The sequence below is a fragment of the Thunnus thynnus genome, chromosome 10 (assembly GCF_963924715.1).
Source record: "Thunnus thynnus chromosome 10, fThuThy2.1, whole genome shotgun sequence".
Lineage (NCBI taxonomy): Eukaryota > Metazoa > Chordata > Actinopteri > Scombriformes > Scombridae > Thunnus > Thunnus thynnus.
In genome coordinates this window covers 1,675,822-1,820,000 of record NC_089526.1, presented here as the reverse complement: position 1 = coordinate 1,820,000, position 144,179 = coordinate 1,675,822, and the positions used below count along the sequence as shown (strand labels likewise).

At 39.0% G+C, this 144,179-nt stretch overlaps 3 protein-coding genes across 10 annotated transcripts in view; 1 reads left to right on the top strand and 2 right to left on the bottom strand.

Moving 5' to 3' along the window:
• Positions 1-1,772, bottom strand: part of atp2c1 (ATPase secretory pathway Ca2+ transporting 1) — a 323,636-nt gene extending 321,864 nt beyond the window's left edge. For 3 of the 4 annotated variants that reach the window (XR_010930282.1, XR_010930281.1, XM_067600368.1), the window contains exon 1: positions 1,179-1,772. Coding sequence is in view for 1 of the 4 variants with exons in the window: in XM_067600368.1 (XP_067456469.1) it covers positions 1,179-1,265 (87 nt within the window). In the remaining 3 variants the exon portion in view is untranslated. Of the gene's footprint in view, positions 1-1,022; positions 1,148-1,178 lie in introns of those variants that run through there. The other variant, XM_067600371.1, reaches the window with a different exon arrangement.
• A 4,300-nt stretch (positions 1,773-6,072) lies between these two features.
• On the top strand, positions 6,073-36,645 carry pik3r4 (phosphoinositide-3-kinase, regulatory subunit 4). 3 transcript variants are annotated; one of them, XM_067600340.1, is made up of 23 exons: positions 6,073-6,377; positions 6,564-6,704; positions 7,759-8,493; positions 9,316-9,449; positions 10,309-10,519; positions 10,601-10,996; positions 11,955-12,089; positions 12,189-12,410; positions 13,295-13,468; positions 15,543-15,688; positions 15,779-15,982; positions 21,857-22,058; positions 25,277-25,297; positions 28,669-28,760; positions 29,857-30,079; positions 30,169-30,334; positions 30,986-31,150; positions 31,244-31,455; positions 32,657-32,788; positions 33,537-33,637; positions 34,241-34,329; positions 34,765-34,885; positions 35,742-36,645. In XM_067600340.1, exons 3-23 carry the CDS (start codon positions 7,776-7,778, stop codon positions 35,910-35,912), a joined length of 4,035 nt encoding a protein of 1,344 aa, XP_067456441.1. In that variant the 5' UTR covers positions 6,073-6,377; positions 6,564-6,704; positions 7,759-7,775; the 3' UTR covers positions 35,913-36,645. The 3 variants fall into 3 exon arrangements, with proteins under 3 accessions (XP_067456441.1, XP_067456440.1, XP_067456442.1); XM_067600339.1 differs by lacking the exon at positions 6,564-6,704; XM_067600341.1 differs by lacking the exons at positions 6,564-6,704; positions 25,277-25,297 and having other exon boundaries at positions 6,074-6,377.
• A 4,635-nt stretch (positions 36,646-41,280) lies between these two features.
• On the bottom strand, positions 41,281-124,869 carry col6a4a (collagen, type VI, alpha 4a). Of its 3 annotated transcripts, XM_067600324.1 has the most exons (43): positions 124,763-124,865; positions 116,036-116,107; positions 97,137-97,241; positions 95,293-95,901; positions 93,827-94,402; positions 90,462-91,031; positions 88,387-89,007; positions 87,627-88,187; positions 86,023-86,580; positions 84,872-85,447; positions 83,500-84,078; positions 82,772-83,127; positions 81,982-82,060; positions 81,745-81,890; positions 79,299-79,391; positions 77,750-77,803; positions 76,017-76,088; positions 75,886-75,912; positions 75,669-75,713; positions 72,313-72,366; positions 71,178-71,240; positions 69,129-69,194; positions 68,542-68,595; positions 67,484-67,519; positions 67,321-67,383; positions 67,149-67,211; positions 62,715-62,777; positions 62,514-62,576; positions 60,994-61,044; positions 60,846-60,881; positions 57,861-57,923; positions 57,699-57,761; positions 57,140-57,175; positions 57,005-57,041; positions 56,855-56,866; positions 55,106-55,599; positions 53,237-53,327; positions 52,030-52,680; positions 51,065-51,152; positions 50,149-50,603; positions 46,666-46,836; positions 45,040-45,087; positions 41,281-43,156 (listed from the first exon to the last, which is right to left on the bottom strand). In XM_067600324.1, exons 3-43 carry the CDS (start codon positions 97,210-97,212, stop codon positions 42,981-42,983), a joined length of 8,595 nt encoding a protein of 2,864 aa, XP_067456425.1. In that variant the 5' UTR covers positions 97,213-97,241; positions 116,036-116,107; positions 124,763-124,865; the 3' UTR covers positions 41,281-42,980. The 3 variants fall into 3 exon arrangements, with proteins under 3 accessions (XP_067456425.1, XP_067456426.1, XP_067456427.1); XM_067600325.1 differs by lacking the exon at positions 46,666-46,836 and having other exon boundaries at positions 124,763-124,869; XM_067600326.1 differs by lacking the exon at positions 95,293-95,901 and having other exon boundaries at positions 124,763-124,864.
• Positions 124,870-144,179: the final 19,310 nt, after the last annotated feature.

Below are 144,179 nucleotides of genomic sequence, written 5' to 3'. Positions count from 1 at the left end.
TGCAACTAATGGATATTTACATTAATAATTAATTAGACAATTGTTTTCTTGATTATTTGATTGTTTTTTCTATCGAATGTCCTAAAAGTCCCATTTTATCCAAGTAATAAGTAACAGTCCAAATCCCAAAGTTGTTCAGTTCACTGTCATATGACAAAGCTGTAGTCTTCCAGGAATTCACCACGGCCAAGTATACAATGAACTGCAGAGTTCCAGGAATTATCCACTGCCCTGAACTAACAATGAGCAGCAGTGTTCAAGGAATTAAACTCAATTTGGAAAATTTTCTTAAGAAATTACCTCAAAATGATTCATTGGTTGTCAAAAAAAAGTTGGTGATTAATTTAATAGTTGACAACTAATCGATTAATTGTTGCAGCTCTAATTTTCTGTCAATCAGCTAATTGATTAATTGACTAATCGTTTGAGCTCTATTTGGTACCTTTTCAGAAATATTCATAGTTCAACTAATAGTTGCAGCTATAAACATCTTTGCCGATTAATTTTCTGTTGATCGACCAATCGATTAATCTAATTATTGGAGTTCTTATTAATAAACGCCAGGAAATAACAAGCTATGATATTAACTGTTTAGCCACACTAACTTGATGTTGCTGTCTCATGACCAGGATCCTACTGGTCGTATAATATAAATGTTGAACATCAGGACAACATGTCAGGGAGCAGCTCAGCTCAGCTCATCCCCCGCAGCATCACGCACACTCCCCGCAGCATCACGCACACTCTCCGGGACGTTTATGTTCATGTTAGCCACAGTTAGCTCGCTAGCTGCCCCCCTCCGCCGGTTAGCTAACAGGTTCAGTGAGACCCAACATGGGCGAACAGAGCCAGAGACAGTGACTCAACATTTTATTAATTCAACTATAAATGTGCTGGAGAGACTCGTCCACAGCCATGTCAACAAACAGCCATGTCAGCCCCGGAGCTCATAGCTGGCGTCCCGCGGTGACAGCAGCAGGCTAACAGCCGAAAACAGATCTCCACTCCGGGATGAAACTCACCCAACAAACCTGCCGCCCGCCTGCCGCCCTGGCCGGGTATCAACCTCCGGAGGAGTCGGTGTCACTAATGTGACCGTTTCATGAACCGGGAGGAGGATTCTGTCCCGTAATGACTCTATATTCTATAAGGGAAAAGTCAATAAACGTTAAACTTACCAGCAGCTCCCGTTTCTTCAGCATCTTCCGTGAAATCCCACCGCGGACAGAGTCCATCGTGTCAAGCTCACTGACGGCAGCCGCCATGGCACTTCCGGACAGAGTTTCAAAATAAACGCCGTGTGACGACGCGATGTGCACCGGAAATAAATTCTCTTTTCAATAGGCTATGTTATTTTTGTGTAAAGAATTTTTAAAAATTATATTCAAGGATAAATTTCAAGAAAAAAACAACAGCAGTACATGATAAGCAACAGTACATGGAGTACAAAAATTGATCCAGAGCAGAATTTTTAAAGTCCCGTCCACTCAGAAGCTTCTTGTTCCTGGAGCTGGACGTTTGATCCTCACTGATGGGTGTCTGCAGACTGAAAACTGGGAAAGTTTCTCTGAGCTCACTGAATATCAGATTTTAATGGGCGGGCCTACAAGCAGGATTTTTGACATCACAGCTAGTTTAGAGCCAATCGTGATCCAGTATGCAGCTGACACAAGTGTGATGTGTAAACTTGAAGCCTCCAGTGCACAAACACTGAGAATGGACTTTACAGTGGTGGAGGAGACATCTGGTGCCCAGCAGGAAAACTTTAGAAATCTATTTGCAAATTTATAGATTCTTAAAGTTTTAATGAAGGAGAAGGAGAATGTGTAATTTCAAGGATTTTAACCTGGTAATTACACTGTTTTTGTGGAAAAAAACAACAAATCGTACACACATTATTGTTCCAAGCAGGATATTATTATATGTCTTAATGCATGTCTGGAGGGGATCTTTAAATATTCATATATATATATATATATATATATATATACATGCATACCTATAGGCAACTCAAAGTGCTTTACAGAGCATGTCATGCATGTACAAGTGTCCAGCTTACTTGGACTTACAAGACACCAAAATACAGCTGCAGTAGTGAAACATTTTGTCAAACATAGACAAGAACAAAACTTCTTACATTAGAGCACAAACAAAGATCTTTGTCTTCTGCATAAAATCAGCCACACAAAAGGTTTCCTTCCAGAAACACAGCTCAAGTTTTGTTTTTGTTTTTATTTTATAAAATTCATCCAGAAAGACTCTTCAGTAATTAAGAATTTTTTTTCTAGTGTAGCCCTTGAATCATCATATAATGAGCAATAAAATATAAAATTGACTTACAAAATAGCTTATACAGCAGCATTTTACAACATTTTGTTGGAACAAAGTCACTATTTTGCAAGTCACAAGTCTTGGCTAAACTTTGTGTTCAGCCATTTAAAACCAGATGATCCGAATTAATGCTTTTTAAAATGTATATTTATTAATTTCAAATAAACTTTATAGGTTTCATCATAAAACTGATGAGGTGTGTTATTCCTGTGACACAGATGCCATCAGTTTGTTTGTCTGTTTGTCTGCTGCTCTGCTGTCAGATGTATTTATATTTTAGTATATCTGTTGCCTTACAAGTCAAAGTCCAGTTAAGTTTAGTCAGGTGGAGTCTAAAGTCACCAGAGCAAACAGTCACATTAGACCTGAGCTGCGTTAGAACCCTTCATGTTGGTCTCTATGATGAATTACAGCACTTACATCAACCAATTTAAGTCTACTGGCTGCGATAATTGATCATAAACTATGTTGGAAACCACATATAAATAATGCAAAAACAAAAATGTCTAAAACCATATAAAACTAAAGATATATTGAATCAGAACTATATATATGATATTATTCTCTTATAGCTCCAAACATCACATCCTGTGTGGACGTTTGGGGAAACATACAAAACCAACACAAACCCAGTTTCATGCTGCAGAAGAAGGCGATAAGAACTGTAAATCAATCAGATTATTATGAACCAACAAACGTACTATTCATTAACTTACATACCTTTGGTGATCTAGTTTATCTTAAAGCTGCACAGATAATGTACGAAGCACAAGATAATTTACTTCCCAACCGTTTGAATGAAGGAGGATAGATATGTTTAAAAAAAAAAACAAGGAAAAGGACAAATATAAAAAACAGATGAGGAGGTTAACTTGTGGAATAGTTGTGACAAGGAATTAAGAATGTGTAGTTCACTTTGCAAATTAAAAAAAATGTTAAAAATAAGGTGGTAAACAAATATAAAATTGAGGTATGATCATTATTGTGTATGGAACATTTGGAACTTTTATTTTTGTTTCTGTTTTGTGTTGAACCCAGCAGTGAAAGGGCTGATTGTTAGTATGTAAAACAGGCAGCTATAATAAGCCTCAATATTTTTGTTTTCCTTTTAATTGAATGCCTTAAATGTATTTATTTGTATGTGCATTCTTTTTGAAAAATTGTCAATAACAACTGAAATATAAAAGCATAATAAAATATACTACTACTACACTTAGCACTAAATGACTGTGCTCCATCACTTACATTGAAAGCGCATTTGAAGGGGATATTTTAATATCCAGTATGAACAGGAGGAATGATTACAGCGAGGAAAACCTCTTTCACTGTTCATATGGACACCTGACCGCTGGTTTAAGACACACTGGAAGAATTGTGAACCCTCCTTTGATGCGAACAGACATGTTTTTGCGGGACAATTTAAAGCTCTTATTTTGAAACCCACATCCTCTAATTTCCGGTTACCTCGCGGTTCACTTGACGCAGAGGACGGACGGACGGCGGCTCGCGCGTGCTGTCGGTGTCTAAACAAAGATCGTGTTTGTTAAACAGGGTGTCTTACTCGGTTAATTAAAACATGAAGCAACGTCATATCTGCATTGAAAAAACGTATTTACAATTAAAAACTATTAAAAAGAAATAAAACGAGAAGTATTCAGATCCTTTACTTAAGTAAAAGTACCAATACAACAATGTAAAAATACTCCATTACAAGTAAAAGTCCTGCATGAAAAATCTTACTACAGTAAAAGTACATAAGTATTATGAGCTTGATGTAGTTAAAGTATTGCAGTAAAAGTACATAAGTATTATGAGCTTGATGTAGTTAAAGTATTGCAGTAAAAGTACATAAGTATTATGAGCTTGATGTGGTTAAAGTATTGCAGTAAAAGTACATAAGTATTATGAGCTTGATGTGGTTAAAGTATTGCAGTAAAAGTACATAAGTATTATGAGCTTGATGTAGTTAAAGTATTGCAGTAAAAGTACATAAGTATTATGAGCTTGATGTAGTTAAAGTATTGCAGTAAAAGCAGTGGTTTGGTCCCTCTGACTGATATATTATAATATATGACATCATTAGATTATTAATAGTGAAGCATCAGTGTTAGAGCAGCATGTTACTGTTGTAGCTGCTGGAGGTGGAGCTAGTTTACACTACTTTATATACAGTTAGCTAGTTTAGTCCAGTGGTTCCCAACCTAGGGGTCGGGCCCCTCCAAAGGGTCAGCAGATAAATCTGAGGGGTGGTGAGATGATTAATGGGAGAAGTTTAGAAGGAAAAATCACTATTTGGTGGAGCTGTTAACAACTCATAGACATGTGAAATGTGACCCTGACTACACACTGCTTTTTGTAAGACGTCAAAAGACAAAAAGGTTGGAAACCACTGGTTTCATCTTTAACAATGTGTTGTATTTTAAAAGCTTGTTATATTATCCATTGTGTTACATCTTCATCTGAAAAGTAACTAAAGTTGTCAAATAAATGAAGTGGAGTAGAAAGTACAATATTTCCCTCTGAAATGTAGTGGAGTGGAAGTATAAAGTAGAATCAGTACCTCAAAATTGTAATTTTAGTAGTAATTGAGTACATGTACTTTGTTACTTTCCATCACTGACATGGATAAAAGTATATAAAAATACATCTTTTATAACCCATCTGTTTAGTCCGGCTTTTAAGAATTGTTTTGTGATTTTATGGTTTTATTATTATAAAGCTAATTTATTTATTATCATCATTATTATTTGTTATATTTTATTTTATTAACATTTTACTGTTTTATCATAATCTATTTACTTTGTGTAGTATTTTAATAATTTGATTTTTATTGTTATTTTTATTGCTTGTATTATCTTTTATTATCTTAACTTCTTTTATTGTTGTCTTATTCAATTAACTCTTTTAAAGTGAGTTTTTGTTGTTATTGTTTTTTGGCTTTTTACTTGTTGTGGTTTGCTTTAGTCTCCAAATCCATATTTACCATCCTGTACGTTTGTCAGTCACTTATAAATCGCTTTGATTGACACACAAGACGTATTATCACATTTTTGTTTTGTTAAGCTTTATAATACGTCAGAATATTACATTTGACAGACAATCCCTCCTTTTTCACCTCCTTACTTCAGGTAACTAACAGCTGTGACGCCAGTAGGTGTCAGTGTTTGACCTCACGTGCTGCTGGGACTATGGACTCTGTGAATGATTAATCAGCTGACAGTAAACAGTTGGACTGTTGTTATAATACAACAGATCAAGAAAACGATGATAAGAGACGTATTCTTTATTTGGGATCTGATTTGTGGAAGTGATTTACAGAATAATCGTAAATTTCGAAAAAAAAACTACTCACTTCTAAATCTAAATTTAGTATAAAGATATGATCATTTTGATTCATATGTTGTTGTTTTTGTTTTTTTTTATTAAAATGTGTAAATTCGCCCTTTTCCCATTTGAAATAGTTCAATTTCAAAATATCATTGTCCATGTCATTAAAGCAAAGTTTGAAGGGAATAATGCACAAGCAGTTAGGAAATAACACTTACTAAACGTTTGGTTGATTGATTGATTGATTGATTGACTGATTGATTCATTGATTTGATTTATTTTGTGGGTTTAACATAATTTAAAAAGAAGTTTCCCTTTTTATACCACTGAGTGTTCATCTTCTTAATAGACGATCTTTGAATTAACCGCCGTTGACCAGCAGGAGGCGCTGACATCCACTCTGACCTCTGACCCGGATTCATAACAACTGCTCGAAGTAGCTAATCCGGTTAGCTTCGGTTAGCTCCGTGATCCAGGCTGCTGCTTCAGTTTAAACATATACGGTTACCGGCAGTTTACCGCCGCGGTGGTGGAACCGGGTGATAGCTGGGCGGCTATTTTAGCTTCTACACACCGTGCGTGAGATGACATGACGTCAGTGGACGTGACTCTGCGTTCAGGTTGACGTTATATACTGTTCTGCTAGCTTGCTAAAGCTAACACAGCAACAACAACAACAACAACAGTCCTGTCAGCAGCAGCAGCGACAACAGCAGCTGGTAACATCACATTTACAACGTCCTTTAATAACTTTAACACCAACTTTAACTGGTTTGTTGTTACTAATGTTAAAGGTTTGTTTTAGAGAGCTAATAGCGGTTAGCCACCATGCTAAATTAGCGCTTTAAAAGTGAATCATGTGACAGCTGCTACAGTCTAATTAAATCAGATCTGCTTTATTTTAGGTGTAAACACGGTTCACCAGCTGTTAAATCCAGATGTTTGACAGCAGTAAAGACGCAGAGATATCAGAGAAATCAACCTTGTTGCTGTGAATCTGAGCAGAGAATCAGGGAGGACTTGGAGGCTAAACGTGTTTCTTGATGGTGGAGTTTATCTTCTTTTTAGTTTTTCACTATAAACTGTATGGCCACAGTCTCAGTGCTGATCACATACTTAAGTGAACACGTGGCTGCGTCTGTTTATCCTGGTTTGGTCTAACGGCCTCTTAGTTCAAACTGATTAGTTGTTTGCTCCATAAAATGTCAGAAAATAGTGAAAAATGTCGATCACTGTTTCCCAAAAAGCCCAAGATGACGTCTTCAATTGTCTTGTTTTGTCCGCAACTCAAAAATATTCAGTTTATTGCCATAAAGGACTAAAGAAACCAGAAAATGTTCACATTACAAACGCCAGAATCAGAGAAGTTTGACATTTTTTCTTAAAAAATGACTCAAAATGATTAACCGATTATCAAATTAGTTGGCGACTAACTGATTACTCAACTAATCATTGTAGCTCTAGAGATAAGTAAGAGGCTGTGGGATATATAATATTAGAAGAAGCTGAGCAAATATTGTTATTGATCCAGATTTACTTTGAATACAGGCGGCCAGAAACCGCCTCCAGCTCATCAAACCGAAAATTTTCATTTTGCTTCTCTGCTCACATTGTGATCCTTTATTTTCCTATAATCTCATGAATCTTTTAAATTCTCTCTGCACTGGTTGGTTGTGTTGTGTATCAATAATAAATCATTGGGTTCACCCTTTGGTTTTCAACCAGCTCCCTCTGAACAGCCTCCTCTAAACAAATACTGATGAAGCTCAGACATGTTGGTTCTTATTTTCTTAAATGATTGATTATCCTCCTTTGTACAGATGCAGCAGTAAACTAGTAGTTAATGTTGTTTTGTGATTTCACATAATCAGGATTGACTGTTGGCAACTATTTTGATAATCGATTAATAGTTTTAGTCATTCTTTAAGCAGAAATCCTAAACATTTGCTGGTCCCAGCAGAATCTGATGGTTACATGTAGGTGATGTTACAATAAGTTCCTAAAGTGGAAAAAGGCGAATCCTGATCTTTGTGTTGATTCTTAAAAAAACGCAACACTGAGCATCTTTTTAAATGATGTTTTCCTGTAAACGTTTCACAGAGGAGTGTTGAGGCGTGATGGGGAATCAGCTGGCTGGCATCGCCCCGTCTCAGATCCTCTCTGTGGACAGCTACTTCTCAGACATCCACGACCATGAGTACGATAAGAGCCTGGGCAGCACTCGCTTCTTCAAGGTGGCCCGAGCCAAACACCGGGAGGGCCTGGTGGTGGTCAAAGTCTTTGCCATCCAGGACCCTTCGCTGCCGCTGACCAGCTACAAACAGGAGCTGGAGGAGCTGAAGATCCGGCTGCACTCCTGTCAGAACTGCCTGCCTTTCCAGAAAACCTCCCTGACGGAGAAAGCTGCCATCTTGTTCCGTCAGTATGTCCGGGACAACCTGTACGACCGAATCAGCACACGTCCCTTCCTCAACAACGTGGAGAAGCGCTGGCTGGCCTTCCAGATCCTCAACGCCGTCGACCAGGCGCACAAGGCCGGCGTCCGCCACGGAGACATCAAGACGGAGAACGTGATGGTGACCAGCTGGAACTGGGTGCTGCTCACCGACTTCGCCAGCTTCAAACCCACGTACCTGCCGGAGGACAACCCGGCGGACTTCAACTACTTCTTCGACACGTCCAGGCGGAGGACGTGCTACATCGCACCTGAAAGATTTGTGGACGGGAGCATGTTCGCTACAGAGAGCGACCAGAACACACCGCTGGTGGACCTGACCAACAACAACCAGAGGAGCAGAGGGGAGCTCAGACAGGCCATGGACATCTTCTCTGCAGGTAGACAGACACGTTGACATCTGAACTACAGCTGTACGGGGTCAAAACATCTGCAAGTAGTCATGCTGAACAACCTTTTTGTCCCATTTTACCAAAATCATTCTACTTGTGACCATCATCACTGGTTGCACGTCATATATGTAGTTATTTGCACATCATAATTTTTTTTAATGATATTGTTCTACATGTTTTAAGTCATATTTTTAGGTAACACAGAGATAAAAATACAGTTTATAATTCTGTGTGGCAAGATTGGTTATTCAGTTTTTTTTAGCTAGTTTATAGTTTGTCAACTTTATTAATTTAATGTTAAATTTATCTCTCAACACGTTTGACGGGTCGACTCCCACGTAGAGAACCACTGGCTAAAATAATGAATAAATAATAAATATTTTCCAAATTCTTCCTGGCAGCCATTGTTGCCAGGAAGCTTGCTGCAGATAAATAATCCATCACTGTTAATGTTCAGTAAACTTTATTTTTTGTTAGTTATTGTAAGTTATTTTTATTGTTATCTGACACTTCTGAAAACTGATTTCATTCAAAGATGCTCTGACTGACAGCATTTAGGTGCTGGAAGAAATTAAAACTCCAAAGAGAAACGATAAGCAGACATTGACGTCTATTAGATTTCTTGCATTCAGCAGGTTGCAGTTTGTCAGTAAACTCACCAGCAGGGGGTTTAAAATGGTTTCTGCACACAACTACAGTAAATCACCTTTCATTTGACTCTGATATCAGTCTGAGATGTGATTCGTGAAGTGTGTTTGAACTGTATCTAACAGGACTAAACCCCTGCGGTGTGTGTCTTTGTGTTTTCAGGCTGTGTGATTGCAGAGCTGTTCACGGAGGGCGTCCCGCTGTTCGATCTGTCCCAGCTGCTGGCGTATCGTAAAGGACACTTCCAGACAGAACACGTCCTCACAAAGATCGAGGACCGGAGCATCAGGGAGCTGGTAATGATTCAGGACTCGCCGTGCCCCCCCCCCCCCCCCCCCCCCCCCAGGTTTCAGCCTCTCCAGTTTTAGGACATCAAACGAATCCTCTTCAGTCTTTAACTGAACCACAACAGCCCTTTAACCTTTAATTGTCTGTGACTGACTGAGTGAGCAGCTTTGGGCCAAGTCAGCAGCCCGTTTTACAAAAACAAGAGTCAAAAACAAACAGATCTAAGCATTTCATACCCGCTCCAGACATTTATTGGTTTTAACATCGTCTCGTTTAGTCGTTCATACAAAGTCATTTATTGTAAGACGACTCTTTCAAGTCCTCCACTCAAAAATGTGTTTTTCTCCTTTTTATTTGGTTATTTGCAAAGTTTGTTTTCACATTCATCTGCTTGAAGGAGGAAAGTTCCTCTGAGTTCATCTTAAATCTTCAGTTTGGAGCCAATCGTGGTCCAATATACAACTCAACACCAGCGTGATGATGTCGAAACTTGAAGCCTCCACAGTGAAACAGAGGAAACATCTGGTGTCCAGAGGGAAAACTTTAGAAATCACATATGTTTACATATTCAGAGATTCAGGATTTCTTTTTCATGAGGTAATTGAACTTGTCTGGAGGGCATCTGACTAAACAATCAGTTGATCATTGGAATATAATAATATAATATTTTAACTGTGTTGTGTATCAGGCTCGGTGTCAGAAATGTCAAACTCTGAAAGAAGAAGAAGTTTTGTAGAAGAACAGATCTATTCTTCATATTGATAAGCAGGATATTGAAAGTGTCTAGAATGTATAGAGTTAATATTTTGGATGATCAGTGTGTTGATTCTTTGGTGTCTCAGGTTTGACTCTGGGTTTCTGTCTCAGGTGGCTCAGATGGTGCAGAGGGAGCCAGAGAGGCGTCTGACAGCGGAGGAGTATCTGAAGCACCAGAGAGGGAAAGCCTTCCCCGACATCTTCTACACCTTCCTGCAGCCATACATGGCTCAGTTCGCCAAAGAGACCTTCCAGTCCGCCGACGAACGAGTGCTCGTCATCCGCAAAGACCTCGACAACATCCTGCACAACCTGCGAGGAGGTGAGAGAGTCTTAATGGTTCCCACAATGAAGAATCTTTAGTCAGAGAGCATCAGTGTGCTTAAAACCGTTTCCTGTCCAGGCTCCTCCTCCTCCTCTTCGTCTCAGGATGGCGGCGAGTGCGTGCTGAGCTCCCGGGAGGAGCAGGGCCTCATCGTCCTGGTGTCCGTCATCACCTCCTGCCTGCAGACGCTGCACTCCTGCGACTCCAAGCTGGCGGCTCTGGAGCTCATCCTCCACTTGGCGCCGCGGCTGGGCGTCGACATCCTGCTGGACCGCATCACGCCATATCTGCTGCACTTCTGCAACGACCCAGTGCCGCGCGTGCGCGCTCAGGCCGTGCGCACTCTGGCCAAGGTGCTGGCGCTGGTGAAAGAGGTGCCGCGGAACGACGTCAACATCTACCCGGAGTACATCCTGCCGGGCATCGCGCACCTCGCCCAGGACGACGCCACCATCGTCAGGCTGGCGTACGCAGGTCAGTGGCTCCTCGGCTCTGAAACGATTAATCGATTGATCAGACCGGCAGTTTATTTTAAATTCTGTTGGGTTTACAAACGCCAAATATATCCTCTCATATACATTTTGAGGATGTGAGAAGAACTCCGTCACTCTCGTTTGCTGCTGGAATATTTATTAAATCAGAACGTTTCAGTCTGTCCGACCTTCATCAGGCGTGTGAGCAGCATCACAACACTTCCATATATACACATAGGCGACGCCTCGATCGTCCAATCAGAGGACTACAGAAACGCTGTATGCCTGATGACGGTCAGACGGACGAAATGTTGTGATTTAAAATATTCCAGCAGTAAACCAGACAGTGTGGGGAAGTTTCTTCTCATTGTTTTCAAGCTGCACCTGCAGAGATTTGTTTCAAAACTTTTTTTTTTTGTCTATAAAATGATGCACAAGATTTCTACAGCTCCACTTTTTCAACCTAAAAGTTCCAGATACTTTGCTAAACTAGGAACATGTCATTTCCACCACATCTGAAGAACCGTGATGATCAGTCAAATGAACAACAGCACTGAGACGTCCTTTGTATTTATTGTGACATTTGAGTTCATGAATGATTGAAAAGGAGACGAGAGTTTTACCTTGTTTTATGCATGAAGCAGCCGCAGTGTCAGTTTTTTCAATCATGGACTTTTTTTTTTACACCTGGAACTATCCTGCAGGAACTAAATCTCCTCCAGTTGAAAAGCAGGTTTAGTTCTTGAGTTCCTGAAAAGGTTCTTGGTCCAGTGAGAAAGTTGCTGCAGTGGAAAAGCCCTTTAGAACATGTGTATTTGTTGTGCTCTCTCTGCTATAAAACATGACAGGAAACCCTCCACACTGTGTTTATCAGTGTTGTATATAGTGTATCAGCATGTAGCATCAGTTGTTTGCTCCGTTTTTTATTTGTTATTTTCCTTCTTCTGGGTGGTGGTCAGAGAACATCGCCCACCTGGCAGAGAGCGCGCTGCGTTTCCTGGAGTTGGTTCAGGAAAACAACGTGAACACAGAGCAGGACCTGAGCGGCGAGGACGCGGAGGAAACGCTCCACCCCAACGAAAACTACGACTCAGGTACGGACACAAGCCGACGTTCCCGCCGTGGTTTGTTTTTAAAGTGTTGTTCTGTGTCGACATGAGGAACCTCTCTCTCTCTCTCTGTGTGACGTTCAGAGCTGCAGGCGCTGCACGAGATGGTGCAGCAGAAGGTGGTGACGCTGCTGAGCGACTCGGAGAACATCGTCAAACAGTCGCTGATGGAGAACGGCATCACGCGGCTCTGCGTCTTCTTCGGCCGGCAGAAGGCCAACGACGTGCTGCTGTCGCACATGATCACCTTCCTCAACGACAAGAACGACTGGCACCTGCGAGGAGCGTTCTTCGACAGCATCGTGGGTAAGAAACGCTCGTACGGCTCGGATGCGTCGGCTTTTAGAAAAAAAGCTACGACCGCCATTTTTATTTGAATGAATGTGTGTTTGTTTGGACGGTGGATTGTTCTGCAGGAAGCTGTTTAATCCTTTACCATCAGACCTGCAGGAAACAAGAAGAGACTTTTTAAATGATTCATTTTAAGTTGATTCATCCATCGTTCCATACCTCTTATCTGGGTCCAGGTTGCATTCATTTAATTAATTATACATGTACTGAATAAAATGTGATCTAATAATACATAATTCTAGTCCATATCGCCCGACTGTTTTCTGTCACACTGTCACGCTTTGGCCGGTATAATCCTGAAGCAGGAATTAAATAGTATTCTGTGTGGTATTAAAAGAGTCTTAAAAAGTCTTAAATTTAAGCTGCAGAAACCCTGAAGATCCTCCGTCGAAAAAAACTGGTTTCAGTTTCTCAAACTTGAATATTTGTTCATCTCTGTTGGTCTTCTGTGACAGAAAACTAAATATCTTTGGATTTTACACTGTTGGTCGGACAAAACAAGACATCTGAGGATGTCAGATGGATATTTTTTGCTGATTTGAAGATTAATCAAGAAAATAGTCAGTTTTGGATGAAAAGTTAGGACTGCTACAGCCAGTATGTTGAGTATTTTTTTTCTTAAATTGGACAGTTAAAAGTTTCTCTGAGGCTTTAAGATGCTTTTTGGATTCTCCACCGTATTTAAGAAACAAAACAGGTTTGATTTTTGACAAAAAGTAACTTCAGACTAATTCAGATCAGTTTCCACCACAGAAAGTACAAGAACACATAAAATACAGTTTGTGTTTTCTGTCATCTCACTTCCTCCCTGTTTGTCTTCTGGTGTTGTTGCGTTGAAGGCGTGGCGGCCTACGTGGGCTGGCAGAGCTCCTCCATCCTGAAGCCTCTCCTGCAGCAGGGCCTGAGCGACACCGAGGAGTTCGTCATCTATAAAGCTCTCAACGCTCTCACCTGCATGTGCCAGCTGGGCCTTCTGCAGAAACCTCACATCTACGAGTTCGTCGGTGACATCGGTAAGATCGACGGGGGCCGCAGCGTGACAGGGAACATGTCACATGATTCACGTTTCCTGCTCATGTCAACCAGTATTTATTAGTTATTAGCTGCGGCAGTCATGTGACTCTGGGGTCGACGGCGTCCGTCTGTCTGTTAGTTGCTTCGACACTTCTGTCCAGGGTGAAATGTGGAGCTGGAATCATTAAAACTTTCCAAGCAAGGCTCCAGTTTCTGCAAAGTGAAGACTTTTCTGTTTTATATGATCGTTAACTGAATATTTATGGTGTTTTGGACTGTTTGTTTAAACAAAACAAGACATTTGATGACTCACTTCGTACTTTGGGAGGTTTTAATGGACATTTTTTTCACTACTTTATGACATTTCATTGACCAAGTGAAATATCTTGAGATTTATCGGCTGAATAAATATAAAATTGTGCACAGACGTTTATGTTGCCCAGAGGAGAAATTCTAATGAGCGTCTACAGTGACACCAGCAGGTCAAAGGTCATTTCTACTCATCCGACACTCGAGTTCATGACAGAATACGTCTGAAAACTGCAGCTCTGTTACCTCGGCTTGGATAACTCAAAATGCTCAAAATAACATAATATGCCGATCTGTAGCTGGTGTAACGTTCACCATGCTCACCGTCACCATAGCAACAAGCAGTTATGTTCATAGTTGATTAATCTGACATCTAAGTTAAAGAAAAGCAGCAGATTTTTCACATTTGAGAAGTTAAAATGATGTGATGTTTGGTATTCTTACTTGAAAAATGAGAATTATCAAAATAGTCGCCAATTAACTTTCTGTTGATTGACTAATTGATCAATCGTTTCAGCTCCACCATAAACACAAGCACAGCTGAGGCTGATGGAGTTTTAACCTGATGATGGTGAAAAGTCAGAGGTTCACCAATCAATTACAATCGATCCTGAGGGGAACATGAATACCTGCACCAAGTTTCATGAAGATCCATCCAACCATCCAATACCTGCTGATCGCTGAGTCTGGAAAACATGAACATTTATAAAATGTTGTGCAGATTCATCAAATATTTATCAAGATGTTTCACTCTGGACCAAAGTGGTGAAGCAGTACCGTGAGATTAATATTAACTCTAAATATGTAATATGTAGCTGTGCTATGATGCTAAAATTGACTAGCTGATCTTAAACTATTGAGAAGAAATAACAATAACAAATAACAAACACCTCAGTTACAATAAATATTTAAGATTTAAATTTTCAGCATTTATTTCAGGGTTGTTGCATATGTGTCAAACTCGAGGCCCGCGGGCCAAATGTGGCCACGTCATTTTATTTGGAGAGAGAAAGAGGTCTGATCGTAAAAGATAAAAAAAAATAAGTCAAAAGCGGGCATCGACCGAAAACTACATTTCCCACAATGCATGCCGATTATGTTACCCATGAAGTGACGGTATCCCGCCACTAGACTGCAATGTATCCACATCAATGTGATTTTCCCAACAAGTGGAATTGAGAAATATAAATAAATAAAGACCCCGAAATGTCCAGAAAGAGAAAAACTGATGCAGAAGAAGACAGTTTCTGAGTACACCAAAAACAGCCTTCAAGAAAAACAACAAGTTGTCCAAGAACTAAAAGGCAAACTGCGACCGCAGCAGCCACAACCAAAAACAATGTGGTGTGTTAATAATAATAATAATAATAATAATAATAATAATAATATGTTATTTTTCTTTATTCTCTTGGATAGTATGATGGTTGATTGATGGAGTCATGTGGGTTTCATAACCTGACAAATTAAAAAGATTTATGTTATAATTACAAAGCAACAAGCAAACATATTTTTTTTACATCTATGCAAATATATATATATAATATTTGTAACTTGAATAAGTAATACATACAAGTTATTTAACATTAAGGAGTAGTTACATTTATTTAACATTACATTTAGTTACATTTAAAAGTTACATCTGGCCCTTTGAGGGCAACGATTATGCTGATGGGGCCCTCGGTGAACATGAGTCTGACACCTCTGATGTGTTGGATTATGTTGCATTTTATGATTTTATAATTAGAACTGTCTGTGTGGCTGCAGCTCCGTTCTTGTGTCACCCCAACCTGTGGATCCGTTATGGGGCGGTGGGCTTCATCACCGTGGTCGCGCAGCACCTCAACGTGGCCGACGTCTACTGCAAACTGATGCCCCACCTTAACCCCTTCATCACCCAGCCCATTATCCAGGTGAGTGTTCAACATCATCATCATCATTACAACACACCTTAACGAGTGTCTCACCAGTCAGCTGACCTCTCTCTGTGTCTCTCTCTTCAGATCGATAAGGAGCTGGTGCTGTTGAGCGTTCTGAAGGAGCCGGTGAGTCGCTCCATCTTCGACTACGCCCTGCGCTCCAAAGACATCGCCAGCCTCTTCCGACACCTGCTGCTTCGGCAGAAGAAGCGAGCGGGATCCATCCCAGAATGCCCCACTCCTGAAGACCCGGCCATCGCACAGCTCCTCAAGAAGCTGCTCTCACAGGTAGAGAAAATGCTAGATGATGTGACGTTAGATGTAAAGCTGAAGACAACAGAACAACTTACTGCATTTTCTGCAAACGCCTGCAGGTCTGAGTCCCAAGTAACCAAATTACTCAAAGAAACCAGGTTATGCAGGTGTTTACATGCACTGTGGTAAACTGGTTACTGTAAATCCATCATCACCGTATGCATACAGCATGCAGAAGATCAGTAACCAGATCTCTCCTCTATCCCCGAGCTTGTATTAATGACAGGAGATGCCAGGTTTCTCTAATCCCCTACCCCGATTATGGAAACCAGGTTTCTTGTTTACATGACAGTGGAGAAAGGAGACTGTAACCTGGTTACTTACATGCATAAAAGCACTGAATGAGCTGCATTTAAAGAAATTTCCAGTCAACTGTCTTTGTTTGTGGTGTTTGTAATGTTAGTTTTATTTGCAGAATCCAACAAAGCTGCAGTGCACACTTCACTGTGATTGATTCAATCTGAGCCGATCATGCTGTGAAGTCATTTTACTGTATTTTATCACTGATAGTTGTATTTCAGGTCAGTTTGATGATTATCTTGATACCGTTTACTGTCATTTTTGCCACAATAATTAAATCCACACATCACCTACTCACAGGTCAGAGATTAATGATGACTTTATTATGAATGATAGAGAGTTGAACTCTGGGGAATTTGTTGTGTTCAGTAATGATCAGTGATACTGTCTGTGGTCTGAGGTGACTTCAAACTTTCAACAAGAGAGGGCAGCGAAACACAGCTTTTCAGTCTGATGTTGAAGTTATCATCCCACACACACACACATACACACACATTTCCAGTAATGCGGTACCACAGATTTCCCATAATGTGGTCTGAACTTTGTTGTTTTGGTTTTGTGAGTTACCTTTAATGGCTCCATATGGCCTGATAAAAGGAGACAGGGGGGGAATGGGGTGGTGGTCTGTGTGTTGTTTAGTTTGTTGGGTGCATGCATGTCGCTTTCATTAATTAATTCTGCTTGTCATCAGCTCACAGGACTTTGAAGAACAGACTTAATTTACTGTACTTGCCATTTATTTAACCCAGACATGTTTCCCCCAAATCCCCAGATACCCTTCAAAGTCTCTGTTGTTGTTTTGAAACTCAACTATGAACTTTGTTCAGTTGAAAAACTGTGAATAAATCCAGAATCTTGTTGGGCTGTTTTGCATTAAGAAAAAGAAAGTTAGAATTATTATTATTTTGGTAATTTTTTTATGTAGTGGGAAGTGGGGGGGGGGAGTAGTCCTGTTCATTTTCTCATGATGGATATAAAACTCTCTTGGGTGAATTATCAGTACAAAAGATGAACAGTTATGTTAGAAAAGATCTGGTTCTATGATAAAAAAGGTCAAAGCAACAAGACAGCTCACTGCGAACGGCCCCCGGCTACTGGTCAGTCCTCCGCTCTGTTGCTGCCTTTTGATACGGTTAACCATCAAATCCTCCCCTCCACGCTCATTGAGCTCGGTATCTCAGGATCTGCCCTCTGCTAGTTCATGCTCCACCTCTCAGGGAGATCGTTTAGAGCATTTTGGAGAGGGGAGAGGTGTCCAAAACCGCACAGTTTATCCACAGGGGTTCCTCAAGGGTCAGTGCTTGGTCCCCTTCTCTTCTGAATATACATCATCTCACTTGGTGCAATCACCTGCTCCCATGGTGCTGATGATATCCAGCTCGGATGCATGGATGAAAGAACGCCACCTTCAACTTAACCTCCCCCAGACTGAGCTACTTGTCGTCCCAGCTGGTCCCTCTATACAACAAAACATCAGCATCCAGCTGGAATCAACCCAACTCATGCCCCCCAAAGTCTGCCTGAAACTAGGGTGTCATAATCGATGACGAGCTAGCCTTTAAGGTTAATGTGGCTTTGATTGCTCGGTTGTGTCGATTTGCCCTGTACAACATCAAGAAGATCAGACCCTACCTGTCTGAGCATGTAGCACAACTCCTGGTACAGACTCTCGTAATATCACGCATCGACTACTGTAACTTCTTACTGGCAGGCCTCCCCGCATGTACGTTCAAACCTCTGCAGATGATCCAGAACACGGTGGCACATCTGGTCTTCAACCAACCCAGAACAGCACATGTCACCCAGCTGTTCATATCCCTCCACTGGCTCCCAGTTGCTGCCAGCTTACAAAACAGCAACTAAAACAACTCCCACCTACCTGAACTCCCTCATTCAGGTCTACACTCCCTCCCGCTCACTACGCTCTTCCAATGAAATGAGGTACCACCACCTCAACAGGGCCGTAAGTCGCTAGCTAGACTCTTCTCCTCTGTAGTTCCTCAGTGGTGGAACGAGTTACCAAACTCTATTTGATCTGCATTGTCCCTCTCGATCTTTAAGAGAACGCTAAAGACCCAGCTCTTTTGTGAACCCCTCCACACCTGATGAACTGAAAAAAAACAAAAATCCGCTTCTGGGCATTTCATACGTTGCCTCTGTGCACTGCCTGTTGGCACCTATGTCTTATTGGACTTGAACTAAGCTTTATGGCGCTTACTGGCGTTGTTCTCTCCTGACTAGATCCCTGCTCGTGTTGTATTAACTGTCAAGATGTACGTCGATGTCGGATGAAATTGTAACACTGTCGCTCCCAGGGTGCATTCCGGCAAGAAACATTGAATCAGCAAGCTTCGTTGACTTCGTTGAAATTTATACCGCTCATATTTGGCTTCTTCTCCCCACCAGCTGCAGCAGAAGCTCGTGCTTTTTGTGGTATTCAGAGCCGTCTACCACGCCAAACTGACAGATAAATTATGATTTCTCAGAAAGAAAGTTAAAATAGCCATCATGATAACAAGTCCCGTTATATAAAAGAGAATAGAGGGCTGTTAAGATGCAAAATAATCTTTTTTTTTTTTCCACATGCAAAAAGTGACACAGTAAAAAAAGAATGTGACAAGTGAACGTTGGACGTTGGTCGTCGAAATGGATTCTTTTGCATCTTAAGAACCTCTTTGAGGGAATCGGGTTGGTGAAATGTTTTTCATCACACCTCACATAAACAAAAGGGAGCGTGGGAGATTGTGTGGAAACATACACGCCAATCATTCCCAGATTTTCCGGTCATGTGAAAGGTATTGCTAATTTTTTGGGGGATCACTACATTTTGGGAGAACATATATATGAAATCCATTTTAGGTCATGAAATTCCCTAAGGACGGTGAGATATTGTGTCTTGGATTGATAGCAGGAGAAGTTGTGTTAAGGGGACATAACATGCTTTTTATGAATTTCTGTCAATTAGATACTTTTATAATGTCAGATGTTGGATGTTAAACATGGTCAAAGTGCCAAAACTTGAGGAAGTCAGGGCTTCAACCTGCTTAAATGCTTCATTTGTAAAGTTACCTCGACTTTTCTCATCGAACTGATGTCAGATTGTTCGCACATCCTCCCAGAAAAAGGCCGTTCATTCTATAGCCTCGGTCGCTAAGGTGGTTGCTAAGGTGTTTCCATGTGTTGTTCACGTTGTTTACTCTCATATTTCAGATCTGATTCAGCTCCAACATGTACAGACGGATTTGAGGAGTTGACATTTGACCAATCAGAACAGAGCGTTTCAGACAGAGGCTGAACTGAGGGGCTGCATAAAGGACCAGTAGAAGATAAATAAGGAGTTTTTAACTGGAAATCATGCAAAGATATTCCAGTAGAGCCCCAGAATATAAATAGAGAGCTGGAAATGTGCATGTTATGTCTTCTTTAAGAAGTGACTTGTATCTGTAAAATTGTACTGGTTGCCTGCAAAAAAAGAGATAAAGTGAGACATTTTCCAACAATGAGACATATGGGAAAGTGAATCTCTGGAGTCTTTTTTCTCAGGGAGGAGAGCACACATGAAAGGGAGTTAAGGAAGGAGGAACATAACATATAAAACAAACTGACAAGCTAAATCATCCTGACCACAACCTTATCTCTGTTTAAAATAAAAAAAAACTTAACACAGGTTTAAACCATGCAGTCACAGACTCAGACTCCCACAGACATTTTTCTTCAGCTTCCCCTTGATCAAAATGAAAGCCTCTGAGTAACCTTGAAAGCTCCATCATAACGAAACCACCAGGGCCGCCTGTAACAAGATTCCCAAATCCTGAAGGCACTTCCACAGAACTCTGAATATGTAGTGCAGTAGTTTTCGTTCCATCTGAAGTTCAGAGCAGTCCCCATGCAGCCAGATTCAGTGTGTGGAGCGCTGCAGTTTTTTTTGTCTTAATGTTCTTAGGAAAAACCACATTTCTATGAAACATTGTGCAAACACATGGATGACTTTTATAGATCGGGGCCAGATGCATAAAACATATCAAATTTATTAGGCCATGTGCACACATGGTTCTGTTTTCTAAATCTCACTCATGGGGGAACTGGGCACACGAGCCTCACTTTCATTCCCACAATGAGTCATAAGTGAATGAATGGATGAAGACACGTCCTTAACAAGCTGTTATTATATCAGTTCACTGCCTGCTCCACCTGTCTGTACAAACAGGAAAGAAGAAGTGGAGTTTCACAGAGTGTGTCGCACCATTGAAGTTCTCCAACAGCCAGAAGAGTTATTACGTGCAACTGTTTGACACAGCTGTGCAGCCGTTTATAGCCACCATGTCATTAATGCATCACACGGACTGTAAAACATGGTCAGCAGTGATATATCCGAAATTTAACATATCCAAACAGACTTTACAAGGTGTGTCTCAACTAAAGATAAAAAAAAAGAATATTGGCAGCAAAATAAGATGTTGTCTCCTATGTAAATTAAAAGAATGATAAAAATAGATCACAAAAAAAAAGATTGATCAATATTACGTTTGTAAATGCCCCTTTGATTGGAATTTTACAAATCTGTGCGTAAATGCAAAAATCACACAGTCAGTGCAGTTAACCAAAACAAACGTGTGTATTCTTGTGTGTGGCATTAATAACTAACTAAAGTATGTGAGCGTGTACGAGGTGAGATACACTAGAATTATTGCTGAAATGGTGTCGGTCCAATATAATCATATAAACGGCTTTCAGTTCAGCCTCTGTCTGAAACAGGCCGTATAAGGCCCCCCCTCCTGATGAGCCCACTCTGTTCTGATTGGTCAGCTTCTGGAGGCTACGTCAACAAACCATGAAACAAACTGTAGTAGCAGGATTTCACTATTTTTTTTTTTCTTGTTCTTTACTCAAATTGTCAAATACATTCAAACATGTTCGAACCAAAAATCAGATCCAAAATATGAGAGGACAGTGTGAACAACACTTGGTACGACCTTAGCAACGACCTTAGCAACCGATGCTTACATCAGTCAGCAAGGTAGAAAAAACAGTTGCAAACGAAGTGTTCAAGGCACGTTGAAGCCCTGACTTTTGACTTGCAGGCAGCATTTCTGAATACGTTCACCTCAAGTTTTGGAACTTGGATCATTTTGAACATCCGACATCAGAACAGGAACAGAAAACCAGAAAACCAGATGATGTTCTCTTTTAAATAATTCTGCAGCTTTGGTTTACTTCAAAGCTCATTTGCTTATATTTAACCCCGTGAAACATCTTCTTGAGAGTTACAGTATCACATTTCTCTCTCTGTGTTATTGCAGTGAAATAAAAACACAGATCATGTAATGTGACTGTTAAACACACAAAGCGTTGTTAGTGTAGGCTGAACCTCACATGCTGTCGGCCAAACTCACTATGTTCAAAACTATATCTGTGAACTGCTTTGACCCTGAATCTTGTTGAAAAACACAAATCAATCTTTTAGTTTCCGGTCATGTTGCGGTCGCCTCCGTCTGGAGCCAGACGGCCTCGTTCACTCGTTCTTGTTTCCTGTCCTGCGCTGTTCAGGGGATGACCGAGGCGGAGGAGGACAAGCTGCTGGCGCTCAAAGACTTCATGCTGAAATCCAACAAGGCCAAAGCCAACATGGGCGAGCAGAGTCACCTGGGAGAGGCGACCCACACCGGCGTCATCGACCTGGCGACGCTCGGCATCACCGGCCGCCAGGTCGACCTGGTCAAACCCAAAGCCGAGGCCGAGGATAAGAGAGGTAATCAGCAGTCTTTATTTGGGTTAATAGTTCGTAAGACTTTTGTCAGTGTTGCAGAGAAACTATAGACTATTCATTCATCAATTAAGTTGATTAACAGAACTTTAATTGATGACAAAAACACTGGTGAATTTCATCCTCTGCATTTGTTTCTTGCTTTCCTTCATTTCCTGACTATACATTGTCTGATCTTTTAATCATTTTTTGACTCATTACGTTACCTTCTGGCAATGTCAGATAGGAATTTATCGTTATTTTTTAAAGCGTTGGTTCACCTAAATTTCAAATAACTGATTTTTTTTTTCATTGGCCTTTAGCCAATTAATTTTAAAAAAAAATCAGTAAAACAGTCAAGTTCAAGTTTATTTGTCACTCAACCACACATGAGTTCACACATATAGTAGATGAAAACGTCGTCTCTACAGGGTCCAGTGCAAGTAAACATACATATGAGCAAAAAAGAACACACAATAAATATATATCTATATATATATAATACACAACTCTGCGTCCCTGGATAGTAAAATAACCTAAAACACTGTAGATTAAAAAAAAAAACAAACTTAGAAGGCAGGTACTTGTTTTATGTTTAAAGTGTGTGTGTGTGTGTGTGTGTGTGTGTGTGTGTGTGTGTGTTGCCAAGGTGTGTAAGACACAGGGTGAAAGTCAGTAATGTACTTGTGAACATGAATAAACCAGTTTGAAATGAAAACAACCAATAGAAATGATGACCAAACTACAAACATAAAACTTCAAGTTCTAACAAACAGTTGACAGATCTCCTGTCAGGTCTTGGTCCACTAGAAGCGCTCTGGAGCAATCAGTCTGTGACTGAGTTTCTCTTTTTGTCATGCTGTTCCTCTGATGGACAGTCGGTGGCGGTACCGTGTCATCAAAGGCAGTGAAGAAGAAGAATGCAAGCCATCAAACATGGATGTGAAGAACACAGCATTTAAAACATTCTGCTACTTTTTGAAGAGCAGAAATGCTTTTATCATGTTTGTTAACACACTTTGTGTTTTGATGAGAAACACTGAGTGTAAACAGAAATTTGTTTACAAAAAAACCCTGCACAGAGCAGCTGAAAGTTTATGGGTTTGAAAAAGTGCAACAACCTCAATTACAAATAAAGAAATAAATAAAAGCTTTAAACACGCTCCTGTCAGCACAAAGTCAGTCAGCCAGAAACAGAATGGTTCCCACCCAGAGGGTTTAATAAGGACCTGAGATCTAGAGACAGGAACCCAGAAAGTCATCTGAGGTCATGCAGAAACCGAAACTATCAGCCTTATATAACCACAGAGTTTTGTTTCCATTTTGTCTCCAAATTAGTTTTCAGTTGGTGTTTCAGTTATAAATAGATCCATCAAAGGGAGATTTGTTGTTTGTTGTTGTTGTTGTTGTTTTTAACTTGTAAACAGTGTATTGTCTTGGTAACAGTAGATGTCATCTGTTTGAAACTGTGAAGCTAAACATTTAAAGTTAAACAAACAGAAGCATAAGAAAGTCATTCTGGACCTCAGGAATAATATGTGTGAAAAGATCATCTCAACTCAAAGGTCCAGCTTTAAGAAGCTTTCGCCTGCATTTAAAGGTCTTCATCAGCATGAAACTGTGATTACATGAAAGCAGCATCTCAGTTTGAAGTTTTAACAGCATCAAAAATCAAAGAGGATCCTCCGACACAGAGCAGAGCATCTGTCAGTGAGGAGGAAGAGGAGGATGAAGAGAGGGAAGCCATCATGACAGCACATGTGACAGCTCGTTGACTGGGATGACAATCCAGTGTGAGTCCGGGAGGCCCTGCCTTATTTAAAGAAGAGAAATCTGGGTCTTCACTATCAAACACAGGTTTGTGGAAGTGTGTCATGGCTCAAACAAAGGAGATTTCTGAGGACCATAGAAGAAGAGTTATTGATGCTCACAAGGCTGGAAAAGGTTACAAAACCATTTCTAAAGAGTTTGGACTCCATCAGTCGACTGTCAGGCAGATTGTGTACAAATCGAAGACATCCAACACCATTGTTACCCTCCCCAGGAGTGGTTGAACAACAAAGATCACACCAAGAGCAGGCGTGTAATACTCCAGGAGGTCACAAGGGACCCCAGGGTAACGTCTAGGAAACTAAAGGCCTCTCTTGCAGTGGCTCCAGTCAATGTTCATGAGTCCACCATCAGGAGAACATTGAACATCAATGGTGTGTGTGGCAGAGTTACAAGGAAGAAAAGACACTTCTCTCCAAACAGAACATAGCTGTTGTCTACATTTTGCTCAAAATAGCCAAAATTAAACCTTTTGGCTTGAATGAGAAGCGTTCTGTTTGGCGATGAGCAAACACTGCATTCCAGCATTAGAACCTTCCTTACCTCATCTGTGAAACATGGTGGTGGTGGTGGTAACATGGTTTGGGCTGCTTTGCTGCCTCTGAACCAGTACAGCTTGCAATCATTGAAGGAGCTGTGAGTTCTGAGTTGTACCAGCAAACTCTATAAGAAAATGTTGAGGTAGGAACGGGGATAAAATTCCTCCAAGCTGATGTGCACAGCTGATTAACAGTTATTGCTGCAAAAGATCACACCAGTTACTGAAAGCATACTTTTGCCTCCCACAATTATGTAAGATTTAATTATTTTCCTCAATAAATAAATGAAAAAGTTGTTTGTTTTTTTGTCTCATTTGTTTTATTGGATCCACTTTATCTAGTATTAGGACTTGTGTGAATATCTGATTACGGTTTTAGGTCATATTTACGCACAAACTTTCAAGCAGCACTGTACAACCACAAGTTTCCACTCGACTGAAGTCCTGCACTCAGACTCAGCTGTCATCACATGACACGAAGAAGACTGTGAGATGCAGCTGAAATCTCAGCTACTCAGCAGACCTTTTAGTTGAGATTGTTAAGTCAGCAAACTGCTGTTTATCAAATGTGGTTCATGCGTTCCTTTGTGCTAACAGCAAGTATAGCTTATATTGTGTTGTACAGTTTTTATTACTATTTTATCTCATGACATGCACTTTATCTTCTTGTTGACGGCTACATGGTTACTTTTATCTTGCTTGTCTGTCTTTGCTGCTGTGACGCCAGGAATTTCCTCCCTCGGGAGATCAATGAAAGTGTCATCTTATCTTATCTTAAATACAAACTAGTTTAAACCAGAGTCGATCTGCCTCCTCTCTCTGTTTCATATTAAAATTTTGTTTTTATTCATTTCAGAGTCCATCGCTGCAGCATCTGGTACACTGTTTTCATGTGATTTAGTTTGAAGTGATTTGCACGCTTGCTGTGAAAGTAACAAACTGTTCAAGGTCCCATGAAATTAAAAATTCTTCCTCCGTGTTTTGACCTCATGCTTCCGCCACAGTGGCCCACTATCTTATTGCATGATGATAAAATCCTGTCAACAAACGCATTTTTGCATATTTTAAAATTGGAATTTGTTTTATTTTGCACTCGTGCTTTAAAGCTGCAGGTCTTCATACATGAAGCTTCAAACTGCAGTAGATTGATGATGGCAAAGCTGTTTCATGGGACCTTTTAATGTCTAACATGTCCCATAACTTTAACCCGCAGAGTCTGAAAGACAATGCTACAAACTACTGAGTCAACTTTACTAAAGTATCTAATCTGTTTGTGTGTCAGCGCTAACAGTTGCGTCCTCACGGTGTGTGGGTTTGTTTTCTGAATCCTCTAACTGAGATGTGACGTTAAAATGTTATCGGACTTAAGATTCAAATGATCTCAGTTCATTTCTGTATTTATTATTGATTGTTATTTTGCCTTGTAACTTTTGCTTTCTTTTCAGTGTTTGAATCATTCGATTGCTTTTGTTTTCTTTTCTTGTTTCTTTTATTTTCTTTTGTTTCTTTTTTTTTTGGCGTCTCTCTTATTAAGGGACGGCTTCTCAGTTTTTCCAAATCTGTGTTAAAACAATATTCAGGGGCCCAAACAAATATTGAAACAGGTTTTCCTTGCTGTTATCATTCCTCCTCTTCATACTAGCCAATAAACTAAATATATGGCACGTCGGGCCTTCAGAGCTTTGAAAATATCTTATTCTCATGCTGCTGGCTCTACTTTAATACAACTTAATACTCAGGTCTGTCTTGCAAAAAGGATCTTGATCTCAATGAGATTACTTAGGATGTAAAATTTGTAATGAGTGTGACACAGTAAGAAAGGTCATGGGGTCATTAAAACCAATCGGAATTGTCCACGAGGCAGAGTAAAAGTAAAACTTGTTGACGTCCGTCCAGCAGTTGCTCAGGATCACAGTGATTGATGATCAGACTGATCATCAATCACCATCATTAGGCCCCTCTGTTATTAGGTTGTCCTCCTCTAATGAAAGTCTTTGTAGGATTGATATATTACCTTTCAATAAACAATCAGCTGCACTGTAAGATCACCACACAGGAACATCATTCGATAATTTTACTTATTATTATTCTTTCCTTCCTGAACTACGAGTGGCTGTTCAGGTTCCTCTTTATCTGTTAGAAATCATAATTGAAATATAAGTTAATTCATTTTCCTGCCAATTCTGAATTGTATCTTCCAAATATTTGAATTAATTAAATCAACAGATATGTTTGATTCAATGGGACCTCAACAGACTAAAATTCATGCGTTTTTGGATTTTTCTTTAAATAGCACTTTTTTTGCAAAAACAAAGACCAGAACTGAAACTATGAATCAATTCATCAATCAGCAAAAAATTAATCTGCAACAATTGATAATTTGAAGGTTGATAATTTATTAATTGTATTTTTTTAAAGCAATAATTTAAACAGTTCACTGGTTCCAGCCTTTGAAATGAGGGAGTTTGACTATATACACAGATATCACAGATTAAACAAGTAATCAGGAAACTAATATGCAGATTAATCAACAGTGATAATAAAGACTCAGTGTTGTGTCCAGAGCCTCTGGTTCTTCTGTTTTCTTGTTAGCGAGACATTTAAAGGCAGTATGTATTGTTAAAGCTCCTATAGAAACAAGACAGATTAGTCATCATTTGTATCTCCACTTGGTTCATGTGTTAATCTCAGATAACGTCTTTTGTGGAGCCTTTGAATTCACGCTCTGTGTATCTCCATGAACCAAATTACTACTAACTCTGTGTTCCAGATGTCTGAGGTAATTACTGCCGTCTGCCGTTTTGCCAAGCAATTTGAAAGAAAAAGAGCCCGGGGGGAAACTCCTCTAATCACTCACATTAATCACTTTATCTTTGTGTTCTCCAAATATCTGACAGTCTTCAGATTAACTGCCCACTGCAAAACATGTTGAGTCCTGAAACTGAATTTTTTGTTGAGGTGTGTTAGCTTCAAGTATTTCAAGAGGAGTTCCTTTTATTTCTTACATTTTGCTCAAACACACAAAGACAATCTAACTGTATAATTCTTTATTTGGATTCCCATCAGCTTCCACAAAGTGGTTCCTGGAGTCCACACAACAACAGCAACAATAAAACAAATAACAATTTAAAATCACATTAATCAGTAAAATATAACAATAACTCAACATATGTAAATGCAGACAATACAAACTTACCTTAAAAACTAAATTGTCAAAATAAATAACTGTAAGAAAGTAGAAATAATCAAAAAAGTATCCAAACAGCAACAATTAAAAGTAATAACTAATGTGAGATTCGTCAATTTTTATTGTAAAGGAAATTTTTTAGCACAGTTTTTATTGTGCTTTTAACAGTAAACTCTGAAAACACAACTCTCTACTATAAAATGTAAAATTTTAAATTTATAATAAACAATATATGTCAAACAATACAAATATATAATATACACAGATATTTAAATTCATACTAACAGAGAAAAAGAAAATGGCAATGAATTTTAAAATTGTAAAAAATAATAAAAAATGAAAGTAAATAAATAAAAAGGGTCTATATCCTTTGTCAGTAAATACATAGGTGTATCTATAGAGGGTCTGTCTGTATTCTGTGTCTATAATTAAGAGGAATTAACAAAAATATATGTGTAATTAGTAGTAAAGATGGTAATAATGACACTTTATTAATATTTCAGTTTCTGGTCTAGTTAAAGTGATTTATTAAAAGTGACCAAATTTTTATGGAATTTACCCTCCTGTGGTTTTTTTAAAATCTAAATGCATCATGACTTCTCCCAGAAAATCTGCATTTCTAACAACATATGGTAAATCATTAAAATAACAATTTAAAATAAAAGTGGACCCAGTCAACTACCCTGTGGAACACCGCAAGATATTTTTTTCCCGTCAGAAAAACTGCCATTGAAAAATACTCTTCAATCACTTTAATCCCCCCAAAAACTTTGACTATGGTTGTGCTTTTAACAAAAAACTTTTTCAGTACAGCCTTAAACAGTTTATTTTGTCTCTTCTTTTTATAATGGAGAAAACATTTTTCAGTACATTCTTGATTCCAGAAAATTAATTCCAGTGCGATCATAACCAGCCGTGAAATTCCCAGCATCTGTTCAGCACATGGTGGTGTAACATGTTTTTTAGAATTTAGAAAAATTTAGACTTTTTTTTTTAATCGTGGCATAAGAAAGGTCTAACATCCCGTTTTTATTTACCTGTTGTGTTTTTTTTTCCTACAGCGAGGAAGCACACAAAGCAGGACTCCACCATGAACGAGGAGTGGAAGAGCATGTTTGGATCCCAGGAGCCGTCTTCTGCCCAGCCCATCACGGTAATCCCTCCATTCTGCTGTGTCAGCTGCAGGTGTGGTTTAGGTTTACTTAATGTTTACAGTGCTCAGGTATGTCTGGGCCTGGACCTGTATCGCCAGAGGCAGATTCACACCAACACTGTTTTTACCCTAAATGTGTTAAATTAGTTTGTTTTCACATGTTCTGAGCAATTTTCTTCAGGGTTGTCTCGAGAGTGTGAGATACTCCTCTCAAAAAGCCTAAATTCTCTCAAAAGCTGGTAAATTAAAGTTTTTTTAAAAAGTAGAAAAGGGGTGCAACTAAAGATTATTTTATCATTGATTAATCTTACTTTCTTGATTCATCATTTTGGCTATAAAATGTCAGAAACTAGTAAGAAAACGACCGTTATAAAGGAGATGTGTCGGTTGTCTTACTATCGTAAAAGACAAAGAAAAACATGAAATTCTGTCATTTGAGAAGCTGGACCCAGCTCATGTTTGGCATCTTTGCTTGAAAATTGACTAAAACAATCAATCAATTATTAAAATAGTTGCTGGTTATTTTTCTGTTGATCAACTATTAATGATTAATTGAGGAATTAATCGTTGCAACTCTCATGTCCTCTATCAGCTGTTTAGTCCCAAAACCTAACAAATCATTAAAAGAGAAAAGTAAATACATTAAAATGAAGCAAAAATCAAACGAGGAAGAGTTTCTGTCTGATGTTTTGAGGGACTTTAGTGGAATATTTATTGAATTGTCAGAAAAAAGTGAAAGAGTGTTCAGATAACCTGACCGGCAGTCCAAAACCCCAAATTTAAATTTACTATCACAGAAGATACAGTAAGAAAACAGCAAATATTCACATTCAAAAAGCTGCTTGGACCCCTACAATAAAAAGAAGAAACTTCTCTACCCTTACAATGGATGCAGCAGTTATATAATTTCTTTGATTTACAGATGTTTAAAAGAAACAACTAGGAGGCTTTGAATCCAATTTTGAGACATTTCCATGTAAAATGTGCGACTAACACGTCTGTGAAACATGGAGGTAACTGTGAAGACCACAGCTGTGACTTTCCATCCATCCAAAGTGTTACTTCTCTCGAGGGAACTGACTGGACTGGTTTGCAGGTGGCTGATGGTCCGGGGAGTCAGATCAGGAAGAGCACCGCGGCCCCGTCAGTGCCTGTGTTGCAGTCAGTGGCGAGTGGCCCCGCCTACCAGCGGCGCCTCAACACCTGCAAGGCTGAGCTGCAGCAGTTGGTGCAGCAAAAGAGGGAGCAATGCAGCGCCGAGCGCATGGCCAAACAGATGATGGAGAGCGCCGAGTGGGAGAGTCGTCCTCCTCCGCCAGGTAACGTCAACATATACTGTAAACTGATCAACTCCAGGATGCAGACAGACAGGTGAGACTTCACACAGCTGTTAAATGTGTGTTTTCAGGTTGGCACCCCAAAGGGCTGCTGGTCGCCCACCTCCACGAACACAAAGCTGCCGTGAACCGCATCAGAGTCTCGGACGAACACTCCATCTTCGCCACGGCGTCCAACGACGGCACCGTCAAAGTCTGGGACAGTCAGAAGATGGAGGGAAAGACCACAACCACCAGGTGGGTCTTTAAAACTACACCGAGCATGCAGATCACACATGATGGCAGAGTCAAGTTTCATAAATGATTTGTCTCTTGCAAAGTTACATGCTCTCACATGGGCTGCAAGTATAGCATTTTTTTTTAAATTAAAAGGAGAGGAAGCAATCTCATGTTGCAAATTTGCTGAAACGGGCCCCGCCAGGATTGTTCTCTGTCAGACTTCCCTGAAGGGATGTCATCTTGTTAACACAGGGAGTATGATGTCATCATAACTGATTGAAACGATGAACAAAACCAGTTGCAGGTTGAATTGAACTAGAATTTCCCTTTTAAAGACACAAAGCGGAAACCAGAAGCAGATTATTTCCACTGTAACCAGGCAATTCATCATCACACTGACTCTGATCTACAGCAAGTTCACCTTCACATGTGTGTGTCAGACTTCATATGTGCATATGTTCAAGGAAACCAGAATAATTCACTTCAGATTTGGTGAAAATGTTGAAGGATTTGTACAACATTGGGTCAGAGTTTTTCCCGCAATTCTCCCACATTTGGAGTCCAGCTTCCGATTGTGAAACATTTCAGCAGCGACTGTGAGTCACTTTTTTTTCATTCATTCTCACATATTTATTTCTGGTCCGTTGCGTTTGATCTCTGTGCCTCCAGGTCGGTGTTGACTTATTCTCGTATCGGCGGCCATGTGAAGACGTTGACCTTCTGTCAGGGGTCACATTACTTGGCAGTGGCCTCAGACAACGGATCCATCCAGCTGCTTGCAGTCGAAGCCAATAAACCACCAAAATCCCCCAAAGTCCAGCCCTTCCAGACCAGGTGACCATAACACATCCACAGTTAAAACCTCTGTACCTGACGTCTGACCGGTGACTCGTCTCATTGTCTCTGGGTGTCTTCGGCTCCTCTCAGGTCTCTGGATCTCCAGGAAGACGGCTGTGCGGTTGACATCCACCATTTCAACTCGGGCGCTCAGTCCGTGCTGGCGTACGCCACCGTCAACGGCTCGCTGGTCGGATGGGACCTTCGCTCCAACTCCAACGCCTGGACGCTTCGTCACGACCTCCGCCTCGGACTCATCACCTCCTTCACCGTCGACATGCACCAGTGCTGGCTCTGTCTCGGTCTGTGTGTGATAGTAACAGATTAATAATAAAGTCTTTATGTTGTAGCAGCAGAGAAAACTCCTGTTATATATTTTTATTTTGGCAAATATGTCAGTATTTATTTAGAAAATATTAGAAAAACTGGTGAAAATCTGATAAAAAACTTGCATAAAAAAAAGGGCTGAAGGATATGTTCACAATTTTTCAAGTGTGTCTTAAAAGAACAGTCAGGATCCCAAATGAACAGTGAAACATGTTTTTCTTGCTGTAATCATTCCTCCTGTTCATAAGAAGATCCCTTCATAATGACCTTACAATTTGCTCTTTTTGTTACTCTACTCCCACCACAGCTCAACAGGGAAACACAAAGAGAAAAAAAGAAGAAAAAAAAGACTGTAAATGTTGCAGATATCCACTTGATATGACTCAGGCCGTATTCAGACCAAATCAGGCAGTGCGGGAAAGTCATCCCATTCATTTGAATGGCGGTGATGCGTTTCAGCCGTGGGTGTTTTTGGCCCCAGTGGCCCCACACTGGGCCTGCAGCCAGAGAGTTGAACCAGAGTCAACCTCTGGTGGAATACAACCCGACGCTGCTGCGGAGCTGTAAATTGCCATGAGGAGGGAGCACATGAAGACGTTACTAAGACGAGGGAGGACATTCCTCTTGGTTTGATAACGTTAAAAGTAAAGTAGACTTTGCTGTCGGCTTTCTGACTCATTTAAAAAAAGATGAGAGAGATTGAGAGAGAGCTGAGAGCACCAGTGAGTGAGCTGGAGGGTGAATGAAGACACACACACACACACATCAACTTTTAAATGACTGTGTGGACACACTGTGGATTTTGGCCTCCATCACTTCCATTAAAGCACATTTGAAGGATCTTTTAATATCCAGTATGAACAGGAGGAATGATTACAGCGAGGAAAACCTCTTTCACTGCTCATATGGACACCTGACTGCTGGTCTAACCGTTATTTATACTTGAATAGAAATTGGGGAATTTCTAGTTGAAGATTTGTAAAAACCGGGGATTCTCTAATTCATGAAATACATTGAAAATTATGGGATTCTGACTCTCATACATTAGAAATTTAGGAAGCTTCACTTTATGTGGTTCATGATGGAATTAAAATTTGTCATCATTTTAAACAAGTACAGTGGCAGGACATGTGTTACTGTGTTTTCCAAACAGCCATCCTTGTGTTTCCTCCTCAGGGACGAGCAGTGGCACCATGGCCTGCTGGGATATGCGGTTTCAGCTCCCCATCTCAAACCACTCCCACCCTGTACGAGCACGAATCAGACGGCTGCTAATGCATCCCCTCTACCAATCGTCTGTCATCGCTGGTGAGAGGACGAAGGCTGAATTATCTCACATTTCTCTCTGTCTGTCTGTCTGTCTGTATATTTAACATGTTGACATTTAAATATTATGTCCAAAGAACCTTACAATTGATGAAATCGGTAGTGTGTGATTCAGATTTTATTCCCAATAAGATGAAAAATTGGCCTAAAAATTCTTTGAAGGAACATACAAGAAAACTTTCAGGATTTTAAAAAAAGCAGCAGACTTTTGTAGGTTTTTACAAATAAGACACTACAGTGACACAGAAAACAGAGGACTTTGATAAGATATAAGTCAGATTCAGGTCATAGTTGTCCAATGGATTACAAAGGTTTAAAACATGACAGATAAAGGAGAAATCGGAAGAGGAAGGAAATTTTACATCACAGTTGGAGGAATGTGTAAAAGTAATTAAACAATAATGGAAAACTTAATTTACTTTATCCTGATGAGAATTCAGACAGCAGTACGTCATGTGGACAAATCATTATCATGTGTTCTGGGATTGTCCATTTTGCTCCCACAAGTATTGGAAAAAAATCAGGTAGATTATAGAAGAGGTACTGAAAATACAGATACCCAGATATTGTGTTTGGGTAGAACACCAACGGTAAATGTACTTGTTATTCATCTTTATCAACTGCAAGTGAGAAAAAAACACTGGAAACAAAGTGAAGAAGTTCAGCTGTGTTTGTGGACAGTCAGTAACATATCAACCTGACATCTGTGTGTCTGTGTGGATGTGTGTAGCCGTCCAGGGGAACAATGAAGTGTCGATGTGGGACATGGAGACCGGAGATCGTAAATTCACACTGTGGGCGAGTTCTGCACCTCCACTTTCTGAGATGCAGGTAGGTGTGTCAGTGATGAAATGTAACTAAATAACTATATTGTAACTAATAATCTATATTTCTATAACTCCTCAGTCTGATCTATACAGTGAGTAATGTGTTTGGCTCGTAGTGATGAACCTACAGAGAATTATCAGTGACTCTGCAGCTCCTCTCGGCTTTACGGAGCTTTATAGTGAGTTTCAGCTCATTGTTTATCTGTCCGGCTGCAACTTTACTGTTCTGGTTCACTCTCAGCGTCTCATAGCGTCGTTTTCAGAGACAAAGCTGTAAAAAGCTGCTGTACACTACCTGCTCAGTCCCAAATGGCAAACAGACACAGTTAGCTGTAGACTAGCTGGTGAACATAGTGGAGCATTTAGCAGCTAAAGAGCCAGATAATTCCCTCAGGAGTTGGTGGAGAACAAAAACAGAGCTAAAAGAGAGTGAATATTGGACTTACATTCACCAGGTGGACAGAAACACGACTCCACATGAATGATAATGTTGCTCCGTAACTGCTGGATGTGGAAATAAACAACTGTTTGCTAACAAGTTCAACATATCAGCTTAAAAGCAGAGTTGTGTTCACTACTTGTTTCTGTGTGTGTGTGTGTTTTTCAGCCGTCTCCTCACAGTGTTCATGGGATTTACTGCAGTCCTGCTGATGGGAATCCTCTGCTGCTTACAGCTGGCTCTGACATGAGGATCAGGTCTGAAACTAAACAGTTCCTAAATCCATGATTTATATAAAAATCAAGATTAAACATTAATACACAGATTATTTTCTTAAATCCGTGTTCCTACTTGTAAAAAAAACACTCGAGCTCTTAAAACAGTAACTGTGACTTATGTACCAGAATGAAGGGAGAAACAGTTCCAACTAATGAGTCCCTGATTGACAGGAACTCCTCGCAGCGTCAAAACATCTGCTGCTTAGTGAAATTCGGGGGAAATTCTCCTCACTGAATAAAAACAGATGAGAGTGAGATATGAATTTAAAAAAAAATCTACCGGCTGCCAAAAGCAGCAGATGAGGTCAGACAGCAGATACTGTATCATAACTCTTGAGCTGTATGAGAACAGTTAAATACATTTATTCTAGTAATAACAGTGTAATAAAGGTTGAGTATTGTTGTGGTTTTCAGGTTCTGGGACTTGGCGTATCCTGAGAGGTCGTACATCGTGGCGGGAGGAGCCAACGACTCACTGCACTGCCCGTCTGTCCTCTACAGCAGAAAGATCATCGAAGGAACTGAAGTCGTACAGGTACACAAACACTCTCACTGCTGCTCGATCGATCAATCAATCAATCAATCAAACATGAATGATCCTCACTGAATAACCTGTAAGAGTCAATATGTTAACTGAGTGTCTCAGAGTTTGAATCCTGGATGCTTTAAAGATGGAAAATGGCCTCAGACACAGAGATAACAGTTCAGATGAATGTATAGTTGTTCTTTAAGAGGTTCGGCCTCCTCAATAATATCACTACAAGTTAGAAAGAACTGTGATTTGGATGATTGTGTTTCCAGTTTTTTGACCTGTAACCTGAAGCTTCTCGTAATCTGAACCTCAGAGAACTTGTAGGGTGAAGGTTGGTCGGTTCTGTCTTGCCTTTCTGTTGTATTTTACATATCGGGAAGGTGGCTGTGAATAAGATAAGAACATAAACAGAGAGAGATTAGTGTAATTTAAACAGCTGTCTGTGGAGATTAAGCTTCACTAAATGTGCCAGAGGAGAGAGAGGAGGGCAGCGTGAGAGGAAAAGTCAGAGGACCGACAAAGTTGAGTAGAAGAGAGGTGGACTGACCAACACTGACATCTGGAGAGACATTCTCCTCGCTTTTCCAAAAAAAGATATTTGCCAGTAGATAACGACAGTAATTATTTTACTAGAATGATTCATCTGCTAAAATCATTACAAACAGCCGTCTAACAGCCGTTTGGTCTTGAGTAACAAACTTCAAAGATTACTGGTCTGATTTCCATGAAACCTGATGTGTATATTCATGAAATATTCCAGAACCCAGATTAGACTTTACTGTGTATTTCCTGTCAGGCGTCTCTGGGTCAGTGTGAGGTTAAAAACAAGTAAAAAAAACAACACTTCCTGTCACTGCAGGAGATCCACAGTAAACAGAAGAGCGGCGTGGTGGAGGACTCGCCTCGCCGCGGCCCAGAATCCCTCCCTGTCGGACACCATGACATTATCACTGACATCGCCACTTTCCAGACCACACAAGGCTTCATTGTCACCTCGTCCAGAGACGGCATCGTCAAGGTCTGGAAGTGAAGAAGAAGAAGAAGAGCGGAAACAACACACGGCGGTCTACGGCACAGAGGAATCAGATATATATCAGGCTTTGATACACACACAATACTTGTTAGAAGATCAGTTCATTGTTGGTTTGAAAATAATATGAAAATCACCAGAATTATGCTTTAATCGAGGCAACAGTTTATAAAACATTTTCCTCCGACACCTCGTGTTTGTCCCGCAGTCACATATTTAAAAAAATATTTTACAAGAACCAAATCTGATCATATAAAAAACCCCCCCAAAAAACATGATATCAAGTATTTCAGTTCTCAGTTTAATTCAAAGCCAACGAATATTCATATGAGTATTTGGTGAGATGTCATTACATAAAAAGTGAATAAATAACCAGCCTGACGCTGCACAAAGGCCCTGTTGACTTTAAAACTGACACATTCATGTCGTTTTTCTGAAACTCTTTATTTGCCGTTAAAAACTGTTTATCAGCTGTTCTTTTTTTTTTTTTTGAATAACACAAATGAATTCACTCTGTCTCTTTGTTTCTTTCAGTCTACAGCGGTAGATTTTGTACATAAGTTATTTTAAATCTGAATAATATAGTTTGATCAGAAACTTGTACAAAATATCAAATGAAGCATTTTTCTGTTGCAGAAATGTTACTAACTGCAGATGAACCATGTGAGCTGCTTGTTTAACGTTTGTCCATCTGCTCAATAAAATCTGCTGTTTTGACCAGCAGCAAAAATCAGCTGGTGTACATGTTCTTAATATGTCCTTTCATTCAGTGAAATAATACGCAGTCATTTCAAGACCTGATGATAAGTAACTGGGTGATCTGTCCTGCAGGACGATGTTTCTCAAGATTAAATTTCCTTTAGAAATTTTAAGGAGAAGTTTATGTCTCATGTACCGTTTTAAAAAAAAAAAAAAAAAAAAAAAAAGTTCCCAGTGTGTTAAACCAGCAGTCAGGTGTCTGTAATCATTCCTCCTGTTCATACTGGATATTAAAAGATCCTTCAAATGTGCTTTAATGGAAGTGATGGAGGATAAAATCCACAGTGTGTCCACACAGTCATTTAAAAGTCTCTGTGAAGCTTCTATTCAGCTTCAGCAGTCTGAGTTAGTCATATCAAGTGGATATCTGACACATTTACAGTCTTTGTGTTTCCTCGGACAGTGTTTCCCTGTTGAGCTGCAGGTGGAAGTATAGTAACAAAAAGAGGAACTTTGGCACTTAGAAGACTGTAACGTTGAAAGATATCTACTTGATTTGACTCATTTGGACGCTGAAGCTTCATATTAGCTTCAGATAAACTTTTAAATACATTTTTACACAGAAGGACGACTGTGGATTTTGTCCTCCATCATTTACATTGTAAGGTCATTATGAAGGGATCTTCTACTGGAATATCTTTGCATGATTTGCAGTTAAAAACTCCTTATTTATCTTCTACTGGTCCTTTATGCAGCCCCTCAGTTCAGCCTCTGTCTGAAACAGGCCGTTTAAGCTCCTGTCTCTTTAAGGCCCCGCCTCCTGATGAACCCACTCTATTCTGATTGGTCAGCTTCAGGAAGTTGCGTCACGATGACTTCCAGTTGCTCAGTAGGCTTCGTTAACAAACCATGAAACAGACTATAGTACCAGGATTTCACTGTTTTTTCTTGTTCCAAATGTCAACTTCTAAAATCCATCTGTACATGTTGGATCCAAAATATGAGAGTCAACAATGTGAACAACCTTACACTGGGATCAGGCTGCAGGAATTCGGCCCCATTTTGACACAATTTTGTTGTCGCCAACAAATTTCCAGCATCGGGAACGATGTACAGGTGATGTGGTGTCTGGGACGCCCCACAACGCCCCGATGAAGAATCTAATGTCAGAATTTTTGTATTTTCCTGTCTAGTTTGACATCTTTTATGATGTGTTCCTTGATGTTGACCAATAGGAAGACAGAGGGCTCATATATAAAGACCGATACAGAAAGTCAAAGTTGTTGGCTGTCCAGCTGAGCTGAGCCGCATTTACAGTGTAGAGCAGCAGCTGCACAAGCTGATTCAGGTAGAAAAACAGTTACTGATGACTGTTTTCCTGCCTGAATCAGCCTGTGGAGGAGGTTGAGATGAGCTGCTGCTCTCCCCGCTATTTGAGACACTAAATGTGGCTGCACTCGGCTGGACAGCAGCTGGAGACTTTCTGTGTTGGTGTTTACTTGTGTGTGCCAGAGACCACTTCAGTTATAGAGATTGTGAAACCACCCAAAATTAAAGCTGCAAGCAGCGTTGGTCGGGACCTCACACTCTGATCCGTCGGGATCAGATCATTTTGCTAAAAATGAGGGATATTCCTTACAAGTGTGGTGTGCTTTTATTTTGTAAATTTGATTGAAACGTGTGTGTAGAGACAATAAGTAACTGCAGCTGGACACAGAAATATGCTCATATATTTGAAAGGAGAGTGTGAGCGAACCCACACCTTTTTTTTAAAGATACATTTTAGATATAGACTTCATTTGAACTTTAAATGAGTCACGAGACTTTGACCTACAAATCTTGAATTTACATGTTTTTTCTATCTTTTACTGTTTTTGAGATATTAGAGTGTGAGTTTTAAAGTCTTTTCTTGCTCCTCCTGTGATTTTATAATGAGTGTGTATTGCAGAATGTTTCACAGCACTGAGGGAGTGACATCACCAGGAGCAGTTGGAGAGGAGGATTTTAGAGTACGCTTCTTGTGAAATCTCCTCATAAATCTCATCACTTTGGCCAAAGTGGTCAGACTTATAGTTTACACGTCAGAAGCCTCTGCAACTTTGAGGGCTTATAAAATCCAAACTGTTTAAGTTATTACAAAGTTTTTAACAACTTTTTTTCAGCATAGTGTCATAAGTCACCTATTAAAGGTTGAAGCCGATACCGTTAACACCCTCGTGGAGATAGCATTTGTTCGGGGGCCAAAATTGGGGCAAAGTCTTATTTTGAAAGGCTAATTGAGGACTACACACATACATATATATATATGTGTGTGTGTGTCTTGAATGTTTTAATTTAAGACCATGGGCAAAAGTTCATTGCTGTTTCTTGTTGTAAGTGTGTTACAGAATAAATAGAAAACAAAGTTTTATTTGTCTCTCCCCTTTTTTTTGCTGATCCTAAAAATGATCCAATCTGTGACTCAAATCCGTGATATGATCCAAACCGTGAGTTTTGTGATCCGTTGCACCCCTGGTGTTAACATGTCAGCTTTGTAAACTATATTTTGTATGTCTTTCACATAGATGAGAGTGTGTAAGTCATGTATTTGATACATACATTAATACTTTCTGATGTGAACCTACACTTTTAGATCTGTGAATGTTTTTAGTGTTCAGTCTTTCTAGTATTCAGCACTGATCTGTTCCTGTATCACATTATAAGCTTTGTGGTACTTTGGTACTTTGGTCTGGTGTGGGGGTTGAATGCAGCTCATTTTAGTAGGATACAGCAGAAAGATCTATATACATACAGCACATTATATACAAACTTTGTATGAAGTTTGGTGTTATTATCATTTATTTTACAATAATTATAGGTCTTATATTTATAATTCAGTAGTGGGGATGACCTATGAGGTGAAGGGAACAAATGGAGGAGGGTGACAGTTTAGTGATAAAGTGCTGCAGAGAAATACCATCAAAACTAAAATTTGTAGCTCTGTACTGCAGTTTTTCCTTTATTAGGGCTCGAGCACCTAGCGGTTCACTCACACTCTCCATTCAAATATATGAGTATTTTTCTGTCCAGCTGCAGTTACTTATTGTCTCTACACACCTGACAGTACACATGTCAATCAAACTTTGACCAGGTCATGTGGGTTAAAAGTCTTTACTTTTCTAAAAATAGACTTGATGAAAAATAGGAAATTCATTTGTTTTACACACAAACTCATCAAGAGTTTTCAATTTACTAATTGAAATTCAAGTGAATGGGCCCAAAACTTGCGTAATTTTGATGACACAGGTGTGAGCAAGGCAGACATGTCTCACCCTGCAGAAAATTCTCATCCTCACACCGTTGAGATTTGATGTTTCACCATGACAGAGGAAGTTGCTATAACTTATTATTGTAAATGCTCCAGTTGCACCAAACTTTACATGTTTGATAAGAGCCCCGGCCTGAAAACGTCTACATGACAATATTCCATCAGTGATGCAAACTGGCTGAATAGCGCGCCCTATGAAATTTCAGCGAAGCAGCCCCAGCAGCAGGCAAAATAGTGGACAAAGGAAGTGATGTTTATCTCCTTCTTGCACTGTCTGAAAACAGCCGGGTCTGAAGACATCTACATGCCTGTCACAGAAGCCCTTCAATTGCACCGCAGCCCACTGCGAGGGCCCATTCAATGCTAATTGCAGCTTTAATCTTTCTTTTCTTTTTCTTTTTCTTTTCAGAACACAACATGGCCAGCATCACACACAGCCATGTAGCCATGATTAACAATTTCCTGACCCTTCCTCCCTGACGACCTATGAACTTGCGCAAGGTCGTGAACGATGATTGGTTGGGGTCATACTCATAGCGTTGCCAGTCTCCCGACCAAGACACAGCAAGAATTAATGGCACTGTGATTGCCTAATCTGACATGGTGACCATCCTGAAAGACAAAAATATGGTGTAGTGTGATCTCGGCATTAGCAACAACCTGAGCGACCAAGGCTACAGAACTGACGGCAGTTTATGAGCCTGTGTGACGAGCTGACGTCAGCTTGTCAGCAAGGTAGAAAAAACTCTCACAAGCAGGTTGAAACCCTGACTTTTGACTTGCAGGCAGCATTTCAACACATGTTCACCTCGAATTTTTGAATTTTGACCATGTTTAACATCTGACATCAGAACAGGATACAAATGACACAAAATCAACAAAAGCAGAAGAAGTCAGCTGCTGGTTTTCAGCCGTCCATAAATCCTCCCCGAACAAGCAAGCACACGTTCAGCGAGAACTCCGTAGTTTTCTTCAATTTTTTATTATTGTTTTTTTTTTTTTTTTACATGAAGCACCATTGGTCGGTTTGATAAACAGACAGTGATATTCCACTTCCAAACAGCGAGACAGACGTGACACAGACTTAAAAGCCTCGAGACATTTCAGACCTTTTAAGGTTCAAACTGGAGCTCGCCACTGGAGCCACTTCAAGCATGTGTTTATATTTGTGGAATAAATCAGAGACTGAACAGACAGGAGAAATTACACATTCATACCCTCCCCCCCCTCCCAATCCAATCCCCCCCCCCCCCCAACCAAGACAAGCGATGATCTGTCCCTCTCAAAAATTGTCCTCAATGTGCCCGCAGCAGCTCGAGTTGAGTCGGATCCTTAAATATGATATGAAAAGACAATTCTGGGTCGTATTTTAAAGTATATTTTATTCAATAGGTTCTTGCTTAGATGTGAGGACGGAAGCTGCAGCTCAGCAACAGTAAATAAAAGTACAGACAAATCCATCAGCTTTTAAACAAATCCAAAGCCGGAGCACAACCTTAAGACGGGACTCTTGAAGCCTCGTTTCCTGTGTTTCTAATGTGAATTATTTTGTTTTAATGACCTGAGTGAATGAACTTCTGTGCAGCTAAAAAAAAATGAAGCAGTACATGTTTTTTTAAAGGCTGACTCAATGTGGACTCAATGTTTTTCATGTAAGATCATTTGGGGGAAAAAAGAGCCCAACAAAGAAGGGCTGTATTTAATAATGAACACATTTTTGGGGAAGATAAGTACAACTTTTAGGGTCTGGTGGTTCGTTTAAAACCCATAATGTTAAACATCGTGTGTACGTGATGTCAAGTGTCTGAATTACAATTTATTTCTAAACACGGGAGCTGATGAACTCAGCAGTTTGGTTTCCACTGGTTGTGATCATGAGAGAACAGTTTCATATTTTTTTAAAAAAAACAAATAATTATATCATTATCTCTGGAAAAAAAACCTAAATAAACATAAAAAATATCATTTGAAATCCTGAGCAGGCTGCAACTTATGATCATTTACATTATTGATTAATCTGTTGATTATTTTCTCTATTAATTGATTAGTTTTGGTTTCTAAAATATCAGAAAATGGTGACAAATGTCAATCACAGTTTCCCAAAGATGACGTCTTCAAATGTTTTGTTTTGTCCACAACTCAAAAATATTCAGTTTACTGTCATAGAGACCAAAGAAACCAGAAAATATTCACATTTAAGAAGCTGCAGTCAGAAATGTTCGTCTGACTCAAAAAAATGACTCAAAACGATGAATCAATTATCAGAATAGTTGCAGATTAATTTAATAATTGGCGACTAATCGATTAATTGACCAATCGTTGCAGCTCTAAATTCTAAGATTTACATATTAAGAAGGTTTTTCAACTGAATGACTTCAACTTGTACCTTTACCTGTGAGGATCAGCAGAGTTACACTCGCTTCCACATCCAGCCGCTGTTTGTTTTACAGCAGCTGAACGGATAAACAGCCAAATGTGACATGTTGTGGATACCAAGCTCATTTACAAAAACACACTTAAATTTTACCAGACCTGATGTGATTCCTTCATACATTCATTTTTGAGTCTCAACAAACTCCTCCGACCGCAACGGCTTCATTAAAAATAGCACCTGAAAGGAAAAAAGTATCCTGATAGAAGTGTGTAACAGCTCTGGAGTCTCTGATGAGCGTCAGTCAGGTGGAATCAACGTCCAACAGTTTGAGTTTTCTATTGTAAAATGTCAGTGAAGGTTTTTAAAAAAGAGCTCTAAAAACAAAAGGTGCTCTCTGGGAAACAAAACACGCGTGTTCAAGAAAAAAAACTAAACAAACTCAACTCTTTTTCAAAGCCTTTTAATTAATCTCACACTGCTGGGACAGTTTAAACTGGCCTGAAGGCCTTTTGTTTTGCAGAAACTAGTGAACAGTTTAACTGTCCCAGAACAGACTCAACACTTTGTGTTTGTGTTTTTCCTTGAAGATGCGTGTTTTTCTTATGTTTTCCTGATACATGTATGGTGAAGAGTGGCGGTTTTCTCCAAAAAATAAAAAAATAAAAAAACAAATCCAGCGGTATCCTTCTCATCGGCTCTCCGTCACACAGAGGTTTTCACACTCCTCCTGCGTCTTGAAGCGGTTGTTGTTGCCGCCGCAGCCGCCGTACCAGAAACGGGAACATTCGCTCTGTACGGTGTCGAAGAACCACATCATGGTGTAGTTCTGGCAGTTGCCGGGGTCCTGGCTGAGGAAACAGGATTCTGGATGAAGACAGGAACGAGAGACTCGTTTATTGAGAATTTCTTGGTGATGAAGTCTGAATTTAAGAATCCAAACTGGGTGTTTTGCTTGTTTTACCCAGTTGGCCTCTTTCCTGCTTAACATTTCCCAATCATCATCCATTGTTTGCTCCCAGGCAACTATTTGTTTTGTTTTGTCATTTGTGTGGAAATCATCAATCAAAACTGAACTGCAAAGAAATAATGAATAACAAATATCCATCTCCAGCTGAGGTTTGTGGTCGACTACATGTTATTCTCAACAGCTACATTAGATCCTCTTTGGGGATCTCCAGGTGTTTGTAGGCCTGATGGGATATGTTATCCGTCATTAAGAAGCACACAGAACAAGTCAGTCAGAGATGTGTTGGATTTGAACCCAAGAAAAAAATTGGAAAAAGTCTTAACATCTCAGCTGGTTACTTTTGAAGGACACATGATCACAACTCTGTGTGCTTCATAACATCTGTAACAACAGAGTTTCTCAAAGACGGCTTTCATAGTTTTGGGGGAACTCATGTCCAGGAGACGAGAGCTCATCTAGTCTCGCTAACTTGTGTTCAGGCGGAGTGAAAAGTCATCTGTCTTAAGGTTTTCCATCCACCTGTTTTTATTCATATTTTCAATTTGTGCATACACCTGAAATTCAGAAAAATCTCTAAATATCTTTAATATTGTATCTTCTTGTCTGAGGTGTAACAGTAGTTGTGTGGTTAAAAATCAAAAGTATGTATGTAACGTTCCTCAAATGAATACATGAAACAGACAGAAATGTCGTATTTCCATCATGTTTTCCATCGTTTGAGCTTTGACTGTCGCTCTTTTATTGATGTCATCACATTGTGTCTCCTTCTGCAACGGTTTAATGGTTGGAATTAGTGCCGCAAGCTGTTTATACATTTGCATGGATTATTTCAAAATTTATTTGCTAATTTTCTGGAAACGTGTTTAACATCTGTACTAAATTTGGATGGAAACTTGGCTATTGAGAGAGAAGAAGGAAATAAGGCATATTGTTTAAATATGGGGATAAAGGCGCATATTTTCAAACCGTCTCTCGACATTCATAGTGTTGCATAGTGTATAAAAAGTGACAGAAATAGTTGTTAAGAATGAAAAAAGTGAGCTGAGAGAGAAGTTCAAACCTATTTATGTTCTGTGAAGTGGGTGTGAATGTTGGATCAGTTATAAAAAGCTATTTGACCATCCAACGAGCAGCTCTGAGGAAGAGTTCTGGCAGTTTAAGTCAGACTTGAAGTCTAAGTTCACGTTCATGTAAATGAACTGAAACCAACGGCTGCCCTGAAGGAAGGAAATCAATCTAATAATGGAAAGGATGATATAGAAAGTTCTCAACAAGACTGTGACAAATACATTCTGTATAGTGAATTAGCTCCTCCATGGAGCCATGCAGAGTTCAGGAGTGTTTCCTCTTATATACAGTACTGTAAATAATAAAGGTTTTTGAATAAAGAACAAGAGATCATCAGAACCATTTGTCTATAATATATATATTTTGTATGGTGAGTTCTGTGTGTGTGTGTGTGTGTTTTTTTTTTTTTTTTAGCTTTGTACTGTTTGTCGTTGTGCTGTTGTATGTTTTGATTGTGGGGGACTACGGATGCAAATTAGCTTCAAGCTAACTCTGGTGCAGTGCATCATTTATGTTTTAAAACTGCACACTGTCCCAATCAATAAATCAAATCAAATCAAATATTAGAAAATAGTGAGAAATTGCCATCACAATATCCTACAACAAAATGTACCGTAATGTAAGATGAAAAAGGCAGAAAATGATCACATCTGAGAAGCGCATGTTGCAGCTGTAGGAATGACTGAAATGATCCTGAGTGGTGAATCTTTACCTCTGGAGTCGAAGCTGGTCGGCTGCGGCCTCGGCAGGGTGTTCAGATCTGTCAGAGACGACACAGTCAGCCAGAAGCTACAGGTTTTTAATCAACAACATCATCATCATCATCATCATCATCATCATCATCATCATCATCATCATCACTGCAGCGTTACTGGGTGTCCTATTATCCTGGAGAAATCGGTTAAGCTGCTGTTTGTGGTGAAGCAGCTTCATAAAAGAAGTTTACATCATCACACACTGAGTTTAAACTGAATTAAATAAAAGCAGGAACTGAACTAACAACAATTATTAGCCTATGAAATGTAATGGGTCATGGTGCAGTGACCAGAACATGTAAAACTCCCCATGAATGTGTTTCTGAGGCATTTTAAAGTGTCTGAGGTTGAAGTTTCAATTATATATCATTAATGTAGTAAAAAAAGAAACCTCTATTAAGGTTAAGTAATATCTGACAGGCCAGCCCTCTATAATATTTAAAATGGTAAAAGCTTAATTACAGGCAAATACCCTAAAATCTGGCATTTTTTGTATATTGGCGTGTAATGAGAAGAACTGCCTCTAGGGGATGCTAGCATGGTTTTACACTTTTATTACCTTTGTGTACCAGTTATTAATCAACACTTCATGTGTTTCCATCCACCTGTTTCTATTCACATTTTTCAATTTGCGCATAAAAAATGCAGAAAAAATCTCTAAATATCTTTCATATTGTATCTTCTTGTCTGAGAACAGCAGCTGTGTGGATAAAAAATCAAATGTAAACTGACTGAATAAATAAATGATGAGGGACATGAATCATGTGACTTAAACATCACTGATGAGCTGAAAACGTCAGATCTGTGTGACGTGATGAGGACTGTAACCTTCCTCACATCAATACATGAAACTAACAGAAATATCATATTTCCATCATGTTTTCCATCGTTTGAGCTTTGACTGTCGCTCTTTTAATGACATCATCTCGTCGTGTCTTCTTCTTCTGCAACAGTTTAATGACACCGACTGTTTGTCTGCTAATATTCACACAACGATAAAATTTGCATTACATTTGGATGGAAACCTGACAACTGTAAACCAGCTAGTAACTGTACAAGAAGAAGTCTTAAACTGCAAAGCTGCTGTGTATTAGATATGTTTTAATACTTGAAAAAAAAGTTTTAAAACCTATTTACAGAATCTACTTTTTGACATCCAGAGCTATTGTTGTTTTTTTGTTTTATTTTACCTTTAACCATGTAAACCGAATTTTTCTTTTCTTGTTTTTGTGTGTTACCTTTTGTTAATTCCTGCTTTTATAATTATTTTGTCTCTGATCTCAGTTTTATTAGTTCAGTCCTTGTGATATTATGACCCTGTACAGTGGATCGAGCTACAACAGAAAGCATTTCACTGCTGTTATTTACAGAATGTATTTGATGTGTGTGTGACAAATATTGATATTGAAATGAAGAAAATAAAGAGCTACTGTATGTTATGAGACATTATAAAAGAGACAAGACACAAACATTCAGCCTGACCAAGAATTAAAGTGTCAGTAAAGGACATTAAACATTAAAGGTAGGCAGTCCACAGACAGAGACTGCTTCGCTTTGTGGTCTGGTGTGCAGTCATGACTTACTATGTGTGCCACATGTCCGGAAACATTCATTTTCCGTTCTAAAGCGGTTGGCGTTACCACTGCAACCACCATACCAGAAGGGAGAACATGCACCGATGGCTTTGTCATAGAACCAACGTTGGACATAGTCTGTACACGGGATGCCAGTATCAACATCCAGCTGACACGGGGCTGAAAGCAGAACACACACATTTACTACAACCACTAACAAGAACAATCCTCCAGGGCAGCGGCTCTGCAACAGCTTTATTGGTTGTTTTAATGAAACTCGTACGTGTGAAATTAATCAAAAAGTGATGTCCCGTCCACTGGGAGTCTGTGTTTTAAAACTGAGAGTCTGTCAGATGTAAATGATGCTGAGAGCCGCTGCATCAGGAGAACACATGCATCCTGTAGACAAGATCTCATCTCAAACATGTTCCAGGTTTAGTTCATTCAGTGTAGAAGAAGTGTTAATACAAAAAACAAAGGTGACAAACAACGTAAAAGATGTGATTAAAAGTTTGTGCAGTTCAGACACAGTTATGAAGCATGCGTTCAGCTAACAGGAAGTTATGCTGTTAGAGAATTACTTTAGGAGAGAAAACTAAATACTGAAGCTTAAAGCAGCTTTTTCCTGTCACATTTTTGTCCCCAATATGCTGAGGAGGCTTTAAGAAGAGTTAAATCATCAGTATGTTGTTCTGTCTGTCCAGCACTGTTATATTGTTTAGAATAATGACCTCTGCAGCCTCTCTGGATCACTAGCAAGACTTTCAGGCCTCTAATCTCTGCTGGTGCAACAGTATCACCAGGATATTTCCATTTATTGCTAGATTTTGTCTTTTTTGTGTTTTTGTTTTTTTTGTTGTTGTTGTTTTTTTTTTTTTTTTACATCTTTTGAATGTTTCTGCTTAAGTCTGTACATGCAGTATTTATAACTGTAGTGCTGTCTATTAAGCCATATGATCTGTAGAAACATCTGTGAAGGTGTTTGGTGCAGTTATGAACTCACTGAGAATCATCACCATTTCTGCAGCTCTTTGCCGCTTTCATCCTCTATCAGCTCATTGTTTCTGGTTCTCCGCCTGCACACAGACTGTCTCTCCTGCTGAGTCTCATGGCTCTCAAAACCCAGAATAACAATATGAGTGAATGTTAAGGCTGCATAATTTCAGCCTTCCAGTGCTGTCCTGACACCCCGTCCAACCTTCAGTGAATTTACATTCACTTCAGTATCCAAGTTACAGCTGGTTTTCTCCAGTCAGCTGATTTCTTAACTGTCATATAAACACCTAGATTTCTCCTGGAGAACAAAGATTCCTCCACCATATATACACATTACCTGGTTTATAATCATTTTACAAGTAGTTATTAGTAGCAGTAGTTCTTTACTGCTCTATTGCTTTTTGCTATTTTTAGGGACCGAGCCCAATAGGCAGAGAACTACTGTAAAACAGTAGTCCTCGCCTAAGGGCGAGCACCCTATTGTTTTTCGTGTGTTTGTTTGTTTCTTTCTTTATTATTACGCCACTTCAGACCTAAATTTGACCCCCTAAACATGCTCAAAAACTCACCAAATTTGGCACACATATCAGGTTTGGTGAAAAATTTGATAAAATGTAAAAATTAATCCCCAAAGTGCCAAAATGTGCTCTCTAGCGCCACCTATGTAACTAAAATGGCCACCACAGCCCGTAGGAATGTCATAGAGAAATCAAACCAAAACTCAATTATTCGTCTCATGAAGACTTACAAATCATACACTGACACCCCTGACCTAAATCTAACAGGAAGTCTGCAATTAGCCTTTCAAAGTAAGACTTTGCCCCAATTTTGGCCCCTGAACAAACGCTATCTCCTCCGAGGGCGTTAATGGCATCGGCTTCAAACTTTAATAGATGACTTAATAACACTATGCTGAAAAAAAGTTGTTAAAAACTTTGTAATTACTCGAACGATTTGGATTTTATAAGCCCTCAAAGTTGCAGTGCCACATCACCCTTACAATGTAAAACAATGGGGAGGCATGAACTTTGTGTCAAACAGAGGCTTCTGACATGTAAACTATAAGTCTGACCACTTTCAAACCTGTATCAATGGATTCGCAGCGAAATTTCCTACTAAAATATGATTTTTAATGTAAGATTTGGCCAAAGTCATGGGATTTATGAGGAGATTTCACAAGAAGCGTACTCTAAAATCCTCCTCTCCAACTGCTCCTGGTGATGTCACTCCCTCAGTGCTGTGAAATATTCCGCAATACACACTCATTATAAAATCACAGGAGGAGCAAGAAAAGACTTTAAAACTCACACTCTAATATCTCAAAAACAGTAAAAGATAGAAAAAACATGTAAATTCAAGATTTGTAGTTCAAAGTCTTGTGACTCATTTAAAGTTCAAATGAAGTTTGTATCTAAAACTATGTGGAAGCAGTAAATGTTCAAAAAGGTGTGGGTTCGCTCACACTTTCCATTCAAATATATGAGTATTTTTCTGTGTCCAGCTGCAGTTACTTATTGTCTCTACACACCTGACAGTACACATGTCAATCAAACTTTCAAAATAAAAGCACACCACACTTGTAAGAAATATCCTTCATTTTTAAAAAGCAAAATGATCTGATCCCGACGGGCCAGAGTGCAAGGTCCCGACCAACGCTGCTTGGAGCTTTAATAATTACTTATTTTTCCTTATTATTGCTTACTGCATTGTCCAGGAGCTGAAACCGAACATTTTACTCTCTTCTACTTGTGTAATGAGATGTAACAATTAAGAATCTTGAAGTATGAAAGGAGAAGCAGAGAGGCGTCCTCGTATTTAAAATTATTTCATCCAAAATCCAACTGATTCTGAAACACAATGACAACAGTGGCAGCCTCTAAAAGATTAAATGAATTGGTTTCAAATAATTCTAAAATCTGATCATTGTTAGGAAAGATGATCTGCTGCATGTGAATGTGGATTTACAACCCACATGTGACCTGACAGACTCGTTCTCGACCCTACAGGTTAAACAACAACCAGAGCAGGTTTACGGATGAGAGAAGACACATCTTCAACAATCTAAAGCAAGTCCAGTTATCTTTGACTTTACTATTCTATATTTATATTTGGGGTGTTTTATATGTATATATAAAGAGAAGGTTTGTTTTTCTCTCCTAATTTGGCACATGTAACACACAATCTGTGACAACGACAGCCTGCTCCAAGTTTATGCTGCTGACTGCACTACAGTAGATTAGAGGCCTTAGTCATCTTTTGTATAAGTCATGAAAAAATAATTCTGCATCAAATCTACAATTTTTGTAGATGCAGCATGTTTTCAGGTCACACAACAGAGCTGGAGCAAACTGTCCCCTAAAAACTCATTAGTATTATTAATCTGCATGAAGATGGGTGGATTATGTATTATTTATGAGTTTACCTAAAGATAACGGCTCTCATCAACAGCTGCTGACAGAGTGTGTGTATTTGTGTATAAAGTGGTGTGTGTGCTACCGTCGACAGTAGTTTCTGAAAGGAAAGCCTTTTCGTCCCCTCTGGTCAGAGTATCCAAGATGTCCACCTGCTCTGTCGGATTCTCGTAGATGTCCACCTGCTCTGTCGGAGTCTTGAAGATGTCAACCTGCTCTGTCGGAGTCTCGTGGATGTCCACCTGCTCTGTCGGAGTCTCGTGGATGTCCACCTGCTCTGTTGGAGTCTCGTGGATGTCCACCTGCTCCGTCTGAGTCTCGTGGATGTCCACCTGCTCCGTCTCAGTCTCGTAGATGTCCACCTGCTCCGTCGGAGCCTCGGTGACGTCTACCTGCTCCGTCTGAGTCTCGGTGACGTCTACCTGCTCCGTCTGAGTCTCGGTGACGTCTACCTGCTCCGTCTGACTCACGACTCCCGTCTGCTCCTGGAACCTCTCCTCCACCTCCTCCGTGAACAACTCCTCCTCCGCCGTCTGCTGCCTGGACGCACAGCGGCCAAAATACAATCAGTTATCATTATATTACTGTCATACTATTACAGTCCTGCTGCATTATTTCTGCTCGGCTGTGCTGGATTCTAAATCTTCCCTCTGATATAACCAAAACTGTATATTTCATTTCTGCACACAAGGGCTGCAACTATTGATTATTTTCATACTTGTTCTGCCCATAAAATTCCTCTAACAGTTCCTCAGAGCCTTAGTTGATGTTTTGTAATTGTTTTTTTTTCATTCGACCAACAGTCCGAACCCAAAGATATTTAGTTTTTTCTGTCATAAGACTAAATAACCTTCAAAATAATCACATTTGAGAAGGTGAAACCAGTTAATGTTTGGCATTTTTTCCAAAAAATGACTTCATCAATTATCAACATAGTTGCTGTTAAATAATAAAATAATAGTAAATAATATCACGGTAGTATGTAATTCTGTGTGAGTTACCCGTCGATGATAAACGTTTCTCTCTGTTGTTCTGTCAGCTGGCTGCAGGTCCGTTGTAAAGAAGGAGGAGGATACGTGTTCATTCCCTCTGAAATAAGCACACAACACAAAAATACATTCATGCAGTGTCGAAAGATCATTTACTTTACTCAAAGTAGCAACACCACAACGTAAAAATACTCCATTACAAGTAGAAGTCCTGCTTTTTAAATCATTCCTGGGTATTAGAATTAAAAATACTCATAAGGCAAAAAAATAGAAATTAAATGATGGATTTATGTGTAAGCGGTATTTTTTATGTTGTAGCTGGTCAAAGTGGAGCTAATTTTAACTACTTTATATTTTTCAGGGTAGTTTTAATCTGTAACAATGCATCACACTTTACAAGCTGATGAAGTAACTGTAGTTGTCAAATAAATGTAGTGAAGCAAAAGTACAATATTTCCTTCTGAAAGTAGTGAAGTTGAAGCATAAACTAATATAAAACTAAAGCACTCAAGTTAAGTACAAATACCTCAAAATTCTACTTAAGTACAGTAAGTAATAGAGTAAAAGCAATTTCCACCACTGCATTCATGTTTATTGTTGCTTAGAAACAATATGAAGAAAGACGTTCTGTGATTTTTGGTCACATTTTATCTTGTATTTAGAAAATGCAAAATGCAAAAATAGAATAGATGTTGAGAGTAGAGTAATAGACTTTTGGTAAAGACATTATTTTGGCTTGTTGTATATAATTTAAGTGCTGTTTTTGTTTTTATTTGTTTTGTTTTCATGTTTGTTTCTATGTTTGGTTGTTTGTTTGTTTGGAAAATAATAATAAAATATATATTGAAAAAAAAGAAACAATATGTATAAATGTATTAACTAACTTCCTTGTGAACTGGATGATATCTGGAGACAGAAAACTTTGCAGAAAGTTAAAGACAACCTGTGATTTTATGACTGTAACTGTCTGCTCTTACTGTTGAGGGCGGAGAGGAAGACTCTGAAGAAGCGCTGGGTGTAGCCCTGCTCGTCGGCCTTCAGCTGCCCAACATGGACCAAGTGCTGCGGTACAGGGAAACTGGCCAGCTCCTCCACTTGCGTCCGGTTGTAGCGGTCGCCCACCGTCACCACAAACATGGCCACCCCCTCACACTTGGCCTTCTGGGAGATGTAGTGCAGCTTTGCCTGATCCTTGTAACCCGTCTGGGTGCCCACCACAGTAAGCATTACCTTCTTCCTGCGGGGCGCTTTGCTCTTCAGCAGCACCTCCCTCAGGGAGAACTCCAGCGTTCGTCCCAGTGCCGAGTAGCCGCCCTGCTGGTGCATGTTCTGGACCAGGTGTGTCTTCATCAGCTGGTCGTCCCTGTACTGCTGCAGGCCAAACTCCACCTTAGCCTGAGCGCCGCTCTGCTGGACTACAGCTACTCGGGCCTGGTTGCCGGGCCGCGAGGGCTGCGGACTCACAGCCAGCTGCTCCACCACAGAGCCCAACAGCTGCTGGATGCCTGCGTACTCGTCAGCCTGCACCAGCCTGGAGCTGTCCGCCACCATCACCAGGTCCACATTCACCTCCTGAGGCCGCATTGGTTCCTGGATGGAGGCACACTCCTCTGTACGTCTGCAGGGGTCTGAAGAAACAAGAAACTGTTATCATCCAGAAACCTACCAAACAGTTAAAATATTAAATCCAACTTGCATTTATGCAGGTGAAGTGGATATCTGCCACATTTACAGTCTTTTTAGCATCAAATGTATACAATTTGAAATTATTAATTAAGTTTTAGCTAAACTCTCTTCCTGTCCACAGAGAATAGATTAGCTTCCTCTCTACTGTCGCTGCAGCAGTGACAGTGTTTGCTGCAGGTCTGATGCTGCTGACTGAAACTTCACAGAAAAGGATGAAACAGCTTCCTGCAGCACAATCCAATGTCGCACCAGTTTCACTTGGAGTTTATAGAAGTGGGACGTCTCCCGACAGCCGCAAACACATACAAAAACATTTTACAAGTAATATAACTAGACTTTTAAAAACCTTCCAAGGTCTTTTCTTGGGGAAACTAAACTGAATACTTACATATGGTGGCTTTTAGTTTAAATAAATCTATAAAACTATATTGTTACTAGAATGTTTTTGACTGCATAATTTATATAAATATAAATCCAAGCACAAGCCTCACTGCTTACCGTAACATATAGCACAGTTCTTGGCCTTCCTCAGGTCAGCATCCATGTCCCTCCCCAGCAATAAGAAGATGGAGTTTCCTGTTTCGTCCACCTGGGATGGCACAGCAGTTGTCATTTTTCAGTACAATCACATAAAGCCACAAGATAAAAATCTCCAGGCTCAAACATGTTTACTCTGTGTGCTCTCTTAAGTAATGATGACGTGATTCTTGGCTTTAGTTATGTCTTCCAGGCACAGCTGCAGTCTCTTAATGCTGGAGACAAATTTCTGGCAGCGGGCGGTGAATGTAATCTTACCTGTAAAAGGGGACTGTAAGCGCAAAGAGAGTTGGAATGAAGTCATGTGTTTGAGAGCCAAACAAGAAACCTTCTTGACTGAAAAATGAGCTGCACAGATGTGTGGGTGTCTGAGCTCTGGTGAGAGCAGTACCATCTGGCTCACTGGATTGACAAACACTGAGACTGACTGCAGTGTCAAAGCGTTAATGACAATCTGTTTGCTGTCTGTCAGACTCGTGATGAGCCTTGAAGACCTGTGTTTGTATTTACTGTCAACATAAAGAGCTGGATCATCACACTCCTCCAATCACACCTGAAAAACCTAGATCCAGATGTTCTCCTGAAGATGATCTCAGCAGCTGACTGACTTTTGCTTGAGGAAATTTGGGCTCAAGTCAGCAGTGAGTTTGGTCATCTCTCTATTAAAAACACATCAGTGAGCCACATCGCTACACTGGGTGACATTATCCTTCATCACGAAGAGTTTGGTCACGGTAGTTTGCTTAGAAACAGCTTCAAAGACTTATAACAGCATCATGTTTTCAGTCTCCAGAGAGTAGTTCTGTGTAAGGAAGACGTCACTGAGCATGCGCTTACAGCGTCACTAGCTTGTTGTGCTACAGATCACAACCTTGTGACTTTGTGCTACGTTATAAATTTCTCAAATTGCTTCAGTTCAAAGTCCAGAGGTTGTGATATGTAGCACAACAAGCTGGTGAAGCTGTAAACAGAACTGCATTCCCGCACATATTCAGTGGCATCTGCCTTACACAGAACTACTCTCTGGAGACTTAAAACACTCAGTGACATGTTTTTGGACAACAATGGAGGTCTACAGCACAGATAAATAAGATTTATCAGACTTTGTTCCTTCCTTTGATCAAGTGTCAGGTCCGACACTATGTCACCCATATTTGTTTACTTCTTTTACTGATGAATCTAATTTGGTTATATATTATCAAGGTAACGTTAGCTTTGTCAGCTGAGCAGTTAACTACACAACAGTTCCACCAGAAAGTGCAAATATTAAGGAACAGCTGATGTTTACATAAGAACTATTTTTTTCGTTTGGAAGAAAGCAGGGAGTTTATATGACTCGTCCAAAAAATGGCCACATGTGGATGTGGAGTGAAAAGCCAGCCGTCATAGAGAAGGGAAGATGCAATAATTGTTAAACACGGGGATGATGCTGCACATTTTCAGACATTCTCTCCTAGAAGACATTAATAGTTTTGCATGAAAATTGGCAGAAATAGTTGTGTGAAGAATGTTAAGATCTTCAGAAAGTAGTTCAGTGTCTCTTCTCTCCCCCGCACTGCTGGCTAATCACTGGATGAAGTGGTTGTGAATGTCGGATTTTTGGTTTTGGAAAGTTTTCAAAGCTATTCGACCATCCAACAAGCGGTTCTGACAGAGTATACTGGCTGATTAACGCTTGAGACACCTCTGCTGCTGTCCTCACATTTGACTTCTACACTGCTACGAGTTCATGGGACAGTTTGAAGTGATCGTTCATTCTGTTGTTTGGATGTAAAGCTCCTGAGCTCACTGAGTGATCAGAAACGGCTCTCTGTTTATGAATAAACCCACCTCAATCGCTCGTCTAACATCAGGAGCGTTCCCCAGTGAGATGACTGTAGGGGCGATGTTGAGGGCCCGGTACTCCATCACGGCAGTAACAATGTCGGCATTATTCTGTGACGGTCCATTGGAGAAAAACACGGCCACCTTCCTCATCAGAACTCCTGCCCGGGTGCGTTTGAAGACGTTCTGACCCACGAAGCGCATGGCGGATCCCAGGTAGCGCTGGTTGGATGTGCGCTCCAGGGCGATGTTCCTCACAAATTCAATCAGCTGGGTCTTGCGGTGGTAGTCCTGGAAACGGATCAGGTACTTGGTGTTGGCGCTGTATCCCACCACAGCCACACGGGCGCCTGTCGGACAGTTGCTCTCAGCGATGGCGATGTCCTCCAGCAGAGAGAGGAGGGCTTTGCGCTGCCTCTCGAAGGCATTCTGGTTCACGTCCTCCGACATGTCCAGGCCGAACACCAGCTCAGTGGGGTAGGCCGGACACTCTGTCTGACCTGTAAAACAACGAAGAAGAGTTAAAGTACTTGCTTACACATACTGACATATCATCAGCTTTTAAGTTGCTTACTTTACATTCTTGTCTCCCTCAGGTCCCTCCCGCCTGTTATTCCTGACTTTTAAAGTCAGTCCAGTTTGATAGTTTGACTGAAGCAGCCGGTTATGGTTATTAAGTTGACCGTTACATAATCTGTTTACTAAAGCCATCTTGCCAAAGGAGCTTAAAACTTTTACCAAAAGTCTGTTTCTGATTGTTTCTCACTAATCTTTCTGTTGAGCTGACATCACCAGAATATTTGACTCATATTTCATCACATACAGTGTTCCTCTTGGGGGATGAAAACATGTTTGCAGTGTCTGCAGAATGAAATTCGGCAACAGAAAAACACTTAAGTTTGCGCTTCAGTCCTTTCCAGACATGAGCAATGTACATCCGAACAGAGTCAGCTCTTATTTAGCAGCACGTTAGGTAAATCAGATGAACTGATTTACATCTGCAGTCTCAGTAAATGGTGTTTGTGCTCCTGATGGTAATTGCCACAGGCTTATTAAATATCCCAGTTTATGTTTCTCTGAAGCAGCAACTGTAAATGTCCACTGACTAGACCATCAAATTATCGAACTGTGCAAAGCACACTGGACATAAACAACAGACACTAAAGTCTCCTTGGTGTGTGTTCAGACAGAACATGAAGCCAATTTTACATGTGGCACAATTACTTGTTAATGATGCACGGAGACATGAATTCACCCGCGGAGTCATGAATTGAAAATGTTTCAACTTGAGCAAATAATTTGTGTTGTATGCTGGAGTTTTATGCATTTGCCAACAGACTGGAGGGAAATAACAGAAAGAACTAAAGTCTCTGGTGAGTTCTGAGTTCAGTCAGAAGTTCAGACAGAACGCAAAGCGACTTCTCGCTTATTATTATTCTTATTTTTAATGTATTAACTTTTGACTGTATGTTGGTAAACCTGCTTATCTTTACTCTACTGCCAGTTAATATTATTGTTTGTTTATCAATTTATCTATGGAGATATTTTTTGGTTTGGGGAATAATGGGTGTTGATAAGTTAAATATGTTCTAAGAAGAGTTTATATCTCAAGAGGACGTTATGTAACTGCCTTTGTCTAAAATCAAGAAACTGGTTTTGAAACAAGATCTGATGTTTGGTGATGATCTCACTCAACAGCAGAAGTTTTGTTGTGGACTCACTGTGTTCTGAGTGAGAAAATGAAGACATACATACCGATGGAACATGCTGTGTGGAGAGAAGAGAATATATATATCATTTAAAGTTGAACTGCAGTTTTTGAAACAATAGATGAGATCAGTGCATTTTGTCTTCTGAACAATGTGACTCTTTAAAAAAAGTTCAGCGTTTCTTCTCCACACTTACCACAGTTGTTCCTGATGTAGGTGATCAGCTGACACTCCTGAGACAACAGAAAACATGTCGTGTATAAATGCTGTGTGAAAGATTTAATATTTTTCTTTAACGGCGGCAGGTGATGTGAATTTAAGGCGGACTTACGGTCATGCCTTTGCCTCCAGGAGGACCTCTGGGACCCTGGATGGAAGAAAAGGAGACATTACTAACTTGGACTCTTTCATTCAGTCGATTTTCGATCATTTACCAAAAATTTTCAACAAATCCAAGTTGTCAGACTGTTCACTTTAGTTAGAGGAGGATTTAAGATAGTGTATAAAAGTACCAGAGTTAAGGTGGAGCATGAAAATGCCAGAATTATGGTGCTTCAGTAATGATTTTTCTGACACATATCTAACATATAACAAGAGATAACTGAATAATTAACTCAGGGAAACAGGATTAGAGCTTCACTGTGTCTTTAAGACCTTCTGTTTATTCTTTTTTTAATTGAGTGTTCATTACATTTACAGCAACATATCAATACAACAAAAAACAAATTCACACTTACCCAAGCAAAAAAAAAAAGTTAAACACAATTACATCATGTAATCACTTTGAAAATCACGTGTTGCTGTTTTGAAGTCTCAGAGTTAAGGTGGAAGGGATTCAAATTTAAAGGATGAATATTGATGATGAAGATAATAAAAACTTCCTCACTCACCCGGTGTCCTGGATATCCCGGATCTCCCGGCACACCCGATTCTCCCGGCAAGCCTGAGTTCCCCTGCAGCCGATCAGAACAGAACACAAAACTCACCGATGAAACAAAAAACGCAGTTATTCATAAAAAAATAATATCACAGGTTTGTTTGTTGTCGCTCACCCCGCGACCTCGGTTCCCTTTACGTCCTGGATGACCTTTGACTCCCTGCAGGCCGTCCTCACCCTGAACACGAGAAAAAAACACTCTTCATTCATCACACAGTAAATTCACAACAGCAAGCATCTCGGTTCTCATAGCTTGACTCCGTCTTATCTTTGGATATCAAAAAATATAAACATAATCACTCAAAGACGCGATTAAATGTAATTTCAACATCTGACCATCCTGACCAGATAAATTATTACATGTGTTGTTTCTCTTATCTCAAGGCTGCAAGAGAATTTGGACAAATGCCAGAAAACACAACATAAATTCAATATGTCATTAATACAGACGTGGCTGAAAATGTTTTTAAATAAAACCTACATTTTCTCTGTATTAAAGTGAAACTGACAGAAGTATATGGTATCCATCATTCTTTTTTTTCATATTGGTACCCTCTACTTAATATTTTGTAGCTCAGCCTTTGGAGGCAATAACTGCAGTCAAGCACTTTCTGTAACTCTGAATATAGTTTCTACTCTTCTTCACCGGTAGTTTGGCCTCTTCTTCAGCAAACTACTCCAATTCTCTCAGGTTTGATGGGTGTCGTCTCCCAGCTGCAAGTTTCAACTCTTTCCACAGATGTTTAATGGGATTCAGATCAGGACTCATGGCACTCATACCAGTTCAGAACTGTCCAGTGTTTTCTTTTCATTCACTCTTGGCTGATTTTTGATGTATGTTCGGGGTCATTATTCTGCTGGAAGACCCATGACCTACGACTAAGACACAGAAGCAGCAAAGTAACCCCAAAACATCACTGAACCTCCTCCGTAGTAGGCATGCTGTTCTTTTCTCTGAAGGCTTGATTTTTTCTTCTGTAAACAGGGTTGGTGTGATTTACTAAAAAGCTCTAATTTAGTTTCATCTGTCTGAAGCACATTCTCTCAGAAGGAGGCTTGTGGCTTGTCAACACGCAAAGGCAAAGTCCAGTCTGGCTTTTTTGTGTCTCCCTCTTAGAAGTGAGGTCTTTCTGGGTCTTTTACCATGGAGTCTGTTTTCATTCAGACAGCAAGGGATGGTGCAACTTGAAACTATTGTACCCTCAACTTGAAGATCAGCTTGGATCTGTGCTGAAGTTTTCCTTGGTTCTTTCTCAACTATTCAAGCGATCCCTCTGTTCAATCGCGGGCCAATTTTCCTCTTGTGACCACATCCAGAGACGTTGGCTACAGTTCCATGGGCCTTAAACTTTCTAATAATATTGGCAACAGTGGTCAAAGGAACATCAAGCTCTTTGGAGATGGTCTTGTGACCTTTTCGTTGACCATGCTTGGCTATTACTTTTTTTCTAATATCTTCAGACTCTCTAGTTTTCCTTCTGTTTATCATGTTCAGTGTGATGTACACAGTGGCACAAAACAAAAGAGTGAGTAATTCTATCGTTTTAAACTGGATGCATGAGTGATTATAAGATTGAAAACACCTGTGATACTAATTAAATCACAATAGTCTGCTTGAAGTATCACAATGAATAAATTATTTCTTGCAACTTCTAAAGGGTACCAATAATTTTGTCCAGGCTGCTTTAGAATGTCTTTGTAAATAAACATGAATTCAGTTATTTTTTACAACTTTTTTGTTTTGTTCCACAGCAAACCAAACATAAAATGTCTTGGTGCAGTATTTTAATAAAATGCAAGGGTACCGATAATTTCAGCCACATCTGTAAATCCTCCCATAAACAGCTCATCTAATGCAGTTCTGTGACTGAAAACAGCCTGAAAAGGCCTAAATTATGCGTCTCCATGAGAATTCGGTGCTGTGTTTCACTTTTCTTCAAACATCCCTTTTTCAAGTTGTAAAATTAATTGACAGGTTAAAACTTCTGCAGCCAAAAGACTGAAGTTCATTTATGTAATTTTATTTTTTCTACACAGTAAATCTGGCCTTCACTCACAACCTTAAAAATTAGTTTCATCCCTATTCTTCATTGTATTTTTTTTTTCCCAAGAATAAATTCTACTTTGAAGTATAGTGCAGTTTATTTTGATTCAGTCTCACACAAACAGTCCTGCTGCTAGAAATACTCACTAAAGCACCACATGTGGAGGTCTGCATCCGCTGCTGAAAATAGTCCCTGACAAATTTCCTCCTTTTTGTTAAAAACTACAGCGACCAGTTGTTTTAGAAAATGATTGAGCCTTTCTTTTAAAAATCAGGAAACTATATATTTGTGACATTTTTTAAAGATTCGTGTCTTCAAGTAGAAATCAAGGGGCTTGGAGCTGAGAGCCACGGACAGAGTAGGTCTGTGATGTCTCTTATTTCTTTTCCTTGCACTTACAGGAATATAGAGTTGTGAAGTGAGGGGATGCGCTGGTTTCTGAAGTGTTTTTCCTCATCCTGTGTTCCCATTTAAATATTTTCTTTAAACAAACACTGCTCCTAGCAACGCATGGGACCTAATTTTTAGCCCTGTGATTGTTGTGTTGTTTCTTGCTGAAATGCATCTGGGACTTGTAGTTGACTTCTTAGCTTAAATTTTTTGATGTCCACAGCCTTGTAGCTTTGAGTTTTTAATCAAAGAACAAGATATCATCTAACACAGTTGTTCATCTGTTGTTTTGATGATTCAGTCAGTAGAGTTTCATGTTGATCCAAGTTGTTGAACAGCTCCAGGTGTGGGTCACTAATGTCTTCTGTGAGAAAAATAAATGACTTTTATTGCAGGAACAAGGAGCGCCTGTTTCACAGCTCTATTGTTTTGATGCTGAAGCCACTGACGCTCCACATCCTTCCTTCTGATTACTGTTGATAATCTTTGATCTACCGGGGAACGCTGCTGTTTGTCGGTGCTTTCACCTCCAGCTGGAGGTTTGGAGCCTACACTGATATCACAGCCAATGTTCCAAACTGAGTCACAGTCCAGACTCATCCATCCTTTCATACTGTAAGGGTTTTATTATCTGAACTGATGTTGGTGAAAATGGATGGACTCACCGGTAAACCAGGGTAACCAGGGAAACCAGGATCTCCCTGTGTAGAGACGGTAAAAGGGAACATTTTTATCATTTAAAAATGAACTGTGGTCATAAAAGTATTAAAATCTAACAAAGGACTTTTTAAAATATGTGTAAGGTGACTCTACCTTGGCACCTTTGGGTCCTGCAGTTCCATAACCGTCTCTACCATCCTGACCCTGAATACACACACACACACACACACACACACACACAATCATTATCTATTTATACATTAAACAGTTAATATTAAACTGCATATACAAACCAGTGCTGGAATGACCTTATTCTGGTACTGCTGATCTTGTAAAATAACACTTATTTTTATAGATTAAACAGCCCATCAATTTATAAAGTAGTTTACATTTGTTCCACTTCAGCCAGCTACAACATTGAAATGCTGTTTACACGTTTATGCATCAATAATATCATACATTATTATAAAAACATCAACTCTGACAGGTGTATATATAAAGTAAAAATGAGTATTTTTAAAGTAAAAATTAGTATTTTTACTTTATATTCAATTTTAGTTTTTACTTTAAAGTTATTCAGTGTAAATGTCGAATGAAAAATAACAATAGTTATAAATAAAATAAAATAATAATATTTATAGACTTAAAATTAATATTTTTCAGTTCAAGAAAATGTATATAGAGAGAATAATTATACTTCTCTTAGTTAATAGTAAATTATTGTTTTTTTTCTCATGTTACTTGTGAGTAATGGTCGTAAAGTAACTGGAACTGACAGACCTTCTGTTTTTATTGTTTTCAGTAAGAGGAAGATGATATGTATGTGTACGAGGAAATTTAATTGCGTTTGTTTATGAATCACATCTTGTTCTGGAACATAACAGTTCCAACAAATCAATCAATGAAATTAAATGAATGACATGAAACGATGATGAATATTTTAAATCACAAGCAATAAAATACAACCTCACTCAGCGGTTCTACTGTTACAGTTTCACTATGTCTGGTTCATGGTGGCTGATGTCTGAAAACATGTTTACATCAGTTTTCTGACTTTATGGCTCTTTTCTACTTGTGTCACACGTTTTTGCTCAGTCAGGTCTCCTGATGATGACGTCTTTCAAGCAGCTGTAATAATGATCATTTTGGGAAATGAAAGGAAATGAAATGCGTTAAATGCTGTAATTGCAACTTTTGGCTACAGGGGCCGCTGTTCATAAAAAGTTCCATAGTCTTGCTTTAGGTACATTTTGCTTATTTATTTCTATACTTTTGTTTAAAGGTACCTTGACGAGTTTCACGACTAATAGTAGTGAAATGTTTTAACAAGGAGGTTGAAACATTTTATTTGTATCGTGCGTGAGGACGAAAATGCAGACGGACACATTTCTGTGGTTTTATGTTTTTTCCACTGATCCAAAAATGTTTGTAAACAATGAACAAATATTTTTGCAAACTGGTTCTGCAAATGTTTAATGAAGGAAATATTTTCAGCACATATAAACAAACTATATATAAACAGAAACTCTACAGGGCTTTAATTAAGAATTCAGGACTTTTACATGTAATTTAGTATTTCATAATATGGTATTACTACTGTACTTTTACTTCAGTTAAGTATCTGAATACTTCTTCCACCCTTGATACAAACACAGCTGATGTTTATGTCTTACCGGCATTCCTATGGGTCCCCGCGATCCAGGAGCACCCTTCACACCTGGCTCTCCTTGTTGACCCTTTAACGACAAACAGAGCAACACGATCATCCAGTTGGAGTAAAAATATTGATTAGTGCAGCTTTAATATTTTCTGGAGATATAAATTGAATGCTCTGTTGATCAGGAAGTGTCTCAGATGATACTGATGTCATTCACCTTCTGTCCGTTCGGGCCACGGCGTCCGCCTGTTCCCGGGTTTCCAACTGTTCCAGGTCCACCCTGCAGGAAAACCAGAACACTGTTACCGTGTTCATCGCTGTCACACCTAGGGCTGAAACTAATGATTATTTTCATTATTGATTCATTGTTTGGTCTTTAAAATGTCAGGAAGTGGTGAAAAAATGTCTCCCAGAGTTTCTCAAAGTCAAGATAACGTCCTCAAAGATCCTGTTTTTTTCTGATCAACAGTTGACAACCCAAAGATATTCAGTTTACTGTCATAGACAACTAAAGAAACCAGAAAATATTCACAGTTGAGAAGCTGGAATCAGAGAATATTTTTTTTTTCTTAAAAAATTCCTCAAAACAATTAATTGATTATCAAAACGCTGGCTATTAATTTTCTGTCAATTGTCTTATTGTTGCAGCTCTACTCACGTCATGTATACTTTTATTTATTTATGTTTATTTAGCAGGGATAATGCATATTCATAAACATGTCTGTCAATGTACTAGAGTTGGCAAGAAAGTTGTTTTTCATCTGAAGTCTCTGGACAAAAGACACTGTGCAGTTAAACTGCATGCTAGTACACCTCAACAAAAAGATTCAGTTTCACCACTTTTCTAAATAAGTGCTCAAAGGATATTAAACTACAGATAACCTAAGAGTGCTCTTTTACTCCTATAACACAGTTGGACTCATGATGGAAATGTGTTTTTTTTTTAAAAAAAGGATGAAAATTGATGCACATCCTTCTTCTTTGTCAAAACCTGGTGCCTACATTACCCATAATGCAACTCAACCATGGACAGCTCCTCCTGGATACAGACTTTATACTACTTTTTAGACAATGAACACCTGGAAACAAGCGCTGAAGTGGAAAATCAACAGAGGTCACCTTTAAACTGACAGCCGGACTTGTTAGTAATAAGTTATTTATAAGTTATTCGTGTGCTTGTAAACGAAGAGTTAATTATTAACTAGTGAGACCTTAAGTCACAAGCAGATATAAGGACATTTTAAGTGTCTATTATTGCACAGTTTTTGTCAACAATTATAACGTCTCCTATGAAGACATATTTTATATTATTACAGCTGTGTGTTACTATATTAATTATCTGTATATATAACAGCAAACACTTCTGCTTATTACATATTGGTATAATAAACACATATCTGCTAACAACGGCATTATAATGTGTTATAAACCATTTAAATAGGAAGTTTTAAAGTAAAGTTTTACCAGTAAATCATTAAAAGTTTACAAACACACTAATAACTCCATTATTAGTGAATCTCTAGATGAAGGCATTCCAATGACACTGATAGTTTAGCATATTTTAGCTGATTGAATATATGTTACATTCATGTCATATCGGCTCATTATTTTCAGCTTTTTCTACTGTAGTGCAGTCATGGAGCTAAATTACATGCTACATGATTTATGAGCATCTAGGCTTCATTTGTTATTACTGACAGATATGTAAAGCAAACATTTGAACTTTTAAATTAAAGCACATTATTATAAAAAAAAGTAAAATCTAAGCTGGTGATTGAATCTCACTGTATTTTCATGAATAATGACCCTGTAAAGTTCACTTTTTCTGCTCATAAATTATGCTGTTGGCTCTGTGCAGTCAGCAGCACTATAATTACTCACAGATTGAATATGAGATCACATTGCCACAAACTGAAAGAAATCTGTTTATTGTAGCTTTTTGGGCAGTAAAACATGAACAGAAATGTAGCGATAAGCTGAAGAAATGCTGGGTTGAAACTGTGAATTATTGTGATTACTTTTGATTAGCTGTTTTTTTTCCAATCAGACCACTGATTCTGTGTGGGGGGTTTCATTGTTCAGTTACTGTAAATGGAGCATTTCTTCACTTACCGAGTTTGTTTAGTTTGTCTGTCCAACACTCAGTTAAAGAGCAAAACATCCCAACAGCTAAAGACCAGATCAGAAATGTCCTGTTAAAGTTCATGTTGCCCAGAGGATGAATCCCAACAGCTATGGTGACCCCCTGACTTTTCTTCTAGCGCCACCATCAGGCCAAAGTTTCCACTTACATGTAAGAAATCAAATTCAAAGTCTAATTGGCAGTTTGTGACTTTTTTATGATCCCATTGCTGCTCTCCTGAGGACGAACCCTTAAGATTTTAACAAAACTTTACCTTTTTAACTTCAAGCCTCTGAAAACAGATAAATCCTGAACCTTGTCATTGTTACACAGAAGACACCATGTCGAGGACGTACGTTCATAAACAGCCTGACTCTCCAGAAGTTTTCTTTCATTGAATATGTATTTCTTGTTATATCTTGTCTGAAACTGGACTTGGACTGGATTTAACTTTTTTTTACACTGATACAAATCTGTGGATGAAATGAATATTTAAAATCGACATATGATACGGAAAATAAATGTATCATAACTTGTAGGTAATGTGCTGCTCTGTTTAAATGCTGTAAGGCATTTTTAAACCTCATCTGAGATTCTGTGCTTCTTTCAGTTTGTTGATTTGGGGCGACACAACTCAAGAGTTTCATGACAGACAAACCTCTTTAAATCATCTCAAAAACATCTACTTATATTATTTTTCATTATGGTTAAATCTTTCTCTCTGACATCCAGGGTTTTTCCAGGGCTTCTGGAGGGCTGTGGTTGCAGGGAGGGGGTTGTTTGGTGGGAGGGTTCGGGGGTTCACACTGCACGCCATGAAAAACAATAATCACAAAATAACAACAAGGCTATTATATATTAAAGGGATTTGAACAGTGATTTTCTCTCCTATACTGTAGAGACGGGTATCGTTAGAATTTTGACTTCTATCTGTTTGATTCTTTATTGATTCTCTTATTGGTTCTTTTTCATTACTAAAAAAATGCTTTGTTTTTTTAATTATTATTTTTAAAAAGAATAAATTTAGAACATGATTAGAATTGATTAGATTAAACTGATTGATTTCTTAAACTTGCAGTGCAGAACTTTTATATATAAATGAATGTCTGTGCCAAATGAGTTCACTTAATGCCGATCAAACCTTTAACCACCAGATAAATCTCTCTGTATTTCACAGTATTCAGAGTTTTTAATCTGGTGTCGGGTTTGACATTCCTGTGCTGGCCGGATGAATCATACTGAGCATGCGTACCACAGACCTCCGCCATCCAAGCGGCTAACTTCTGGTTAGCTCTCTGCTAACTTGAATGGGGATAAAATCATTTAACCTTGCGGCTCTTAGACTTCCCAAATGTTATCAGACTAAATTCATCAAATTCATCAAACGAGTCATTCTGCAGGGGGTTGTATGACGCTCAGAACTATTTATCCACCATTTTAAAGCCACAACAGTAGTGACGAAGTAGGCTACCGCGGAGCCTATGATGTAAGCACAAGTCGACAGTGTTTTTGTAATTACTCTCACTGCCAGAAGGGGGAGACAAAAGTCCTGCACTGCAGCTTTAGATATCACTAAATATTGTTACTAGAGCAGCATGTAGAAGTAGTAGTAGCTGAATTTACAAGAATTTGACCAGTTAGTGGGTTAGCGTTAGGGTTAGCTAAGCTAAACTAAGTTAAACAGTTAGGTGACATACGGACAGCTTTGGTTTCAGCTTGTTCATAACAATAAGCAGTTGAAAATACCTGCTTTTCTACATGTTTATGCTTGTTGAACAGGTGGTTTGATTAAGTACTCATTGGTTTTTTTACTCGTGAAGGTTTTATGACCCTTACATGCAGCTCACCTGTCTGTGTGTCTCTGTGGAAGGAATTATGGCAGGAATCAGCTGTGAGAGGTTATTTCTGCCTCCACATGATTGAGTAACTTAACGAGCTCCATGCAGGACTCATAAATAAAGATAACTGGAGGGTGGGTCAGATCTACACACCACATGGATGAGCCTCAACGACTGAAATAGCTACAATCAGAACCTGTAACGCATATTCTGTGTGATATTAGATGTGATTTCTGTACGTTCCCGCTCGCTGTCCACTTCACAAACCTGATAAGACAGTATTTAAATCACTTTTAGTAGATAAAAGTAAACTGGAACCAGACAACAGATGAGTCCTAGAAGTCAGGTGACAGCTGTGGTGACATCAGACTGTCAGTCTCCATGATTTGTGACTTACAGTGATGAAACCGTCACATGACAACCGCGGAATTAGCAAACGCTTGTTAAGTAGAGTGGTTGAGGGGATGGGGGCAGGATACTGCTGTTTTACGGTGAGAATACAAATCAAATTTTGGATGATGTTCCTGTTTTTTTTTATGACTTACGACTATGTGTTTGTAGAAGTTTAGAAGAAAAACTGTAAAATCTGATGAAATTCAGGACATTTCTTTAGATTCCTGATGTGAACATATTGGCTGGTCTTGGGTCAGATGTTGGTGAAGTAGAGTCAGTGTTGAGGTGATGTACTGACCTGAGGTCCAGGAAGACCAATGATTCCTCTTGGTCCCGGTTGACCTCTGACCCCTCTGGGACCCTGCAGAGACAACAAGGACAAGTTTAACACAGTGGCACGTGTACGTTATTAATGTCACTATGAGGACAGAACGACTTCATGTTTACTTCATGTTGGTCTGATCACTCACCTGCTGACCTGAAGCACCTGCACTACCTGCGAGTCCTGGATCTCCAGGCTGTCCAGGTGCACCCTGCAGAAACACACACACACAGTGTTCAAAAAGGGTGTTGTTTAGAAGTGATGTAAACCAGCATTAACAGCACTGAGTGTTGTTTGTTTTCCACTCGTACCTTCTCACCCAGTGGCCCTCTTCTTCCCTCTGGACCCTGAAAAGCAGAAAAACAGCAGCGTCACACAAAATGTTTGAAGAATAATTAGATATATGTGATGACATTATTCTCTGAGGCTGGGATATTGTGCATACTAGGTGCATTTCCATCCACCTGGAAACGTCAAAAAATCAAAAAAACTCTCGAAATATCTTTAAAATATGTTTGTTGTTGTCTGACGTGTAACAGTAGCTGTGTGGATCAAAAGCAAATGTAAACAGACCGAGTGAATAAATGAATCATGTGACTTAAACGTCATTGAAGAGCTGAAAACATCAGATCTGTGTGGAGCGATGATGATGAGGAGACTGTAACCTTCCTCACATCAATACATGAAACAAACACAAAAGTCATATTTCCATCATGTTTTCCATCGTTTGAGTTTTGACTGTCGCTCTTTTAATGACGTCATCTCGTTGTGTCTTCTTCTTCTGCAACGCTTTAATGGCACCGACTGTTAATCTCTTAATATTCACTCACATTTTTGCAGAAATAAACTGGAGAAGATCTTTGCATAATAAGTTGTGTATTTCTAACGAGGTCAAAATTTTACATAAAATCTATCCAGTGATTCTCCAAATATGTGAATGTAAATACATGATGATAAAACATCTATACATTTTGAAATTACAATAAAATTATAATAACATTTGATTTGATTTAAATTCTGTCTTTTTCAATGCAACTGATGTTACTCACCATTTTAATCTTAAAGATATGGTTTGTTACTGTGACAGTAACAAAACTCTAGATGAAGTTAAGTCAGTGGAGTGACTGTTAAACAGCCTGTAAGCGCTGCTTTAAAAAATGCTGTTAAAGTTTTCCTTTTACATCAGTTTGTAAAAAGCAATAAATTGAAGATTACAAAGATTTTTCATCTCTAATATGTACAATTATACATTAGAATATACAAATTCAAATTCGCCCCCACAGCTGTGACGTCATCTAGAACCATTTAAAGCAGGTTTCAGCTACTTCCTGTTTCACTGAAGGTAAGAATGAAGGTAAAAAAATCTTACCGGGTTTCCAGTGATTCCATCCTCAGCTCTCAGCCCGTCCGGTCCAGGTTGTCCCTGTAGATTTAAACACATCGACTTTCAGCAGAGCGATACGGGAAGAACTGATCTGACCAGAGAAGTTTCAGGGTTTATGACACACTTAAATATTTGTAAACAGGGAATCATTTTCAGTGTAAGAATCACAAACTTGGCAACTAGTTTTCCCCACAATAATCTATTAAATTGGCATTTTTAAGATGTTTCCTGTCAATAAAAACAGAAAAAGTTGCTGCAAACATTAACAAAACACTGCACTCTAGTTTCTGGACTTAATCAAAAGTTGATCCAAAACCACAAATTTATCAAATAACTTGCACAAAGCTTAACCTCCAACGATGCCTGATATGCTCCAACAGACAGTCAGCTGACCGTCTCATATTACTGCTGTTGCTCTTCATTGCATCTTCATAGTGTTGTTTGTCATTTCACTTGTAACTGGTCAGCTATGTGACAATTTGGATAAAATCGTCTGCCAAATGACAAAACATGAATATAAAATATAAATGCATCAATCTGAAAACACACATGCAGTTTGAGATGTTTCTTACCGGTAAACCTGGGTTCCCCCGCTCTCCTTTGGCTCCTGGGACGGTGTTATCAGTACCTGGTTCACCCTGTCAGACAAAACACAAAGCCAAAGTGTTAACTTGAAGATAAACTCAACATCATGTTCCCTGAAGTGGAGCCTCCAGCTGTTCCAGCTGTGTTCCAGCTACACTGCTTTCAGTGACTTTAGATTTGGCTGAGGATGCTGAATGCATGTTTAAGATTTTAATCTGAATTTTCATCCCAGTATGGTCTTGAGTTTTTAACCATAACAAGCTGACTCTCACTCTCTTCTCTCCAAACATACAGATTTTTTTTTACTGGGAAGTCAATGGGAGGCTCTCAGATTCATCCTGAAGTACCAGTCAGCACAGTAGTCCTGTTTCTCTAATGCAAATAACAAGACCCAACGTTTTATTGAGATTTGGGGATTTTATGATGTAACACCTCTTTCAATTTGCTCGGCTTTGTTAAGAGGTCAACTCATTATTTATAAATGTAGTGGAGATCTGAAAAAAAGTTACTGAGTCCCTGTTTGATCGGTCTCACACACCGTCTCCTAGAAATGACATTTATAAACTGCTACTGCTGCTCAGATTACCTTTACGGTCAACATAATGAGAAAAAGTTGTTAATAACATATCTGAACGTATTAATGAAATGTTCATAGACAATTTATTTCATTTGTTTTCTGTCAAAATATCAAATCTTGCTGTAAAATATCTGCTCATAGTAACTACAGCTTTATTAAACATTCTCATGGTTGTGTTCAGACTCTGGCAGCACTCGGTTAAGGTTAGAGACAGATCCTGGTCTCTGTTTAATACACGTGTTTATTAACATTTAAACAAATCTGCAATATCTTTCACTGAGCTGAACCTGAAGTGCTTTTGTGGTCTAAAACTAAAACACGCACACAGGACTCAGGATGTGAACCTCTCTCTCTGATGTCAACATCCACCATCCACCCTGACCTCCTTCCTGTGACTTAATGCAGTACATAAATGTACATTTCATTCAAAAAGATCTGTTACAAAGCTATTACATATGCAAACGAAGCATAATTGGGAAAATAATTTAGTAATATATGCATGTAATTTCTAGGAGAAAGCGTTGGATGGTGAAGCCGTCAGAATCTTGACCAGAACTATTATGTTGCGTTCATGTAATAGAAACAACTAAAATCTGAGAGCTCCAAGTTAAATAACATTCACATTTTATTCACAGAGAAAATCACCACTCTGTCCTTCCAGGAGATTGTAATCCTGTGACCAGAGAAATGACAGCAAATTTAACCTTATTAAATTAAATTTATTAATAACAATTTAATAAGTTCAATTCTGCATTTGACTGTGAGAGTTTGACAGTTTTCTGCAATCTCTGTAATATTTATGCACAAATTACTTTCACATCTGTTCAAAATAATCCAATTCAGGACTGATGTTATGAGTCCAAGTTAAACAAAATGAATCCTTGATCTCAGTAAAACAACTTCTCTGTGCTGACATTGTTGCACATGAGACTTTATTTCCCCTGAATTCGTCCTGTCAGGCAGAACTTAGGCAAGGCAAGTTTTATTTATATAGTATATTTCATACTGAGGGGAAAACACAATGTTCTTTACATGGATATTAGAAAGAAAACAGAAGAAGAGAGAGAGAGAAAATAAAATAATAATAATAGGGATCACGATATTAACAGTAATAATGAAAATAGTATCAATGATAACAACCATTTGCAACAAGCAGACAGGGAGACGCACATCTACATTATTCAGTTACAAAGGATGTATTACATATTTTTGAAAGGAAACAGAGAAAAGAAATGTTAAAGAAATGAGAGACTGAGCACATCTTAGAGTAAACTCAGGGAGACTATTCCAACATTTAGGAGCATGAAACTTAAAGCAGCTTAAGGCATCGGTGATGTCAGTGGAACACAGGTCATTGCACAGAAAAACAGTTATTTGATATGTAATTTTGCAAACAGCATATTTGCCACAAATAGATTTTAAATCCACTCATCCAGAGAGAGAAAACACTGAAACTCACCGGATCTCCTCTCAGTCCTCGCTCTCCTTTCGGTCCCGCCTCTCCTCTGATACCTGGGATACCCTGAGGACGACAGTTCAACCCGTTAATCAACCAGCCGGAGGTCAGAGGTCAACACCTCCGAGCTTCACTCCGACATCACTCTGTGATGCCTCATCTGGAGGGTGTGACAGCTAAAGGGGAATTCCACTGAACTAAAGCAAGACAGTTTGTTCTCATATTCTTCTGACAGAGACCTACCTGCCTGTGTGACTAAATAAACAAATAAACACAAAATAATAAAAAGAGGAAAAACAAAAGAAGACAAAATGATAGTAATGCATTTGATTTGTTAATAATTTACATGAAAAACGTTTTTATTCTTTCAAGACTGCAGGCTCTGTAGTATCTGCTAAATACTGTAAATATCAATAATATTCATAAATATAAAAAAGTAATTTATCATAGAAAGTATAAAGATTTAAGGTAAATTAATCAAATCATATGTTTATTTATTGATCTATCAATGTTTTATTTTCTGTCATGAACAAATTGCAGATTCAAATGCCCCTAAATTATAAATAAATGTAAGTCATTAAGTTATTTTGTATTTAAAATGTGAACTTTTCAATAGTAGTAGCAATATGAAGATGGCAAATATTAATAAGAATATTTAAAAACTAAGTAAAATAGCTTGTTGTTATGTAAATGTTAATTAGTTATTCATATGAATCATGACTTTTTTAATAAACGTTATAGTAACAATATAAAAAGTACTATGAAATATTCAGTATTTCTATGAAATTCTCCAATTCAATTTTTTATCTTTTTCATGAGGACATTATAAATTTAATCATAAATTACATGTAAATGCTAACATGCTAAGTATTAGCATTAATACTGTTGATAATATGTTTAGCTAGTTGGCTTTTACTTTGATTTTGAATTATGTTTATTTCATTGTGTTTAATAATTCAAGCTTTGGTAGAAAAGCATCTTTGTCAATATTCATGATAAAATGGGAAAAATACAGTAAGTTTGAGTTGTACAATGTTGTGTGAAATTTAGTGAGTGGAGGGTTTTCTGGTTTGATGAATATGATGACAGACAGACAATGATCTGAGTTTCATAGAAGAGAAAATATGAAGTATTTTACTGGGTTTCCTTGATGTCCTCTCTCTCCTCGACCTCCGTCCCGTCCCGTCACTCCCTGCAAACACAAAACCAGAAACAGCTCAGCACTGAGAGCCCGAAAACCCCCCCGATCAGCTCGTTTCCTGAACACACCCGCTCATTTCCTCCATAATGAAAAAAAAAAACAGAAACATTCAGTGTCTTCACATCATCAGGCTGCTTCATCTGGTCTTATTAGTTTGTTTGCCTTAAGAGGAGCATCTCTTTCGCAGGCAGGTGAGGACTGTGGCCACTAAAACGCTGCTCTTCTGTGACCACAGGGCAAAAATAAAGTGGAGAGAGTCCTTGTTATATAAAGTTTTCAATAAAAAGGGCACTTCAACTCTCACGATTTCAAAATAACACAGTAATCCTAATAATGGTTATTGGGCTGATCTGGGCATATTTTAATGCATCTGTCGGTCTGACTTTCTTCTGTTGGGTTTTCCACCTCTGACTCCTCTGCGTTCAGTGTTATCTGTGAGCTAGTGGATAGTTGTCCAGATGACATGCCAGATACTCTGAGGTTACCTGCCAGATATTGTGTGGTTACATGCCAGATACTATATGGTTATGTGCCAGATACTGTGTGGTTACATGCCAGATACTGTACAGTTACATGCCAGATACTGTATGGTTATGTGCCAGATACTCTGTGGTTATATGCAAGATACTCTGTGGTTATGTGCCAGATACTGTGTGGTTACATGCCAGATACTATATGGTTACATGCCAGATACTATATGGTTATGTGCCAGATACTGTGTGGTTACATGCCAGATACTCTATGGTTACATGCGAGATACTGTATGGTTATGCGCCAGATACTGTGTGGTTACATGCCAGATACTCTGTGGTTATGTGCCAGATACTGTGTGGTTACATGCCAGATACTATATGGTTACATGCCAGATATTCTGTGGTTACATGCCAGATACTCTATGGTTACATGCAAGATACTGTATGGTTATGTGCCAGATACTGTGTGGTTACATGCCAGATACTCTGTGGTTACATGTCAGATACTGTGTGAATTCATGACCTTGGTGGTCCAAGACTGGTTCATTTTCTGGCAACGTGAACTGTCTGAGGTCATATTAATATGCTTAACATACAATGTGTTAAACCACCTGTTAAAGCCTCATTGGTTAATGCTCTGCGCTCCTCGATGCTCTGGGTCAGTAAGGCTCTAGGTCTGAATTGCGTTGGGGTGCTTGGACCATATTATACTTGCCTGCAAGTCTAATTGTATTTGTTTTTTTACCTAATTCTTTTTGTTTTTGTGATTTACGTTAAAGTCCAGATGAAACAGCATCTAGTGAGAGTATCTAACTTCCGTATGGCGACGTATTTCTGAGTGAAACAGGACAGACAGGCAGGACGTAACGTTGTGTTGCTAAAAGTTGAGGATTGATTGATGGGTAGATGTCATGATATTATTGGTTGAAATTGGTTGGTCCACGCCTACATAAGCGCATGTCATATTTTTGTTTTACTGGAAGAAAACATGATTGGATTTTGATATAAGAATACAAAGAAATTGATGTGTTTGTATTTTTTTGGCAAATATTGTTGAATAGATGCACAATATGACCAGGGATGTGATCTCAAAGGGTTAAAAAGGCATTTTTCATTTCATCTCGACTTTGGCTGGTGTAACACTGTAACTTCTGTTTGGGATTAATAAAGTTCTCTGTCTGTCTTTCTTCACTCTACTGGGTTTTGTCCACCTCAGCCTGCTAATGTTGCATCACTGCTCTCTTTTCTGACAGCCTATGGGCAGCACATAAATAGGTAAAATACAGAAATTCACAATAAAGTCCAGCTTATGGCGCCTGGGTCAGCCTCGGTCTCACAATAATGTTCTTTATACTACAAGTGTTACTGGAGTTTTGACCTTTTCAGACTCTTTTCCTTCTCTATGCACCTTGGAAGTACTGAAGATGAAGTTATGTGAAATCCCTACTCTGCTTTTGTCCCACGTTCTTGTCATATGGGATGGATGACAGAGACAGAAAAGATTGTTTACAACTTGTGAGTATTCACGTCAGACAACTCAGGACAATTGTATGATTATAGAGTTGCTTGAGTGTGGGTTAAAAATACTGTGCACTGACAGTATTACACCATATTCAGAAAATGTGGGTGGAAACACACTGAATGACAGACTCTGTCTGACATGAGGCGGCCCTGTTTTCATGATTTTCCAGCACTTCTGTATTAAGAGGCACCAAGTCTGATACAGTATATCAGAGTTTTCCAGTCATAATCATGACTTGTAAGTTACAGAGGTGGAAGAAATCCTTTACTGTAGTAAAAGCACCAATACACCAATGTCAAAATACTCCATTAGAAGTAAAAGTCCTGCATGAAAAATCCTACTACAGTGAAAGAACATCAGTATTATGAGCTTGATGTAGTTAAAGTATTGCAGTAAAAGTACATAAGTATTATGAGCTTGATGTAGTTTACGTATTGCAGTAAAAGTAGTGGTTTGGTCCCTCTGACTGATATATTATTATATATGACATCATTAGATTATTAATAGTGAAGCATCAGTGTTAGAGCAGCATGTTACTGTTGTAGCTGCTGGAGGTGGAGCTAGTTTACACTACTTTATATACAGTTAGCTAGTTTAGTCCAGTGGTTCCCAACCTAGGGGTCGGGTCCCTCCAAAGGGTCAGCAGATAAATCTGCGGGGTCGTGAGATGATTAATGGGAGAGGAAAGAAGAAAAAACAAACTTCTGATACACAAATCTGTTTTCAGTTTTTGGACTTTTTCTCTAATCTTTGATTTTTGCTGAAGTATTGGATCATTTGAACATTTATTGAAATGAAAGCATGTGAGAAGTTTAGAGGGAAAAATCACTATTTGGTGGAGCTGTTAACAACTCATAGACATGTGAAATGTGACCCCGACTACACACTACTTTTTGTAAGACGTCAAAAGACAAAAAGGTTGGAAACCACTGGTTTCATCTAGAACAATGTGTTGTATTTTAAAAGCTTGTTATATTATCCATTGTGTCAAATCTTCATCTAAAAAGTAACTAAAGCTGTCAAATAAATGTAGTGGAGTAGAAAGTACAATATTTCCCTCTGAAATGTAGAAAGTAGCATCACATGGAAATACTCAAGTAAAGTACAAGTACCTCAGCATTGTACTTGAGTAAATGTACTTAGTTACTTTCCACCATTGGTAAGTTGGTGTGAATTCTATCTACAAGTCGCAATCTCGTAATAACAACAATGCTGATATGACATGAACACAGCATTATTAGTGGAGAGCAGTGTATCATCATCATATACTGTATGTATATATCGTCATATTGTCATACCTGTTGCCCATCGACTCCGTCCAGTCCGTCTTCTCCATCCTCGCCCTGCAACGTAGGAACAGAACTGGGTCACAGCTGATTTTTCTTTTCTGTGTGTTTTCCAATGAGACTCTATTTGTGCTTTAATGTTTATTCAAACATTCCTCAGTACATACAACACATCACATTACTTCCTCACTTAATTGATGTTAAAGTTCAGCCAGTCTGAGTCACTCACCCTGTTTCCCCGAAGGCCTCGGTTTCCCTGCAGACACACAACGCAGTTTGATTTACACACACATCATGAATTCTTCTGTCAAGTTAAAATACTACTCACTATTAACATCACAATCTAAAGTATTACTGTACCTTCATTCCTCTGAGTCCAGAACAACCCTGGACACCTTGAGGTCCACTGGGTCCGGGACCCCCACGCTCGCCCTGCAACACATACACAAAGAGACACATGAGAGTCCAGCAGTAGAAGAGATGTTGATCCAGCTGTAATATATCATCACTGTAACAAACACTGATTCATTCGACCCTCTGTTTTACAGTTTACATTTTTTAAAACAGGATTTGGGTCATTTACACACATTGAAAGCCTCAGTGAAGATTTTAGGGCTGCAGCTATTTATGATTATTTTTATTTTTTGGATAATCCAGCAATTAAGGCTCTAAGGTTTAATGTTGTCACTTGATGTATACATGTTTTATGTATTTTAGTCTGTGTGCCTCAGTCTCTGTTTTACCTGGCTGCAAGACAAAGTCCCCCTCAGGGTTGGTAAAGTTTCAGTTGAACTTGTAGGGCTGTAACTAATGATTATTTTTATTATCAATTTGTCTGCCAATTTTTTCTCTCTTTTTTTATGAATCATTGGTTGTTTTGTCTATAAAAAAGTCAGAAAACAGTAAAAAACAAAAAAAAAGTCTGAATGTTTGTGAAAAATTAACTGGCGCTCAAGGTGATGTCTTGTTTTGTCCAAGCAAAGCAGCTAATTCTCCCATTTGAAAACCAAAAACCATCAAAAATGTGGCCTTTTTGCTTGAAAAAAGACTTAAATGAGTAATCGATTCTCAAAATTATTGCTGATTAATTTTGTGAAGAGCAACTAATTGTTGCAACTCTACCACCAATTATTTTCTCAGTCAATCATTTAAAATACTTAAATCCTGTTAATCAGAGTGTCTGATGCTGTATCACTGATGACAAATGTAGTTCTCCTCATCACTCTCTGTATCACAAAACCGGATGGATTAATCATCTATTATCATCTCTGTTAAAGCTTCCAAACTGCCTCAAATCTCTTCTCTAATTTAAATCTCGTAACGACAGAAACATGACCTAAAAACTACACTAAAACCTTTAAATTAAACCGACCGCAAACTGCCTTCCAGATGGATTCTTCTTAGGGATCTTAAAGTTTTACTATGTGGCATTTTTATTAGTCTTGTAATTGTTTTTATTAACTCTATTTGCTGTTTGATTGTTGGTGAATTTTCTCTGTGCTTACCTTAAATCCAAATAAATGTTATCACTCAACTTAATGGGCGTTATCAGTAGTGGTAGTATAGTAGTTATCAACATAATTATGGGTTAGAAGGAGTCTGCTACGCCTGCTAGTAGGTTCACAAGGACGTTATCATCCATTGGTAAGGTGGACGTCACCTCTGAGTTACAGTCTAGCTGCCGTAGTAATTATGTAATTATGACGTATCTCAGATGACGTCAATATAAGACGACTTGATTGGATGATACTGGTAGGTGCCATGGTTCTATTCCAACGGGTAGATTTGTGACATCACAACTAGTTTGGAGCCAGTCGTGGTCCAGTTTGCAACTTACACAAGTGTGATGTGGAAACTTGAAGCCTCCAGTGTACAAACACTGAGGATGGACTTTACAGTGATGATGTTTTCAGAATTTTTATCCAGGTAATTGGAAGGAACACCATATCAGACACATTTTAGTCAAAGAAGAGTATTTCAGTCTCTCAACATGTCCGGAGAGGATCTTTAAGTTTAAATTTAATGTAATTTTTACATTTAATTTAATGTAAATTTAATGTAAGTATTGATAAAATGAATAAAAATGAACTTACAGCAACGCCCTCCTCTCCTGGGAACCCGGGGTGACCCTTCTGTCCAGGCTGACCCTGTAATTAAAACACACACAACAGCTTCAGTGGCAGAAAAATCGAGTGAAAATCTCACAGGTCAAAACTTAATCAAGAAGGACATCCAGCTTTAAAACCAGTTTCCTTGATGATAATAAAATTGAAAGCGTTACGTAAGAAATATTTCTAGCAGAATCTAATTTAAATATCCACTTTTCAGTTTTAGTCTTGAGCAACTTTTGATTCACACAACCATATGAACAGCAGCTAAATTTGTACGTGGTTGCTATCTCAGAATCACATTAACTGTCTCATTCTTTTTCTACAACATCAACAGTTAAAACAACAACAAAGGAAAATACAGAAATACAATACAACAAGGAGATTACAGATGCTGCATGTTGAGGGTGATAAAGTCGATTTGAATATTTTAATGACCATCATATTGCAGAGAACCATTTCTATTGCAAATACTGTCATGGTCCAGCTTGTTCTCTCCCTCTGTCTGTCTGTGTGTGTCTGTCTGGGCGTGGTGCTCTGTTTCCCTCTGCTGCCGATCAACCTGCACACTTGTAACTCATCCACGCATCAAGCTCCTGCAGTATATTTATATCCCGGCTCTACACTCCAGTCTTTGCCAGATTGTTCATTTCGCCAACGTGGTACTACGTTACGGCCAAGTTTAAGTTTGCCTGAACTCTGTTTGACTCTGTGTTTTCCTGTTCCTCAGATCTCAGATGGGTCAGCTCTGTCTGGCTCGCCCAGCGTCTAGCCAGCTTGTTTTCCAGCCGACAGCTCAGCTCTCTCTGCCTGCCCGCTCTGCAAACCTCCATCTCTACAACTTCTCAATAAAACTAGATTTGAATTGTTCCAAGCTGTGTGTCTGAGTCCTGCTTTTGGGTCCAAAATTAGCTTAACCTCACAAATACCCAGGTATGGTTGTGTACGGCAAGGGATCAAAGCTTATGACTAACATACAACTGAAATAGTACCCACATGGGAAAATAAAATTGCAATAAAACAAATAAATGTACATGTTATTAGCACTCAAAATAAAAAGGTCAGAATATCAACACATGTATGTTATCAGTGATCAAGATGCTGAAAAGGATCGGAGGAGGAAAAATGTCTTTTATCTCGATAAAATAATCATTAAAATTATTGTAAAACTGTACCTGCAAACATGAAACATTGATTTAACTTAACTTTGACTTAAGTTGGTCTGTATCTCAAGATAACCGGCTGCTATACTTTCATCATGGAGTCCTTCCTCTCAGCCTTGAGGAAAAACATCTTTAACCTCTGTGACTGTTTACTTTTAACACTGACCCCGGAGCAAGTGGAAATGTGAAATGTGTCCTGGTTTTACTTTGAGATATCAACTGCTGAACCAGGCCTGATGTTTTCTTTATGAAATCACTGCTTGTGTCTGCTCGCTCTCAGTACAGACCTGACTTCTTATTGCATTTGACACGTATTCCCAAATGTTCTTGACATCATGTTTGAAAGTTCAAGGCTTGTTTGTATGACTCACCTTTAACCCCAGGGGGCCCCGAGAGCCACGGATACCTTCATGTCCTGAACATTTGCACATGACGCCGCAACACTCCCTGTTTGACACCGTGTCCTGCAGAGAGACAGAGAGAAACAAACAAACATTAAATATCAAACAGAGACATTTTTCATTACTTTTATTTAATGTGATTCTGTTTATCTTCTCTTGAGTCTTTATGGGACGTCTTTGTATCAGCATTTAGCTTCCTACCTCTACAAGGTTTGTTTACTTCATGTATACTTGTGTGTATGTAGATAAAAACGTGCTCATATATACAGTAGCAGACAAAAGTTTGGACACATCTTGAATGAGAAAGTGTGTCCAAACCTTTTGACTGGTACTGTATGTGAATGTATTTGTGTGTACATATCAAATCATTAACTCTTTTGTTAAAATTGTTATTTAAATATGCAAATGAATTAATAAACAAAAGAAATGTAAAAGATTACAGATTGTACTGGCTGCAGATGCAGTGAAAACATACAATGAAAAGCTTTCTGTTCTTTCTGTTCATTAACATCCATGAAATACATATTTAGGGGTTTATTGTATAGTTGTTTTACCACCAAACAAACTGTATTTACAGACTAATTTGGTAGCTTGAAAACATTCCTTTAGAAAGACTTTTTAGGCACTATATTTTATTTAAAAAACAAACAAACAAACAAACAAAAAAAAACCTCCTGCAATGTCCTAATTAATACATCTACAGAAAGGTCACAATCTGCACATGCTGCAGGTTTTGGATACTTTTTTTCTAAATATAACATGACAAGTTCTACATAATATGGAACATCAGAGCATTGTAATGGTACAGTAAATAAAAATCAGGTTCAGTGGATGTTCACAGAGTTTAATTCCATGAAAGCCGTTCAGGCTTACTGGAATCTGCTTTTTGGCCATTCTTTGACTTGGTGAGTAATTTGCATATTTTCTCTAGCCAACACTTCCCTGAGGCTTTTTTCCCTCTTTTTTTCCCATTCCTGCAAACAGACATGCCTGGACAGGAAAACCATTTCTGAAGGAATTAGTTTCTGTGATTCTTATCAGCTGAGGAAGTTAGGAGGAGGGTGACCTCTTATTATTTATTTATTTTCATTTTCATGATTACAAGGAATCTATATCTACCTCAGGAAAAAAAAAAAGTTTTGTATCTGGATGTAACTTGTATCCGTACAAATAGATGAACTCTAACACATATGAGTGATTTAAGAAAAATTGTGGCATTCAATTTTCTCGTTTTTAGAATGAAACTCGCCCATAAATTGAGCGGTACAGGTCGCCTTATATGGACATGAACAGGTGACATTCATCACGCTGAAACCACACAAGAAAAAAGAGAAGAGAAGTTTAGTTGAAGAATACAAATATATTCTTCCATGAGGCCAAATGCATAAAATAATCGTCTGAATTAGCTCAGTAAGTGACAATGATCCAGCTGAAAAACACTGCTACCTTTCTGATTGGCAGGTTGTTTAAGCAGTGTGTTTAGAACTCCTTGACATTTTCAGAGAGCAGATTAATATGTATAGTCCTCTTGTTAGTCAGCTTGTCCAGAGTTTGATGAAAAGATGGATATCAGTTTAATATTTGTGTGTCCAGCAGAGATGGAACATATCAGGCCTTGCCAACACAAAGATCGGACGCAGGGGGAAACTGCTCGCTTAACACCATAAAACGTGAAAAAATAGCTAAATAATGTTGAGAGACTAATTCTTGTATTTTCAACAACAAAATTTCAAATTTATTTCAGTGGAATTGCTGCAATAAGTGGATTCATTCGTGAAGATTTTGTAAGTTTGTGCAAAGCTTCACAGAGTTCAACTTTGGTCAACGTGTAAATATGAATTTGTACAGTTGACCAATATCAAAATGTCTCAACAGTACTGAGCCCAAAATGGAGGCTATCATATTATATGTGTCAAATTGTCTTTTATCTGTCGTGTCTAGTTCTTATTTTATTTTAATTTTAAACCTATTTCATTGGTTTCATTATTTTTTTATCATTATTATTTTTATTTATCATGTGCACTAGTCTCATATTGTTGTACTGTTTGCAATTGTTCTCTCTTATTATCAGTCTGTCAGTCATCTGTAAAGCACTTTGATTTGTACCGACCTGCACAAAAGTTCTGCACAAATAAAGTTTGATTGATTGAATGAAACCATCCAGTTTTAGATTAACCTGCTGTGTTCGAGTATAAAATGCTCCACACAAGACAAGAAGCAATATGGTTTGCAGTCAGCAGTGAAATGAAAGTGGATGAAGTAAATATGTATGTTCTCTTAAATCAATGGCTTTTCCTTGTACAGTTAGCATCCAAGCCAGCTAGTTCATCAAGATATAGCTCCGATGCTAACACTTCTCTGCAGAATTCTGTTGCAGCTGATGTGAATGGACACAACAGTGACATGAATGACTTACAATCTGTTTGAGGATGGTGCTGGCGACACTCGGCATGCCGATGCTGAGAGGAAGTTTGTAGCCGAACCCTCGACCAAACTCCACCATCTGCAGCTGAGCGGGATCATGCACTACATCCAGAGCCACAATCAGCAGAGCGCTGACCCCTGCAGAAAACCCACAAAAAAGATAACAGATTCATGCCTTCATGTGTCATTGATCTGCACAGAAAAAACCTCTGCCTTTCTTAGTTTTTACCAGACTGTCGCAGCTGCTCTGATTGTTGCTCCAGTGTCATCACGTCTTCATCGAGTCCGTCTGAGAAGATCACAAGCACCTGAGGGACGAGGTTGGTCAAATGTTGGACTGTTTAACATGTAAGAGTTCATGGAACAAACTTTTTACTTTTAACTTCTGCTTTGAATCATCCATTCACTTCTCCAGTGTCATTACTCCAACCCTGACAAAAATGTGTCCAATAAAAGCCTGACAGAGTGACAGATTAACACAAATAGTGGTACAGTAGTGTCTTCTTATACTGATCAACCTGCACATGGGTTGTTCAATCCCGCATTGGGGTCAGATTTGTGGTTTGGGATCAGAAAACACTGAGCACAATGAGAAGCATTTTAAAAAAACTACAAAGAAAATATATGAAAATCTATTGAGAGCAATTTTCCTGACTTCTTGGAATGTATCTAAAGGCTATGACTATAAATCAGACCTTCATGAATGTAATATCTTCTACATTATCTTGAGGTGGACTCATTTTCTAATTTTCTTCAGTTCTATAAAGACTCTTTTCACTTCTCAGTGCTGGTCTTTATTTATTGCAAGTGCAAAACTGTGCAGACTGACCAGTGTAATGTCTTTACTCAACAAGCCACTGATTTGTTAAACAACACTCAAGGTTACCACCAAGAGTACTCAAATCAACGAGAGTTCAGAAAAGTGTCACCTTTACAAAACCGTGTCTTTGGGATGTCGACAAAACAAAGTGAAAGAGTGTTTTTTATGTGTGTAAGATTGTGTTATGTCAAAGACTCACCTTCACACCAGCTCTGGACTGGGCCCTGAACTTCTCCTCAAAGGATCTCAGCAGGTTGGTGTTGAAGACAGTTGGCTGTGCCAAATTCAAAGCCATAACTTTCTCCACCACATCCTCGCTGTAGCCGTCGAAGTTGAAGTCGTCCATGGTACGTCCATCACGGCTCACCACTCGGAAAGCAATGTTGGTCTTGATGGGGGTGGTGCCAGTGCAGCACATACCTTGCACGGAGGAAACGTAATGGACGATCTCCGGGAGGAAGGTCTGGAGCCTGGTGTGGCTGCTGACCAGCGTCTCACCGGGAACTCTTTGAGAGATATCGAATCCGAATGCGATATCGATGCTGCAGTCTTTTTCTGCAAAAAACAGTTATTTTCATTATCGAATCATCTGCCAATTATGTTCTCAACTAGTCGACTAATCAGTTTATCTGAAAAAAGGAAACATAAAAAAATGTCCATTATAATTTGTTAAAGCTCAAGGCAACATCTTAAAATGTCTCATTTTGTCATATCAACAGTCCAAAATCCAAAGATATTCAGTCTACTACCATATGTGACACAGAAAAGCTTCAAATTCTCACATCTGAGAAGCTGCAATGACTGAATATTTAGCGTTTTTGCTTTAAAAAATAATGAAAGATTATAAGATTATCAAAAGAGTTACTGATTAATTTTTTGACAGTCGACTAATCGTTGCAGCTCTAAAAGACATACTTCTTAACTCACCAGGTTCAGTGTCTGGAACTTTGGATTGGCAGATGGTGTCGATCACCTTTCGCTTGATTTCTTTCAAGCTGTCAAAGTTCTGCACGGTGAACACCCTCTGTGGAGTGCCACAGATCTGCAAGAGCTCCAGAAGGTGGACGTTTCCAATGCCGATGGCAAACACCTCGATACCCAGAGCCCTGAGACGGTCGGCCGCATCCTCCACATCATCCTGTGATTCCCCGTCAGTGATTAAAACCAGATTCTGGGAGATCTTTTCAGACTTACGACTGCCTCGGTTCGCTGTGAAATATTCCCTGATGGAATCCAGGGCAAATCCGATATTGGTGCCTCCACCACTTTGTTGCATATTTAAGATGTGCTTAGTCACCTCCTGTTCGGTGTTGAACCTGTCTAGATAAAACTCATTCTGGAAAGTACTGCTGAACTGGGCAAGTCCAACACGCACTAAATCCTTACTGACTTCAAAGCTTTGTATCAGTTCTATTGTGAAATTCTTCATGATGCCGTAGTCCTTCTGGTCGATGCTGCCAGACTGATCGAGTAGGAAGACCAGGTCAGCCTTCTCTTTTTCACAAACTGCAAAAACAAAGAGAGGAATTTTGTCCACATAAATAATAGATAAGGGTATCATAAACTTGGTAACCTTCAAGCCCATCGACTTTGAATTTATGCTTTCCATACTCTTCTATTGGCAAATGCACATAATTTTTTAGCTCTGACCTGTCTGGTTTTAATGCCAACACCAAATAAATTCATCACCTCACTCACATCATCTGAATAACACACTAATATTAAGAGCCTAATGGATAAATTGGCAGGATGACATTACTAGGTGATATTTGCTTATCACAAAGAAGAAACATTAGAATTTTCTAATTTGAGAGAACGGTTTGTCAAAATCCCCCCCCCTCAACTCTACTTAAGATTCTTTTCCCTCAAATCACAGCTTTCCACTTCAAAAATCAAGTGCAATTAACATCATTATTTTGCTTTGTCTTGCAAAGAAAACTGGAAATTTACTTTGCTCCAGTCGGTCTTGTGAAGCGAGAAAGAAAGTCAGGCTGGAAAGACATTCTGCTGTTGGATTTTTCAAATTTAAATGTTTTTTGACTTCTGTGAGCACCATAAAAGAATTTCCATTCACCTTGATTAAATTGGGATGATGGCCGTTATTGGCAAAAGTATTTGCATGGCTAAATACTTAAAGTGAGAGAATATGGAGCATTTTGTGGCTGGTTAATTGACCCGTTAAATGTGTAGCAAAAGTTTTGTTGTAGGTTAGCTTTGTGATGCTGTAAATCTTTGTATCCTAACTTTGAAGATGTAGACCTACTGTATACAAAGGTGGGATTACACTGTTGTGTGTTACCTGGCTTGGTGGAGTTACAGAAGACATCAGAGATATTCTTGTACAGAGTTTCCAGGGCCTCAAAATTGTCCACATAGAAAACTCTGGATGTGTCGTTAGCCATGGTCACCAGCTGTTTCCTGTTGGCTCCCTTCACTCCAATACTGAAGACGCTGATCCCATGGTTTCGCAGTGCTTCGGATGGACCTTTAAGATTGTTAGGGTCAGTAGCATCACCATCTGTGATCACCATGAGAATCTGAGGAATCTTGTCTTTTGCCCGACCGCCATGTTCCGCATTGAAGTACTGTAACGAGTATTGCAGAGCCTTGCCAGTATAGGTGTTTCCATTTGGGGACTTCAGTTCTTTTATTGCCCTTAAAACGTTTTGTTTGGACTCATACTTATTCAGAGAAAAAACAGATATGGGGTCGTCAGAGAAGAGAATGACCCCAAAGCGAGTCAGATCTTTGCCAACCGTGGTATCGTCCACCAGTGACTCCATAAACTTCTGCATGCTTATAAAGTTGGCCGGTGTTATGCTTGTGGAGCCGTCCACCAGGAAAATAATGTCTGCTTTTTCTGTCTTCACACAGTCTGTTTGAAAATACAAGGACAAAGAGCAAATGGCGTCAGATGGAAAGTTGCATTTACACCATAATGAATCAGTAACTTAAGGTAACACTTGGACAACTATACACTTGTTTACTATCTTATCAACTCTAACAACTTCAAATCTTATTTAAATGCTTGTCTTGTTAGATAACAAACTACTAACCAAACCAAAGAATCAGCTGGGTTTTGTTGCCAGTAGAATTCCATTTGCTACATTTATGAACCAAAGTTTTAAGTTTATGTTTCTTTAAAATTAGTTTTAGTGGAATACTGTTGTCCAGCAATGCTGTCATTTTGTAGGTAACCTGGAAGTTAGCAACAATTAGGATTCCCAAGGCAGATTTCCATTATAATTCTTCATATAGTTTTTGATTAATAAAATAAAAATAATAGGCTGTGTCCTAAAAAAGACTTATAATATGTACATGTTTTTTTCTTTTATAAGACGTTAGTCAAAGAGTTAAAGAAAAGAGAATGAGAGCCTGCGGTTTACAAATGCTCTATTACAGAAATGTTTTTGATGCCTGTTGTATTTTGGGACATTCCAGCACTCTCACCTCTCTCTGGATCACAGAGCTCCAAAGCCACCTGGCTCTCCAAGTCCTTCAGAGCGTCAAAGTCCCTCTCAGAATAGACTCTTTCTTTTAACCCACTGATCTCCAGCAGCTGGGTGGTGTTGGCGTTCACCACTCCAATGGCATAGATCTGCACTCTCTTGTCCCTAAGTTCTTTAGCGGGCTCTTTGACCGCGTCTTGGGACTCTCCATCTGTTATCACTACCAGCCTCTGCCTCTGGTCAGGACGCCCTCCTTCGGCTTTATCGAAATACGGTGACAAAACTGTGATGGCTTCACCTGTGTTCGTGCCTCCACCGATCTGCTTCATATCATCGATGGCTCTCAACATGTCATCTTTGCTGTAGTATCTGTTGAGGCGGAACACTAGGTTTTGAACACTGCTGAACTGCATGACACCAACGTGCACCTTATTCTTCCCAATGTCGGATCTGCTAATCACAGATTTCATGAATTCTTTCATTTTCTGGTAGTCGTTTGGATCGATGCTCCCAGAACTGTCAATCAAGAAAAGGAGGTCGCTTGGTATGTCTTTGCAAGCTGTAGAGACAGAACACAGACATGTTGGTGTGGCTTTCCTCTTTTTTTTCATAATTTTCTTGCCTTAGGACCCCTTTCAACTGCTATCTACAAGGGCTTAATGTAGTTGACCCAAAAGGCATCCATACCAGCAGAACCACAAACCACACCAAATGCATTGCATCAATTAATTTTCAATTGATGTAACATACACTGAATGCATTATACAATGTATGGTAGCCAGAATGTGCCAAGCTGGGGAACAAATGTGCTAAAAATAACTGTTTTCCTGGAGCATCAATGCTAGGAAATGGGGAAGTGGTGAATCCTGATGAGTTAACACATGTCTGTTTGTGATAACATATGTCAAGATGCCATCGTGTGTGGTCTTATGTTGAAAACAATGGTTGGGGGTTAAAGTGCTGACCATGAACCACAATGTCCCCTGGACCTTTGTTACATTAATGCCCCTCATATCCTGTTTTCTCTCTACAATCAGCTGTCCAATAAAGGCTAAACAAAAATGTTTTGTTATGTTTTGACATCATACAATGCTGGTGTGTTGCCCTTAAAGGATCATTTAGTACATTTCAATCTGATATATTTCCCATTGTGGCTGTGTGGGTCATGCTAACTCTCACTCACAATCGTCAACACACACCAAGGTATCCAAAGACTCACACATAAACAGTCTAATGTGCAAGTTGCCCCGGATGTAGTTCCGTATGCAGTAACCATGATGGCTGCCTCAGGTGGTTAATTTTGTATGTTTACTTTCTTTCAGACTCTGAGACAAATGTCTGAAATGATTAATGTAGAATCATGTTTATTTGGAAAGCTGTAGGAGGCTCGGATACCTTGCCTTCATATATGTCACTTTGTGTGAGTCCTTGTTTCCCCAAATCTCTATAACAGAGCTGACGAGTGCAAAAAAGCATCACCCAAAGATTCACAATGGCCACATTTATGGAAAATACATCAGGTTGAAAAAAATGGAATTATCCTTTAACTGCCACATGCATAATATGGTTGACATGCATTTTAAACTTTAGTCCAATTTTCCTTACTGTCTGATGAACAGATGTCTGTGACAATGTCATCCTTGATTGGCGTCAGGGCATCAAAATTATTGACAAAGAAAGTCCTCTTGGGGTCGCCGGCAATCTCTCGTAGCTCATTTTCATCTGCGTTTTTCACTCCAATGGCATAGACAGTGACGTCCTGCATTCTCAGTCTTTCTGCAGGGGCCTTGACTTCATCGGAGGATTCTCCATCAGTGATGACCACCAAGTACTCTCGGACTTTGTGACCACGAGTGGACGACGCTCTGTCAAAGATTGGCCTCATGAATTCAAGCGCTCTTCCTGTATTAGTCCCACCTCCTACTTGTTTAATATCTTGCACAGCTCTCTCCAATGCCAGAACATTTGAGTGGGTGTTCAGATCAAATTCCACGTTTGCTGAATCTGCGTATTTTGCAACCCCCACACGGACATGGTCTGGCCCAATACGGAAGGTATGAAGAAACTCCATGATGAACTTCTTCATGTCATAGAAGTCAGAGGGTTGAATGCTTCCTGAATGGTCAATCAGGAAAAAAATATCTGCTTCATCCGTTTGTGTGCAGCCTGGAAACAAAAAGCAAAAATATTATGAGTTATTTTCCCAATTCATCAGCTGCAGACGGTCTTTACATTCATTTACTAAATATCCAATGCAATAAATACTGTATTAACATACTTAACAGACTTAAAACTTATTTTTTACTGTACCTCTTGTTTTTACAAAAGCAAACTAAGACAACTACAGAAAAGCACTGGTTCAGACCTTTTTTGATGCCAGATCTTCTTTTTTCGACTGTGACTGTTTGGCGAAAGATATTATGACAAAGACTTTTCTGCAGACTCTGCTGCAGAGGTTTCAGTTTGGCAAAACTGTCCACAATAAACACATGCTTCTTGGCGGGGTCAGATGCAATCTCATCCAGTTCGCCCTTGTTGGCGACTTTGATTCCTACAGCGTAAACAGTAACACCAGCTCGACGGAGTTCAGCTGCTGGCGCGCTCACGTTGTCCTGAGATTCACCATCTGTGATCACCACCGCCACCTGCTGGATGTTTTTGTTTTTCCTGCTTCCTCTCTCCACTGTGAAAACCTTCTCCCGAGTGAATTTTAGAGCCTCTCCGGTCTTCGTACCACCTCCACGGTAAGGCAGGATTTTGATGAACTTCAGCAATTCATCCGTGTTTTTGAAGGTGTTGAGGTAGAACTGTGCTGTGGGCATATCATTGTACATTACAATGCCCACTTGGACTTTGTTCACACCAATGTCCAGGCCACTCACTATCGAGTGCAGGAAAGTGCGGACCAGCTGGAAGTTGGCCGTTCCAATGCTTCCAGACTCATCAACGATGAACACGATGTCTGCCCGATTGCCTGCTTTGCAATCTGTGAAAGGAATGTATAATCATTAAGTCACAGTTTACCAATTCAGGTAGCTTTCAAGATTGAAATGAGGAGTACTCATTGTTTCATACAATTTATGAAATTCTGTGAGTAATTTCTTGCTGACAGATGCTAAATATGTACCAGACTTGATAGAAGAGGTCATACAGTAACATCTGTCATTGCCTGGCAGCTTTTTTGGGACAGAATTCCAGGTATCGAGAAATTTGTAAGCCCATTCATCCCAGCTTTCTATTACTTTCTTATGCCAGGATCAGACCAAGCAATATGAGCTAGGCATGAGATGAGTGTGGCTGTGACAATTATTCGTGCGATTTGAAATAGTGGAAGACAGCTGACGCAGCATCTAAGACGCCTCACAATGTCCCTGTCTCAAAAAAGAATACTGTACCAGAATATTTTTGTCTTCTCTCACTTAGTCGGACAGTTTCTACAAGTTCCTTGGTGTTGACTCAATTGGACCAAAGAGGAATGATGTTGTTAGCACAACTGGAAGGTTATTCACCAGTTGATGCCTGGCACTTCCTTCTAGATCTTACTTATGTACCTTATGACTTATGTTCCTCTTGCAAGTTGTGTTTTTTTTAAAACTTTATTTTTACTGATATTTTCAGACAAAAGAAATGGGTTTACATGGACAACATAATACTTTAATTAACCCTGTCTTGTAGAGTGTTTTTTCTAGTAATTAACATATTGATCATATTAAAGTAAAGGTACAGTAAAGGTCCATTTCTCCATACAGTTTATTTCCTGCTTTGATCACACAGATTGCTGTCTTGCATGCAGCCAAAAGTATTTTAAAGAGAATTTATATTTATCACACTGCCTCCAGCTTTCATTTTGTTTCAGACAACCCCTCGTTGTAGGGGTCCAACATGTAGTCTGACATGTTTCTGGACTAAGTAACAGCAAGAATAATTGCCAAAACTGACACAGTGACCATCTTGGAAAGCAAAAATATTGTGTACTCTTATCCTTTTATTAATCTAATCTAATCTAATCTGTTAACAGTGGTATCTGTTTTGTTCTGGATCAAGCCCTCTGCCTCCATCCTAATCCATGCTGTGGTTAAAAAAAATAGTTCAATGGAGTGAACAATAAACCAGGATGAAGGGTCCACCAAGTGTCCCATGCGGGAGGTATATGAACACCTTAAATCTCAGGCGGATGTTAAATCTCTTCTTGTGATACATGTCTGGAAAGTTATAGAGCTATTAAAAGAATGAAACTGGGTTATTCATCTGTCAGTAAGAAATAGCTCACAAAACTTCACATCTGAGATTTTTCCAAAGTTAAAAATTGGAAAGTGGGTAAATAATTTGAAATATACACAGACTGACTGTGGATAAACAGTTGCAAACTACATTTTCAAAGGTGCATTCCAGTTATTGATTTTAATAATAATGATAGTATAGTTCTTAAAATGTTTTTACCTTCAGTCAGAGTGGTCTCATCTATCTCTTTTTCGAAAACACCCTTCAAAGTAGGTGCAATGTTGGAAAAAGAATAGTATACATAAGAAGAAGTGGATATGAAACTCATTTCTGATCTCCTTGCACCAACGTTTATCCCCACCACAGTCACTCCTTCTGATTTGATCATACGTGTCCCGTTATACACAGGATCATCTGAGTCTTTTCCACTCACAACAACCAGGAATTGTCGGTAGCCCTGGTCTGCCCGGCTTCCTCTCTCACTGGTGAAAAACTCAGTGCTGGCTTGCTGCAATGCTTTGCCCAGGTTCCGTGGCTCGTTGGGTTGCAATCTCTGCTGGCGGAAACGCCTGACAGTGGTCAGGGTCTGCTCTCTGGTTTGGTAACTGTTAAGATGAAATTCAACTTTGATTTCTTGACCATACTGGGCCAAACCAAGGCGGTAAGCAGAGGCTCCGATGTTCAGTTGATTGGTCAGTCGGACGAGCATAGCCCTGACTTGCTGGAAATCTCCTTGACTCAAGCCACTGTCCACCAGGACGACAATGTCTGCAAACTTTTCTGCCAAGGCTGAAAGAAAACAAACAAACAAAAAAACAATTAGGAACAACAATATTAGAACTCATGAATGTCTCATTATTGTCACATATTAAAACAAACATGACTGTTTATTATATCTCAATAAAAAAAGAAAGAAGAAGGTCATTGAAAACCTGTAAACAGACAGTTGTGTAAGAGATAAATAAGTAATAGTTCAAAACAAAAAAACAACTCCCCCCACAATGTCAGCATGGTGATTTTATGAAATAGCTACATTTCACATCAGACATTTCACACTTGAAATATGTGTGTGAAATGCCTGAATTGATTTTTTGTTTTGAACTATTACTAAAACCCCAAAGCAGGCAGTAATCCTTATTCCTAAGTGTTGCTATCAGACTTTTTCAGTGTCAGAGGGTCTAAATGACGCTGCAGAGAGCTCACTTCTCAGCCAAGGAGTCATATCTGTGGAAAATGTGCTTTCCCACACTAAACTTGCATAACAGTAAGTTCAATTAAGTTTGTCCCTGTTTCCCAAACAACATCTGTCTCTTAATTCTGCATGTTTTGGCTGACGCTGCATAAATGCTGGCTGACCTCAAACATCACTGGAACCAGAGCATGTAGCCTGAAATGTTATGTGGAAAAAGATATGCTTTTGAGGAATCACAGTAAAGAGGTAATTAATTTGAAATACTGCATAATGTCCTCAGACAGTGAGACTTGGTAACATAATCCCAAATTAACAAAAGCAAAGTACTGGAACTGCACTGCACTGCCAAAAAAGTTAGAGGGATGCTTCAGCCTGTGAAAACAGCTGTATAATGTCCTCTGTAGACTACACTGTCCTCCCCTAGTAATAAAAAACGCAGAGTCAGTCAATAGTTTTAAGAGGCTTTTAAAAACTCACCTGTTTCGTAAACACTTTATCTCATAATGTGTTATTGCTCTCTGTGTGGCTTTCACTGTTTTTATTGTTGTATCTGACTTCTGTGTAGTTTTTATGGTTTTATTGTTTTTATATTGATATTATGTGTTGTTAAACTTTTTATTTATTCATTTTTTTTTTTCTTTTTACTCTATTTTATTTTTCTCTCAGTTGTTTGCATTGTGCAGCACCTTGTAACTCTTGTTTTGAAAGGTGCTTTATAAATAAAGTTTACTTACTTGCTTACTTACACATTTATAACAGAAAATCTGTCTGACAAACCAGAGGCATGAAATACATTTGTGTTTACCAGGTAGAGAAGGTCCAACAGAAAGATGCTACTGTGTTGCATTATGGGAAATGTAGGATCCAGTGTTTTTTGACACATACATGGTACCAAAGATCAGGATATATTGACCTGTGCTATTTTGATTTTGACCTTTCTTTTCATCTCTTGCAAACTCTTTATAGAAGTACAATGCTATTTATGGAGTAACTGAGGCTCTTTGTTTCCAGTTTTAACTGCAAATAAATGAAACATTTTTATTTTTGTTAGTTTAAACAGATTTTAAGTGTAGCTCACTGGCACACAACTGTCAATTGTGTGAAGCCAAACAACAGCAAAACACCTCGTACTCTAGCTGGAATGAGAGCTGCAATTATTATACTTCCCTTTTTGCTGTTCAGTGCAATTTAATTAAAATTTAAAAAAAAAAAAAAACTGGAGCGGCCTGGTAGCCGAATGGTTACTGTGCATGCCACATAACTGTCCCTGGTTAGACCTTTGTCTGCCACTTCACTAACTCACTCTCAGCTCCTGTGCATCTCCGCCCAATAGACATTTAAGGTATTTGTTTCACTGTGATCAGTATTTTCAGATTATACTGCAATATAAACAACTCTATAAGGATGTTTCCTGTAATTCTTTGCCTTACTATCAGTGGTGGAAGAAATACTCAGATCCTTTATTTAAGTAAAAGTATCAAAACAGCATTGTAAAAACACAAGTATTATGAGCTTGATGTAGTTAAAGTATTGCAGTAAAAGTACATAAGTATTATGAGCTTGATGTAGTTAAAGTATTGCAGTAAAAGTACATAAGTATTATGAGCTTGATGTAGTTAAAGTATTGCAGTAAAAGTACATAAGTATTATGAGCTTGATGTAGTTAAAGTATTGCAGTAAAAGTAGTGGTTTGGTCCCTCTGACTGATATATTATTATATATGACATCATTAGATTATTAATAGTGAAGCATCAGTGTTAGAGCAGCATGTTACTGTTGCAGCTGCTGGAGGTGGAGCTAGTTTACACTACTTTATATACAGTTAGCTAGTTTAGTCCAGTGGTTCCCAACCTAGGGGTCGGGCCCCTCCAAAGGGTCAGCAGATAAATCTGAGGGGTGGTGAGATGATTAATGGGAGAGGAAAGAAGAAAAAACAAAGTTCTGATACACAAATCTGTTTTCAGTTTTTGGACTTTTTCTCAAATCTTTGATTTTTGCTGAAATATTGGATCATTTGAACATTTATTGAAATGAAAGCATGTGAGAAGTTTAGTGGGAAAAATCACTATTTGGTGGAGCTGTTAACAACTCATAGACATGTGAAATGTGACCCCGACTACACACTGCTTTTTGTAAGACGTCAAAAGACAAAAAGGTTGGAAACCTTTAACAATGTGTTGTATTTTAAAAGCTTGTTATATTATCCATTGTGTCAAATTTTCATCTAAAAAGTAACTAAAGCTGTCAAATAAATGTAGTGGAGTAGAAAGTACAATATTTCCCTCTGAAATGTAGAAAGTAGCATCACATGGAAATAATCAAGTAAAGTACAAGAACCTCAAAATTAAGTGCAGTAGTTGAGTTAATGTACTTAGTTTCCACCACTGCCTACCTTGCCTCTGATCCTCCATGGAGACGCACACAGTTTGCAGCAGACCATCCGTCAGCCTCTGCAGAGCCTGGTAGTTATCGATGGAGAACAGGAAGCGGTCTGAAGGCTGGTTGGCAATGGACTTGAGCTGCTCTTGGTTTGCTTGTCCCACCCCAATGCCAAACACAATGACTCCATGACGTCTCAGTTTCTGGGCGGGCCCTGTCACATCATCTGTGGAGTCCCCATCTGTGATGACCACAGCGATCTGAGGCACTCGCTTACGGGTGGACTGTTCGAAATAATTCTTCAGGAGGAAGTCGATGGCCATGCCTGTTTGCGTGCCTCCTGTCATGTAGGGAAAATTGTCAACTTGATCCAGCAGGGAACTCTTGTCCATGTGATCCTGCAGCAGGAACTCCTTCTGAGGTCTGTCACTGTACTGCGCCAAACCGATCCGAACTTTGTCAGGGCCGATGTCGAGGCCTGAGATCACGCTCCGGAGAAACCCTCGGACCTCCTGAAAGTTACTGCTGCCGATGCTGGAGGAGCCGTCGACCAGGAAGACGATGTCGGCCACGGTGGCTTCGGCACATTCTGAACAGGAGGAAGAAGAAAGTCAGCGTGTGGAGCAACAGGTGGAGGAACATTTAATGTGTGTGTGTTTGTACCCACGAGAAGATACAGAGTGAGTCCATGTTGCTGATATTCTAATGCAACATAAAACCTTGACAGTAAAAAAAACTGTGGTTGAACTGGTCACCTCTATACAAAAGGAGGGCAAAATAATGAACACCTGCATCATTTAGATTATTCAGTTCAACTGAAACTTTTAAAAAACTTTGACGTCACTTTTTAAAATTCTATTAATTCTATCTATTTTTGTTGATATTATTTCTGTTGTTAGCTTAATACTTTTAATGTGAGGCACTTTTTCACATCACATCTTTCGAAAAGTATGATAAAAAATTGATTTAATTACCACTTTTAGGCTGAATTAACATCTCCCTGCCAACAAAACCTGAGCTCTAAAAGCTTCAATCAGCAACAATAATGAAATATTATGCATTAAAGTTTGCTGTTGATCTTGGAAACTTGACAATTTCAAATCAATATGACCAAAAGCTCCAGAACAGATACTAAATGGACCTAAGGTATGATTGTTCTGTAAACAATGGTTATTGATGTTATTTTTTTTTCAGTCAAGTATTTTCATAATCGATTAGTCTGCCAATTATTTTATCAAATTAATCTATTAATCGTTTAGTCTATTGTCAGAAAACATTGAAAAATGGCAGATATAATTTCCAACAGCTCAGGGAGATGTATTAAAATGTCTAATTTTGTCCGACCAGTAATCCAAAACCCATATACTTTGAGTTAACTAACTGATTAATCGACACTTGGCTCAAACATTCCTCGGATGTGAGTACCACTGGGGTCAGATCAATGAATCACCACAAGCTGTGTGGAATGACACATATTACCTTTAGACAACTGCAGGAATTGACGTTTGGCTTCCTCTACAGTTGTGCACAGCGTCTGGACGATGCTCTGAGAGATTTCCTGCAGTGCCGCAAAATCTGACACACTGTAGACATGCCGACTGTACGGCTCATTCGCTATCTCTCTCAGCTGGTCTTCATCTGCGTCTTTAATACCAATTGCATACAAAACAATTCCCTTTCTCCTCAGATCCTCGGCGTGCGACTCCACCTTATCTTGTGATTTGCCATCGGTGATCACCACGGCGATCTGCGGCACATTCTGATGCAAGCGGCTTCCAGCTTCCTCCACAAAGTGGTTTTTCAGCATGAAGTCCAAGCCTAGCCCCGTCTTGGTGCCGCCCTTCATGTAAGGCAAAGTGGCGATGTACTGGAGGATGTCGGCCTTGTTCTGATGGGTGTTGAGCTTGAACTCGGTGCGTGGATTGTTGCTGTACTGGACCAGCCCGATGCGAACATGATCAGGCCCGACGTCGAAGCTGTTGACCAGCGTGTACAGAAACCGACGGATCTGCTGGAAGTTTTCGGTGCCGATGCTATGCGACCCATCCACCAAGAAGACGATGTCGGCCACGGCCTCTTGAGTGCAGACTGAGAGGGAAGGTTGTCAAGTCACATAAAGGTCTTGCTGATAAGAAGCTGCAGGGTGCTACAGTGAAAAGCTCTGAGCACCCGTGCAGCTCTCGTTTCTAAGAAAGCGTGTCAGCCAGATGTGAAGAAGGGTGATTTACAGACAGAGGTGGTGGGTTGCACCTGGTGCCAGCAGACAGTTTCTGGACAGGAGGAGCTATCTACTCCGAAAGCTCTTACCTTCAGGTTGACTCTTGCGTGTGAAAGCATGAAGAAATTGAAAAAAAGAAAGTTGTGTGGCTCACAGCTGGTGTTCATCTCCTTCTGAAAGTGCTGGTGGCGCAAACAGAAGGTCGACAAATGGCTGATCAAACCCTACCTTTCCTTTAACTTCTCCTTCTCACAATATGTTCAACATCAGTTCATCATTTCAACTCTAAACCTTTCTTGTGCCTGGCTGCACAAAACTACCCTTAATAGTTCTCATCAGATGTTTTACATTAAATACTTTGGGATGTACCTACAAACACCGAATGTTGCAATGATAACATCATATCTGGTCAGGTTAATTTTCTAAGTGTGTCTTAAAACACCAGTCAGGTGCCCATATAAACAGTGAAAGAGGTAATAATACATGATTTGTGCTGTATTCTTCAGTGAATCTCAAAGTGCTACATGCTACAGCGTTAAAAAACATACCACATAAATAAAATAACAAAATTGTAAGTGCATTATGAAGGGATCTTCTAATGATCAGTATGAACAGTTCATTTGGACTGACTTGACTGTTGTTTTAAGACACACTTAAAAAACTGTGAACTCATCCTTTAAACATGTCTGGAGGAGAAATTCTAAGACCTAATTAGGTTTGAGAAACTTCTTTAAGTAAGGGAATCATATGAGAACTATTAAGGAAAATATGTTTTTATGTAAGAAAACAGTCAAAGCTATTTAGCCCAAAGTGAACCAATTAATGCGTCATATACATGTGCTCAGCAGCAAACACATTCCTGTGCAGGGTTAGTACTGGTGCTCCAACAATGTTTATAATGAACATAAACTTCAAAGCATACCACACATCTGCTCTATAAGGCCTTGTGCGTGTGTGTGTGTGTGTGTGTGTGTGTGTGTGTGTATATAAATCGGTTATACAGATGCCGTGGGTTGATGTAATGTTGAGGCAGGGGTACGTTTACCATGATCCTTTATGTGCTGGTATGCAGGAAGTTAAGTCATAGCTGAATAATCATACCCACCTGTCCTCTGAGCAGCGTTGCCGTAGAAACACGCTGCTATGATGAGGCTGAGGAGAAGACCCCGCCTCCCCTCCATGCTGGAACAGCTCTCGGGTTTCTCTCTGCCTACAACACAAAGACAAAGACGACTATAAAGACAGAACAAATCTGTTTCCCATCTGGAAGAGCTCAGTGGCAGCGGGGGGACACGTTTGTTCCAGAAGGTCGTGTTACAAAGACTGCATACATTTACAGACATAATAACAGGCCACGCCCACCGTGACTTTGCATTACTGGACTTCAAAACTTTTTTATTTTTCTCAGGAATAAAAACACCTCTAAGCTGTGGTGAGGCCGGCTGCATGACAAACAAGTGGAAAGTCTTGACGTTTTGTGAAATAGTGCACTAAAACCTTTCGCGTGTGTGCTGGAGCAGTAGCCTGACTTTAGCATCTCTGGCTAATGGTGATACATCACAACATTTGGTGGTGAGAGAATTATTCAGATAATTTATAATTTATAAGAAGAAACAGTAATACAATCAATGCCAGCCCTGGATGTTTCCGTGCCAAGTCTCAGTTGGAGCTCCCATCAACAGCTACTAAAATCTGGCATTCTGCATTTAATTTACAGAGAGAATAAGATACTGCGTTGATATTTGAAAACCTGGACATATAAATCCAAACTATAGCGTCTGCCTGGATAGACGGCACTAGAAAGAAGAGAAAAGTATGTTTGTTTTAAGTGATTTGAGTAAATTGACCCTTTAAAGAGGACATACTTTGCTGTTTGTGTATTCCTGTTATTTTTATACTGTTATGATTTTGGATGTTAAACATAGTAAAAGTTCAGAAACTTGAGATGAACGTGTGTTAAAAATCCAGGGCTTCAACCTGCTCTGAACGCTTCGTTTGCATATTAATTTGTTATAATTTATTAATTTGCATATTTCTCATCTGATTCAGCTCCAACATGTACGGATGGATTTGAGAAAAGAAGGAGAAAATTTTTTTTAAAATGGATATTCATTTTTATACAAGGGGTGGTTTTCATGGTAATTTAAGGTCATTTTATGGTTTAAATTAAGGGATAAATTTCATGTTATTTGTTTAAACAAACTCAAACAGATGATTCATTTTGTGTGTCAGAGTCAAAAAGGGTCACAAATCAGGGTCCACTACTGAGGAAATGGCAGAAAAATTGATAGAGAGGAGTTCATATGTAGTTGTGGATAAAAACACAGATATATAACCTCCTCCCAGCTGCTTTCAATTCAATTCAATTTCATTTATATGGCGCCAAATCATGACAAAGTTATCTCAGGGCACTTTTCACATAGAGCAGGTCTAGACCAACTCTTTAATTTACAGAGATCCAACATTCCCCCATGAGCAGCACTTGGTGAGAGCAGCTAGAAAAAACTTCCCTTTAACAGGAAGAAACCTCGAACAGAACCGGACTCTAGGTGGACGCCATCGGCCTCGACCGGCCTATCAAACCCTCTCAGTGATTTAGAAATCTGTCAGGATCTGGCAGCGTGCTCACATCTGAGGTATGAGGAGTGTGTAAAGTGGGCGTCTTCTGCAGTATCAGTAATTATTGAAGTTATGTGTCCCTGCGCACTGTCATGAACTCATCTCCTCCAAGTCACATCAGACCACAACTGCAGCTCTGGGATTATATGGAATAAATCACCACATGAACGACGTAAAGTCTCCAATCTAGTCTGTATTACAGCAGTGTCTGCCAAGTGCATCTCATTGACAGAAAAATATCGTTGTTACGTAACTGTCTTAAAACAATACTGACATGCCCATATAGCAGTGGCAGGCAAATAGTGGCTAGTGGGCCAATTCTGGCCCTGCAGAAAAAATATTTGGGCCCCTGATGAAAGATTGACTTTCGTAGTTTACATCAAAACCATTACATAATTTTTCACCAATCTACTGTAGATGCCAAAATAAATACAAGGCTACTGTAAATCCCAATTATTGTAATATCACTTTGTTACAGCTAAATGAGGAGACGCATTGACACTATGGTTGCGTCATGATATTTGAACAGTGAACGGTGCTGAAATTAAGTCTAATAAACGGCTGGCAGTCGAACAAAAATGATGTGTTGATGCCATTTCCCCCCTCAGATACAGTCCTTAACACTGTTATAAATCTATTTTATTCTTAAATCAATTAAAAGAAATAAACAAAACATAAAGATCTGCCTTTCCACTGCCCAGCAATGAAAAGTCCTGGAAAAACTGTCCCATGGTTGAACCTAATTGTCATATAGTATGTGCATTGACAGTTATTATGCACTACTGGTCAAACGATTTACAACACTTCCATTTTTCCAGTTTTTACTGAAATGTAAGCAGTTCAAGCCCAGTAAATAATATTAAATGTACCATTAAGGTAAACCGCAAGAGCTAAAGAAAAAAAGAATTAGGTTGCAAAAAACTGAAAAATAATGTCAGTTTCAGAAAACCAAGTAATTGAGTTCCAGCGATGGACGCAGATGAAGCCTTTAACGTTGATGCTATGGACCCCAATGAGCTGCATCCTTAATAAAGTCTCAGTTGAACCGATGCAAACGGTTCCTACAGATGTCCCAACATGTGCCAATCGCTTCATCTGTCTGTATGAAAGCGTGGAGGAGGAGGCGTGAGGGGCTCATTAACTGGAGTTTTATTTTTATAGCACTTTAAAAAACACACAGTTGCAAAGTGTTTGGCCAACACAAACGAGAAATATAAACAATTAGATAAATAAAATGAATCACGTTATGAGACAGCATAATGAGAAACAGACCAAAATAGAACCAACAAAAACATACGACGGTACAACACAATGAGAAACAGACCAAACTCAACTAACCAACACATACGACGGGGATGGAGATCTATAACAAGACTTACCTATAAAGATGTTTTTTAGAAGCTGCTTAAAACAGTTTAAAGATTCAGCAAATCTGACGGATCAAGGAAGATGATTCCAGAGGTTTAAGGCTAAAACTGCAAAGGCGCAGTCACCTTTTGTCTAGCTGGGGTTGGACAATGGATTTGAGGAATGAAGAGGCTGAGAGGTGGAATGAGGAACAAGGAGATGTAACTGGGGATAAAGTCCTGCAGGACCTAAGATATTATCAACAGGACCTTGCAGTTTATTCTGTATTTCACAGGAAGCCAGCGGAGGGATGCATGGACAGGGGTCATACAGCTAGTTCCAGTTAATAGCCTGACAGCTGCATCTTGAACCAGCTGTAGATCAGCCTGAATGAGGCACAAGTAGAGGGAATTACAATAATTTGGACGGGAGAAAATTAAAGAGTGAAATAATAGTTTGAGATCCGTAGAAGACAAGATATATCAGATTTTTTTGATATTCAATTAAAAGAACTTCTGCTTTGTCAGGGTTCCGATGGAGGAATTAAGAGACAACCAGTCAGTGACTGGTAGCATCCTGCAGCATCCTCTGATCTATATCTAGCTGCCAGGGTTTCATTCTACCACAAGATAATGATCCAAAACAAACCTCCAGGCTTTCAGAACCACCTCCAAAGAAAAGAACAAGACGGTAAGCTTCAGATCATGGAAGCAGTAGCAGTCATTGGTTTGGGATGAACTGGACAGAAGGGTGAAAGCAAAGCAACCTGACAGTGAAACACATTTAACAGATTTGGAAGAACTTTCCCAACAACATTTGATTTCCATTGTAGAAAGAATGTGTGTTCAGCTGTTATATCTGCAGAAAGTGTCTCCTTCATTGTGTTAAAAACATAATTCAGATTTTGTTAAACAAAAGATCCCATGAGTTCTTTGTTTTTTTATTATCTCCAATTGTTTATCTGTTCTTTTCTTGAATTTCAGCTTTTTCCGCTTTAAATATAAAATGATTTATTGGTTCTGAAGGTGGAGGTTTTCTGGTTCAACTCAATACAGCTGCAGCCATCATCCAGTAGTCATTAGAGGAATTAAAGCTTCAGTCATTCAGCCTTGGTGGCCACTTTCTGCAGGTTTGATTTATTCTCATGTGTGCAAAACAAATGAAGAAAGCTGTACAAATACAAAGGAAAGAATCGTCCTGCACACCCAATCATCTGCCTCCTTCCTCCAAAGAACTCAGTGATGTTGTGCGCTGGACTCATCTGTGCCATCAGATTTTTGCAGCTCACAAAAGCATTCTGCCAAACTTCATAACTAGTTCAATGTGCTGACGCTTCTTCCCAACTTCATCTGGAGCTCCAGAGCAACCCTGCGGCTCGGCCGGCAAATACATTCAAACCATTTCTGCCCTCACAGGTTTCACAGAACTGAAAGCCGTCCTATCCGCTCCATCTGGACCTGCTTACTGTCTGACGGTTCCATTTCCTGTGATCTGTGGGCAGCGGACGCTGTCTGGCCACATCACAGGGCAGATGAACTCAAAAGTATTTTAAATATGATGTAAATTTTTCTCGATGATGCCGCTCACTGTGCCATCTCACTGATGTAAGGACCAGAGCTGCAGACACAGAGCAGCTTCCTGCTGCTTTTACTACCTCTCTACTCTCTCACTCTCACCACAATAAAGTCTCTGCTCTTTGTTTACATCTTTTCTTCTTCTTCATCCTTCCTGCTTGGTCCATCATATAAAGATAAAAAAAAAGAGTCAGAAAGTTTCACTGAAAAAGGAAATATTACCATTTAAAACATCCTTCATAACCTTGTCTGAGACTCAAATGTGTCTCCAACTAGAGGCAGAGACACAGATACTGAAACATCACCAGCTGACAAACGTCCCATAAAAACAAGTTGCAAGTCTTTAGCCATGCTGAGAGCTCTGTGAGGCTGAAATCCTGTGGTGCAAACCACAGGATTTTTGCTAAATATAAATGGAAACACAGCTTTAGTGCTCTTACTGTGTGATCAGACAGAACACAAAGGGAATTTTAAAGGTGGCATGATTTCATACAAAGTCATTTGTAAGATGCAAATGAACAAAATTTGACACAACGGCGTCTCAACGCAAGCTGAAAGTGTTTCAACTTGAGCAAAAGATTTACAGGAGTCCTGGAGTTTTATGGATCTGTTTCATAAATGTACTGATAAAAGAGGGAAAAAGGAAAGAAACTAGAAGGAAATAACAGACAGAACCAGAGTTTCTGGAGAGTTCTGTCTTCAGTCAGAGGCTGAACTGTACAAACACAAAGGTACAGATACACTCCACCACCGTTGGGGTCTGACCTCTTGACTGTGTTCCGCCAAACCACAACATACAACAATCTTTTAAGCTAAAATGCCAAAATTTGCTGGTTACAGCTTCAGATGTGAAGATTTGATGATTTTCTTGGTCATATATGACAGTAAACACTGAATAAAAACATAAACTAAACACATACAGAGTTGACACTCTTTTTTTTATGTCAGCATGATAGTAAACTGAATATCTGGAGGTTTTTGACTTGGCAAAACAAGACATTTGAAGACATCGAATTGGGTTGTAGGAAATGATAACGACCATTTTCCAATACTTACATTTTATATAATATTACATTTTACAGACAAAACGATTAATCAATTAATCACAAGAGTAATCAGCAGATTAGTTGATAATGAAAATAACGGTTAGTTGCAGCTCTATGTCTGCTCCTGCTGGACCTTCTCATCAGTTGTATTTTGGTTTTTCCCAGTGTGGTTGTTTCCAACTTTAACCTTTTTATTACAAAACAACTTTTTGAAAGATGTCAGATTTGTGTTTTCTTTCCTCCTGAATGCTTAGTTTTCTTCTGCTGGAAACAAAATCCACACTTTCACTCTTCAATGTTTGTGTTCAATTATCTTTTGCTGCTTCTTTTTTTTCCTCAACTTCACCCTCTCCTCCTCCTCTTCCTCCTCCTCCTCCTCCTCCTCATCCTCTCTGCATTTCCAGTGAATTTCATGTCCACTATTACACATAATTTACCATCATATTATTGAAATTTCATACTCCAGCCTGCCTGAATGGAAACAAAGAGAGTTGGGAGAAAGTGTTTTGAGTTTAAGACTTCCCAGCATGCAAATACCAGAGAATTCAAAGGAAACTGAGCTCTGATTCTTTGCCAAGTTGCAGGGGATTAAGTTTGAGGGCGGCAGAACTGAAATGAATCTGATCTTCCTCCTCAAGGCCTCTGAGTGTGAAAGCAGCGCGATAAAAGTGACCAGCACATATACCGTATGAGTGCGCTTTCTTTTTAATGTGAGGGCGTTAAACATGTGTGCATGCGTGCATGGTCCTCTCTGCTCCCACAAACATGTTTAAAGCCTGTGTTTAATCACCTGCCAAATGGTTGAGGCCCTGCAAGTGGAGGAAATGGAGTTCACTCTAATGTGAAGCATGTGAAGGTAATCACAGCAGAGCGGCTGATTGAGAGGAGGGTCTCCGCATCGTTTACCCATCCAAGTGTGTTTACATGGACCTCCAAGTTTGAGCAGCTCTTTCTATAGCTGGAAGGTTTGATGTTAAAGAATGAGGGGCCTCTTTGTTTAGCGCGTCAGTCTGCCTGTCCAACTGAAGTTTGGCTTACAGGAATGACCACAGAGTGTTGGGGAATTTTAAGGATTTCCTCTCACTGATACACTGATGATATTACAGTCCAGATGGTTCTCCGGATGTCGGCTGAAGACCAATATCGGTCCTTTAAAGAGGACAACTCAGACAGATTTACATCTCCTTTAAGGAGAGACAGAGACATCACCCAAGTTTGTGCAACACACTAAAACAAAACACTTTTTCAACAAATCTATTTCGAAGTAACGAGGATCAACACGCATTTTGTTTGAATTTATTCTGATGCAACCCATGCAGCGTAATCCTAAACTACGTGGCAGAGCTGACGTTTGCTGCCTCGTTGAAAGACAAACTAACTAAGGTTTTTCTGCCTGTGGTGCCGAATTCAAGACATTTCCTCAAATTACTGCTCAAATGGTTCGTTGTCATGATTATCAGCTTTCCAGTTTTCGCCATTTTGCATCAGCGAAGACAAAATAAAGACAGACGGGGACATTTCAAGATGACACATTGGATGCAAAGAAACTATTTTATGATGTTTATGACCAAAGCACCATAAATTAATAGAGAAAATTGTGAAAAAGCAGCTGATTTATCAGAGCGGCCTGAACTCTGCAGCAGGAAACTGAGTCTGAAATTTAATGTCTGAGTAAAGAAGGTTTAAAATCTGCAACTCTGGTTAATGACAGAGAGGGAGAGAGATGACAGCAGAGAGAAACACACAGACAAATAAAAAACTGATTCATTACAAAAACAACCAGTTTAACTTCAGCAGCAGAAAACACTTTTTTTTACACTTCAACTCAGTATCAGGTCCCATTTAGCTGCAGATTAGATGAAGTGCAGCTCACTTAAATTTGTAGTTTTAGTAAATACCTGCTAAATTGGAAAATTGCAGTGATGCTAAACTTTTTGCCTCTTACGGTAATTTGCGACAGGCTGATAAAAATCTCCCCACAGTGTTTGTTTGCAAGCTGGAAAAAAAAAGGCCGTTCCCATCGTCCATTATCATTTTGTTTTAATATTTTCTTGAGCTTCAAATATTGTCATACATGCCACAGCTCCACATGAGAGGAAAAATGTACAAAGTCTATGTGTTCTGGGAGTTGATTTTGGATTGTGAAAGCCGCAATTTGGTTATAAGACAAAGCTTTTATCTGTAGTGGGTCCAGGTTTGTCCTGCATGGGGTCTGAAGACTTCTAAACTCTGAGGCAGTTTGACTTCTTGCTTTCTTTCTTTCTCTTTCTTTCTGTCTCAGTGTTGGAATGTCTGGGAGTGAAACCAAGACGAACCAGCTGACTGTTAGAGCTCCAGTGGGATGAAACCTCACTGCTTTATCCTTTAAACTGGCAGTAGGTGGAGTTTTTACTCTCTCATTAACAGGACGTCACATGTTTGGATGGTTTTTTTATGTTTATGATGATCAGCAACATTCTCACTAAAACACCTCTAATTAGCACGTCATTAACACTAATATTCACACTTTAAACTCTTTATCCTTCGAGAGATGTTTATCTTTAATGGCTTCTATCACCCAAATGCAAAGGTTTTGTTTCAGGAGTCCCTGTCGTACTTCTTGTCCTTGATTTTTAAAAGGAGCCACATTTTGCTACGGAGTTATTATTATTATAACAAAGTTCAGGAACAAGACCACGCCCCTCTCTTTCACTAAATTCAATCACCTGTGCCTCACTAATTCAATCATCCGTGCATACCTATATAAGCGTGTCTAACCCCTTTCTCTCCCGTCTCAGTTCTCACGCCCCCCCCCCCCCCCCAAACCCCATTCTTCTCCTCTCTCTCAATGGGTGTCACGGTGGCTCACAGTGGTGAGCGCTTGTGCCTCACAGCAAGAAGGTCCTGGGTTCGAACACTGGCCGTCCCAGGTCCTCTCTGTGTGGGGGTTGCATGTTCTCCCCGTGTTCGCGTGGGTTTCCGCCGGGTATTCCGGTTTCCTCCCACCATCAAAGACATGCTCGTTAGGGTTAATACTTCCACATAAGTGATTCTTCTCGTCCTATTCTAGGAACCACAGGGTGATGACGAAGCAGAAAGCTCATTGAGACACGTGTCCCCCACTCTGAGTCTCGACCCCCGGGTTCCTAGACGCTCCAGCCTCTTTGTGGTTCCATTTGGTCCCCGGTCGTCCCAACGCCATCGACCCCCTTCATCCCTCTCCTCTACCCCATCATCCCACCGTACACGACCCGGACCAACCTTCAGCTCCCATTCATCCCCCGGCAATCGACCTCTTCATCCCTCTCCTCGATCCGCATCCAGCCCACCGTACACTCTCCTCATCAATCCTGAACCCTCTCGACAATCCAAATAAATCTACTTTTATACCGTTCAAATGGTCTTCGTTAGTGAATTTTGTGATTTTCTGCTATTTATACGCCGTTATGATGTCGGATGTTAAACGTGGTTAAAGTTCCAAAACTTGAGGTTAACGTACAGTAGCTGTCAAAAGTTTGGACACACTTTCTCTTTCAAGGGAATGAGAAGGTGTGTCCAAACTTCTGACTGGTACTGTATGTAGAAAATGCTGCCTGCAAGTCAAAAGTCAGGGCTTCAACCTGATCTGAACGCTTTGTTTGCAACAGTTTTTTCTACCTTGCTGATGTCAGCTCGTTGTGCATGCTCATAAACAACCGACATTTTCCACTTTCATATTTCAGATCTGATTCAGCTCCAACATGGATGGATGGATTTGAGAAGTTGACATTTGGAGTAAAGAAGGAGAAAAAGCAGTGAAATCCTGCTACTGTTTGTTAATATATATAGATATATAAAATCATATATCAGTCACTGAACAACAATCAGGTTTTGAATGAAGGATTTGTACTTGTAATGGAGTATTTTTACATGGTTGCATTGGTGCTTTTACTTAAGTAAAGGATCTGAGAACATCTTCTTTTTTATAAAAAAAGAAGCCAATAGCTGTCGGAGCTCACAGCTGCTCTCACAGTGTTTGTCACCAGCTGTCGGCGCTGTAATTTCTTCACAGACCCACCAAGAGGCAAATCAGCTCCGGAGGTTCACCAACACCCCAATTAGGACTGACCCTGGATGAGGCAGTGATTACTTCGACCTCGACAGTTAGATACACATCTTGAGAGCACATGTTTGAACAGTCCTGAGCTTCGTCTGCACGATTTAGCGATTGCTGGCTGCCATTCTGTTGGAAAATGAAGCACATCTGAGCGCCACTGATTGCAGTCATGTGTCTGTGAAGAGGCTACATGTTTAAAGGACACCGATGTCAACATATCTGTTGACCCATAAAATCAGATAAATAAAGATTAAAGTTGAGTCTGAACTAATAATCACTGAATGCTGTGTAGTATGGGACGTTATGGTGCGTTAAGTGAGGTGTAATCTGTTTAAATCATGCATATCTGACACTCTTTATATGTTCTAAACTTATTAACATTAATCGAGACTCCCAGCCTGCCTGTGAGTTTGTCTGTTTTACTACAGACTGATTCTGCTTGCTAGCTGCGGCGGGTGGAGAAATAAAATCAATGAATCATAAAAAACTCTCAATTTCTTGCTGTGAAGCTGACATGAAAACTCTTCTAGTTCAGTAAATTTCTGCTGTCAGGCGAATTCTGCTGGCAGACGGCTGAACACAGGTTGGAGTCGTTGTGGATTGAGCTGATTGAATGTTTCAGCAGCGCTTATCGACACATCTCATATCTCGCTTTTTTTTTTTTTTTTGAAACTCTTTATTTTGTAGCAGCGGAATGTATTACGCAGTTTACATCCAGGTAAAAGCAGTTACATGTTTCTCTGCCATCCAGACTTAAAGAATTTTATACAATTTGGGAGAGGTGAAGTGTGTACATAAGAGTCTATGCGGGAGAGAGGTGATGTAGGCGTTCTCAGTCTGTCGTAGGGAGAGTGTGAGCAGTCTCTTAGTTGGTGGTGGAGGGAAAGGGTGTGAGTCCCAATGTGTGGCAGGGAAAAGGTGTATGGTGGTAGAGAGAGAGGGTGTGTCATTCCTTCAGGGTCATTCCGAAAATAAAACAACATCAAAGTGTCACTTATTCACTGCCTCCACAAAATCTGGCCATAAAGGTTTTACATATTTGACCCACTTGGCCCAAAATTTAATGAATACATTTTTCTGAAGGCGAAGATATAAATGTCATTTACTATATCTATCCACTCCTGTGTTGTGGGAGGTTCAGGAAGCAACCATGGCCTTGTGAGCGCTTTTTTACCAGCGGATATTAAAATACCAAATAAATATTCATCAGGTTGTCTTACCTGGAAATCACATCTTGCTTTTGATGTGGTTTCCCAGTTAGACAACAGTGTTCTTCCAGCTCTGTATTTGTTCCCGTTCCTGTTTCAACATGACAAAGCTACTGTGAACAAAGATGGCTCCATAAAGAAACGGTTTTCCCAGTTTGGTGTGGAAGAACTTGTCTGGCCTGCACATCCAACACCTTTGGGATGAACTGGAACACCGACTGCGGGCCGGGCCTCATCACCCAACATCAGTGTTGGACCTCACCGAGGCATTGAATTATAAAAATCTAGATTACAACCACTTTAAAGATGCAGTTGGTACATGTGGTGTTTTGTTGGCATGTTGCTCAGTGCCGTTACTTCAGTTCATTCTGGATCGGTTTTTGTGCTGAAGTGAAAACTACATCCAACTGGCACACAGTGTTGGAGCGATTAGAGATACATGAGCCACCAGCTAGGTGGCTAATCTGGCCAATCAGAACAGAGTGGGCTCATCAGGAGGCGGGCCTTAACAGACAGGAGCTAAAACAGCCTGTTTCAGACAGAGGCTGAACTGAGGGGCTGCATAAAGGACCAGTAGAAGATAAATAAGGAGTTTTTATTCCAGTAGAGCCCCAGAATATAAATATAGAGCTGGAAATGAGCAGAATATGTCCTCGTTATAAATACCCCCAAGCCTCAGGGTTTTGAGAAAAAAAAAAGAAGAGCCACTTTAATCCTGTATGTGTGAACAGGAAGCAAATCTCAGCAACCTGGCTCAGAGATCTGGTGGAAAGCCTGAAACTTTTTCACATTTTGACTTGTCACAGCAGGACATCAATGGGGTCCAAGTTGTAAACCATACTAGCACACAAACATGCACAATAGCTGGAACACATGCCAAAATGTCATCTGTGAAAAAGGTCTGTCACATGGGCGTTATCTTCGGGTGTTCACATACTTTTGGCTCTATAGTGTATCTTGTCTTGTAAAAACCTCCTTAAAACAGACATTTAATCGTATTCCACTAACAAGAAGGTGAGAAGGCAAATTTATTTTTAATTGGTTTATTCTTGCACTTCTGAACATGACTGACAAGGTCAAAAAATCTAAGTTTATAACTTATCTTGCAGCAGTGACATGATGAAGGTCAGTCAGAGTGCAGAATTCATCAGGCTGTGTAAGTCAATACTGCTGCAAAGCACTAACATGTGTTGGTTCTGTCTCAGTGTTTGGAGAAAAAAAAAACACACACAAAGTTTGAATGGCTGAACTTCAGCTGCATACTGTGATGTCGCTGTCAAACATCAAGGACACCCAGGCTCCCTCAGGCCCCCTGGGCCCCTGGATACGGCCCCCGGTGCTTTACAGAACACTTACGCTGTGGATATTCTTCCCTCCTCCCCCCCTCCCCCTATTTAATGTTAGTGATTGCACTGTTTGAAAGGCAGATGTTTGTGCTCTGGCTAATCTAAACACAAGAATTTGTTATTTCAATGTATAGTGCTCATGTTTGGACCAGGTGATAGAAAACAGCCACGACTCCAAACTCAAAACCCGGATAGGAATTTGAAGTTATGCAACAAATCAAGATCTGCTCACGAAGAAGTGGAGAAGGATTTTTATAGAAAAGTATGTTGAAAAAAAATAATTAATCACTGTGGATGTTTGTAATTTGTGAGGTCATATATGGATAAAACATGTTTAAGGAATGTCGATGTTGTGTTAAACAGGAAAGATCTTCAGTGTGTCAGTTTATTTAAGTCCTAAAACAATACTGCATTCATGCCTAGCATCTCATTTAGATTGTCCAATGTTTTTTTGAACTGCACCAGAGAGCAGCATGTGTGCATCGAGCTGGCAGCTGAAACTAACCTACAAAAAGGTCTTGACCTCTTGACCTCGATCCAAGATGGTGAGAACGTAGAGTATATCTTCAGGAACATTTCATATCATTTATGACAGAAGAATGTTGACAATATTAATTTATTGGATGGTAGGAAATCTTCTTAGAGACTTATAAGGTGGAATAAAACAGTGTTATGCAGGTGCAAAGAAAGTTTGAACAAGAAAGGTCTCTTCCATTAAAGTGCATACAAACTGTGTCAAATTTCTTTGTCATCGCGAGCTGTTGCGCTGCTCAGCTACGGAGCGATTGATGCTGGAAGATTATAAAGAAGACAACCATTTAATTCAGTTGTATTTCTGTAATACAGCTCCCGTCTCTCACAGTGTGACATGCAATAAATGTACCCGATCGGTGTTGTTACACAGTCTCAAGGCGCCTTCAGCTGGTGTGTTAATGTTATGAGTTAACAGCCAGACACTGATGGTTAGTTGAGCAGCTAGCTGGCTAGCATTCTGATGTCACTGAAGCACACAGACAACCAGATGATCAGAATAATGTGTTCACGGCGAGAAACAGATCAATAACTAACCGTGTGTGTGTTTAAATCTAATGAGATGGAGATGTGGTTAGTTTAGAGAAACAACCAGCTGTTCATGGAGGACTACCAACATGGCTGCCAGAGCACATGAAAACCATCAGATTCAAGCTCCATTCAGTTTAAGTGCCTGGTAGCTCCATCTTGTTAAAAATGTTGAGTCTTCCCACATTAAATCAACCAAATTACTCTTAAAGTGGATTTAAAACGGACAAATTTTTATGGAGCTTGAAAAGAGAGCAGTCATAGCTTTTAAAGGAAAGACAATGAAAACTACTATGCTCAGATCTATAAAAGCCTCTATTCTAATTGGACAGAAGAGTAAATCAAACAATGGAAATGAGCCGGTCTGTCCCCTCATTAGCATGTTCTCATTGAGCATGCACCACTATTTTCTAACTCAGCCTTGCAGAAGAAGAAAACAAGCCAAATCTCTGCTAACTGGAAATACTTGTGGTTTCCCAGTTCACAGTGTGCACCTTTGGGCTTTCAGTAAAAATCTTATGATGTCAGTCACCACAGAAAACGAGCAGAACAAATTACGGTCTGCTGTTCATGTAGAGAAGGCAGAGGGATGACTTCATGTGGCCCCGGCAGGTTACTGCAGCCAGAAACACCAACATATCTGCAGCTGTTTATAAAAACGTCTTGACTGTCACTGCTTAATCCAGAGAGGATCACAGTTTGATCCTCTGTTTGACGCTGCCTACAAAGTGAAGATGATTTAAGGGTGAAAGAGCTGCTCTCCAATGCTGAGCACACACACCAAAGGGCTCTCACAATCTTAGCAACACATCAACAGTATTTAGCGGCTTGGTTTTCCATGCACACACTGCATGTGTAAGGTTAGTTAATCACATTCTTTCACTAGTTGTTAGAGCTGCAATGATTAACTGATTATTGCAATGGAGTAGGTGGCGCTTTGCAGAGCTCTTCAGAACATTTTGTCATTTAAGTATTATTTTGGCATAATATAAACAAAAAATTCCCGTAGTCTTATATCCAACTTGCTTCCTAACTCAAGGAAAAAAGAAACCATGGCCGGTAAAAACTCCGAAGGTCGTAATACTAACACTGCAGCGTCCAGGCCTGTCGGGACCAACCAGGGCCTCTATTGGCCCAGGTGACCCTGCTCCAGCACCTCCAACAGCTGCAAGACAGACTGATATCATGGCCTTTAAGAATGAAGTGCTGCCATTGCTGCAAGCAGATTTTGTAACTATTTGAGGATGTGCTTGGAAGTGAAATGTCTGCTATTAAATTAGAGATACAAGCTGCCAAAACAGAATTCTCTAACTTTAAAGCTGCTATAAAGAAACAAGGTGACAGTGATGGAAAACACCTTGGAAGGGATTGAAAAGGGACTTTCTGGATGTTCATATGATGTCACAGTTTTACAGTGCACAGTGCAACAGCTGCAGCTGGCTGCCTTTGAGGAAAAATGTGAGGACTTGAAAGGAAGAGCCAGATGCAATAATATCTGAATAGTTGGTGCACCAGGTGCAGCACAACTGCAGTCTCCATGATGCTAAAAGAAGCTTTCCAGCTCAAAAAAGCCGGACAGAAGGCACCAGACCTCACAACCACCACCGAAACAAGGGTCCCCATCCTAGAACCATGTTGGCCCATCTTCAGTACTTCCATGACTGCTCCAACATCCTGCACCTTGCCAGAGAACAGAGCCGAGTGAAGGTGAATGATACAGCTAGAGTCGCCCATGCACGAGCAACATACAACGGCTTCAGACAGCTGGTGCGTGGGATCGAGGGACTTCATTTACTACTACTTCACCTGGCACAACTTCATATCACTGTCAATGGAGTGAAGAAGATTTTTACCTCACCAGATGAAGCCCAGAAATACATCACACAAGACATTACTAAACAAGCAACTGCTGCCTGTTAATGACTGCCTCTCATGGAACGAGGTTATCTATCCAAACTGACTTGACATAATCTTAAACCAGCCTCAGTAAGTATTGTGCCGATGTCAAGTTACTGTCGGTAGAAACCTGTTAACGTACACTATTTACATTATACAGTCTACATCATTTAGATGCAACTTGCGGATGTGTTTAAGTTTCATCATGAAAAATTAAAATAAGTTAGAGAAATTTCCCCCTGTCCTGTCCTCTCTTAAAGAAGATATTGATGGTTTGGATCCGTTACTCTTATCTCTGGCTGGTAGAATTAACACTATAAAGATGAACATATCGACCACATTTCTTTATATGTTTCACTGTATACCAGACTTCTTTTTCTTCCAGACTTCTCCCAAGAAAGAAAGCTTTCTCCAGTTTTTGGAATAAAAGGGATCCAGGTATATGGAAAACTATACCACATAGACCTTTCAATTCTACTATTGGGCAGCAAATATCAAAATGATTTCCTATTGGACTAAAGGCTGTATCATACTGGCTACTTCTAGAGAGAGACTCTTGTAAGAACACCTCATTATTTGCCTTATTATGCTCTAGTCTGCCATATTCAGAGCCTATTAACAAATATACTTCTAACCCAGTTGTTATTCATTCTTTAAAAGTATGGAAACAACTCAGACAACCCTTTGAGATCTGTAGATTCTCAATACTCATCCTCGTTGTAAAGAACTGAGTTTTCCTGCCATCTTTGACAGATGCTCATTTAAGAAGAAAACGTCCAAATTCTCTGATTCCAGCTTCTTAAATGTGAATATTTTCTGGTTTATTTAGTCTCTATGACAGTAAACTGAATATCTTTGAGTTGTGGACAAAACAAGACATTTGGGCTTTTTGGGAAACAGTTACCAAACCAACTAATCGATTAATTAAGAAAATAATCGTTAGTTCTAGTCCTGGCCTTCGGTTCTGAAACGGACCCGAAATGTATCCGGCCTGAACAGGAATACATTTATTTCCGAAACAATTGTTTGATAAATCTATTATTAATCAGTTTTTAATAATCAATAAATCATTTAAGGTTATTTACGGAGCAAAAATAATAAACATTTTCTGGTTCTTAGTTCTTTTTTGCTGATAGATTTCATGCTTTTCTCTTTGGCTTTTGGACTGTTGATCGTACAAAACAAGACATTTGAAAATGTCACCCTGAGAAAGCATGATGGACACGTCACTCTTTTCTGACCCTTAATAGACTAAAGGGTTAACTGATTAATAGTAATAATAATTGACAGATTAATTGATCATGATAGTAATTGTTAGTTGCAGCCCTAAATGAGACTATACATTTTAAAATAACTGCAAGACAGACAAGATTACCCAGGGAGACCATGAGATGTGGAAAATATTTGCGTTTTTGAGTGCATCATATAGAAAAGTGCTCCTAATATTTTGTCCACCCTATTAACAAACATGAGGGACACTTTTCAATATATTGCACTGCAGTACACCATCACCCATTACACCTCAATAATAAACATCAAGTAGAATTATCACCTTTCTGACAACGTCAACAAAAACTGAAAGTAGAAGTTTTGTAAAAGTAGAACTTATGGCAGAGCTGTTGTGTTGGACTGCATTAGATTGTACATGTGTTCCTAATAAAGGGCTCGCTGAGTGAATATTTATTTTTCTTAGGAATAACTGGATATTTTCACCAATTCAGGCCTCAAAAAACAAAAGAAGGAAGGAATCTGAGAGGGAAACTTTCTCCTTCTGACTCTTGATCAACTGCTTGCAGGTCAGTTGTGATCAAGAGTCTCTTTGCACAACTAAAAATCATTTGGTGTCTGCTTTGCTTTCTAATTGTGGAAGTCTCTGTTTACTGTCTTCAGATTTATTCATAGTATTTGCCCCCATGTTTGGAGCTGAACTGGGCCAAAACACCAACATCCTGATCCTTCCATGTGAAATTCACTGCAGAATAACTACTGCTCTCTCTGTCACCGCGTATTTAATGTGAAACAGGACTAAATATGAAGCCATCTTTGATTTGTTTAGTCTATATTTCAATCAGTCTGGACCCCATGAAGCTGCTAATAATTGATGAAAGGAATTTAGACTATGACATGCTGCTACAGGTTTTAAAGACTGTAATTTTGTTCACATGTTCTCTGCAGCTTTTGCTTGTTTGCCTTCTTGGTCAAATCTCCCATGAAAACGAAGAATGACGAATAAAGAATGCAGGCAAAGCTAAGCGGTTCTCAAAGGGGAAGAATGAAGGACAAATACAGAAACTTTTTGCATATAATGTGACAACTACAATAGATAGTCGTGAAAAATTGTTGAGCAAAGGATTCAGAATTTGAAGTCAGGGTGGCAGGAAATTCCTCATTATGTAATTCCTCAGCAGATAAAGAAAAACAGGAAAAACATCCGGGAGAAAGTTGGGGCTGAAGCTAATTTTGTAATTACCTTTAGTCACAGCTTGAGGACAACAACACCTTAAAGGACGGGTTCACAATTTTTCCCATTGCGCCTCCATATGAACAGTGAAAGAGGTTTTCCTCACTGTAATCATTCCTCCTGTTAATACTGGATATTAAAAGATCCTTCAAATGTGCTTTCAATGTACAGATGGGTGACAAATTAAAGGAAAAACTGGTCCCAGTCTGAATGCTTGACCCCTACAGTGAGGTTATCTGGTGGCTCTGTTATGCTGTGGGAGGCATTTTGCTGGCATGGTTTGGGTCCACCATCATCATCAAAACACCAAATGAGGGAGTATCTTTTTGAAGAACGGTGTTGATCCTTTCAGAAGAGTTCAGAGACTGTAGAATCAAAGCCAAGGCTTGAAGAACACCATTCTGTTGATGTGAAGCTTCTATTCAGCTTCAGCAGTCTGAGTTAGTCATATCAAGTGGATATCTGACACATTTACATTATTTTTAGCATCAAATTCCCTCTTTGTGTTTCCTCGGACAGTGTTTCCCTGTTGAGCTGCAGGTGGAAGTATAGTAACAAAAAGAGGGACTTTGGCACTAAAAAGACTGTAACGTTGAAAGATATCTACTTGATTTGACTCATTTGGACGCTGAAGCTTCATATTAGCTTCACATAAACTTTGAAATACATTTTTGCACAGAAGGAGGACTGTGGAGTTTGTCCTCCATCACTTCCATTGTAAGGTCATTATGAAGGGATCTTCTAATGGTCAGTATGAACAGGAGGAATGATTACAGCAAGAAACAGGTTTAATGTTCATTTGGGCTCCTGACTGTTGGTTTATGGCACACTTGAAAAATTGTGAACCCGTCCTTTAAGGAACCACATGTTCAGTCTGTTTTTTTAATGGAAAAGGTCTCAGTGGGAATCAGTCCGCTACCCCAGAGAACCTCAAGGTGAAACCTCAACACAAAACATTTTTAACATTCAGGAACTGTAATATTTAATGTCCTTATTTGACTATCACAGAGTGGACGGAGTGATCTCCACCACCAGCTTCAGTTACACATAAATTCCACTTTAAGCTCTTAAAACTCACAAAACGTCCCACAGTGACCGTAGCCAGGAGATATTAATCTTCCACAGGCCAGATTAAAGCACAAAAGAACCAGAAAAGTAACACCCAAGTGCGTTCTGTGACCTTTTCATTAAACACAGGTTTTACAGCTGATTTGTTGAATGTACTTTATGTTTTATGATACAGCGAAAACCTGCTGCAGTGACGAATTCACAAACTCAAGACACTAGAAATGGAACGTGAACCTAAACAACTGTCAGACTTTTACAACCACACAGCTGTTTGACTGTTAGTGGAAGAAATGATCGTGTGTTACCTGTCAGAGATTCAGCGTCTGGCTCAAAGACACTTCAGCAAGATGACAGGAAGTCCAGAGAGTCGGATGAACCTGGAGGAGGAAGTAAAGACGTTATTATTGACAGAGAAGTAATCAAACTACTGCTTTTATTACTACTATTACAACAACTACTACTACTTTTACTACTACTACTACAACTGCTGCTACCACTGCTACTACTAAACTATTAACACTAGAACTACTACTGCTTTTACCATTTCTACTACTACTACTACTAATCCTCACTAAGACCAAGAAAGTGGTTCACATCACTCCAGTTCTCCTGATCTTTACACTGGCTTCCTGTCTGTCAAAGAGCTGCTGCTGGTTTATAAAGTCCTGAATGGTTTATGGCCACATACAACACATTTCTGATCTGCTGCTACCATCCAGACCTCTCAGGTGGTCTGGGATCAGGTCTGCTTTCTGTTTCCAGAGTCAAAACTAAACATGGAGAAGCAGCGTTCAGTTTTTATGCTCCACATATCTGGAGAAAACTCCCAGAAAACTGCAGGTCTGCTGCAACTCTTGGTTCCTTCAAATCACAGCTGAAGACTTTTCTGTTTGCCGCCTTTTATTGAACCAAATTTGAGGCTTTTGATTAATATCTTACACTACTCCTGTTTTATGTCTTACTCTATTTTAGTTTATTTTTATTTCCAATCTAACACTTTTTAATTGTATTTAAATGTCTTTTACATTGCCTTGTGTTGCTTTTACATTTTGTCTTGATGCCTTTTATGTTTGCCTTGCCTTACTAGTACAACTGCTAAACTGTTGACACTATGACTACTGCTGCTACTACTACTACTCACATTACTGCTGCTGTTACAACATCTTCTAGTTTTGCTGCTACTTTGACGACTACTTGTAGAGTTGCTTTAACTATTACTACTACTCCTACCACTAGTTAACATTGCTTTCAGTATAGATGTACTGTGTCTCTTTAGGTTTGTGTTTTTTCTGATGTTTGGTCCACATCCATCCATCAGTAGAGGCAGACAGTGTGTGTAAACAGCATCCTGATCTGAGACACTGCTCCACCCTGAGAGCAGATAAACAGGAAATAAAGCATCACTTATCAGCCAGCGACAGAGACTCTGCTGAGGAATCATCTGCCTGCAGGGATCAAAGTCTATATACATGTGTGTGTTTGTGTGTGTGGTCCACTGTTTACATTAGTACACTTTACTAGACTCAACATTTTATATCTATAGTTTATAGTCTGTGAAAACCGCTGTAACACCTGCACAGCTGCTCTGTGGCCTGAGATCATGGGAATATACAGGAGAGCAGTTTACTTCCTAAATGTCACACTGTTAGTGAGTAAGTAAACTTTATTTCTACATTCTGAAATACCTTTTTAAAGCTGGAATTACACAGTGCCTCATAGGTGCACACAGTATCACGAGTGGCCAAACATAGAGAAATAAAATGATATATAAAAAGAACAACAAACTATAGAGATACGATACAATATGATATACTGTATCATATTATGGGGCCCAGGAATGGATTTTTGCCCCTGTCAAGTTAATCGGACCACTACCTTTTCAACATTTTGGTCCAGAGAGAGAAATCGACACCTACTAGGCTCATATTTACAAGAAACTTTCTGTCGATCCTCTCTGTTATCAGAGGATGACTCACACTGTAAAACTCTTTAGGGAACCTGTGTTATCACAGTCAGCTGAGGGAGGTGGAGGGCAAATCAGGTCACTAAAGAAGTAAATGACAGCCCACAGAATCTCCAGAGTATGTTAAAGTATCTGAGGGGAGCGGCCTACATCCTTAAACCCTTACAGTCATGATCCTAATCTGATCATCTGATTGGTCCTTGCCTCTCTGCTGACTCTCCCTACTAATGACTGTACATTCAGAAACATAAACTAAGACCAAAAAAGGCTTCAGGCTCCCTCTCCTGTATCACACACACACACACACACACACACACACACACACATACAACACACTCCTCTGTCTGTGCAGCAGATCTATGACATACACAGAGGAGAAAAATCATGTATACACGTTATGAAAAATGATCAACCGTGAAATAACCTTTTCACACTTAAACTGTGTTGTATTATCATTGCAGTGCATACGGTTGCAGTTGAGAGAGCCTTTGCACACGCCTGCTCCTTTATTGTGTATGTGGTGCGTTGGGAAAGTCCTGCACTGATGTGACCTTTGACCTCAGCAGTACCAACTTCTGTGAGAACAGCTAACGGCTGAAGGCTACTGCGACAGATGAAGATAAAGAAGAGAAATTGATAAAATGTTCTTTCTGGATGTAGTTCAGAATGTAATATGTTAAAAAATCTAATTAATTTGAACACGTAATTCTTTCTAATTAATTTTTAAATAATTAATTAAGATTTAGCATAAGAATATGAAAATATTCTTGCATGTGTTTTGGTAAGAAGCTTGTTTCTTTACATGAAAACTCCACAGGGCATCTTTACAGGATCAGTCTGGTGATTTTCTATATTTTTCTTCTTGTCAACAAATCTCATGTTTGGATCCAAACCAACAATGAACTGATCAACTAAAATACTATTTTACAAGTATTGTTTGTGTATCCAAGAAAAGGATAATATACATGACCTGCTCGCTGTAAATTATCCTGATTATTACACAACTATTTACAAAAGAAATCAATAATCTGAAATAGTCGGTTAGATTCTACAGTTGGTTTAGTCTCAGGAGAGTAGTTCTATGTGGGGCAGACGCCACTGAGCATGTGCAAGAAGACGGTTCTCTTTACAGTAAACAAACGCTGTTTTCTCACGCTCGTCGTATTGATGAGACTCTGAGCACACAGACACATAAACTTCTCAGAGAGCTTCAGTACAAGGTGCAGAGGTCATGATATGAGCTGTAAACAGAACTAATTTGGTTTGGTTTTAATTTCTGGGTCATTTTTGAGTGAATTCAGTAACTATGGTGCCCTGACTTGTTTGTTTGGCGACTGAGGCTTATGGGTATTGTAGTATTCAGAGCTGTCTGCCAAAATAATGTACAAAACCAGATTTTTCAAAAATGAAACTAGTGGTCAGAACATAAATATATATTATTTCATTAGGTTACATTATGCAGAAGAGTCTCTTGTTTAAAGAAAACATTTAAATAAAACAAAAAACAGCAGCTTCTCACACTTCACAACCCTATTGGTGGTTTTATGACACGTTGCATTCTACAACCATTTCTTCATTGGACGTATTGACTACTGGGACTCTCCGCTGGCCACAAGGCAACTAAAGTTAAAAGTTAAAGTTTATTTATTTAAAGTGCCAAATCACACCAGGGTGTCTCAGTACACTTACAAAAAAAAAAAAAAAGATAAATTTTGGTAAAATGGTCCAAAACACAGAAAACCATCTGAGGTAGCTCATCATGTGACACACGTATATTATCACATCACTACAACTGATAGCAAGAATGGAGATATTAGTGAGATAGTGTAGCTGTTCTACAGCTGCACTGGGGTGAGGGAAAATACTATATCAAAGCCACGTCAATGGTGTTAAGGCAGGTCATGTGATTACAAGAATAAGTATGTTTTGAGTCTGGATTTAAAGATTTCAACAGACGTAGCCTCCCTGATTATAAGAGGTAGCTGGTTCCAGAGATAGGGAGCTCGGTTGGAGAACGCTCGACTGCCTACTGACTTTTTCTTGATTCTGGGAACAGTAAGATATCCACCATCACGTGATCGGAGTACACGAGGGGGAGTATAAGGGGTGATGAGGTCAAAAAAATATGATGGTGCACGCCCATGTAGTGATTTATAAACTAAGAGAAGAACCTTAAAGTCAGATCTGGCTTGGATTGGGAGCCAGTGAAGGGAGATTAGGACTTGGATTACGGGGGAGTCAACAGGACTCCAAGAAGTCAAAGACAAAGATAAAGTCAGAGATATCAGAAACATACAAATACTACGGAAATGTAGTAGTGACAGGCTGTTTGATAGAGCAGATGTGCAGATAAAGGAAAGATGATACTTTCAATAATCCTTCAATAAATTATACAATTGTGCCTTGAATCAATCTCCAGAAACACAACAGGGGATAAAAACACCAAATACTACAGTGGAGTTACTGATATGCACCATAAAAAAGATCTTGTATTGAACTGTGCTTTCATATTATCGGAGTATTAGAATGAATGTTTGTTTGTTTTGTGATTTTTTTGTCTTTTAACGTCTTGGCACCATGTTGGAAATAAGTGTTTTCACTTTAACATGTTATCCCTTGGATTTGGACTTGTTTTATGTCTGTAATCCATAAATCAATCATATCATTGACTGACAGAGGATGTCAGAAACAATTTAATTATACGACGGCAGCAACTAATGATTATTTTCATTATTGATTCATCTATTGATTATTTTCTTCATTAATTGATTAGTCATTTGTTCTATAAAATGTCTGAAATGGTGAAAATGTGTATCACTGTTTCCCAAAATCCCAGAAAATATTCACATTTAAGAAGCTGGAACCAGAGAATTTGGACATTTCTTCTCTTAAAAAATTACTCCAAACAATTAATTGATTATCAAAATAATTCATTCAATAGTTGGTTACTAACTGATTAATTAAAGAATTGTTGCAGCTCTAAATTATACTGCTGGAGATAAAAACTAAAAACACCCCAATTATTATGAAAAACTACAGAGACCAAAGTAATTCTACAATGTATTTAGAGGGACACTGTGCCAGCAAATATATAAAAATATTATAATACATAAAATTTATACCAGGTAATATTACACAGTTTAAATTATAAACAGTTTTTTATTTTTTATTTTTTTTATCCGGCCATATATTAAATCAACTGAACGTCTGTCCATCACTGACTGACTGAGTGATGAAGTTACATCATTGGTTGGTGGCCAAGTGTTGAGCTTCCCAATTGGCCGTTGCTCTTTTAAAATGAATCAGTGCTAACAGTTTCTAATTTGTCCTCAGGAAGCATTTACAGCGGAGCCCCGAGTGCCGCTCACAGTCCCAAAATAACTTTTAAAAACACACATTTACCAGCTGAAACATCTCACATGATCTGGAGCACCAACTCACGGATACAAAGAGACACAATGGAACTATTTTACCAACTTGCACAGAGGCTAACAACTAGTTAGCATGGTTAGCATAGCCGTGCTGTGCTGTGTAGCCCACAGACTGTATACAAATAAGGTGTGGCTGTGGTGTCTATGGTTTAACAGCAGCGTGCTGGGCTGGTTACAGGTGTGTTTATGGTGTTTGTGTGCCCTGAAAGACGTCATGGCGCGGATATAAAGTCACACAGCTGACGGACTGTTAGCCTAGCATGTTAGCATTCTCTTCTAAACATATGGATCAGACCGTACGTCTACTGACATCTGCAGATAGAAACAGCTGAAAGAGCGGGGGGGAGGTTAATAGATAATAAGGATATTTATAATTACACTTAAAGTAAATTCTCTCAAACATCCCAAGATATGAGTGGAAAGTATTGTTCTTACAATTGCATTTATAACCTTTCTTTTTACTCAAACATTGCTTAACTATGTCATGCGATATGCAACTTCAGTGCATTTTAACAACAAATATTACAGGAATCCACATCATAGACACGACTACTGACTATCCCTGTAACAAACTGGCCATTTCGGATATTGACCATACACGGTCCAGATATATAGCAGGTTTTGACCTCATCTTATTGCTTAAGAAAAACTTCAAAAAAAGTTGAATGGGAAACAGATGAGTTGCAGCTGAAAGGAGGAGAAGGAGGAGGGGTTCCATAGTGAATTCAGTCTCTGAAATCTCTGAAGTCTGCAGCAGATCTTTCAGTTACACTAAGCGGCATGTCTGCAGTATGGAGGTTCATCAGTGACAAAACTGGTTGGTAAGAGGTTTTTCTTCCAGGTCTTTCCCTGATAAATCAGTATCGGACATCCCAGCATGCAAAACTAGAACTGCACATTTTAATTGATAAAAATTATGATATGATAAAAATGTTAAATCTCTGCGATCAGAAATTCTTAATTCTGCAAACATTACAAATACGAATCACCATAACTTAAACAAACATTTAAGTTATGGTTTTATGGATTAAAATCCTATTTTTAACATCTGACATTATAGATGCAAACGACTTTTAAACAATTTCTGTCATAAGAAGGATAATAATTAGTTGCTGTGTTTTTAGAGGTTTATGTTTTTGTGTTCTATGTTTTATTTAATTTATCTTTATTTATTTTTATATTTTTTTTAATATTAGACCGTCCTGTGGGGAGCTGCCTCTCATTCGGCTGTATGTGTATTTATATATGCATGTGTTTAGAATGACAATTAAATAGATTTGAACTCATATACATCCCGGTATCATCTTGGCATTTCAGCAGCTGCTGTGCTTCTCCACAACACACACACACACACACACACACATACACCGCCTGACCGTCTCCTCTGTGCTCCGGGGGTGGGGAGGTGATGATGAAATACTGAGTGGAATTTGACTTGAGATTTGAGTCGACTTTTATCTTTTAAAACTGAAAGGTTCTTATGGAATAGTTATAGCTCACTACAAGCACAAATAGCACTGCTGGTTTGAATTCTTATGATAAAGTGGACCTATAATTTATGGAAGCCGAGAAAAGCCGTACTTGCATTCATTTTTTTTAATGCCGTTATCTTGAGATCTTGAGTTAATTACTTTGTTATCTAATAAAATCAATCAACCCGTTATCACCAGAAAACAAAAGCTCATTTCATTACTTATAATGTTTATCAGATATTAGGAGCGCCACACCAGCATCCACAGATGGCATCTTGACAACTGTAGCAACTGATTTAAGCTGAAGATGTCAGAACAAGGAGTTCCCATTATTATTAACAGCACCTGGTTATAATAAGATGGAATGTTTCATGCAGGAGAAGTACCAAACAATGCCTTTCAAGCATTTTCACTTTATTAGACTTAATGAGAGACAGGGAAGTGGGGTGGAGAGAGGGAATAAGAACAAAGATATGACAGATTTGAACCCATGACCTTAAAAGCCTCCTAAGGGCTTCTTGTGATTGATCTAAATAGTTGAGCTATCCATGTGAGGAGAGGAATGAACAAATGACAGATGAGCTCCACCCATGATAAATCTTGTGATAAATTAACGTGTTATTTCGAGAAATCAGCATTTTGTTTTCTCAAAATAACGAGATAAATTAACTTGTGATCTTAAGATAACAGCATTAAAAAAAAAAAAACTGCAAGCACGGCTGTTCTCGGCTTCTGTAGAAGTTAAATGTGTGAGAGGAATCATTATACAATCTGGCTTCAATTCACCACCTCACCATCTGTGTCGCCAATTTCCCCTGTTTCCAAAATATTTGTACGCATGCGTCAAGAGTTTCTGTACAGGTGCACACATTCTCAACTCAAGTTTGCTTTCAGAGATCACATCTTTTTCATGGGAAGTTGCATGTGCCTCTTTTGAGGCCCCTGCACCCTTCAATAGTTTTTGAACCAAAAGCATGTGTGGTGAATTGCTGTAATCAGCATGTGTTTTGCATTGAGAGTGGATCGTACTGTATGTGAATGACTTCAACTTTAGACTGAAGACAAAGGAGCCAGATTTGAAGCAGAGATTTTGCATGAGAGGAGGGTCCGTAATGTCAAACATATTTTTGCTTCAGAACACCCCTCTAATTGTTAAAGGACCAAATTGGTGTTTTTTTCATGTTGTAGCCTTTTTACCACAAATTGAGTTTTCACAAGTTTTTTTTTTACATGCAAAAAAACTCCGGTATGGTCCTTTAGCTCCAGTCACTACCAGTGTGACTCAGATGTGACCTAAACATAGTGTTTATTCACTTTATTCACCAGTCAGCAGGGGATTTAATCTTAAGCAGAAAGGTATTTTTACAGACTGATGAAACATATAATGATCTGAGAGTCACAGACAAGACATTTGAAGACATCACTTTGGTCTGTGGAAAATTACAACAGCATTTTTTGCTATTTCCTGACATTTTATAGAGACTAAACGATTCATTGATTAAGCGAGACAATAATCAGCAGATTAATCGATAATGAAAATAACTGTTAGTTAACTCCAAACTATCATAAAGTTTAAAAAAATCATGAAAGTTGCATAGAAAACTTGAATTTACACTTAATTTTTTACCTCAGAAAGACAAATATCTCACTCAGACGAAAACTAATTAACTGACATTAACTGAAAATTTTTAATTTTGCAAGATTTTATATGTTTACTCAAATACTCTAATCTGTCAGCTACTGATGCAGATTTTACATACAAAACATACAAAAAACTCTTTAAAAAGACACATGAATATGTATGAAATATATATAAACATGCACCATCAGTAGCATAATCATAGATAAGAGAATTTTTGCATGAAGAAGTAACTTTAAAGGGTAAAACAACTGAATTTGATCCTAATATTTATCTTTTCCTCCATTAATGACTCCAGACTGAATAAACAGTGCTTAGAGTAGCAGGTGATAGAGAGATTTTTGAGGATTTCAAAGGAAAGTCCTCCCCCCAGTGGATCTGAATTCAGCTTTTAAAACAAACTGTCTAAAGGTGGTTCAGGTGACAAACAATCCACCTTCTTTGTATTTTATCCTTCCCACAATAATTATGCATTTGCTTATATTTTTCATTCATGCACAAAAGTGAAGAGACTGAGAGTCACTTACAGATCTGCTGCTCTGCACCCGCGCCCTCTGCACACAAAACACGCGAGTCCCACGGCCATGTAGGGTGGTGCAGGCTTGTTTCTGCATGAAACACCTCCCAGCCGTCAGCTCCGCCCCCCTGATCCTGCACAGATCTGCTGCAAGGGTGGGAGAAAAAAAAACAACCAAAAAGTTATGATCCTTTACTCAATTATCAGTACAACAATACAGAGCTGAAGCTTTCTGTGACAGGTTATCCTCATTTTTATGAATGACTCACTGCTCAGACCATCTGAAATCTGAAACTTTAAAAGGTAATTCAAGTGTTTTAGTAGAAACAGAGATGTTATTTTTCTGTTTTGATCAAAATCAGGTTTTGTACATATATTAAATCATAATGCAGTCACTTGAGAAAAAAAAAACTGCCCTGTTTCTCTGAATTAATAAGATAATTATCTCAGAATTCTTAGAAAAGTTTTCATGGAAAAAATTGTTCTGCTCAGTTTTTCGGATTAACAAGACGCCTCAAAATCCTGACTGTGGTAACGCCGCCACCTGAACTTCGTTGCGTCTAAAGTAGTGTAATTACGGTAAGGATGACCGAAGTGAAGTGAAGGTCTTGTAAGATACATACATGCGTTTTTTTTCATGTTCTTTCTGTGTTCTTTTAACACATAATGCATTGCACTTTTTTCTCATGTTTGACCTGTTGTAACTGTTATTTTGTCTAGAGGTTATCAGATAAATCCAAAACATAGCAGGTCCAGATGTTCTCTCTGACAGTATTAAAGTCGAGTCATCTCACTGAACCTGTTTGTGGAAACTAAAACAACCTCTCAGCTCTGTAGGCAGCCTGGTGTGTTTGTTTCACCTATTTCTGAGCTTTGACTGAACATTTTTGCCTGTCCTGAGCTGTCTGCGCTAAGTCGACAAACTAATAACAAAACCATCTATATTACTTGAAGACACGAGTAATTGCCAACGTTTGAAACCAAATTCAAAATAAAACCAGATTAAACTAAACAGACGGAGCATGTTTGCTTATAAGAAGTCAAGCTCTCTTTAATTTCGAAAAAGTTTTTTTTCATGAAGACTTTCATTCAGAAAAACAAGGCACATTTTTTTCTCAAGTTACTGCATTAAGCTTCCGTAGCAGAGCTTCAATCAGCATGATAAAAAAAAACAAAAAACAGAATTAGAGCTGAATTAGTGAAAAAAAAGTTTCTTAGGTGGTAAACAAATGTGAAACCCATCTCTAGCAGACAAAGATCCCTTCAAAAATACCAAAATATGTACAAACATTTAATTTGGAAGACTCGGGGACAGGATGCTTAAAGCCACCATGTGTTGGCCCCCAGTGGCAGGCAGTAATGTAAGCTGTTTATTAAAGGCTTATATCAGGCATTGGATACATACACAACACTTGTTAGCAGATCAGTTCATTGTTGGTTTGGATCCAAACCAACCATATAAAAAATCACCAGACTTATCCTTTAAGAAACATACAATCTCTGAGCTTAAAACTGTTGCCTTTGCAGCTAACGGCAAACTGGAGCTAAATGTTAGACTTCATAGAAACCTGATAAAACAACCTGAAACCTGGGAGTGAGATAAACCTGTCTCATGTCTGTCTTCATTACAGAGCTGGAGTCAGGACATGGTTAGCTTAGCGTAGCATAAAGACTGGAAGAAGGGGGAACCAGCTAGCCTGGCTCTAAAGTTAGAAAATACATCTATCAGCTCCTCTTAAGCTCACTAATTAACACCTTGAATTCCTGAAAAACTCTGACAGAGTTTGATTGACAGCTTTCTCATAAATCTAGTTGAATCAAACCAAATGTACATGTGCACCAGATTTGCTCTAAACTCAATGTTTTGTCATCAGTGCATCTCATTTTATCAGCAGATTGTGTGTTTCCCCTGGAAAGTCCCTGTTCTTCAAAGTACCCGCAGCCTGATTCAGGCAGATTATAGGTGAACCAGCAACAACCCCTCAGGTCCCACCCTTCTCTGAACACCCACCCTTCACTGGGGCCTCCTCACAGGAAACCTGTTTTTTGGTAGCGTGCTTGGTTGTGCCTCTGAGGCTGCAGACATGGTTCCTGCTGCAGAGAGCAACTGAGCTCTCTGTGCTGGCTGCTGCTTCTGTCTTTTCTCAGTCCATCAACAGGCTCTGCCTCTACGCTCATGCATCGCATTACATAACACTCATCTGGAAACACTTTTGTCTTTCCAATACGAATTTAAAGGAGACATATTCTGCGCATTTCCAGGTGTATGTTTGCATGGTTTCCAGTTAAAAACTCCTTATTTATCTTCTACTGGTGCTTTATGCAGCCCCTCAGTTCAGCCTCTGTCTGAAACAGGCCATTTTAGCTCCTGTCTCTTTAAGGCCCGCCTCCTGATGAGCCCACTCTGTTCTGATTGGTCAGCTTAGGAAGCTTCCTCCGACTCCGGAGGCTACGTAAACAAACTATAGTAGCAGGATTTCACTTCTTTTTCTCCTTCTTTACTCCAAATGTCAACTTCTCAAATCCATCTGTACATGTTGGAGCTAAATCAGATCTGAAATATGGACCACACATGGAAACACCTTAGCAACCACCTTAGCAACAGACGGCACTTTTATGGGCATGCAAATGATCTGACATCAGTTCGATGGGGAAGTAGTGGTAACACTACAAATGAATCACTCAAAGCAGGTTGAAGCCCTGACTTTTGTCTTGTAAGCAGCATTTCTACGCAAGCTCACCTCAAATTTTGGAACTTCGACTATATTTAACATCCGACATCATAACAGGATATAAATAACAGAAAACCACAAAAAGCAGAATATGTCCCCTTTAAATATGCTCTCAAATTTAGGAGCTACTTTTAGAGCTAAAATAATTTGTGAATTACTCCAAAAACTGATTTGATCTGTGATAAGAAGAATTTCAGACTGAAGACCAGTTGATTGGGAACAGTTGTATCCCCAGTTGGTAAAACACTGATTTTTGGGTCAGTGGTTAAAGTTAAGTTTAGGCAAGTAGTGGTGATGGTTAGGGTTAGGATAAGTCTCCGGGAAATAAATGTAAGCGTATATAATGTCCCTACAAGTGTCCTAGGAGAACATCTATGTGTGTGTGTGTGTGTGTGTGTGTGTGTGTGTGTGTGTGTGTAGGGTGGGGGTGACCTTTGTGGAAGATGACTTAATTTCTGCAGAAGTGAACTTACAATATCCTTTTGTTTTGAGTAATTTGTTTAGACCACAGAGGTCAGGGAGGAGAAGCTGGGAAATTCAAAGGAAGAAGAATAATGTGTATATAATGTGATATTATATCTCATCATGGTGTGTTGGGATCAAATCATGAACAGACATTCTCACATGGAAAACATTACATCTGAAGACAATAATTTTGACTTCAACTCTGTGGTCCAATCTATAATTTTTAACCACACTGATGACAGTTATATTTAGTTTAGTTTAGTTTATTTCAGTCATTTCGAATTCAAATACACATGTAAATAAATAGTGAATTAACAATAGTAAGTCATTTCTTTTGAAGCAGTGACAAACCAAGTAATCATTAAATTCATTTGCAATCTCTTCTGTGTTTTTATGGTGTTGTCGTGGTAACCAAGGTCAGGGAGATGAGCCTGAGACTCCCTAGATACCACAGATAGGTGCCGATTTACATCGACACAACCAGACTGAACTAAGGTAAAGTGCAGTTCCTTGTTTAGAAACTAAATGAACCAATAGAGTAATTTTTCATATTGTGGGATGATATGTTGGGGAACACCTTGATGTTTACTGTTTCTGTTCTCCGCTTGGCCAAATGATCAATAAATATTCTCAGCATAAGACATCGCAGGCTTCTGGACATTTACTTCTACCTGATGAGTTGACCATTGGTCACCATTCCTCCACAACAATTTATTTTTATGTTTTATAATTATGCTTGCTTCCTTTGTTCTACATTTTAACTTTTTATATAGTAAATTATTCTTTTTACAGGCATTTTCTGGTCCCCTAGTGATATTCACATACAAAATTTGAGTTATACTGTAGATGTTTATCTGTGTGTGTGTGTGTGTCTCAATTGATGATAATTGAAATATAAATCTGTTTTCTTACTTTGTTCACAAACATCACTGACCAAACATTTAAATCCATCAAGATAAACGAATTGGTATTTTTTGACTTCCTTTGCTGAAACGTCAACCATGATTTAAAGTTTTTGTTCATTCATGCACACAAAGTAAATATTATTAGCTTGAGAGCAGAACTATTTCAAGTTATTTTCATTATCAATGGACCTGTCAATTATTTCTTTGATTAATCAAATAATCGTTAAGTCTACAGACAGGTTTCCATCCAAATGTAGTGCAAATTGTAACCGCATTTCCCAAAAATGGTCAAAAATAAAATCTAGTGAATGTTTGTTTCCATCTGCTCCTGTTGTGTGAATATTAGGAGATAAACAGTCGGTGCCATTAAACCGTCGCAGAAGAAGAGACACAATGAGATGACGTCATTAAAAGAGTGGCAGTCAAAGCTCAAACGATGGAAAACATGATGGAAATATGACGTTTCTGCTGGTTTCATGTATTGATGTGAGGAAGGTTACAGTCTCCTCGTCATCATCGCTCCACACAGATCTGATGTTTTCAGCTCTTCAGTGATGTTTAAGTCACATGATTCATGATGTCATCATTTATTCACTCAGTCTGTTTACATTTGATGTATCCACACAACTAGTTTTACACCTCAGACAACAAGAAACACTTTTTACAGATATTTCGATAATTTTTTTTCGAATTTTTCACAAATGCACATAATAACAGGTCGAAACACTTAATGAAATGTCAAAAAGAATAGTGAATAAACTGCCCAACACGACTTCCCAGAGTGACGTCTTCAGTGTCTTGTTTTGTTTCACCAACAGTCCAAAACTCAAAAATGTTCAGTTTAAAAGGATACAAAACAGAGAAATGCAGAAAGTCATCTTATTTGAAGTGCTGGAACCAGAGAAATCTTTTGGCAATTTTTGAATTTTTGGAATTTTTGAGTAGTTGATTATTTTTCTGTTGATTAATACTGATTGATAATTATTTGTTTTAGCACTCTATTTGAGAGCATGAATGTTAATTTCTGAGAAGAAATTGTGCATTAAGTTGTCATTTCAGGGCAGGATTAATTACTGTGAGAGCACAAATTATTCATGTAAAGCAAGTTTCATTATTTTGAGAGCAAAAGTTAGTCAAGCCTGCGCACAAAGGATTCATTCAAAAGCAAAGAGAAGTAAGTATTTTTTTGAATTTTCATTTGAGAGCCCAATTTGTTAATTTGAGAGCACAATTCAGTAATTTACGCATGGAAATTTGTTCATTTTTGTCTCCATGACACCTGGTGGTCTCTGTACTCGTCTGGTAATGTGACTAGAATATTACCTCTATTATTTTTTCTATTTTCTTCTGTATGTATGTGCAAATGATTAGATGTTATAGTTTGTTTCCCTTTTTTGGTGAGATGTCTTTATAAACCATTTTGGGTTTCCTTGTTTTTTTTTACTCCTTCAATCCTTTATGTGGTTTTTATACAATTAAATTAAGTAAATATCCTGAACAGAGATGTAAGACATGGCCACTGCTAGTTCTCTTTCAGCTCTGAATCACTTCTTGTTACAGTCATAACTGTCCAAATGTTCTTCCATGTAACTCACTTTGAAGATGAGGGATTCAGACCTTCTGGGATAAAGAGTTCAGTGACCCTGAGTCATCATCCGGCTTCACAGCAGACCCAAACCACAGACCTCTCTGTGAAATACGTCCTCACTATCAGGACAGTCTGTGTGAACAGTCATAGCTTCGTATTATGCATTTCCTGAATTTTTCTACATTTCATGTAATAACCCGGAGTCCTGGAGTTCTGGATAATTTTGTCACTTCCAGCAGGGGAGGAAATGTTATTTTTTTCCTTTTAAAGGACTAAAATGATGTCTTACAGTTTCAAAGGAATAATCATTCATGGAAGCTTTGAATCATTCCAAAGAAACTGGAAAATTTTTTCAAAATGTTCTTGTTCATAAGACAAATTTGGTTACTGTCAGAGATTTTTAGATACAACGTCAGTCTCTCGGTTGGTTCAGACTTTTATGTCTCAACATCTCAACATCATTCATTACAAGGAAATTTTGTACAAACATTAATGTTCCTCAGAGGACGAATCCTACTGACTTAAGTCATCCTCCGTCTTTTCCTGTAGCAACATCAGCAGGTTACAACTATCGGCTGTACGGCTGTGAAATGTAGTTCATACATTCATGATCCCCAGAGGATGTACTCTACTGACTTTGGTGATCCTCTGACTTTTTCTCTAGCGCCACCATGAGGTTGACATTTTAGTTCTTTATTGAAATATCTCAACAACTATTGGACGGACTGTTGTGAAATTTGGTTCATACATTCATGTTCCCCAGAGGATGAATTATAATAATGTTGATCTCCTGACTTCATGTCAAAGTTTTATTCTGTTTTCTCTTTCACTTTTTGCACATATTTTGATATTGCCTTGTATTTTATCATTGCCATTCTTTGTTGTTATTCATTCCTCTTTACTACTGATGTAATTTCACTCACTACTGTTGTGCCTTTCACTATAACTTGTACAGCACTTCAATTAACTCTGGTTGCTTCTAAACATGCTATATAAATAAACTTGACTAGCTATATGTGTTCAGCTCAGCCTCAGACTGAACTCACCAGAAAGTGAAACACCTGAAACACTTTAAACTAGCACAAACACGCCTCCGTGTCAGTCCGCTGCCCTGGGGGAATTCCCATCTAATCTCATTTTTTTGACTTTGTATGAATTGCGCTGCTTCTAAAATTTGCGCTGCATTATTACTGTTATGGTGGTCATGGTGACAGGTCCCAGTCTCTTTGTATTTGTGTTTTATTATGTGTTTATAACAATGTGATATTAGAACAGAAGTTGTCTGAGTGTGGCCATTCAACACATGTGCTAATACAACATTTCTTCATATCAAACAGAGTGCACAGTGCAGACCCATGACTCAAAAAATGATTGTTACTTGCAAAGAGAAGATAAATTTGCGGGTCCTACAGTCCTTTTGAATGCTCATGCATGGGTCGCAAGTATTGTGTTTTGTTTTTATTAGTTAAACGGGTCTCATGTTGCAAGTCACAGTTTGCATGTTGCAAATATGGTGAAATGGACCCGTTTCATGTACGTGGATTTATCATTGTATGACAAGCTGATTATTCTAAATTATATTATTGATTAAATATATATTATATATGACATATTTGGGTGAAATGTTTGACTTCTGTTTAACCCTGAATGTAACTTTGCTCCTAAGATGGTCTTTTTAATCTGATATCTATCCTGGATGTGCTGCTATCAGGTCACATGACCTCCTCAGAAATGTGAGAAATGTGCAGGTTGTGTGAACCAGTCAGGACGCAGACTGTTGACTTAGTGAAACAGACGTAAGCCAAGGCAAAAAAAAATATAAAGAAACTGTTGACTTGACTCAGCTTATTTTCTGTGACAAGCAGACACGGTGTAAAGAAGCGTAACACTCTCTGACAGATACTTAAAAAATAGACCACAATTGGTCTGTGTGTCTTATCTTGGAAATCACACGCTGCTGCTCAAACACAGAATCCAAAACCACTGTGAGGATATTTTATAGATGTTGAGAGTCTCCCAGCTGGTTCTTAGCCTCACCTATAAAACCAAAATCACCTCTGAAATTAAAAACCATGAAGGAGGTTGACACTAACCGAGTGCCAGAACTGAAGCTTACAAAATATGTAAAAGCTTGCAGGCTTACAGCATGACATCATATAATGTAATACTTATATGTACAGTGAAACACGCCTCGAATTGAAAAAAGTTAAAAAAAAAAAAAAAAAAGTATTAAAAAATAATAGTATTTGGCTGAACACAAACTGTGATTATTTCCACATGTGCAGATACTGTAAAAATCCACATAACAGCTTGTTCTTGGTATTATGTGACGTTTTAATGACTGCCAGCTTTCCCTGAGCACCCACAGGCCCACAACAGCTCCAAGTCCTCCTCAGTCCTGCAAGAGGACCAGAGGATCCCCTGTGTATATACAACAGCAGGAAACACTCACAGACTTGAATGTAAGTGACTAAAAAGCAGATCATCCCCTACAGCTATCGTTGGCTGCTTCTTGTCCGCCTACAGAGTCTGCTGCTCTTCTCTCAGGACAAATATCAAGACTGAAAATCTTAATGAAATACTGATACAATAGTCCAACTCAGTGTGAGTTCCCGAGCCGGGAGGAGCAGCGGGTCAGCCAAATGTTCATCACAGCTGTTAGTCAACACCCACACAGCAGGCAACAGAGCTACTGAAAGTCTTCAAATCTTATCAAAGCATAATTCTGGTGAAATTCAACAAATCTCATGTTTGGAGCAAAACCAGCGATGAACTGATCTACTAACAAGTCTGTGAAGATTCTCAGTCGTCCAGGTTATGGTTACCCAAGGAGGGTCAATTCAACCCTCCTAGGATGATCTACTAACCAGTATTGTGTGTGTATCCAAAATCTGATATATCTTATTCCTCTGTGCCGTTGACCTCCGTTGTTGTCCAGAAACTATTAAAAACACATCAGTGAGCCACACCGCTACACTGGGCGACATGTCCCTTCATTATGAAAGTTTGGTCATGTTAGTTTGTTTAGAAACAGCTCCAAAGACTAATAACAGCATCAAGTTTTCAGTCTCCGGAGAGTACTTCTGTGTGAGGCAGACGCCACTGAGCAATGTGCAGGAATGTGGTTGTGTTTACAGCTTTGCTAACTTGTTGTGCTACGTATCACAACCTCCAGACTTTGTAAAACATTATAAATGTCTACAGTACAAAGTCAAGAGGGTTTGATGTGTAGCACAACAAGCTAATGAAGCTCTGTGACAGTTGATGACAGAATATCTTTGGGTTGTGGTCGATTAGTCATTTAGTCCAACAAATGTCAGAAAATGGTGAAAAATGTCGATCACTGTTTCCAATAGTGCAAGATGACATCCTCAAATGTCTTATTTTGTCCACAATCCAAAGATATTCAGTTTATTGTCATAGAGACTAAAGAAACAAGAAAATATTCACATTTAAGAAGCTGGAATCAGAGAATTTAAGTGTTTTTTTAAAGGAAAATGTCTCACAACGATTAATTGAATTTTAAATGATTAATCAATTTTAAAAATGGCTGGGAACTCATTTTGTCTATCAACTAATCAATTCATTGACTAATTGTTCAAGCTCTCGTTGGGAGAAAACAAAACCTTTTAGGTTGTATTTTGGGCTTTGGGAAACAGTGGACGATATTTTTCACCATTTTCTGGCATTTTATGGACCAAATGACTAATCAGAGAATAACTGAATCAATAATGAAAATAATCGTTAGTTGCAGCCCAAAACCCAACAAACTATTCTGATCAGATGACAAAAGAAGTCACACATAAAAAATAAACACATTTAAGACATTGAAAGATCCATTTTGATTGCAAATTATGGTTGATTGCACACACACATACTGTACAGAGTGCTGACACAAAGTGGAATGATTTCCCAGATGAGTGGAAGGAAAAGCATTAAAACAACCCACAGCCCCAAAGTACCCCACAAACTGTCCAACCACACACACATGTTCCTATAAAGAACTATGTTACATAAAGCTATTAAACTTAATCTAATGAAGAATGATTAATCAGAAAACAGGACCAGATCTGGTCCAAAGTGTCCAACAGGATCAAATTCCATCAGACTTGCTTCAGACTGCAGATGTTTATATTTTCTCTGTGACCTTGTTGTTGATGCTTTTCTGCCAATAAAGTCTGCTGCTGTTAATTAACTGTAGCTGTGATGTTTACAAGCAGATATTATTATAATTGATAATATCTAAGGTCATATCATGCAGATGCTTTATGAACTTATTCATTAAATATTCTAACTTTATTCAAAGACAAAAGCTGGATGCAGACTGTATTAGTCTGTAGGGGAGCGATGTCCTTGTATTTTAAAGTGGATCTCTGTTTTTTTCCTCCTGCTGCATTTTATCACTTCAGTGTAACCCCTGAATAGTTTCAAATAAATTGCCTGTTCTGAGTTTATGTTGCTGAGATTTGTTCCACTCTTAGACATGAACTGAAGCCAATAATCTGCAGCTTTAATGAGCTAAAAACAGTTTATTGTGTGTTTTGGTAGCTTTCAGCTGATCATTACAGACAGTAGTTGTTATTATGGGTCAGCCTGCTGGGATACAGTTTGGTCCACTGTGAATATTAAACAATATCAGTTTTATCTTTGTTGGTTGGAAATGCTGCTTCGTTTTTGTTTGATCTGTCTATTCAGTAATGTGTTGCAGATCAAATTATCTAAACAACTACCAGCAAATCTGTCATTAAACTTGCTGTGGACATCTATGGCTCTCAGAGGATGAATCTTAATGCTATTAGTGAGTCCTTGATCTTTTCTGCAACAATTTTTTTAAAAGAGATATTTTCCTGCCTGTAATCAATTAGCAGGTTGTATTTTTGTATTCTGTATTTTTGTTATGTCTTCCTTCTGCCTGGAAACCAGCATTTACACACCACATTTCCATTCTGTGGAAATATCTGGTTTAATAATAATAATAATAATAATAATAATTGTAGAAAATCCTCCTTCTTGCCCAGACCTAGGTGGGCGGACTCTGTCCTAACCTAACAAGCCACACCTGAACTGATAAGAAGCCTGGCTCAGGCCTTGCTCAGTCTTTTCCCTTTGTATGCTGCAGCATGGTGAGCTGTGTGTTATTAGCTACCTTCTCCTGTTGACTGTGCATCAGATGCATTCTTTGACCTTTAAATCATCATTACCATCAACATCTGAGAACTATTCATTGTAAACCTGTGGACAAGACAGTAAACTCTTGAACTGCTCCCATCTCTGATCCTCATACTTTGACTGGTGTGCCAATGCATAGGCTCTCTAAATAACCCAGCTACCACAAAAGTCAAGTTTTGTCCACTATGTTGCCTGCTGCTAGGGCTGCTTCGCTGAAATTTCGTAGGGGGCGCCAGTTGATGCCAGTTTGCATCACTGATGGAATATTGTCATGTAGACGTGTTCAGGCTGGGAGAAGTTTGGTGCAGACTGGAGCATTTACAATAAAGCAACTTCCTCTGTCATGGCGAAACATCAAATCTCAACGGTGTGAGGATGAGAATTTTCTGCAGAGTGAGACATGTCTGTCTCGCTCACACCTGTGTCATCAAAATCATGCAAGTTTTGGGCCCATTCACTTGAATTTCAATTAGTAAATTGAAAATCCTTGATGAGTTTGTGTGTAAAACAAATTGATTTCCTAATTTTCATCAAGTCTATTTTTAGAAAAGTAAAGACTTTTAGCCCACATGACCTGGTCAAAGTTTGATTGAAATGTGTACTGTCAGGTGTGTAGAGACAATAAGTAACTGCAGCTGGACACAGAAAAATACTCATATATTTGAATGGAGAGTGTGAGCGAACCGCTAGGTGCTCGGGCCCTAATAAAGGAAAAACTGCAGTACAGAGCTACAAATTTTAGTTTTGATGGTTTTTCTACAGCACTTTATCACTAAACTGTCACCCTCACTCCATTTTTTCCCTTCCCCTCATAGGTCATCCCCACTACTGAATTATAGATATAAGACCTATAATTATTGTAAAATAAATGATAATTACAGCTGCAAGCAGTGTTGGTCAGGACCTCGCACTCTGGTCCGTCGGGATCAAATCATTTTGCTTTTTAAAAATGAGGGATATTTTTTACAAGTGTGGTGTGCTTTTATTTTGAAAGATTGATTGACAGGATGAGAATTTTCTGCAGGGTGAGACATGTCTGTCTTGCTCACACCTGTGTCATCAAAATCATGCAAGTTTTGGGCTCGCTCACTTGAATTTCAATTAGTAAATTGAAAACTCTTGATGAGTTTGTGTGTAAAACAAATTATTTTCCTAATTTTCATCAAGTCTATTTTTAGAAAAGGAAAGACTTTTAACCCACATGACCTGGTCAAAGTTTGATTTGAATGGAGACTGTGAGCGAACCCACACCTTTTTGAACATTTACTGCTTCCACATAGTTTTAGATACAGACTACATTTGAACTTTAAATGAGTCACGAGACTTTGACCTACAAATCTTGAATTTACATGTTTTTTCTGTCTTTTATTGTTTTTGAGATATTAGAGTGTGAGTTTTAAAGTCTTTTCTTGCTCCTCCTGTGATTTTATAATGAGTGTGTATTGCGGAATGTTTCACAGCACTGAGGGAGTGACATCACCAGGAGCAGTTGGAGAGGAGGATTTTAGAGAACACTTCTTGTGAAATCTCATAAATCCCATGACTTTGGCCAAATCTTACATTAAAAATCATTTTGTAGTAGGATATTTCATGGTGAATCCATTGATACAGGTTTGAAAGTGGTCAGACTTATAGTTTAGACGTCAGAAGCCTCTGTTTGACACAAAGTGACATGCCCAAAGATTGCCTCCCCATTGACAGCGTCATAATTCATGTATCAAAGTTTGAAGCCGATACCATTAACGCCCTCAGAGGAAATAGCGTTTGTTCGGGGTCCAAAATTGAGGCAAAGTCTTATTTTGAAAGGCTGCTTGTGGACTTCCTGTTGGATTTAGGTCAGGGGTGTCACATATGATCTGTAGGTCTTGATGAGATGAATCATTGAGTTTTGGTTTGATCTCTCTACGACATTCCTACGGGCTGTGGCAGCCATTTTAGTTAGATAGGTGGCGCTAGAGAGCACACTTTGGCACTTAGGCTGTTAATTTTTACATTTTATCAAATTTTTTAACAGACCTGATATGCGTGCCAAATTTGGTGAGTTTCTGAGCATGTTTAGGGGGTCAAATTAAGGGTTTAAGTGGCGTAATAAGAAAGAAAGAAACAAACAAACACACGAAAAACAATAGGGTCCTTGCCCTTAGGCGAGGACTACTGTTTTACAGTAGCCCTCTGCCTTTTGGGCTCGGCTCCTAATAACACCAAACTTCATACAAAGTTTGTATATAATGTACTGTATGTATATAGGCCTTTCTGCTGTATCCTACAAAAATGAGCTGCATTAAACCCCAACACCAGTGGCAGCTAGTGACTAAAAAATTGGGGAGGACAGGAGGAAAACCAACATACCGCATCAAACTATATTATTGTCCCCCACCTGATGAAATCAGAGGAGTAAGGGGCAATTTTACATGCCAATAAAACAATTTGCTTTTAAAAACAAAAACCCCTGAGTAGTGTAAAGGCTATTTCTTTAAGACATTTAGCATATACATATTGTTTCTAAACAAAGAAGAACTCATTTCAGCCATGCAGTGGTTCAGATGTGTGATTTTACCAACAAAGTGAAATTCAAACTTATAGTATTGTTCTATTGTGACAACAGAGTTATGTTCTCATCAAAAACAGACAAGATATCACATGATTTACATGTGTTTCCTATGTATTTTCTTAGTATACAGAAATATATAAAGTACCACAAAGCTTATAATGTGATACTGTTACATCCTGTTTCATAATGGTGGTGAGTCTGTATAGGCCGGTCCTCTTTGTTCAGCTCTCTCTCTCCATCTTCCTGCAGCACCTTTTTTGGTGTTAGGTATCCGGCCTTCCTTTATTCATTCATGTTTCATTAAGTTTCTGTAATAAATTCACATGTAGCACTTTACTACTGGTGTGGTCTCCATTATTATGTTCGGTGTTTGAGCCAGCCGTGGTGAGTGGTATGTTTAAATAAAATAAAATAAAATATATGAAATTCAATGCTCAATTATTGCAATATAAGGCATGATACCTTCCTCTTTTAAATGCGGTAGTGAATGAAACAGCCTCTGTCCACATCATCAAAACCTGATGATAACTTAGAAACATGAACACACGTCCCATCCTGCAGCTTGTTGAACGAGCCACCAAACAAACATTCACCGCTAATGTCAGTTAGCAGCTAGATGCTAATTAGCTGCTTAGCTGCAGCACATTAAACAGCAGGTAAACATACCTACAGATGTCACTTCAGACCCGTTAGATGCTGGTTTGATTGTTACCCTTCAAAATCCCTGTTAGCGACGGGCTGTCTGCCCATGACTTGTACTTACAGCAGTTTGTTTACTTTGTCTTAAATGAGACATTAAATTTTGCAATTAATCCGCAGTTCATATGCCTGCCGAACCGTGGGGGGCCATCTGTACAGATCACGGATCAACTACGATCAGTTACACCACTAGTTAGCCCTTTGGGCTCAGGCCCTAATAATAATACACTGTCTAGACACTACAGTAGCTTTGCATGATTCACAGTTCCAAAAACTCCTTCTTATACTGGCCCTTTATGCAGCTCCTCAATTCAGCCTCTGTCTCCAACAGGCAGTCTTAGCTCCTGTCTCTTTAAGGCCCCCATTCCAATGAGCCCACTCTGTTCTGATTAGCCAACAATTAGAGGGGCAGCCTGCTGAAGCCTGTCCCTCAGCAGTCTTCGTGTTAAGTTACTGCTGATGAAAACCCAACATTTCCTGGTTCACTGCTTCAAATTAAAAGCTTTTAAACAATAATAATAATGGGTGACTTTTATTGTGAAGAATTTACAGAAAAATAAATACTGAATTAGCAGAGCTTCATTTGTGGCGCTAATAGCCAGTCAACAACACTTATGGAGATATTTGGAGCTATTTGTTGAGCGGATCAGTTTGAAATAATGCAGGGAGGAATAGTACAAGCAGAAACAGCCACAGTGATGATAATGTCTGATGAAGAGCTGCAAATGACCAGCACAACTGTAACAGCTAAACTACTTATTATACTTTGCTGTGCTGTGTAATGAGTCATGTCTCAGGATGACTAACCCCCAAACAATGGAAAAGCACCATAATGTTAGCGGAGCGGAGCAGTGAACTGGTGCACTGTGTGGAGCAGATGACCATAATAAGAAATCCGTCACAAGCCGGCTCAGGCTGAAAGTAGGAAAAACCGTTGGAAACTGAGCATTTAGAGCAGTCTGACACAGCTGCTTTTTGCTCACAGGGATTACTTCTACATACGTTTACCTCATTATTTGGCACTTTGGCCCCTTTAAACATGAACATCCGACACTGTAATATTATATATATGACTGAAAATAAGGGATATTAAAAATAAATGTATAATCTGGCGGTTACACAAAAGAGCTGTATTATGTTAACAAATAAGGCTAGTTGTCAGACAAGTCTATAAAACTATGTTCTGAGAAGGATTTAAAAGCTGTCCATTAAATGCTTTTGCTCCAAGAAAACAATTTATCAATCCAGACAGAGAGCAGATATATGTGAGCTCAAAAAAATACCCTTTTGAAGATACAAGCCATTGCTGTATAACAGGTAAATGGTAAATAATGTTTTTTAAAGTTTGTGCAGGGGACATTATGTGACCAGATCATGGCGTAACATGTAATGCTGAGATCAGAGATAGGACTCATCAGTTCAGGGAGACAGACTTTCATGTCATGTATGTATAAACAGAGCTACATAGAGACAGCCATGTCTCTGGAGCCAAAAAAAAAAAAACACTCCAGAAAAGCTGTATTATACATTGTATTATACAGACATATTTCCACAGTAGGGCTGCAACTGCAAGATTATTTTCATTATCAGTTAATTTGTTGATTATTTTCTCGATTAATAAATGAATCATTTGGAATGCCAGAGCTGCCTATTGTTCATCATTAATAGAGGAGAATAAAAACAGCTCTAGGTTCCTTTTCAGCACTTTGGCCAGGCAGACAAAGAGTCATAACTCTATTGATCCATGTATTCCTATAGCTCTCAGTAGTAACGACTTCATGAGATTCTTTAATGATAAAATTCTAACTATTAGAGAAAAAATACATCATCTTCTGCCCTCCACAGGCACCAATTTATCCTAAAACACAGGAACCTTAGAAACAGCTGTAAAACCTGACATATGTTTTGGCTGTTTTTCTCCAATTGACCTTCCTTAAATTAACTTCAACAATCTCTTCATCTAAACCATCAACCTGTCTCTTAGACCCCATCCCAACTAGGCTGCTTAGGGAAGTCTTTCCCTTAGTTAGCACGTCTTTACTAGATATGATCAATCTGTCTTTAGTAACAGGCTATGTACCACAGTCCTTTAAAGTAGCCGTAATTAAACATCGTCTTAAGAAGCCTACTCTTGATTCAGACATTTTAGCCGATCATAGACCTGTATCTAACCTTCCCTTTCTCTCTAAGATCCTTGAGAAAGCAGTCTCTAATCAGTTATGTGACTTTCTACATAACAATAGTTTATTTGAGGATTTTCAGCCTGGATATAGAGCACATCATAGCACAGAGACAGCACTGGTGAAAGTTACAAATGACCTCCTAACTGCATCAGACAAAGGACTTCTTTCTATGCTTGTCTTGTTAGATTTTAGTGCTGCATTTGACACCATTGACCATCACATCCTATTACAGAGACTGGAACATTTAATTGGCATTAAAGGAACTGCATTAAGCTGGTTTAAGTCCTATTTGTCAGATCGATTTCAGTTTGTACATGTTAATGATGAATCCTCCATTCACACAAAAGTTAGACACGGAGTTCCACAAGGTTCTGTACTTGGACCGATACTATTCACCTTGTATATGCTTCCTTTAGCTAATATTATTTGGTAACACTCCATAAATTTTCATTGCTATATGGATGATACCAAATTATATTTATCAATGAGAACAGATGAATCCAATCAGTTAACTACATTCCAAGCATCCAAGCAAGTTATCATGCTTGGCTAAACACCTTAGAAACACATTATCTTATGATATAGCTAATCTAGCTACGTGTGTCACTACAGTCATTGTGTATTGGGGTCTGATCGCTTCCAACCTACGCTCAACACTGCACCTGAGCGCCTCCAGTGTACACACACATACAGAGCACTCGCTGCTGCTACTGCTCTGCTGATGTGCCGCTCATGCTACGTTTGCTGTCTAGACACGGTGTGAAGTGTAAATGAATGCTTCAGGTCACAGTTACCCCCATGAGACGCAACCTGCAGGTGCAGACAGCTGCATAGATTAAAATGAGAGTGTAGCCTATCTGCTGTTGCATGTGACATGCGCATAAAAAACGCGTCTGACACGCTTGCTGTCTAGACACGGGTCAGTAACAGTTTAATTGCTTTCATATTACAAAAATGACAAAACCCTGAACCTCGCTGGCACCATCACTTGGACTCTGTGTGTAGTTCAGTGAGAGCTTTCTCCTCTTGTTCTCAATAACTCCTGAACAGTATTCAGCCTGTTTTATCAATGTTAACTTTAGAATCAATTTTTCTCCCAAGGGAAAAAATCTGAAATTAATTTGACAAGGTCAACAATGTTTAGAGTTTTTAAGTAGGAGTAACTCACCTTCCTCCCTGGGTCTGCAGGTGGTCCCTTTTGGAATTGCAGGCCATGTGACACACTTGAGTCCCCAAAAATACTTTTTCCTACAAACCAAGACACAGCTGTAAAACAATGAAACAAAAAATTACTGAGCATCACACACATTCAGAAGCAATTGCATTATTACAATTTAAATTAATAGACCAAAAAAGGCTCATGTATTACTTTTGTTCCTTTCATGTGTGCAGAAGGACTGTAATTCACATCCTAATGTCCCAGAAATGCAGAAACCTGATAAAAGTCTTTGGCATATGCACCTGGTGAACAACTTGGAGCGAAGTATCTGTTTCTCTTAATATTTCCAAACAGGAAAAGTTCAATTAAGCAGCTAGAGAACACCGATGTGAGATTATAGTTCAGTTACTTTCAGTCCAAGTGTCTGCTCATTGCATAATTTATGACAGACATTTTAGACCAAGATTAATTAATTATATTACTTTCATTTCCACAATAAGGTTTAAATGTTTCAAAGCCTTTTCCCCACAGCCAGGAATTAAAATCTGGTGAGGCAACACTCACTGAAACACAATCTTTTCTTTCTTGATGTTTTGGTGGCCTAAAGGTAGAAAAATATCTTTAATCAATTCAGTTAATTGTAGATATTTAAAGTTTCCCAAGCATAAAGGTCATGGTCCACAGCCAGCAGAATTCAACTTTCCTTAACTTTGACCATGGATATATTATAAGAACTAAAATATAAATTTACATGTCAAAGTCACAAATATTTTACTTTATTTGACTTTGATGTTCAAATTAACACCTTTGACCAAAAACTAGCTTAGCTTGCTAAGTATCAGTCAACTTAAGTTTCATACATCAGTGGAGGCTTGAAATGTCTGTAACATTCTGGTGTCAAATCAATCTCCATTAAAAACACAGTAGGTTGAATGTTGTCCTTCTAACTGGTGAAGCTGCATTCATGGCCAAATATTTATTGACATTTTGTTTACTCCTTTTAACACCTTCTTCAGTTCAGCATACAGCCAGTACCCCAAACTGTTGATTAAAAATGCTATTTGTACCATCAGTTGTCCAGCCTCTTGATGTGAATAGTAATTGTGAGAAATGTGAATCTCACTATGAAAACTAACATGACTGACCTGCATTTAAATAGTGTAGTCTTTGTATGGAGTCAGGTGTGTATGTTGTGTGTAAAGGTGTTTACCTACAGTAGTTACTGGGACATCTTTCATGCTTCCTCTCACTGTGTGCTTAATGATGAAATGGTTTTATGAGAGAGTCCTTGTAAAGTCATGAATGCTGAGTGATAACAAACCCAGAAACTATCTGCAAACTAAAATCTCTGTTCTTACAGTATTGATAAACTTAACTGTTGGAGCATATTTCAGACATATATTACTGCACATATGTAAGGCTAACTGAGCTCTGCCAGTAAAGTTACTATACCTCTCTTACTTCTAGACAACTGAATAACATCACTCCATAGTAATAGAAACTAACCCATGTTGCTCTGTGAATGAGCTCCATACAGACCTTCACTGTGAGGACACCTGCAGCTTTTCTAGTGCTCTAGTGACACCTTGTGGCTATGACGCAGTACTGATCTGCTCTACTGGAAACTGCAGGTTGCTTTTGTTAAACACAACATTTTAAATCTAGTTGTACTATACATGATATAGTCTTTTCTTTTGTCTATGACACGCAATAAAGGTCCCTGGCTGGAATCAAACTAAGGAGGTTGCTGTTATGTGGCATACGCAGTAACCATTCAGCTACTCTGCTGAATGCTCTGTTTGGAGCCATTTTTAAGAAAAAAAAGTCCAAATTCTCTGATTTTTTTTGTTTCTTTAGTCTCTGTGACAGTAAACTGAATATCTTTTTTAGACAAAACAAGACATTTGAGGACATCATCTTGGACTCTGGGAAACACTGATTTACATTTCACCATTTTCTGACATATTATAGACTGA

What these genes read in the sequence shown, in the direction of transcription:
- pik3r4 (XM_067600339.1), top strand. Translation starts at nt 7,776, where the DNA reads ATGGGGAATCAGCTGGCTGGCATCGCCCCGTCTCAGATCCTCTCTGTG. An exon ending in TCACCCAGCCCATTATCCAG is followed by an intron (nt 15,689 to 15,778) that starts GTGAGTGTTCAA and finishes CTCTCTCTTCAG; the next exon opens with ATCGATAAGGAGCTGGTGCT. An exon ending in CGAGGCCGAGGATAAGAGAG is followed by an intron (nt 22,059 to 25,276) that starts GTAATCAGCAGT and finishes TATTCATTTCAG; the next exon opens with AGTCCATCGCTGCAGCATCT.
- col6a4a (XM_067600324.1), bottom strand. Translation starts at nt 97,212, where the DNA reads ATGGAGGGGAGGCGGGGTCTTCTCCTCAGCCTCATCATAGCAGCGTGT. An exon ending in GGGGCCCCCTGGGGTTAAAG is followed by an intron (nt 77,804 to 79,298) that starts GTGAGTCATACA and finishes TTTTAATTACAG; the next exon opens with GGTCAGCCTGGACAGAAGGG. An exon ending in CTGGACTCAGAGGAATGAAG is followed by an intron (nt 75,913 to 76,016) that starts GTACAGTAATAC and finishes GTGTGTCTGCAG; the next exon opens with GGAAACCGAGGCCTTCGGGG.